The sequence below is a fragment of the Scyliorhinus torazame genome, chromosome 14, assembly GCF_047496885.1.
Source record: "Scyliorhinus torazame isolate Kashiwa2021f chromosome 14, sScyTor2.1, whole genome shotgun sequence".
In the NCBI taxonomy this organism is placed as follows: domain Eukaryota; kingdom Metazoa; phylum Chordata; class Chondrichthyes; order Carcharhiniformes; family Scyliorhinidae; genus Scyliorhinus; species Scyliorhinus torazame.
The window spans coordinates 175,972,442-176,116,620 of record NC_092720.1 but is presented as its reverse complement, the minus strand read 5'-3'; the positions used below and the strand labels follow the sequence as shown (position 1 = coordinate 176,116,620).

The 144,179-nt window shown below is 45.5% G+C and overlaps 18 non-coding genes across 18 annotated transcripts; 15 read left to right on the top strand and 3 right to left on the bottom strand.

Moving 5' to 3' along the window:
• Positions 1 to 134: 134 nt before the first annotated feature.
• trnan-guu (transfer RNA asparagine (anticodon GUU)) lies at positions 135 to 208 on the bottom strand. The gene has a single exon. It is a non-coding gene; the product is annotated as a tRNA-Asn (tRNA).
• Positions 209 to 10,995: 10,787 nt separating this feature from the next.
• trnan-auu (transfer RNA asparagine (anticodon AUU)) lies at positions 10,996 to 11,069 on the bottom strand. Its single transcript has one exon. It is a non-coding gene; the product is annotated as a tRNA-Asn (tRNA).
• Positions 11,070 to 36,937: 25,868 nt separating this feature from the next.
• Positions 36,938 to 37,011, bottom strand: trnan-guu (transfer RNA asparagine (anticodon GUU)). Its single transcript has one exon. It is a non-coding gene; the product is annotated as a tRNA-Asn (tRNA).
• A 5,832-nt stretch (positions 37,012 to 42,843) lies between these two features.
• trnan-guu (transfer RNA asparagine (anticodon GUU)) lies at positions 42,844 to 42,917 on the top strand. The gene has a single exon. It is a non-coding gene; the product is annotated as a tRNA-Asn (tRNA).
• A 3,289-nt stretch (positions 42,918 to 46,206) lies between these two features.
• trnan-guu (transfer RNA asparagine (anticodon GUU)) lies at positions 46,207 to 46,280 on the top strand. Its single transcript has one exon. It is a non-coding gene; the product is annotated as a tRNA-Asn (tRNA).
• A 1,907-nt stretch (positions 46,281 to 48,187) lies between these two features.
• Positions 48,188 to 48,261, top strand: trnan-guu (transfer RNA asparagine (anticodon GUU)). Its single transcript has one exon. It is a non-coding gene; the product is annotated as a tRNA-Asn (tRNA).
• A 2,746-nt stretch (positions 48,262 to 51,007) lies between these two features.
• trnan-guu (transfer RNA asparagine (anticodon GUU)) lies at positions 51,008 to 51,084 on the top strand. Its single transcript has one exon. It is a non-coding gene; the product is annotated as a tRNA-Asn (tRNA).
• A 1,910-nt stretch (positions 51,085 to 52,994) lies between these two features.
• trnan-guu (transfer RNA asparagine (anticodon GUU)) lies at positions 52,995 to 53,068 on the top strand. The gene has a single exon. It is a non-coding gene; the product is annotated as a tRNA-Asn (tRNA).
• Positions 53,069 to 56,746: 3,678 nt separating this feature from the next.
• On the top strand, positions 56,747 to 56,820 carry trnan-guu (transfer RNA asparagine (anticodon GUU)). The gene has a single exon. It is a non-coding gene; the product is annotated as a tRNA-Asn (tRNA).
• A 1,916-nt stretch (positions 56,821 to 58,736) lies between these two features.
• trnan-guu (transfer RNA asparagine (anticodon GUU)) lies at positions 58,737 to 58,810 on the top strand. Its single transcript has one exon. It is a non-coding gene; the product is annotated as a tRNA-Asn (tRNA).
• Positions 58,811 to 60,716: 1,906 nt separating this feature from the next.
• Positions 60,717 to 60,790, top strand: trnan-guu (transfer RNA asparagine (anticodon GUU)). Its single transcript has one exon. It is a non-coding gene; the product is annotated as a tRNA-Asn (tRNA).
• Positions 60,791 to 64,462: 3,672 nt separating this feature from the next.
• On the top strand, positions 64,463 to 64,536 carry trnan-guu (transfer RNA asparagine (anticodon GUU)). Its single transcript has one exon. It is a non-coding gene; the product is annotated as a tRNA-Asn (tRNA).
• A 3,670-nt stretch (positions 64,537 to 68,206) lies between these two features.
• Positions 68,207 to 68,280, top strand: trnan-guu (transfer RNA asparagine (anticodon GUU)). The gene has a single exon. It is a non-coding gene; the product is annotated as a tRNA-Asn (tRNA).
• Positions 68,281 to 70,189: 1,909 nt separating this feature from the next.
• On the top strand, positions 70,190 to 70,263 carry trnan-guu (transfer RNA asparagine (anticodon GUU)). Its single transcript has one exon. It is a non-coding gene; the product is annotated as a tRNA-Asn (tRNA).
• A 1,893-nt stretch (positions 70,264 to 72,156) lies between these two features.
• Positions 72,157 to 72,230, top strand: trnan-guu (transfer RNA asparagine (anticodon GUU)). The gene has a single exon. It is a non-coding gene; the product is annotated as a tRNA-Asn (tRNA).
• Positions 72,231 to 74,137: 1,907 nt separating this feature from the next.
• On the top strand, positions 74,138 to 74,211 carry trnan-guu (transfer RNA asparagine (anticodon GUU)). The gene has a single exon. It is a non-coding gene; the product is annotated as a tRNA-Asn (tRNA).
• A 3,367-nt stretch (positions 74,212 to 77,578) lies between these two features.
• On the top strand, positions 77,579 to 77,652 carry trnan-guu (transfer RNA asparagine (anticodon GUU)). Its single transcript has one exon. It is a non-coding gene; the product is annotated as a tRNA-Asn (tRNA).
• Positions 77,653 to 81,540: 3,888 nt separating this feature from the next.
• On the top strand, positions 81,541 to 81,614 carry trnan-guu (transfer RNA asparagine (anticodon GUU)). Its single transcript has one exon. It is a non-coding gene; the product is annotated as a tRNA-Asn (tRNA).
• The last annotated feature ends 62,565 nt before the right edge of the window (positions 81,615 to 144,179 follow it).

The following is a 144,179-nucleotide window of genomic DNA, read 5'->3' as shown; positions in this document are numbered from 1 at the left end:
TTTGGCGTGTTTAATATTGAAACCGGAGGAAAGATATCAGATCAATGTGGCATGAATTATAAAAAGCACCAAGGTGGGTGATTCGTTCCCACAGAGGGATAAAAACAACTCCTTCAGGCGGTGGGATAACACTTCGTCCCTGGGTGGTATCGAACCACCACCTTTCCAGTTAACAGCCGAACGCGCTAATCGATTGCGCCACAGAGACGACAAACGCTGCAGCGCCTCGAAAAAACATGTCAAATTATGATCGAAAAAGTCTCATCTTGTCCACATCCGAACAGCAAATTCTTGCTGATGCACCAATCTGGAACAAAAACACAAAACGCTGGGCAATCTCAGCAGGTGTGAAATCCTCTGTGGAGCGAGAACGTAGTCTGTGTTTCAAGCCAGGTTGACGTTGTGTCACAGAACGAAGACTACACTATTTAGCCCAGTCAATAACGCGCCTCGAGCCTTCTACATTCGAGCCATTCTTGCATTTTCTGCCACTAGATATTCGCAATGAAACTAAAATGAAACTATTTTCTGATGTTCAGTAAGGACAGTTTTCTTAGTTTATAAATCTCAGTTAATTTCTCAAATCATTCTAAATAAGGGAAATGTCTCTTGACTGTCGCTGATCAGTCGGGCTGCGTCCTTCATTCTCACCGGATTCTGTTTCTCGAAGTGTTTCCCAACATTGTCAAAACTGGTGCTTGGTTTTCGTGTGTCGCTTCGTTTTCGTTTTCGCCACTGCCAGCTGGCTCTATTTCCCAAGATTCGGCCCACTCCTCCTCATTGCATCATGACCAGATGTCAGGAAATTCATTTATATGGAGAGACTATCGAGGCCAAGATTATTCTCCAGGTATACAGAATGTTCAGTGGGTATTTGGTTGAGACACTTGAACATTTTGGGTGAATGGGCGAAGAAGCTGATGCAGCAAATTGAGGCTGTTCTCACTTCCAAAAAGACAAGAACCGGAGGATTTTGTTTGATGAGACTCGTTAAAATATAACACCTGGAAATGAGGAGATTCTCGTATTCACAACAGTTTGGATTCTAGTGCCTCAAACAGGAGCACACACATGCACTCAGTTGCGAACCCGTTTTAAAGAGGCCTTTACACAGAGAATTCCTCATCCATTCATTTGGGAAAAACACATCAACTTAACGCTGCCGTGACTCGGATTCGGACAGAGGTTGCTGCGGACCCCAACGCAGAGTAGTCACCACGAGACGATCACGGCGCAACACGTTACCGCCGATGCAACCTGTAACTGTCGATGTACTTCGTCATCAACTGTTTGTAATCTTTCATGGCCCACACTTTACGACTCTCTAATTACAACTTTAGTAGATACACAGTTTGGACGCCTTTACATTGGTTCCATAATAATTTTCCTGCAACAAGGTCACTTTGGGACAAGTGACCATAACTCCATTAGTTTTAAGATACCTATGGAGAATGATAGGTCTGGCCCAAGAGTTAAAATTCTTAATTGGGGCAAGGCCAATTTTGATGGTATCAAACAGGAACTTTCAGAGGTAGATTGGGGGGGACTGTTGGCAGGCAAAGGGACTGCTGGTAAATGGGAGGCTTTTAAAAATGTGTTAACCAGGGTTCAGGGTAAGCACATTCCTTTTAGAGTAAAGGGCAAGGCTGGTAGAAGTAGGGAACCCTGGATGACTCGAGATATTGAGACTCTGGTCAAAAAGAAGAAGGAGGCATATGATGTACATAAACAACTGGGATCAAGTGGATCCCTTGAAGAATATAGAGATTGTCGAAATAGAGTTAAGAGGGAAATCAGGAGGGCAAAAAGGGGACATGAAATTGCTTTGGCAAATAATGCAAAGGAGAATCCAAAGAGCTTCTACAGATACATAAAGGGAAAAAGAGTAACTAGGGACACAGTAGGGCCTCTTAAGGATCAACAAGGACATCTATGTGCAGAGCCACAAGAGTTGGGTGAGATCCTGAATGAATATTTCTCATCGGTATTCACGGTGGAGAAAGGCATGGATGTTAGGAAACTAAGGGAAATAAATAGTGATGTCTTGAGAAGTGTGCATATTACAGAGGAGGAGGTGCTGGAAGTCTTAAAGCGAATCAAGGTAGATAAATCCCCGGGACCTGATGAAATGTATCCCAGGATGTTGTGGGAGGCTAGGGAGAAAATTGCGGGTCCCCAAACAGAGATATTTGAATCATCGGCAGCCACAGGTGAGGTGCCTGAAGATTGGAGAGTGGCGAATGTTGTGCCCTTGTTTAAGAAGGGCAGCAGGGAAAAGCCTAGGAACTACAGACCGGTGAGCCTAACGTCTGTAGTAGGTAAGTTGCTAGAAGGTATTTTGAGAGACAGGATCTACAAGCATTTAGAGAGGCAAGGACTGATTCGGGTCAGTCAGCGTGGCTTTGTGCGTGGAAAATCATGTCTCACAAATCTGATTGAGTTTTTTGAGGGGGTGTCCAAGAAGGTAGATGAGGGCAGTGCAGTAGACGTAGTCTACATGGACTTTAGCAAAGCCTTTGACAAGATACCGCATGGTAGGTTGTTGCAGAAGGTTAAAGCTCACGGGATCCAGGGTGAGGTTGCCAATTGGATTCAAAATTGGCTGGACGACAGAAGACAGAGGGTGGTTGTAGAGGGTTGTTTTTCAAACTGGAGGCCTGTGACCAGTGGTATGCCTCAGGGATCGGTGCTGGGTGTACTGTTATTTGTGATTTATATTAATGATTTGGATGAGAATTTAGGAGGCATGGTTAGTAAGTTTGCAGATGGCACGAAGATTGGTGGCACAGTGGATAGCGAAGAAGGTTATCTAGGATTGCAATGGGATCTTGATCAATTAGGCCAGTGGGCCGACGAATAGCAGATGGAGTTTAATTTAGATAAATGTGAGGTGATGCATTTTGGCAGATCGAATCAGGCCAGGACCTACTCAGTTAATGGTATGGCGTTGGGGAGAGTTATAGAACAAAGAGATATAGGAGTACAGGTTCATAGCTCCTTGAAGGTGGAGTCGCAGGTGGACAGGGTGGTGAAGAAAGCATTCGGCATGCTTGGTTTCATTGGTCAGAACATTGAATACAGGAGTTGGGACGTCTTGTTGAAGTTGTACAAGACATTGGTACGGCCACACTTGGAATACTGTGTGCAGTTCTGGTCACCCTATTATAGAAAGGGTATTATTAAACTAGAAAGAGTGCAGAAAAGATTTACTAGGATGTTGCCGGGACTTGATGGTTCGAGTTATAAGGAGAGGCTGGATAGACTGGGACTTTTTTCCCTGGAGCGTAGGAGGCTTAGGGCTGATCTTATAGAGGTCTATAAAATAATGAGGGGCATAGATAAGGTAGATAGTCAACATCTTTGCCCAAAGGTAGGGGAGTCTAGAACTAGAGGGCATAGGTTTAAGGTGAGAGGGGAGAGATTCAGAAGGACCCAGAGGGGCAATTTCTTCACTCAGAGGGTAGTGAGTGTCTGGAATGTGCTGCCAGAGGTAGTAGTAGAGGTGGGTACAATTGTGTCTTTTAAAAAGCATTTAGATAGTTACATGGGTAAGATGGGTATAGAGGGTTATGGGCCAAGTGCGGGCAACTGGGATTAGCTTAATGGTAAAAACTGGGCGGCATGGACTGGTTAGGCCGAAGGGCCTGTTTCCATGCTGTAAACTTCTATGATTCTATGATTTTAAGGTATATATACGCTTTAGCCTTTGCTCATAAAAATAACAATGCAACCGCTATAATTTCTAATACAGAACAATTTCGATATTCATCCCAAAAATATGCTATTAGGACGTTCTCCCGGTGACTGCATCGGTTTTCTCCGCGTTCTGGAGGTCCCTCCCACAGTCCAAAGATGTGAACGTTCGGTGGATTGGCCATGCGAAAGTGTGCCATATTGTACATAGATTGGCAGGTGAGCTGGACTGGCCATGATCAACGTACCAGGTTACGGGTATTCTACGGAGGAACTTGGTCACGTCGTCCCCTGCTGATTTTTTGAAACGAGTTCACCCTGTATTCCTTTCCTCTCATTCCTGAATATTGTCAGTGCAAACAAACTCTCTCTCTATTTCCACGATTGAACTTCTCCGCCCACAAACCAGCTGCACTTTTAAGCCCCTCTCATTCGCCGTCTCTTTGATCCAAAGAGAAAAATCTAGGGCGCTTTGGTCCCACTGTTGCTATTGGGGCGAATGTCTTTCTCTGGCAATTCAAATTAATATTGATTCACTCTTTGGATGTGAACTGACTGTTTAAAATTAGAATGACAGCATTTGGCGTGTTTAATATTGGAACCGGAGGAACGAAATCAAATCAATGTGACATGAAATGTAAAATGCTCCAAGGTGGGTGAATTCGATCCCACAGAGGTACGAAGTACAAAAAACACTTCATCCGTGGGTGGGATAACACTTCGTCTCTGGGTGGGAGCGAACCACTAACTTTGCGATAAACAGCCGAACGCACTCTCCGACTGCGCCACAGAGACGACAAATGCAGCTTTTACTCTAATAAACAAGACAAATTATAATGGAAGGAATTCATCTTGTCCACATCGTAATAACAAATTCTTGCTGATGCACCAATCTGGAACAAAAAGACAAAAGGCTGGGTAATCTCAACAGGTCTGACAGCATCTGTGGAGAGCGAACGGAGTCTGTGTCTCAAGCCAGGGTGACTTTGTGTCGCAGAACGAAGACTACATCATTATCGGTAGCCCTGTCAATAACGCGCCTCCTGTTTCTTCATTCGAGCCATTGTTGTATTTTCTGCCTCCAGATCTTCGCAATGAAACTAAAATGAAAGTGTATTATCTGATGTGAAGTAAGGACAGTTTTCTTAGTTTCTAAATATCAGTTAATTTCTCGAATAATTCTAAACAAGGGAAATGTGTCTTGACTGTCGCTCATCAGTCGGGCAGCGCGCTTCGTTCTCCCCAGATTCTGTTTGTCGAAGAGTTATCCAATATTCACAAAACTGGTGCTCGATCTTCGTGTGTCGCTTCGTTTCCGTTTTCTCCACTGCCAACTGGCTCTATTTGCCCAAAATCCGCCCACTCCTCCTCATTGCATCATGACCAGATGTCAGGAAATTCATTTATATGGAGAGACTATCGAGACCAAGATTATTCTCCGCGTATACAGAAGGCTCAGTGGGGATTTGGCGCCTCTCATTTGCCGTCTCACCCTCTGTGATAAAAAGAGAAAATTCTAGGCCCCTTTTGTCCCATTGTTGCTTTTGGGGCTAATGTCTCTCTCTGGTCATTCACTCTTTGGATGTGAACTGACTGTTTAAAATGAGAATGAAAGCATTTGGCGTGTTTAATATTGGAAGTGGAGGAAAGAAATCAAATCAATGTGGCATGAAATGTAAAAAACACCAACGTGGGTGGATTCGATCTCACAGAGGGACGAAGTACAAAAAACACTTCATCCGGGGGTGGGATAATACTTCGTCACTGGGTGGGATCGAACCACCAACCTTTGGGTTAACAGCCGAATGAGGCAACCGATTGCGCAACAGAGACGACAAACGCTGCTTTTGCTTTAATAAAACAGCCAAATTGTAATGGAAACAATTCATCTTGTCCACATCGTAACAGCAAATCCTTGCTGATGCACCAATCTGGAACAAAGCTCAAAAGGCTGGGCAATCTCAGGAGGTCTGACAGCATAAACAAAGAACAAAGAACAAAGAAAAGTCCAGCATAGGAACAGGCCCTTCGACCCTCCAAGCCCGTGCCGACCATGCTGCCCGACTAACCTACAATCTCCGACACTTCCTGGGTCCGTATCACTCTATTCCCAGTCCATTCATGTATTTCTCAAGATGCCCCTTCAATGTCACTATCGTCCCCGCTTGCACCTCCTCCTCTGGTAGCATGTTCCAGGCACCCACTACCCTCTGTGTAAAAAACTTGCTCGTACATCTACTGGCAACCTTGCCCCTCACACCTTAAACCTATGCCCCCTAGTAATTGACCCCTCTACCCTGGGGAAAAGCCTCTGACTATCCACTCAGTCTATGCCCCTCATAATTTTGTAGACCTCTATCAGGTCGCCCCTCAACCTCCATCATTCCAGTGAGAACAAACCGAGTTTATTCAACCGCTCCTCATAGCTAATGCCCTCCATACCAGGCAACATTCTGGCAAATCTCTTCTGCACCCTCTCTAAAGCCTCCTCATCCTTCTGGATGTATGGCGACCAGAATTGAACACTATACTCCAAGTGTGGCCAAACTAAGGTTCTATACAGCTGCAACATTACTTGCCAATTCTTATACTCAATGCCCCGGCCAATGAAGGCAAGCATGCCGTATGCCTTCTTGACTACCTTCACCACCATGTTGCCCCATTCAGCGACCTGTGGACCAGTACACCTAGATCTCTCTGACTTTCAAAATTCTTGAGTGTTCTACCATTCACTGTATATTTCCTACCTGCATTAGACTTTCCAAAATGCATTACCTCACATTTGTCCGGATTAAACTCCATCTGCCATCTCTCCGCCCAAGTCTCCAAATAATCTATATCCTGCCGTATTCTTTGACAGCCCTCATCGCTATCCGGAATTCCACCAACCTTTGTGTCGTCTGCAAACTTACTAATCAGACCAGTTACATTTTCCTCCAAATCATTTATATATAGTACAAACAGCAAAGGTCCCAGCATTGATCCCTGCGGAACACCACTAGTCACAGCCCTCCAATTAGAAAAGCAACCTTCCATTGCTACTGTCTGCAGTCTATGACCTAGCCAGTTCAATATCCACCTTGCCAGCTCACCCCTGAACCCATGTGACTTCACCTTTTGTACTAGTCTACCATGAGGGACCTTGTCAAAGACCTTACTGAAGTCCATATATACAACATCCACTGCCCTACCTGCACCAATCATCTTTGTGACCTCCTCGAAAAACTCTATCAAGTTAGTGAGACACAACCACCCCTTCACAAAACCATGCTGCCTCTCACTAATACGTCCATTTGCTTCCAAATGGGGGTAGATCCTGTCTCGAAGAATTCTCTCCAGTAATTTCCCTACCACTGACGTAAGGCTCACCGGCCTGTAGTTCACTGGATGATCCTTGTTACCCTTCTTAAACAAATGAACAACAATGGCTTTTCTCCGTTCCTCCGGGACATCCCCTGAAGACAGTGAGGATCCAAAGATTTCTGTCAAGGCCTCAGCAATTTCCTCTCCAGCCTCCTGGGGTAGATCCCATCAGGCCCTGGGGACGTATCTACCTTAATATTTTTTAAGACACCCAACAGCTCGTCTTTTTGGATCTCAATGTGACCCAGGCTACCACACTCTTCTCCAGACTCAACATCATAGATTATCATAGAATTTACAGTGTAGAATGTGGCCATTCGGCCCATCAAGACTGCACCGGCTCTTGGAAAGAGCACCCTACCCAAGATCAACACCTCCACCCTATCCCCACAACCCAGTAACCCTACCCAACACGAAGTTTCAATTTTGGACACTAAGGGCAATTTATCGTGGCCAATCCATCTAACCTGCACATCTTTGGACCCTGGGGGGAAACCGGAGCACCCGGAAGAAACCCACGCACACACGGCGAGGATGTGCAGACTCCACACAGACAGTGACCAAAGGCGGAATCGAACCTGGGACTCTGGAGCTGTGAAGCAATTGTGCTATCCACGATGCTACAATGCTGCCCTACCAAGTCCTTCGCTTTGGTGAATACTGATGCAAAGTATTCATTTAGTACCTCGCCCATTTCCTCTGGCTCCACACATAGATTTCCTTGCCTATCCTTCAGTGGGCCAACCTTTCCCTGGTTACCCTCGTGCTTTTTATGTACGTGTAAAAACCTTGGGATTTTCCTTCACCCTATTTGCCAATGACTTTTCGTGACCCCTTCTAGCCCTCCTGACTCCTTGTTTAGGTTGCTCCCAACTTTCCTTATATTCCACACAGGCTTCTTCTGTTCCCAGCCTTTTAGCCCTGACAAATGCCTCCTTTTTCTTTTTGACGTGGCCTACAATATCTCTCATTATCCAAGGTTCCCGAAAATTGCCGTATTTATCCTTCTTCCTCACAGGAACATGCCGGTCCTGAATTCCTTTCAACTGACACTTGAAAGCCTCCCACATGTCAGATGTTGATTTACCCTCAAACATCCGCCCCCAATCAAGGTTCTTCAGTTCCCGACTAATATTGTTATAATTAGCCTTCCTCCAATTTAGCACATTCACCCTTGGTCAACTCTTATCCTTGTCTACCAGCACTTTAAAACTTACTGAATTGTGGTCACTGTTCACGAAATGCTCCCCTACTGAGACTTCTACCACCTGATCGGGCTCATTCCCCAATACCAGGTCCAGTACCGCCCCGTCCCTGGTTGTACTGTCTACATGTTGTTTTAAGGAGCCCTCCTGGATGCTCCTTACAAACTCTGCCCCGTCTAAGCCCCTGGCACTAAGTGAGTCCCAGTCAATATTGGGGAAGTTGAAGTCTCCCATCACCACAACCCTGTTGTTTTTGCTTTTTTCCAAAATCTGTCTACCCATCTGCCACTCTATCTCCCGCTGGCTGTTGGGAGGCCTGTAGTAAACCCCCAACATTGTGACTGCACCCTTCTTACTCCTGATCTCTACCCATATAGCCTCACTGCCCTCTGAGGTGTCCTCCCGTAGTACAGCTGTGATATCCTCCCTAACCAGTAGCGCAACTCCGCCAACCCTTTTACATCCCCCTCTACCCGCCTGAAACATCTAAATCCTGGAACGTTTAGCTGCCAATCCTGCCCTTCCCTCAACCAGGTCTCTGTAATGGCAACAACACCATAGTTCCAAGTACTAATCCAAGCTCTAAGTTAATCTGCCTTCCCCATAATACTCCTTGCATTACAACATATGCACTTCAGGCCACCAGAACTGCTGTGTTCAGCAACTTCACCCTGTCTGCTCTGCCTCAGAGCCATACTGTCTTTATTCCCTAGTTCTCCCTCAATGCTCTCACCTTCTGACCTATTGCTCCCTTGCCCACCCCCCTGCCATACTAGTTTAAACCCTCCCGTGTGACACTAGCAAACCTCGCAGCCAGGATATTTATGTCTCTCCAGTTTAGGTGCAACACGTCCTTCCTATATCGGTCACACCTGCCCCTGAAGTGCTCCCTGTGGTCCAGATAACAGAAACCCTCCCTCCTACACCAGCTGTTTAGCCACGTGTTTAGTTGCTCTATCTTCCTATTTCTAGCCTCACTAGCACGTGGCACATGGAGTAATCCCGAGATTACAACCCTAGAGGTCCTGTCTTTTCACTTTCTGCCGAGCTCCCTGAACTCCTGCTGCAGGACCTCATGCCCCTTCTATGTCGTTAGTACCAATATGTACAACGACCTCTGCCTGTTTGCCCTCCCCCTTCAGGATGCCCTCTACCCGTTCGGAGGCATCCTGGACCCTGGCACCAGGGAGGCAAATTACCATCCCGGAGTCTCTTTCACGTCCACAGAATCGCCTATCTGTGCCACTGACTACAGAGTCCCCTATGACTTTTGCTCTTCTGCGCTTTGACCCTCCCTTCTGAACAGCAGAGCCAGCCGTGGTGCCACTGCTCTGGCTGCTGCTGTTATCCCCCCCCCCCCCCCGACAGTATCCAAAGGGGTATACCTGTTCGAGAGGGGGACAGCACAAGGGATTCTTGCACTGACTGCCTGCCCTTTCTGGTGGTCACCCATTTCTCTGCCTGCACCTTGGGTGTGACCACATTTATATACCTGCTATCTGTGACGCTTTCCGCCACCTGCATGCTCCGAAGTGCATCCAATTGATGCTCCAACCGAACCATGCGGTCTGTAAGGAGCTCCAGTTAGGTGCAGTTTCTGCAGATGAAGCCATCCGGGACTCTGGAAGCCTCCCGGGCCTGCCACATCTCACAGTCAGAGCACTGCACCCCTCTAACTGACATTGCGTCAATTAATTCGTAAATTAAAGTTAAATGTTAAACTTTGAAGAAAAAAAAGTTACTGTTCACTACCTGTTTCCTAGCAGTAGATTTATACTATAAATGTGAAGGCTTAATACAGTACTCTCCGATCTCTGGTTTAGATACCCCTCTAAATTATAATTAAGTAATTTACATGTTTAATTAGTTTCCCAATGCTTAATTTTTTTAATTTCTGAAGATTCCCAACCAGCCACTCAGGTCACAGCTTTTCTCTGATGTCACTTCAGTCCCCCCCCCTCTCCACCCCCCCCCCCCCCCCCCCACACACACACACACACAATTTGAAAAGGAATAAAAATAAAAATGAGTAAAACTCACTTTCTTACCTTCTGAGGGTCTCATATGCTCTCTGGTTCTCTCCCTTTCCTGGTTACCTCACTGCCCCAAATTACCAAGTTTCCAATTCCCTCGCTGGATGTGTCTTACTCACTCAGGCTGTGTCTCTTTGACCTGCGCAACGCTTCTGTGGAGAGAGAACGGGGTCTGTGTTTCAAGCCAGATTAGCAGTTTCGCTGGATTGGCCATGATCAACATGCCACGTTCAGGGTATTCTCTGGAGGGACTTGGTCACGTCATCCCTTGCTGATTTTTTGGAATCCATTTCACCCTGTATCCCTTTCCTCTCATTCCAGAATATTGTCAGTGCAAACAAAATCTCTCTATTTCCACGATTGAATTCACCGCCGCCATACCAGTTGCACTTTGGAGCGCCTTTCATTCGCTGTCTCACCCACTTTGATCCAAAGAGAAAAATCTAGTCCCCTTTCGTCCCACTATTGCTATTGGGGTGAATGTCTCTCTTTGGTAGGTCAAATTAACGTTGATTAATTCTTTGGATGTGAACTGACTGTTCAAAACCAGAATGACAGCATTTGGTGTGTTTAATATTGGAACCGGACAAAAGAAATCAAATCAATGTGGCATGAAATATAAAAAACACCAAAGTGGGTGATTCGATCCAACAGAGGGACAAAGTATAAAAAACACTTCATACGGGGGTGGGATAACACGTCATCTCCGGGTGGGATCGAACCACCAACCCTTCGGTTAATAACCGAACGCGCTATCCGATTGCGCCACAGAAACAACAAATGCTGCTTTTGCTCGAATAAGCAAGCCAAATTACGATGGAAACCATCTCACCTTGTCCATATCGCAACAGCAACTGCTGATGCACCAATCTGGAACAAAAACACAAACGGCTGGGCAATCTCAGCAGGTCTGACAGCATCTGTGGAGAGAGAACGGAGTCTGTGTTTCAAGCCAGGGGGACTGTGTAACAGAACGAAGAGTACACCATTATCCGTAGCCCTGTCAATAGCGCGCCTCCGGCCTTTTTACATTCGATCCATTGTTGTATTTTGCGCTTCCCGATATTCGCAATGAAACTAGAATTAAACTGTATTTTCTGATGTGCAGTAAGGACTGTTTTCTTAGTTTCTAAATATCAGTTAATTTCTCGAACCATTCTAATCAAAGGAAATGTGTCTTGACTGTCGCTGATCAGTCGGGCAGCGCCCTTCGTTCTCCCCGGATTCTGTTTCTCGAAGTGTTTCCCAACATTCACAAAACTGGTGCTTGATGTTCGTGTGTCGCTTCGTTTCCGTTTTCTCCATTGCCAACTGGCTCTCTTTCCAGAAAATTGGCTCACTCATCCTCATTGGATCATGACCAGATGTCAGTAAATTCATTTATATGGATGGACGATCGAGACCAAGATTATTCTCCGCGTATACAGAAGGTTAAGTGGGTATTTGGTTGAGACACTTGTACATTTTGGGTTAATGGCAAAGGAAGATGCAGCAAATTAAGAGAGACTGTTTTCACTTCCAAACAGACCAAAGCCTGAGGAGTATGCTTGATGATAATAGTTAAAATAAAAAACCGGGAGCTGAAGAGATTCTCGCATTAACAACCGTTTTTACAAAAGAACAAAGAACAAAGAAATGTACAGCACAGGAACAGGCCCTTCGGCCCTCCAAGCCCGTGACGACCATGCTGCCCGACTAAACTACAATCTTCTACACTTCCTGGGTCCGTATCCTTCTATTCCCATCCTATTCATATATTTGTCAAGATGCCCCTTAAATGTCCCTATCGTCCCTGCTTCCACTACCTCCTCCGGTAGCGGGTTCCAGGCACCCACTACCCTCTGCGTAAAAATCTTGCCCCGTACATCTACTCTAAACCTTGCCTCTCTCACCGTAAACCTATGTCCCCTAGTAATTGACCCCTCTACCCTGGGGAAAAGCCTCTGACTATCCACTCTGTCTATGCCCCTCATAATTTTGTATACCTCTATCAGGTCTCCCCTCAACCTCCTTCGTTCCAGTGAGAACAAATCGAGTTTATTCAATCGCTCCTCATAGCTAATGCCCTCCATACCAGGCAACATTCTGGTAAATCTCTTCTGCACCCTCTCTAAAGCCTCCACATCCTTCTGGTAGTGAGGCGACCAGAATTGAACACTATACTCCAAGTGTGGCCTAACTAAGGTTCTATACAGCTGCAACATGACTTGCCAATTCTTATACTCAATGCCCCGGCCAATGAAGGCAAGCATGCCGTATGCCTTCTTGACTACCTTCTCCACCTGTGTTGCCCCTTTCAATGACCTGTCGACCTGTACTCCTAGATCTCTTTGACTTTCAATACTCTTGAGGGTTCTACCATTCACTGTATATTCCCTACCTGCATGAGACCTTCCAAAATGCATTACCTCACATTTGTCCGGATTAAACTCCATCTGCCATCTCTCCGCCCAAGTCTCCAGACAATCTAAATCCTGCTGTATCCTCCGACAGTCCTTATCGCTATTCGCAATTCCACAATCCTTTGTGTCATCTGCAAACTTAGTAATCAGGCCAGTTATATTTTCCTCCAAATCATTTATATATACTACAAAGAGCAAAGGTCCCAGCACTGATCCCTGTGGAACACCACTGGTCACAGCCCTCCAATTAGAAAAGCATCCCTCCATTGCTACTCTCTGCCTTCTATGGCCTAGCCAGTTCTGTATCCACCTTGCCAGCTCACCCCTGATCCCGTGTGACTTCACCTTTTGTACTCGTCTACCATGAGGGACCTTGTCAAAGGCCTTACTGAAGTCCATATAGACAACATCTACTGCCCTACCTGCATCAATCATCTTAGTGACCTCCTCGAAAAACTCTATCAAGTTAGTGAGACACTAAGTTGTCTCCCCTTCACAAAACCGTGCTGCCTCTCACTAATACGTCCATTTGCTTCCAAATGGGAGTCGATCCTGTCTCGAAGAATTCTCTCCAGTAATTTCCCTTACACTGAAGTAAGGCTCACCGGCCTGTAGTTCCCGGGATTATCCTTGCTACCCTTCTTAAACAGAGGAACAACATTGGCTATTCTCCAGTCCTCCGGGACATCAAACTGTAGCAGAAGCATGCACTCAGCTGTGAACCCGTTTTAAAGAGTGCTTCGCACAGAGCATTCCTCATCCGTTCATTTAGGAAAAACACGTCAACTGACCATTGCCCTGACTTGGATTCGAACCGAGGTTGCTGCGCCCACAACGCAGAGCACTAACCACTATACGATCATGGCGCCACACGTTACCGCCGAGGCAAGCTACAACTGTTGATGTACTTAGTCATAATTGTTTGGAACCTATCATGGCCCATACTTTATGACTCTCGAATTACAACTTTCGTAGATACACAGTTTTGATGCCTTAACCTTGGTTCCATAATAATTTTCCTTTAACAAGGATATATGCACTTTAACCCAGGCTCATAAAAATAACAATGCTACCGCTGTAATATATAATACATAACAATTTCAATAATCGTCCCAAACATATGGCATTTGGACGTTCTCATGGTGTCTGCATCGGTTTTCTCCGCCTGTTCGAAGTCCCTCCCACAGTTCAAAGATGTGTAGGTTCGGTGGATTGGCCATGCTAAAGTGTGCCAGATTGTACATAGATTAGCAGTTTCGCTGGATTGGCCATGATCAACGTGCTGGATTACGGGTATTCTACGGTGGAGCTTGGTCACGTCGACCCCTGCTAATTAAAAAAAAAACATTTCGTCCTGTATCCCTTTCCTCACATTCTTGAATATTGTCAGTGCAAACAAACTCTCTCTATTTCCACGATTGAACTTCTCCGCCCGCATACCTGTTGCACTTTGGAGCGTCTCCCATTCGCCGTCTCACCCTCTTGATCCAAAGAGAAAAATCTCGGGCCTTTCGTCCCACTGTTGCTATTGGGGTGAATGTCTCTCTTTGGTAGGTCAAATTAATATTGATTAATTCTTTGGATGTGAACTGATTGTTTAAAATCATAATGACAGCATTTGGCGTGTTTAATATTGGAACCGGAGGAAGGAAATCAAATCAGTGTGGCATGAAATATAAAAAGCACCAAGTGGGTGATTCGATCCCACAAAGGGACAAAGTCCAAAATACAATTCATCCGGGGGTGGGATAACACTTCGTAACTGGGTGAAATCGAACCACCAAACTTTTGGTTAACTGCCGAACGCGCTAACCGATTGCGCCACAGAGACGACAAATGCTGCTTTGGCTCGAATAAAGAACCCAAATTATGATGGAAACAGTCTCCCCTTGTCCACTTCGTAACAGTAAATTCTTGCTGATGCACCAAACTGGAACAAAAGCACAAAAGGCTGAGCAATCTCACCAGGTCTGACAGCATCTGTGGAGAGAGAACGGAGTCTGTTTTTGAAGCCAAGTTGACTGTGTCACAGAACGAAGAGTACCCCATTATCCGGAGCCCTGTCAATAACGCGCCTCCAGCCTTTTTACATTCGAGCCATTGTTGTATTTTCCGTTTCCCGATATTCGCAATAAAACTATAATTAAACTGTATTTTCTGATGTGCAGTAAGGACAGCGTTCTTAGTTTCTAAATATCAGTTAATTTCTCGAAACATTCTAATGAAAGAAAATGTGTCTTGACTGTCGCTGATCTGTCGTGCAGCGCTACGGAATCTGTTTCTCAAAGTGTTTCCCAACATTCACAAAACGGTTCCTTGATGTTCGTGTACCACTTCGTTTCCGTTTTCCCCATTACGAACTGTCATTATTTCGCAAAATTCTGCCCACTCCTCCTCATTGCATCATGACCAGATGTCAGGAAATTCATTTATATGGATGGACTATCGAGACCAAGATTATTCTCCGCGTATACAGAAGGTGCAGTGGGTATTTTGTTAAGACACTTGAACATTTTGCGTGAATGGCCAAAGAAAGCGATGCAGCAAATTGAGAGAGACTTCCTGCTTGATAATAATAGTTAAAATAAAAAACCGGGAGCTGAGGAGATTTTCGTATTCACAACCGTTTGAATTCTGGAGCATCAAGCAGGAGCAGAAGCATGCACTCTGCTGTGAACCCGTTTTAACGAGTCCTTCATACAGAGAATTCCTCATCCGTTCATTTGGGAAAAATACATCAACTTATCGCTGCCGTGACTCGGATTCGAACCGAAATTGGTTCGGCCACAACGCAGACTACTAACCAATACACGATCACGGCACCACACGTTCCAGCAAAGGCTCATCTGCAACTGTCGATGTACTTGATTATCAACGGTGTGGCATGCATCATGGCCAACAGTTCATGACTCTCTAATTACAATTTTAGTAGATACACAGTTTGGATGCCTTAACCTTGGTTCCATAATGATGTTCCTGCAACAAGGATATATACACTTTAAACCAGGCTCATAAAAATAACAATGCAATCGCTATAATCTATAATACACAACAATTTCGATATTCATCCCAAACATATGGTATTTGGACGTTCTCCCGGTGCCTGCATCGGTTTTCTCCGCCTGCTCGACGTCGCTCCCACAGTCCAAAGATATGAAGGTTCGGGTGGATTGGCCACGGCAACGTGTGCCAGATTGTCCATTGATTAGCAGTTTCGCTGGATTGGTCATGATCTCCGTGCCGGATTATGGGTATTGTACGGAGGAACTTCGTCATTTCGACTCCTGCTGATTTTTCGAAACCATTTCACACTGTATCCCTTTCCTCTCATTCCTGAATATTGTCAGTGCAAACAAACTCTCTCTCTATTTCCACGATTGAACTTCTCCGCCCACATACCAATTGCACTTTGGAGCGCCTCTCAGTCGCCGCCTCACCCTCATTGATCCAAAGAGAAGAATCGAGGCCATTTTCATTCCACTGTTGCAATTTGGGTGAATATCTCTCTCTGGTCGTTCAAAGTAATATTGCTGAACTCTTTGGATGGGAACTGGCTGTTTAAAATCAAAATGATAGCATTCGGCGTGTTTAATATTGGAACCGGAGGAAAGAAATCAAATCAATGTGGCATGAAACATAAAAAGCACCACGGTGGGTGATTCTTTCCCACAGAGGGACAAAGTCTCATAAACACTTCATCCATGGGGTGGGAAAACACTTCATCACTGGGTGGAATCAAACTGCCAACCTCTTAGTTAACAGCCGAACGCGCTAACCGATTGCTCCACAGAGATGACAACCTCTGCTTTTGCTCGGATTAACATATCAAATTCCGATGGAAACAGTCTCATCTTGTCCACATCGGAACAGCAAATTCTTGTTCTTGCATCAATCTGCAACAAAAACACAAAAGGCTGGGCAATCTCAGCCGGTCTGACAGCATCTGCGGAGAGAAAACTGAGTCTGTGTTTCAAGCCAGGGTGACTGTGTAACAGAACAAAGACTACACCATTATCCGTAGCCCTGTCAATAACGCGCCTCCAGACTTCTACATTCGAGCCATTGTTGTATTTTGCGCTTCCCGATACTCGCGATGAAACTATAATTAAACTGTATTTTCTGATGTGCAGTAAGGACTGTTTTCTTAGTTTCTAAATATCAGTTAGTTTCTCGAATCATTCTAATCAAAGGAAATGTGTCTTGACTGTCGCTGATCAGTCGGGCAGCGCCCTTCGTTCTCCCCAGATTCTGTTTCTCGAAATGTTTCCCAACATTCACAAAACTGGTGCTTGATGTTCGTGTGTCGCTTCGTTTCCGTTTTCTCCATTGCCAACTGGCATTATTTCCCTAAATTCTGTCCGCTCCTCCTCATTGCATCATGACCAGATGTCAGGAAATGAATTTATATGGTGGGACTATCGAGACCAAGATTATTCTCCGGGTATACAGAAGGTTCAGTGGGTATTTGGTTGAGACACTTGAAAATTTTGGGTGAATGACCAAAGAAGCTGATGCAGCAAATTGAGAGAGACTGTTTTCACTTCCAAACAGACAAGAACCTGAGGAGTATGCTTGATGATAATAGTTAAAATAAAAAACAGGGAGCTGAAGACATTCTCGTATTCACAACGTTTGAATTCTCGAGCACCAAACAAGCACTCAGCTGTGAACCCATTTTAAAGAGTCCTTTCCTCAGAGAATTCTTCATTAGTTCTTTTGAGAAAACCCCATAAACTTATTGCTGCCATGACTCGGATTCGAACCGAGTTTGCTGCAGCCACAACCATGAGTACGAAACACGGGACGATCACTGCGCCACACGTATCCGCCGAGGCAGAAGTGTAACTGTCGATAAGTCATAATTCCTCATCCGTTCATTTGGGAAAAACAGATCAACTTTTGTGGCGTGTACACTCTTTACTCCGGGGACATTAGGATGAGATTTCTAAATTCTTGGAAGTGCAGGGTCGGATTCGGACAAGTCAGCTTGGATTTAGTAAGGGGAGGCCGTGCCTGACAAATCTGTTAGAGTTCTTTGAAAAGATAACAAATAGGTTGTACCAAGGAGAGCCAATGGATGTTATCTATCTTGACTTCCAAAAGGCCTTTGATAAGGTACCTCATGGGAGACTGATGAGTAAAATAAGGGCCCATGGTGTTCGAGGCAAGGTACTAACATGGATTGACGATTGGCTGTCAGGCAGAAGGCAGAGAGTTGGGATAAAAGGTTCTTTTTCGGAATGGCAACCGGTGACGAGTTGTGTCCCACAGGGTTCAGTGTTGGGGCCACAGCAGTTCTCTTTATATCTTAACGATCTAGATGACGGGACTGGGGACATTCTGGCTAAGTTTGCCGATGATACAAAGATAGGTGGAGGGGCAGGTAGTATGAAGGAGGTGGGGAGGCTGCAGAAAGATTTAGGCAGTTTAGGAGAGTGGTCCAAGAAATGGCTGATGAAATTCAACGTGGGCAAGTGCGAGGTCTTGCATTTTGGAAAAAAGTATAGAGGCATGGACTATTTTCTAAACGGTGACAAAATTCATAATGCTGAAGTGCAAAGGGACTTGGGAGTCCTAGTCCAGGATTCTCTAAAGGTAAACTTGCAGGTTGAGTCCGTAATTAAGAAAGCAAATGCAATGTTGCCATTCATCTCAAGAGGCTTGGAATATAAAAGCAGGGATGTACTCCTGAAGCTTTATAAAGCATTAGTTAGGCCCCATTTAGAATACTGTGAGCAATGTTGTGCCCCACACCTCATGAATGACATACTGGCACTGGAGCGGGTCCAGCGGAGATTCACATGGATGATCCCAGGAATAGTAGGCCTAACATACGCTGAACGTCTGAGGATCCTGGGATTATATTCATTAGAGTTTAGGAGGTTGAGGGGAGATCTAATAGAAACTTACAAGATAATGAATGGCTTAGATAGGGTGGATGTAGGGAAGTTGTTTCTATTAGCAGGATAGACTAGGACACGGGGGCACAGCCTTAGAATAAAAGGTAGTCACTTTAGAACAGAGATGAGGAGAAATGTCTTCAGCCAGAGAGTGGTGGGTCTGTGGAATTTATTGCCACAGAGGGCGGTGGAGGCCGGGACGTTGAGTGTCTTTAAGACAGAAGTTGATAAATTCTTGATTTCTCGAGGAATTAAGGGCTATGGAGAGAGAGCGGGTAAATGGAGTTGAAATCAGCCATGATTGAATGCTGGAGTGGACTCGATGGGCCGAATGGCCTTACTTCCACTCCTATGTCTTATGGTCTTATGGATATTGCTTTCAATGCAGGCACACAGTTTCCCCATTTTAATGCACTATTAATGCAGGTTTTGCCTGACCGCTTAGCATCCAGTATTACAACTAATAACATGGACTGGTCTGACAATTCCAAACCTCAAATGAAACGTGGGGTGAGACCTGTTACAAAGACACTTTGCCCAAAGTTAAATTCGAATTCATCCAATGTCCCTCTCAAAGAAGAGCTCCTTAAGGTCAGAACTCTCAGACAGATTAACGTTACTATCGCCCAGATTGCACGGACCCTCCTGAATTTGGTTACCACTGACAGGCTCCTCAGCCCTTCACTCCATACATGCAGGATTTCGACAGCGCTCCTCCGCATCGTCCTGCTGCCAAATATAATGTCACTTGCTCCAACTGTCAACGTACAGGCCACTATGCTAGGGATTGTCCAGTACCCCGACGACAAAGTAGATTTCAACCCTGTCGGCAGACACCCTTTACTACCTCTAACCCCTACTGACTAGCCAGATCGAACTTTCCGCTCCTCTGAACAGACCACTCTGACGAGCCCACCGCTACGATTTGCATAGAGGGCATGCCTATCCCCTTCCTGATTGACACCGGCGTGACTCATTCTACGCTGGACTGGACATTAATTCAGAAACAGTGCTTTCCCCTTTCTGATAAGCATGTGGAACTTGCTGGTTTCATGGGGGAAGGTGCTGTTTATCCGCTTACGAAGCCACTCTCTATTCAATTTGAGGGCCAGGAATGTTGCATCCCTTTCACAGTTACCCGCGTCCTTGGAGTAAACCTGGTCAGACGTGACTTGCTGTGTCCCTTGCAGGTGGAAATTGTTTGCCTTGATAACGGTATTACTATATCAGCTATCCCGCAGGCCCAGCTTCGAAATTTTCCCCTTTTCACTACTCCACAGTGGTGGTCGGTTGATTTTTATCCCTCACACTTTTCAACTCCCTTAGATATTCCCGATCCACATGTCACTCTTTGCTACGATCATACAGGATGCTCACCTGATTTGGAGAGCATGTACCAAGACACCCTCGGTTCTCTAAAATCTGTATCATTTGTTGGCCTCGCTCAGGGAAAAGAAGGGTCTGCCTTTCTTGTCAATTTACCCCATGGCCTCTGGCATCAGTCGGGACTTGTGTCACCCCACGTGATCCTTTCTGTGAACGAAGGCTACAGTGCCAAGTCCTTGGGATTTCTGGCAGTTGCATTACGAGGACAAGCAGATCCTTTCTTTAATGGAAGTCAAATACTACCCGCAGGCACTTTACAATATTTTCAACGCCCATTTGTCCTCATTGGCACACTGCACCACCATCGTTCAGTCCAATCAACGACTTCTGAACTACCCGCAGATTTATGGGCGGCATCGAAACACGAAGTTGGTCTCACTAATGTCCCTCCCGTTGTTATTAAAGTTATACCCGACATGCCCTTTCCCTCGATTTCACAGTACCCTTTGCGCCCCGAGGTTGAAGAAGGAGTCTTGGTCATGATTCAATCGTTGCTTCAACAGGGAATTGTGGTACCATGCCAATCGCCCTGTAACACCCCGATTCTTCCAGTTCCTAAGATAGCAAGACATCCGAATGGCGTTTGGTCCAAGACCTCTGACGTATTAATCAGATAGTAGAACCCTTACATCCTATTGTTCCAAACCCGGTGACAATCCTTAGTAATGTCCCACCACAGGCGGCTGTTTTCACCCTTGTTGATTTACAACATGCCTTTTTGCAATACCCCTCGCCCCTGAATCACAGTATTTGTTTGCCTTTACATTTAAAGGCAACCAATACACTTGGACTAGGCTCCAACAGGGCTTCATTCATTCTCCAACCCTTTTCTCACAAGCATTGCACTCCCAGTTAGCGACATTATCAACTCCTGGTGGCTCCACCATCATCCAATATGTTGATGACTTACTCCTTGCCAGCCCTGACTTCACCACTAACCAGCATGACACCGTTTACCTGCTCATCCGTCTCCATTCATGGGGGTATGTGATCCCACCCACTAAAGTTCATAAAGGCCAACGGCAGGTCAAATGTTTGGGTGTCCTAATAAGTGCTACGGATCGCTCCCCTACTCAGGAACGCATTACTCCTTCACTGCAGACCCTATTTCCTACATCGCCCAAGCAGGTGCGAGCCATTTTTGGATTGGTGAACTTTTGCAGACAATGGATTGCGAATGTTACTGTCCATACTAAAGAGTTAACTCTGTACTCCTCTCAAAATGCTTCTCTTAAGTTTGAACTTCCTGATTCAGCAAAACAATCTTTTGTTACTCTGAAAAACGCCCTGGCAGCCGCCTCAGCGCCAGGACGACCTATGTATGACAGACCCTTTCAGTTGTACGTTAATGTTCTTGATGAATATGCCACGAGTGTTCTAACACAAGAACACGGTGACCGGCGTCGCCCGGTCGCCTACTATTCTACGAAATTGGACCCTGTAGCTTGCAGTCTACCTCCCTGCACCCAAATTCTTATGGCTGTCCATTTGTTAGCTCACGCAGCCTCTAATCTGACCCTTTACCAGCCAGTACAAGTGCATACCTCACACTCTATTGTGGCTCTCCTAACGTCTCAGCAAACCCAGCATCTGACTCAAGCCCGCTTGAGCCGCTATGAGGTTTCACTATTGCAAAACCTTTACCTCTCTTTTCATTACTGTTCGACCTTAAATCCTGCTGTGTTCCTCGAACAGCCCCCCGATAACCTTGTGGACCCGCCACACGATTGTTTGCTTCGGAATCACTTCCTTACCGCGCGTCGCCCGGATTTAACGGACCGGCCTATTGATAATCCAGATCTAATTTTTTATGTTAATGGCAGTTCCTCCATTTCTCTCACTGGCATCCCACAGTCGGGATATGCCGTGGTAACCGACACTGACGTGCAGGAAGCAGCAGCCTTCGAGACCCCTGTCTCCGCACAAGCTATTTGCCCGTATTCAAGCATGTATTTTGGCCACATGTAAAAGTACTAATGTTTACACTGATTCTAGGTATGCCTTTGGCGTGACGCACGCTTTCGGTCGCCTCTGGCAACAGCCTCACCTCTGCGGGAGCTCCCATTCAAAATGCTCTTTGGATTAAAAATATCCTCGATGCTAATCAGCTTCCCCATCAATTGGCAATTATTAAATGTGTTGCGCACACAAAGCGGGACACTCCCGTTCAATTAGGAAATGCCCGTGCTGATTCGGCTGCTTTAGCTGCGGCTGATTGTTCCCAGTGGGGCTAATCAGGCTCTAAAGCAGGTACCTGCATTAGGAACGAAGGGCATGCCAGACATAACTAAGTTCAAAATTTACAGAGGGACGCCTCTGACTCCGCGCGCACACTATGGAAGTCAATGGGGTGTTCACAAACCTTGACACGAGACCTCAGGCTTACTCCCGTTGGTCAAGTTTGTATTCCGAATTCTTTATTGCCGGTACTTATTGATTATTTGCATTCTTGTACCCATCTTGGCAAGGAGGGAATGGCACAGCTACTCCTGAAAACCTGGTGGCACCCAGATTTGAATACAGCAACGCAAACGCGGCTGGATCGATGCGTTATTTGCGTGAAACATAATAAGGGTAAAGGCATTAAATGCCCTCCAGGAACCACTCCCTTGCCAGATGGCCCTTTTGCCTGTATACAGCTTGATTTTATCGAATTGCCAAAAGCACAGTGCCATAAATATTGTTTAGTAATAATCAATGTATTTAGTAAATGGATTGAAGCCTTCCCCACCACTAATTGTACGGCACATACACTGGTGAAGTGGTTGTTAACGGAAGTCATTCCTCGTTTTGGGGTACCCAAAATGGTGAACTCAGACAATGGACCATATGCTGTAGCTCGGATCAATACTGAATTGTGTGAAGCACTCGTAATTAAACAGCAACTGCACTGCGCATATCACCCGCAGGCTGAGGGAATTGTGGAAAGAGCCAACGGGACATTAAGAGAAAAATTATCTAAATTAACTGAAAAAACTGGGTTAAATTGGCTAAAAGTTGGCACTATTTCACATGCGTGTGACTCCCCATTCGCGGACCGGACTGTCAGCTACAGAGATAGTCTATGGTTGGCCAATGAGAACTCCCTGGGATGCCCATGAAAAATTCCCAGAGGGAGTAGACCTCCACATGATCGGGGAACAAATGCAGAAGAATTTGAAGCAATTAACACATTCTCTGAAGTTTCTCCACTCACAGGTAAAACAGGCACATCTCCCAGTAATGGCAGAGACAGCCGTCCCTCGATATCCAGTGAATAAACACGGAGACAACATGTTGGTTAAAAACTGGGACAGAAAGAAACTAGGATAGTGCTGGAGTGGACCCTTCCGCGTACTGCTGACTACACCGACTTCCGTCAAACTTGAAGGACGTTCAAGTTGGATACATCCATCCGATTGCAAGAAGATAGTCTCCAAACCAGACGAGAACACAGGATGAAGATCTTCATTATAATTTTTGGACTATTTAGCCTTAATGGCCACTCGGTAGTGAAAAAAACGACCGAAACGAGACCTGCCTTCCAATACCTATTTATGTATGTCATATCTTTATGCCGAAAAATTGAATGTAAGCAAGTGTTGGGTTTGTACCCACATCCCCGTCCATTCGAGGGAAGGAATACCTTTCCAATCCCTCCCCTTTCATATCGCAGAGACGGTTGAATGGATTTTATGACAAAATCAAACAGGGAGCAGGGGAAATAGGGGGGATATGGAAATATGGAGATCTGCTGGCTATGACATGACTAAATTTTCAGCTTCATATCAACCTACCTATAATCATGCCTTGACTCCACTCTCCCTCACTGTCCACTCGTATAATGTTCAAGGTTCCATGTGTTTTAATAAATCAGGGAAAGGAAAGTTAATGGGGCAAAGTAGGTGCAACCTTACAGTTGACTGGCAAGGACCGGTACCAGGCATATCCAACAAGGGCATGTTTAACTGTGATTGGTCCAAGGTATGAAATATAACTTCTAACATTTCATGGGGACAGACATCCCCAATCCCCTGGATGACATCAGCTGATGATTTTACGGCCTATAATGGAACCTATTTCATATGCGGCACGAAAGGACATCCATGGCTTCCCATTGATTGGACAGGATCCTGCTTTTTGGGATATGTTGTACTTCAAATGCGTCACCTACCCACCTTTAAGCACTCCCCCTCGTGAGCAAAAAGGACTATTTCTAAAATGGAACAGTTCTTTATGATGGCCTTTCCCTTGTACAGAATGGGCAAGGCATCCGACGAACTGATCCACATGGCCACAGCATTGGAACAACTGGCGTACGTAATGGCAGCAGAAGCCAGGGAAACTGTACAGGCATTGGCTGAGGTCTCAGCTGAGCTAGTAGCTGTCGGGACTGTGGCATTACAAAATCGACTGGCTTTGGATTATTTGTTAGCCTCGCAGGGAGGAACGTGCGCTATCATAGGTCAGGAGTGCTGTACTTATATTCCAGATGGCTCGGAAAATATCACTAACCTGGCCGACCGTATAAAGAGACAGGCTTCTCAAATTCAAGAGATTGACAGTGTATTTCATGACAAAAACCCGCTGGGTTGGCTAGGATGGCTGGGTCACGGAGTATTTGATTGGACCTTTAAGGCCTTCATTTTATTACTATTAATTCTACTAGGGATAGGATTGCCTGGTTGCTTGTGGAAATGCATTTTCAAACGAGTCATGGATATATCTATTTAACTAGTGGTCATGATATGACGAAAGGAGGGAATGTGATATGGTACGAATTAAGTAATGGCATGATGGGAAAACTGGTCAATGGGAAGACTGGTCAAAAGGTTTGATACAATACAAGAAAGGCTGAAACTGCTCATTCCAGCTTGCCAGGCCCAGGGAAACAATGCTGCCCTAACCATTTTCAGACTAGTATGGCCATAGGCCAATTCTGCATACCTTGAAGTCTGAAAATATTAGCGAACGTCGAGCCATTCCAAAACACCGGACCTCGGCAACTCCTGTGTAAACTAACTCGTCATAACCCAGGGCCGTAGGAATTTAAAACAAAGGTAAGTTCAGGAAGAAACAAGTCTATTCTGAACTTTCAGTGTTCCCTCCGAGGACTAAATAATGGTATGAGTGATATGACCAAACATGGTCTGGTCTTTGCTTCCGTTTGTTTTTCCGATCAAACTCCTGACCATACTGTTGTCACATAATCTTGATAAAGTTAATGTATAAATATGGAGCTAATTCTCAACGAAAGCGCGGAACTTGTGAAGACTGAGCAGTTTTGTTGACTGCTCTCTGACTTCAAGTTTCAGCCATTACTTCATGCAGTTGTTTTCGACAATAAAGCTTGTTATTCTGTCATAACGAGTGTGTTGAAATTTTCTTCTACAGAAGCGGGAAAATATTGACTTTGACAGATTTCACTTCCAAAATGGCAAGAACCGGAGGAGTATGCTTGATGATGATAGTTAAAATATAAAATCGTGAGCTGAGGAGATTCTCGCATTCACAACTGTTTGAATTCTGGAGCATCAAACAGAAGCAGAAGCATGCACTCAGCTGTGAACCCGTTTTAAAGAGTGCTTCACACAGAGAATCACTCATTCGTTCATTTAAGAAAAACACGTTAACTGATCACTGCCGTGACTCGGATTCGTACCGAGGTTGCTGCAGCCACAATGCAGAGGACTAACCACTAGTCGAACACGGCGCCTCACGTTACCGCCAAGGCAACCTGTAACTCTCGATATGCTTGGTCATCAACTGTTTGGAATCTATCATGGCCCACACTTTATGACTCTCTAAATACAACTTTAGTAGATACACAGTTTGGATGCCTGAACCTTGGTTCCATATTAATGTTCCTGCAAAATGGAGAAATACACGTTAACACAGGCTCATAAAAATAACAATGCAATCCCTATAATATATTATCCGTCACAATTTCGATATTCATCCCAAACAGATGGTATTTGGACGTTCTCCCAGTGTCTGCATCGGTTTTCTCCGCCTGCTAGACGTCCCACCCGCAGTCCAAAGATGTGAAGGTTCGGCAGATTGGCCATGCTAAAGTATACCAGATTGCCCATAGATTAGCAGTTTCGCAGGATTGGCCATGATCAACGTGACGGGTGACGGGCATTCTAACGAGGAGCTTGGTCACGTCGACCCCTGCAGATTTCTTAAAACCATTTCACCCTGTACCACTTTCCTCACATTCCTGAATATTGTCAGTGCAAACAAACTCTCGCTCAATTTCCACGATTGAACTTCTCCGCCCACATACAGTTGTGCATTCTCCCATTCGCCGTCTCACCCTCTTTGAGCCAAAGAGAACATACTTGGCCCCTTTCGTTACTCTGTTGCTATTGGGGTGAATGTCTCTCTATGGTAATTCAAGTTAATATTGATTAACTCGTTGGATGTGAACTGACTGTTTAAAATCAGAATGAAAGCATTTGGCGTGTTTAATATTGAAACCGCAGAAAGGAAATTAAATCAACGTGGCATGAAATACAAAATGCTCCAAGGTGGTGATTCGATCCCACAGAGGGACGACGTAAAAAACGGCTTCATTCGGGGGTGGAATGACACTTCGTCTCCGGGGGGGGGGGGGTCGATCCACCAACCTTTACAGAGACGACAACTGCTTCCTTTGCTCGAATAAATATGCCAAATTGTGATGGAAACAATCTCATCTTGCCCACGTCACAATAGCAAATTATTGCCGATGCACCAATCTGGAAAAAATTTAAAAAGGCTGAGCAATCTCACCAGGTCTGACAGCATTTGTGGAGATGGAACGAGTCTGTGTTTCAAGCCAGGGTGACTTTGTGTCACAGAACAAAGACTACAACATTATCCGTAGCCCTGTCAATAACGTGCCTCCAGCCTTCTATATTCGAGCCATTGTTGTATTTTCTGCTTTCAGATATTCGCAATGAAACTACATTTAAACTGTATTTTCTGATGTGCAGTGAGAACAGTTTTCTTAGTTTCTAAATATCAGTTAATTTCTCGAATCATTCTAATCAAAGGAAATGGGTCTTGACTGTCGCTCATCAGTCGGGCAGCGCCCTTCGTTCTCCCCGAATTCTGTTTCACAAAACTGATGCTTAATGTTCGTGTGTCGCTTCGTTTCCATTTCCTCCTTTGCCAACTGGCATTATTTCCCAAAACTCTGCGTGCTCCTGCTCATTGCATCATTTCCAGACGTCAGCAAATTTATTTATATGGAGGGACTATCGAGACCAAGATTATTCTCCGCGTAAACAGTAAATTCAGTGGTTATTTGGTTGTGACACGTGAACATTTTGGGTGATTGGCCAAAGAAGCTGATGCAGCAAATTGAGAGAGACTGTCGGGCAGAGGGCTGGTGAGCGGAGCTGCTGATTGGTTGTTGCGGGGGCAATTTGCATACGTCCGTGTGCTCACCCTAACTTGAAGGTGTACCTGAGCAAGAGATCCGAGCTGTTCTAGTGAAGACAAGCATCCAGCAGAGGGCAGTAGAGCGGAGCTGCTGATTGGTTGTTGCGTGGGAAATTTGCATACGTCCGTGTGCTCACCCTAACTTGAAGGTGGTTTGTAGAGGAGCTGTTCTCCTCTACAGCTCGGGTTTAGAAACACTTATTTAGTGGTTCCCTCCCTACCCCCCTCTACTAACAAAAAAAACCCCAACCGCTGTCAAGATCAAGAGGAAGGCTCGAGGGCAGGTAGAAATAGAAAGAAGTTGAACTGTGACGTCACAGCCTGCAGGTAAGAGATTGGCTGGTGACTGGTAAGAAGTTTTTCTTTTATTTTCCCTCAGGTGTTATCGTGCGGGGCGCAGATGTGGCTGAGAGATAACTTGCTGAAAAGGGCAGTGAATAACAGGTAAGCTCTATCTTTCTTTTTTATCGTGAAGGAATGGCAGGGAACGTAGTGCATTGTCCCTCCTGCAGATTGTTTGAGGTGAGGTACGCCGTCAGTGTCCCTGCTGATTTCACCTGTGGGAAGTTCAGACATCTCCAGCTACTCAGAAACCGCGTTAGTGAACTGGAGCTGGAGCTGAATGAACTTCGGATCATTCGGGAGGGAGAGGTGGACATAGATAGAAGCTTCAGGGATGTAGTTACTCCGAAGAATAAAGATAGATGGATGACGGTGAGAGGGGCTGAGAGGAAGCAGTCAGTACAGGGATTCCCTGTGGTCATTCCCCTTAGTAAAAAGTATACCGCTTTGGATACTGTTGGGGGAGTGGCTTACCAGGGGTAAGCCATGTGGCACAGGTCTCTGGCACAGAGTCTGTCCCTGTTGCTCAGAATGGAAGGGGGGAGAGGAGTAGAGCATTAGTCATTGGAGACTCCATAGTTAGGGGGACAGATAGGAGATTCTGTGGGAACGAGAGAGACTCGCGGTTGGTATGTTGCCTCCCAGGTGCCAGGGTGCGTGATGTCTCAGATCGTGTTTTCGGGATCCTTAAGGGGGAGGGGGAGCAGCCCCAAGTCGTGGTCCACATAGGTACCAACGACATAGGTAGGAAAAGGGATAGGGATGTAAGGCAGGAATTCAGGGAGCTAGGGTGGAAAGTTAGATCTAGGACAAACAGAGTTATTATCTCTGGGTTGTTACCCCTGCCATGTGATAGCGAGACGAGGAATAGGGAGAGAGAGGAGTTGAACACGTGGCTACAGGGATGGTGCAGGAGGGAGGGTTTCAGAATTCTGGATAATTGGGGCTCATTCTGGGGTCGGTGGGACCTCTTCAAACTGGATGGTCTACAACTGGACCAGAGGGGTACCAATACCCTGCGGGGTAAATTTGCTAATGCTCTTTGGGAGGGTTTAAACTAGTTCAGCAGGGGCTTGGGATCCTGAATTGTAGCTCCAGTACACAGGAGGTTGAATGTAGTGAGGTCATGAATAAGGTTTCAAATTTGCAGGAGTGTACCGGCAGGCAGGAAAGTGGTTTAAAGTGTGTCTTCTTCAATGCCAGGAGCATCCGGAATATGGTGGGTGAACTTGTGTCATGGGTTGGTACCTGGGACTTCGATGTTGTGGCGATTTCAGAGACATGGATAGAGCAGGGACAGGAATGGTTGTTGTCGGTGTCGGGGTTTAGATATTTCAGTAAGCTCAGGGAAGGTAGTAAAAGAGGGGGAGGGGTGGCATTGTTAGTCAAGTTTCAGTATTACGGTGGCCGAAAGGACTCGTCTACTGAGGCAATATGGGCTGAGGTTAGAATCTGGAAACTAGAGGTCACCCTGTTCGGGGTTTTCTATAGGCCTCCGAAAAGTTCCAGAGATGTAGAGGAAAGGATTGTAAAGATGATTCTGGATAGGAGCGAAAGCAACAAGGTAGTTGTTATGGGGGACTTTAACTTTCCAAATATTGACTGGAAACGGTATAGTTGGAGTACATTAGATGGGTCCGTTTTTGTCCAATGTGTGCAGGAGGGTTTCCTGATACGGTATGTAGATAGGCCAACGAGAGGCCAGGCCATATTGGAATTGGTACTGGGTAATGAAACAGATTTAGAGTTAGGTGAGCACTTTGGTGATAGTGACCACAATTCGATTACGTTCACTTTAATGATGGAAAGGGATAGATATATACCGCAGGGCAAGAGTTGTATCTGGGGGAAAGGCAATTATGGTGCGATGAGGCATGACTTAGGATGCATCGGATGGAGAGGAAAACGGCAGGTGATGGGCACAATGGAAATGTGGAGCTTCTTCAAGGAACAGCTACTGTGTGTCCTTGAGAAGTATGTACCTGTCAGGCAGGGAGGAAGTGCTCGAGCAAGGGAACCGTGGTTTACAAAAGCAGTCGAAACACTTGTCATGAGGAAAAAGGAGGCTTATGTAAAGATGAGACATGACAGTTCAGCTTAGGGCGCTCGAGAGTTACAAGTTATCTAGGAAGGCCCTAAAGAGAGCAAAGAAGAGCCAGAAGGGGACATGAGAAGTCTTTGGCAGGTAGGATCAAGGATAACCCTAAAGCTTTCTATAAATATGTCAGGAATAAAGGAATGACTGGGGTAAGAGTATGGCTAGTGAAGGACAGTAGTGGGAAGTTGAACTTGGAGTCTGAGGAGATAGGAGAGGTGCCAAATGAATATTTTTCATCAGTATTCACACAGGAAAAAGACAATGTTGTCGAGGAGAATACTGAGATTCAGGCTAATAGAGTAGAAGGGCTTGAGGTTCATAAGGAGCAGGTGTTAGCAATTCTGGAAAGTGTAAAAATAGATAAGTCCCATGGGCCGGATGGGATTGATCCTAAGATTCTCTGGGAAGCAATGGAGGAGATTGCTGAGCCTTTGGCTTTGATCTTTAAGTCATCATTGTCTACAGGAATAGTGCCAAAAGACTGGAGGATAGCAAATATTGTCCCCTTGTTCAAGAAGGGGAGTAGAGACAACCCCGGTATCTATAGACCAGTGAGCCTTACTGCTGTTGTGGGCAAAATCTTGGAAAGGTTTACAAGAGACAGGATGTATAATTATCTGGAAGGGAATAATTTGATTAGAGATAGTCAACACGGTTTTGTGAAGGGTAGGTCGTGCCTCACAAACCTTATTGAGTTATTTGAGAAGGTGACCAAACAGGTGGATGAGGTTAAAGCAGTTGATGTGGTGTTTATGGATTACAGTAAAGCGGTTGATAAGGTTCCCCACGGTAGGATACTGCAGACATTACGGAGGCATGTGATTCAGGATGATTTAGCAGTTTGGATCAGAAATTGGCTAGCTGGAAGAAGACAAAGGGTGGTGGTTGATGGGAAATGTTCAGACTGGAGTCCAGTTACTAGTGGTGTACCACAAGGATATGTGTTGTGCCATTGCTGTTTGTCATGTTTATAAATGGCCTGGAGGAGGGTGTAGAAGGATGGGTGAGTAAACTTGCAGATGACACTAAAGTCGGTGGAGTTGTGGACAGTGCGGAAGGATGTTACAAGTTACAGATGGACATAGATAAGCTGCAGAGCTGGGTTGAGAGGTGGCAAATGGAGTTTAATGCAGAAAAGTGTGAGGTGATTCATTTTGGAAGGAATAACAGGGCTAATGGTAAGATTCTTGGCAGTGTGGATGAGCAGAGAGATCTCGGTGTCCATGTACAAAGATCACTGAAATTTGCCACCCAGGTTGAGAGGGTTGTTGAAAAGGCGTATGGTGTGTTAGCTTTTGTTGGTTGAGGGATTGAATTTTGGAGCCATGAAGTCATCTCGCAGCTGTACAAAACTCTGGTGCGGCCGCATTTGGAGTATTGCGTGCAATTCTGGTCGTCACATTATAGGAAGGATGTGGAAGCATTGGAAAGGATGCAAAGGAGATTTACCAGAATGATGCCTGGTATGGAGGGAAGATCTTACGAGGAAAGGCTGAGGGCCTTGAGGCTGTTGTCGTTAGAGAAAAGACGGTTAAGAGGTGACGTAATTGAGGCATACAAGGTGATCAGAGGATTGGATAGGGTGCGAAGTGAGAGCCTTTTTCCTCGGATGGAGATGTCTAGCACGAGGGTACATAGCTTTAAATTGAGGGGAGATAGATATAAGACAGATGTCACAGGTAGGTTCTTTATTCAGAGAGTAGTAAGGGCGTGGAATGCCCTGCCTGCAACAGTAGGGGACTCGCCAACACTAAGAGCATTCAAATGGTCATTGGATCGACATATGGACGATAAGGGAATAGTGTAGATGGGTTTTAGAGTGGTTTCACGGGTATGTGGAACATCGAGGGCCGAAGGGCCTGTACTCCTCTGTAATGTTCTATGTTCTATGTTTTCACTTCCAAACAGACAAGAACCTGAGGAGTATGCTTGATGATAATAGTTAAAATAAAAAACAGGGAGCCGAAGGCATTCTCGTATTCACAAACGTTTGAATTCTGGAACATCAAACAAGACCAGAAGCATGCACTCAGCTGTGACCCCGTTATAAAGAGCCCTTCATACAGAGAATTCCTCATCCGATCATTTGGGAGAAACACATCAACATATCGCTGCCGTGATTCGGATTCGAACCGAGGTTGCTGCGGCCACAACGCAGAATGATAACTACGGTACGATCACGGCGCCTCAAGTTACCGCCGCAGCAACCTGTAACTGCCGCTGTACTTGGTCATCAACTGTTTGGAATCTGTCATGGCCCACACTTTATGACTTTCTAATTACAACTTTAGTAGATACATAGTTTGGATGCCTTATCTTTGGTTCCATAATAATATTCCTGTAAAAAGGTTATATACACTTTAACACAGGCTCGCAAAAATAACAAAGCAATCGCTTTAATATATAATCCATCACATTTTCGATATCCATCCCAAACATATGGTATTTGGACGGTGTCTGCATCAGTTTTCTCCGCCTGCTCGAGGTCCCTCCCACAGTTCAAAGATGTGAAGTTTCGATGGATTGGCCATGCTAAAGTGTGCCAGATTGTCTATAGATTAGCAGTTTCGCTGGATTAGCCATGAACAACGTGCCGGGCGACGGGCATTCTACGGAGAAGCTTGGTTACATCGAGCCCTTCTGTTTTGTAAAAAAACATTTATTTTATCCTGTATCCCTGTCCTCTCATTCCTGAATATTGTCACTGCAAACAAACTCTCTCTCTATTTCCACGATTGAACTTCTCCGCCCACATACCAGTTGCACTTTGGAGCGCCTCTCATTCGCCGTCTGACTCACTTTGATACAAAGAGAAACATCTAGGCCCCTTAGGTCCCACTGTTGCTATTGGGGCGAATGTCTCTCGCTGGTAATTCAAATTAATATTGATTGACTCCTTGGATGTGAACTCACTGTTAAAAATCAGAATGACAGCATTTGGCGTGTTTAATATTGGAACCGGAGGAAAGAAATCAAATCAATGAGCATGAAATGTAAAAAGCACCAAGGTGGGGGGATTCGATCCCACAGAGGGACGAAGTACAAAAAAAAGTTATCCGTGTGTGGTATAATACTCCGGCTGTGGGTGGGATCGGACCACAAATTTTCAGTTAACAGTCGAACGCGCTAACCGTTCGCGCCACAGAGGCGACGAATGTTGGTTTGGCACTAATACACAAGCTAAATTATAATGGTAACAATTCACCTTGTCCACATCGTGCCAGGGAATCCTTGCCGCTGCAGCAATCTGGAACAAAAACACAAAAGGCTGGGCAATCTCAGCAGGTCTGACAGCATCTGTGGAGAGAGAACGGAATCAGTATTTCAAGCCAGGGTGACTGTGTCACAGGACGAAGAGTACACCATTGTATAGCCATGTCAATAACGCGCCTCCAGCCTTTTTACATTCGAACCATTGTTGTATATTCCGCATCCCGATCTTCGCAATGAAACTATAATTAAACTGTATTTTCTGATGTGCAGTAAGGACAGTTTTCTTAGTTTCTAAATATCAGTTAATTTCTCGAATCACTCGAATCAAAGGAAATGTGTCGTGACTGTCTCTGATCAGTCGGGCAGCGCCCTTCGTTCTCCCCGGATTCTGTTTCTCGACTTATTTCCCAACATTCATAAAACTGGTGCTTGATGTTCGTATGTCGCATCCTTTCTGTTTTCTCCATTGCCAACTGGCATTATTTCCGAAAATTTTGCCTGCTCCTCTTCATTACATCATGACCAGATGTCAGGAAATTCATTTATATGGAGGCGCTATCGAGACCAAGATTACTCTCCACGTATGCAGAAGGTTCAGTGGGTATTTGGTTGAGACACTTGAAAAGTTTGGGTGAATGGCCAAAAAAGCTGATGCAGCAAATTGAGAGAGACTGTTTTCACTTCCAAACAGTCAAGAACCTGAGGAATAGGCTTGATGATAAGAGTTAAAATAAAAACCGCGAGCTGAAGAGATTCTCGTATTCACAACCGTTTTAATTCTGGAACATCAACAGGAGGAGAAGCATGCATTCAGCTGTGAACCCGTTTTAAAGAGTCCTTTACACAGAGAATTCCTCATCAGTTCTTTTGAGAAAAATTCATCAATTTATCGCAGCTGTGACTCGGATTCAAAACGAGATTGGTGCGGCCAGGAAGCAGGGTACTAACCACGAGACGATCACGGCTCCACACGTCAACGGCGGAGCACATTGGCCCCTTTCGTTCCACTGTTGCGATTAGGGTGAATGCTCTATCTGTCGATGTATTTGGTCATCAACTGTTTGGAGTCTATCATGACCCACAGTTTATGACTCCCTAATTATAACTTTAGCAGATACACAAGTTTGGATGTCTTAACTTTGGTTCCATAATAATGTTCCTGCAACAAGGACATATACACTTTAACCCAGGCTCATAAAAATAACAATGCAACAGCTGTATTATATACTACATAACAATTTCGATATTCGTCCCAAACGTATGGCATTTGGACGTTCTCCCGATATCTGCATTGGTTTTCTCCGCCTGCTCGGAGTCCCTCCCACAGTCCAAAGATGTGAAAGTTCGGTGGATGGGCCATGCTAAAGTGTGCCTGATTGTCCTTGGATGAGCAGTTTCGCCGGATTGGCCATGATCAACGTGACGGATTACGGGTATTCTACGGAGGAACTTGGTCAATTTGTCTCCTCCTGATTTTTTGAAACCATTTCTCCCTGTATTCCTTTCCTCTCATTCCTGAATATTGCCAGTGAAAACACCCTCTCTCTCTATTTCAACGATTTACTTTCTCCGCCCACATACCAGTTGCACTTTGGAAAGCCTCTAATTCGCCGTCTCACCTTCTTTGATCCAAAGAAAAAAATCCAGGCCCCTTTCGTTCCACTGTTGCTATTAGGGTGAATGTCTCTCTCTGGTCGTGCAAATTAATATTGATTAACTCTTCGGATGCGAACCGACTGTTTAAAATCAGAATTACAGCATTGGGCGTGTTTAATTTTGGAACCGGAGAAATGAAATCAAATCAATGTGGCATGAAATATAAAACGCACCAAGGTGGTGATTCGATCCCGCAGAACGACAAAGTATAAAAAACTGTTAATCCGGAGGTGGCATAACACATCGTCTCCGGGTGGGATCGAAATACCTCCTTTTCGGTTAACAGCCGAACGCGTTAACCGATTGCGCCCCAGCGACGCCAACTGCACCCTCGGCTCGAAATAACAAGCCAAATTATGATGGAAACAATCACATCTTGCCCACGTCATAATCGCAATTTTTTTCACATGCACCAATCTGGAACAAAAACACAAAAGGCTGGGCAATCTCAGCAGGTCTGACAGCATCTATGGAGACAGAACGGAGTCTGTGTTTCACGCCAGGGTCACTATGTGTCGCAGAGCAAAGTCTACATTATCCATTATCCGTAGCCCTGTCAATAACGCGCCTCCAGCCTTCTACATTCGAGCCATTGTTGTACTTTCTGCTTCCAGATCTTCGCAATCAAACTACAATTAAACTGTATTTTTTGATGTGCAGTAAGTACAGTTTGCTCAGTTTCTAAATATCTGTTAATTTCTCGAATCATTCTAATTGAAGGAAATGGGTCGTGACTATCCCTGATCAGTCGGGCAGCGCCCTTCGTTCTCCCCGGAGTCTGTTTCTCGATGTGTTTCCCACCATTCACAAAGCTGGTGCTTGATTTTCGTGTGTCGCTTCTTTAGCGTTTTGCCACTGCCAGTGGCCCTATTTCCCAACGTTCTGCCCACTCCTCCTCATGGCATCATGACAAGATGTCAGGAAATTCATTCATATGGAGAGACTATCGAGACCAAGGTTACTCTCCGCGTATACAGAAGGCTCAGTGGGTATTTGGCCGAAGGAGCTGATGCAGCACATTGAGTGACACTGTTTTCACTTTCAAAAAGACAAGAACCGGAGTAGTATGCTTGGTGATAATAGATAAAATATAAAACCGGGAGCTGAAGAGATTCTTCTCTTCACAACCGTTTGAATTCTGGAGCATCAAACAGGAGCAGAAGCATGCACTCAGCTGTGAACCCGTTTTAAAGAGTCCCTGACACAGAGATTTCCTCATCCGTTCATTTGGGAAAAACACACTAACTTATCGCTGCCGTTACTCAGATTTGAACCGAGGCTGCTGGGGCCACAACGCAGAGTACGAACCACTATATGATCACGGCGCCGCAAGTTACCGTCGAAGGCAACCTGCAACTGTCGACGTACTTGGTCATCAATTGTTTGGAATCTATCATGTCCCACACTTTGTGACTCTCTAATTACAACTTTAGTAGATACATAGTTTGGATCCCTTAACCTTGGTTCCATAACAATGTTCCTGCAACAAGGATACATACACTTTAACCCAGGATCATAAAAATAACAATGCAGCACCTATAATATATAATACATAACAATTTCGATATTCATCCCAACAGATGGTATTTGGAGGTTCTCCCGGTGTCTGCATCGGTATTCTCCGCATGCTCCAAGTCCCTCCCACAGCCCAAAAATATGAGGGTTCGCTGGCTTGACGATGCTAAAGTGTGCCAGATTGTCCATAGAGTAGCAGTTTCGCTGGATTGGCCATGATGAAAGTGCAAGGTGACGGGTATTCTACGGAGGAGCTTGGTCACGTCGACCCCGGCTGATTTTAAAAAAAAACATTTCAACCTGCATCCCTTTCCTCTCATTCCTGAACATTTTCAGTGCAAACAAACTCTCTCTCAATTTCTACGATTGAACTTCTCTGTCCGCATACCAGTTGCACTTTGCAGCGTCTCTCATTCGCTGTCTCACACTCTATAACCCAAAGAGAAAAATCTCAGGTCCTTTCATCCCACTGTTGCTCTTGTGTGAATGTCTCTCTGTGGTATTCAAATTAATATTGATTAACTCTTTGGATATGAACTGACTGTTTAAAACCAGAATGACAGCATTTGGTGAGTTTAATATTGGAACCGGAGGAAAGAAATCAAATCAATGTGGCATGAAATTTAAAAAGCACCAAGTTGGATAATTCGATGCCACAGAGGGACAAAGTATAAGAAACACTTCATCCAGGAGTCGGATAACCGTCTCTGGGTGGGATAACCGCCTCTGGGTGGGATCGAACCACCAACTTTTCGGTTAACAGCCGAACGCGCGAACCGATTGCGCCACAGAGACCACAAATGCTTGCTTGGCTCGAATAAAAAAGCTAAATTATGATGGAAACAGTCTCATCTTATCCACATTGAAATAAAAAATTCTTGCTGATGCACCAATCTGGAACAAAAACAAAAAAGGCTGGACAATCTCAGCAGGTCCGACAGCATCTGTTGTGAGAGAACATAGAACAGTACAGCACAGAACAGGCCCTTCGGCCCTCGATGTTGTGCCGAGGTTTGTCCGAAACCAAGATCAAGCTATCCTACTCCCTGTCATTCAAGAGCGAACGATATGGTAAATGAAAAAGGCCCGGGAAAATTAACGTACAGAGAGATCTGGGTGTTCAGGTCCATTGTACCCTGAAGGTGGCTGCACAGGTCGATAGAGTGGTTCAGAAGGCATACGGCATGCTGTCCTTCATCGGAAGGGGAAATGAGTACAAGAGTTGGCAGGTCATGTTACAGTTGTATAAGACTTTGGTTCAGCCACATTTGGAATACTGCATACAGTTCTGGTCGCCACATTACCAAAAGGATGTGGATGCTTTGGCGAGGGTGCAGAGGAGCTTCATCAGGATGTTGCCCGGGAAGTCTGTGTTTCAAGTAAGGGTGACTGTGTCACAGAACGAAGAGTACACCATTATCCGTAGCCCTGTCAATAACGCGCCTCCAGCCTTTTTACATTCGAGCCATTGTTGTATATTCCGCATCCCGATCTTCACAATGAAACTATCATTAAACTGTATTTTCTGATGTGCAGTAAGGACAGTTTTCATTGTTTCTAAATATCAGTTAATTTCTCGAGTCATTCTAATCAAAGGAAATGTGTCTTGACTGTCGCTGATCAGGCGGGCAGGGCCCTTCGTTCTCCACGGAATCTGTTTCTCGAAGTGTTTCCCAACATTCACAAAACTGGTGCATGATATTCGTGTGTCGCTTCGTTTCCGTTTTCTCCATTGCCAACTGTCATTATTTCCCAAGATTCTGCCCGCTCCTCCTCATTGCATCATGACCAGGTGTCAGGAAATTCATTTATAGGGAGGGACTATCAAGACCCGGATTATTCTCCGCGTATACAGAAGGTTCAGAGGGTATTGCTTGAGGCACTTGAACATTTTGGGTGAATGGCCGAAGATGATGCAGCAAATTGAGAGAGAGTGTTGCACATCCAAAAAGAAAAGAACCAGAGGATTATGATTGACGAGACTAGTCAAAATGTAAAACTGGAGCTGAGGAGATTCTCGTATTCAAAACAGTTTCAATTCGAGAGCATCAAACAGGATCAGAAAGATGCACTCAGTTGTGAGCCAGCTTTAAAGAGGCCTTTCACAGAGAATTCCTCATCCGTTCATTTGGGAAAAACACATCAACGTATCGCTGCCGATATTCGGATTGGAACCGAGGTTGCTGCGGCCACAACGCAGAGTACTAACGACTATACGACGACGGCGCAGCACGTTACCGCCGAGGCAACTTGTAACTGTCGATGTACTTCGTCATCAACTGTTTGGAACCTATTATCGTCCACACTTATGACTCTCCAATTACAACTTTAGTACATACACGGTTTGGACGCCTTAACCTTAGTTCCATAATAATGTCCCTGCAACAAGTTAAATATACACTTTAACCCAGGCTCATAAAAATAATAATGCAAATGCTATAATATACAATACATAACAATTTCGATATTCATCCCAAACATATAGTATTTGGACGTTCTCCCGGTGTCTGCATCGGTTTTCTCCGCCGCTCGAGGTCCCTACCCCACTCCAAGTATGTGAAGGTTCAGTGGATTAGCGATGCTAAAGTGTACCAGATTGTTCATAGATTGGTAGTTTACCTGGACAGGCCACGATTTACGTGCCGGGTTACGGGTATTCTACGGATGAACTTGGTCCCGTCGTCCCCTGCTTACTTTTTGAAACCACTTCACCCTGTCACCCTTTCGTCTCATTCCTGAATATTGCCAGTGCAAATAAACTTTCTCTCTATTTCCACGATTGAACTTCTCCGCCCACATACCAGTTGCACTTTGGAGCGCCTCTCATTCGTCGTCTCACCCACTTTGAACCAAAGAGAAAAATCTAGGCCCCTGTCATCCCACTGTTGCTGTTGGAGTGAATGTCTCTCTATCGGAATTCAAATTAATATTGATTACGTTTTTGGGTGTGAACTGGCTATTTAAGATCAGAATGACAGCATTTGGCGTGTTTAACATTGGAATCGCAGGAAAGAAATCAAATGAATGTCGCATCTATTATTAAAAGCACCAAGGTGGGTGATCCGACCCCACTGAGGGACGACGTTTAAAAAACACGTCATCCGGGGAGAATTGACTCTTCGTTTCGGGGTGGGATCGATCCACCATCTTAACAGCTAAACGCGCTAATCGATTGCGCCACAGAGACGACAGCTGCTCTCCTTGCTCGAATAAACATGCCAAATTATGATGGAATCAATCACATATTGCCCACGTCATAATGGCAATTATTGCCGTTGCACCAATCTGGAACAAAAACACAAAAGGCTGGGAAATTTCAGCAGGACTGACAGTATTTGTGGAGACAGAACTGAGTCTGTGTTTCAAGCCACGGTGACTTTGTGTCACAGAACGAAGACTACACCATTATCCGTAGCCCAGTCAATAACGCGCCTCCATCCTTCTAAATCCGAGCTATTGTTGTATTTTGTGCTTCCAGGTATTCGCAATGAATCTATAAGTAAACTGTATTTTCTGATGTGCAGTAAGGACAGTTTTCTTAGTTCCTAAATATCACTTAATTTCTCGAATCTTTCTAATCAAAGGAAATTGGTCTTGACTGTTGCTGATCAGTCGGGAAGCGCCCTTCGTTCTCCCCGGTGTCTCTTTCTCGAAGTGTTTCCCAACATTCTCAAAACTGGAGATTGATGTTCGTTTGTCGCTTCGTTTCCGTTTTCTCCAGTGCCATCTGTCATTATTTCCCAAAATTCTGCCCGCTCCTCCTCATTGCATCATGACCAGATGTCAGGAAATTCATTTATATGGAGGGACGAGAGACCAAGATTATTCTCCGCGTCCAGAACGTTCAGTGGGTATTTGGTTGAGACACTTGAACATTTTGGGTGAATGGCCGAAGAAGCTAATGCAGCAAATTGAGAGAGACTGTTTTCACTTCGAAACAGACAAGAACCTGAGGAGTATGCTTGATGATAATAGTTAAAATAAAAAACCGGGAGCTGAAGAGATTCTCGTATTCACAACCGTTTGAATTCTGCAGCATCAAACAGGAGCAGAAGCATGCACTCAGCTGTGAACCCGTTCTCAAGAGGCCTTTGCACAAATAATTCCTCATCCGCTCATTTCGGAAAAACACATCAAATTATCGCTGCTCGTGTTTCGGATTCGATCTGAGGTTGCTGCGGCCACACCGCAAACTACTGACGAGTAGACGGTCACGGCGCCACACGTCGCAGCCGAGACAACCTGGAACTGGCGATGTACTTCGTCATCAACTGTTTGGAATCTATCATGGCCCAAACTTTATGATTCTCTAATAACAACTTTAGTAGATACAGAGTTTGAATGGCTTAACCATGGTTCCATAATAATGTTCCTGCAACAAGGATATATACACTTTAATTCAGGCTCATAAAAATTACCATGCGAACGCTGTAATATACAATACATAACAATTTCGATATTCATCACAAACATATGGTACTTGGACGTTCTCCCGGCGTCTGCATCGGTTTTCTCCGCCTGCTGGAGGTCGCTGCCACAGTCCAAATATGTGAAGGTTCGGTGGATTGGCCATGCTCAAGTGTGCCCGATTTTCCATCGATTGGCAGATTCGCTGGATTAGCCATCATCAACGAGCCCGGTTACGGGTATTCTCCGGGGGAACTTAGTCACGTCGTGCGCTGCTGACCCGGAGACGAAGTGTTATCCCACCCCAGGATGAAATGTTTTTTATACTTCGTCCCTCTGTGGGACCGAATCACCGCCTTGGTGCTTTTTATATTCCATGCCACGTTGATTTGAATTCTTTTCTCCGGTTCCAATATTAAACAGTATTAAAATGCTGTCTTTCTGATTTTAAACAGTCAGTTTGCATCCAAAGAGTTAATTAATATTAATTTGAAGCACCATGGAGAGTCATTCACTCTAACAGCAACAGTGGAACGAAAGGGGCATTGATTTTTCTCTTTAGATCAAAGAGGGTGAGACGGCAAATGAGAGGCGCTCCAACGCGCAACTGGTATGGGGGCGGAGAAAGTCAATCGTGGAAATAGAGAGAGAGTTTGTTTGCACTGGCAATATTCAAGAATGAGAGGAAAGGAACGCTGGTAGAAATGGTTTCAAAAAATCAGCAAGGACAAAGAGGCCAAGTTCCTCCGTAAAATATCCGTAATCCCGCACGCTGATCACGGCCAATCCAGCGAAACTGTTAATCCATGGACAATCTGGCACACTTTAGCATGGCCAATACACCGAACGTTCACATCTTTGCACTGGGAGGGACCTCGAGCAGGCGGAGAAAACCGACGCAGACACCGGGAGAAAGTCCAAATACCATAAGTTTGGGATGAATACCGGAATTGGTATGTATTATATATTATAGCCATTGCATTGTTATTTTTATGAGGCTGGGTTAAAGTGTATATATCCTTGTTGCAGGAACATTATTATGGAACCAAAGTTAAGGCATCAAAACTTGTGTATCGACTAAAGTTGTTTTTAGGGAGTCATAAACTGTGCGTCATGATAGATACCTAACACTTGATGAGCAAGTACATCAACAACTCCAGACGAGCTTCGCCGGTGACGTAAGGCGCGGTGATCGTCTCGTAGTTAGAACTCTGCGTTGCTACCTCAGCAATCCCGGTTCGATTCGGAGTCACGCCAGCGATAATTAGATGAGTTTTTCGCAATTGAACTGATGAGTAATTCTCTGAGGAAAGGACTCTTTATAACCCGTTCCCAGCTGAGTGCATGTTTCTGCTCCTGTTTAATGCTCCAGAATTCAAACATTTGTGAATACGAGAATCTCTTCAGCTCCCAGTTTTTTATTTTAACTATTATCATCAAGCATAATCCTCAGGTTCTTGTCTGTTTGGAAGTGAAAACAGTCTCTCTCAATTTGCTGCATCAGCTTCTTTGGCCATTCCCCCAAAATGTTCAAGTGTCTCAAGTAAAGACCCACGGAACCTTCTGTATACGCGGAGAATATTCTTGGTCTGGATAGTCCCTCCATATAAATTAATTTCCTGGCATCTGGTCATGATGCAATGAGGAGGAGCGGGCAGAATGTTGGGAGATAATGCCAGTTGGCAATGGAGAAAACGGAAAAGAAGCGACACACGAAAATCAAGCACTAGTTTTGAGAATGTTGGGAAACACATCGAGAAAGAGACACCGTGGAGAACGAAGGGCGCTGCCCGACTGCTCATCGACAGTCACGTCACATTTCCTTTGGTTAGAATGATTCGAGAAATCAACTGGTATTTAGAAACTAAGAAAACTGTCCTTACGGCACATCAGAAAATACAGTTTAATTATAGTTTCATTGCGAATATCTGGAAGCAGAAAATACAACAATGGCTCGAATGTAGAAGGCTGGAGGCGCGTTATTGACACGGCTACGGATAATTGCGTAGTCTTTGTTCTGTGACACATAATCACCCTGGCTTGAAACACAGACTCTGTTCTCTCTCCACAGATGCTGTCAGACCTGCTGAGATTGCCCAGCATTTTGTGTTTTTGTTCCAGATTGGTGCATCAACAAGAATGAGCTGTAACGATGTGGACAAGATGAGACTGTGTCCATCATAAATTGGCTTGTTTATTCGAGCAAAGGGAGCATTTGTCGTCTCTGTGGCGCAATCGGTCAGCGCGTTCGGCTGTTAACCGAAAGGTTGGTGGTTCGATCCCACCCAGACGCGAAGTGTTATCTCACACCGGATGAAGCGTTTTATACTTTGTCCCTCTGTGGGATCGAATCACCGACTTGGTGCTTTTTATATTTCATGCCACGTTGATTTGATTTCATCGAAGTCCCAGGTACCAACCCATGCTGCCAGTTCCCCTACCTTATTTCGTATACTCCTGGCATTGAAGTAGACACACTTCAAACCACCTACCTGAACATTGGCCCCCTCCTGCGACGTCAGATCTGTGCTCCAGACCTCTAAACTCTCATTCTCCCGTACCCTAAAACTACAATCCCGGTTCCCATGACCCTGCTGCATTAGTTTAACCCCGCCCCCCAAAGAGCACTAACAAATCTCCCCCCCCCAGGTTATTTGTGCCCCTCAGGTTGAGATGTAGACCATCCTGTCTGTAGAGGTCCCACCTTCCCCAGAAAGAGCCCCAGTTATCCAGAAATCAGAATCCCTCCCGCCTGCACCATCCCTGTAGCCCCGTGTTTAATTGCTCTCTCTCCCTATTCCTCATCTCATTATCACGTGGCACGGGCAACAACCCAGACATAACAACTCTGTTTGTTCTAGTTCTGAGCTTCCATCCTAGCTCCCTGAAAGCCTGCCTGACATCCTTGTCCCCTTTCCTACCTATGTCGTTAGTGCCAATGTGGACCACGACTTGCGGCTGCTCCCCCTCCCCCTTAAGGACCCGGACAACACGATCCGAGACATCACGTACCCTTGCACCTGGGAGGCAACATACCTAACGTGAGTCTCTCTCGCTCCCACAAAATCTCCTATCTGTGCCCCTGACTATCGAGTCCCCAATTACTAACGCTCTGCTCCTCTCCCCCCTTCCCTTCTGAGCAACAGGGACAGACTCCGTGCCAGAGGCCCGTACCCCATGGCTTACCCCTGGTAAGTCCCCCCCCCCACAAGTATCCAAAGCGGTATACTTGTTTCTCAGGGGAACGACCGCAGGGGATCCCTGCACTGACTGCTTCTTCCCAGTCCCTCTTACAGTTACACATCTATCTCCCATCTTTGGTGTAACAAATTCCCTGAAGCTGCTATCTATGACCCCCTCTGCCTCCCGAATGATCCGAAGTTCTTCCAACTCCAGCTCCAGTTCCCGAACTCGGTCTTGGAGGAGCTGGAGATGGCTGCACTTCCTGCAGGTAAAATCAGCAGGGACACTAACGGCATCCCTCACCTCAAACATCCTGCAGGAGGAACATTGCACTCCCTTCCCTGCCACCCCTCTAACTTTCAACCAAGATAAGGCTAACAAATACATTTTTAAAAAAATAATAATAATAATATAATCTGGTACTTACCTCACACTAATGTGTTTTATTATTAGGTTAGAGGAGGAGGGCGGGTGGGAGACACTACCCGTGTAGTGTACGGGTTTCCACTCCACCACAATTTATTGGGGAGGGGAGGGGGGGGGGAAACCTTCCCAGAAGTCCGCGGGCCGAACATCCGGTTCCCGCTTTAATTTTTTTTAAAATACAACAGCAAAGAGGAACAGAAACGGGACCAGGTAAGTCAGTTCCCATCCAAAGGGTTAATCAATATGAATTTGAAGCACCATGGAGAGACATTCACCCTAACAGCAACAGTGGAACGAAAGGGGCCTAGATTTTTCTCTTTAGATCAAAGAGTGTGAGACGGCGAATGGGATGCGCTCCAACGCGCAACTGGTATGAGGGCGGAGAAAGTCAATCGTGGAAATAGAGAGAGAGGTTGTTTGCACTTGCAATATTCAAGAATGAGAGGAAAGGAATGCTGGGAGAAATGGTCTTTAAAAATCAGCAAGAGACAAAGAGACCAGTTCCTCCGTAGAATACCCGTAGTCCCGAACGTTGATCACGGCCAATCCAGCGAAACTGTTAATCCATGGACAATCTGGCTCATTTTAGCATGGCCAATACACCGAACGTTCACATCTTTGCAATGTGGGAGGGACCTCGAGCAGGTAGAGAAAACTGATGCAGACACCGGGAGAAGGTCCAAATACCATAGGTTTGGGATGAATATCGGAATTGTTATGTAATATATATTATAGCCATTGCATTGTTATTTTTATGAGCCCGGTTAATTATCCTTGTTGCAGGAACATTATTATGGAACCAAAGTTAAGGCATCCAAACTTGTGTATCTACTAAAGTTGTTTTTAGGGAGTCATAAACCGTGCGTCATGATAGATTCCAAACAGTTGATGACCAAGTACATCGACAGCTACAGACATGCTTCGCCGGCGACGTGTAGCGCCGTTATCGTCTCGTGGTTAGTGCTCTGCGTTGTGGCCGCAGCAATTTCGGATCGATTCAGAGTCACTGCAGCGATAATTTGATGAGCTTTTCGCAAATGAACTGATGAGGAATTCTCTGAGGAAAGGTCTCTTTAAAACGGGCTCACAGCTGAGTGCATGCTTCTTTTCCTGTTTGATGCTCCAGAATTCAAACGCTTGTGAATACGAGAATCTCTTCAGCTCCCAGTGTTTTATTTTAACTATTATCATCAAGCATACTCCTCAGGTTCTTGTCTGTTTGTAAGTGAAAACAGTCACTCTCAATTTACTGCATCAGCTTCTTTGGCCATTTACCCAAAATGTTCAAGTGTCTCAAGTAAAGACCCACGGAATCTTCTGTATACGCGGAGAATATTCTTGGTCTGGATTGTCCTTCCATATAAATGAATTCCCTGACATCTGGTCATGATGCAATGAGGAGGAGCAGCCAGAACTTTGGGAGATAATGTCAGTTGGCAATGGAGAAAACGGAAAAGAAGCGACACACGAAAATAAAGCACTAGTTTTGTGAATGTTGGGAAACACTTCGAGAAAGAGACACCGGGGAGAACGAAGGGCGCTGCCCGACTGCTCATCGACAGTCACGTCACATTTCCTTTGGTTAGAATGATTCGAGAAATCAACTGATATTTAGAAACTAAGAAAACGGTCCTTACTGCACATCAGAAAATACAGTTAAATTATTGTTTCATTGCGAATATCTGGAAGCAGAAAATACAACAATGGCTCGAATGTCGAAGGCTGGAGGCGCGTTATTGACAGGGCTACGGATAATGACGTAGTCTTTGTTCTGTGACACATAATCAACGTGGCTTGAAACACAGACTCCGTTCTCTCTCCACAGATGCTGTCAGACCTGCTGAGACTGGCCAGCATTTTTTGTTTTTGTTCCAGATTGGTGCATCAACAAGAATGAGCTGTTACGATGTGGACAAGATGAGACTGTGTCCATCTTAAATTGGCTTGTTTATTGGAGCTAAAAGAGCATTTGTCGTCTCTGTGGCGCAATCGGTCAGCGCGTTCGGCTGTTAACTAAAAGATTGGTGGTTTGATCCCACCCAGAGACGAAGTGTTATCCCACCCCGCGTGAACCGCATTTTACTTTGTCCCTCTGTGCGATCGAATCACGGCCTTGGTGCTTTTAATGTTTCATGCCAGGTTGATTTGATTTCTTTTCTCCGGTTCCAATATTAAACACGCCAAATTTTGTCTTTATGATTTTAAACATTCAGTTCGCATCCAAAGGGTTAATGAATATGAATTTGAATTACCATAGAGAGACATTCACCCAATAGCAACAGTGGGATGAAAGGATCTTAGATTTTTCTCTTTGGATCGAAGAGGGCGAGACGGCGAATGAGAGACGCTCCAAAGTTCAACTGGTATGCGGGCGGAGATGTTGAGTCGTAGAAATTGAGAGAAAGTTGGTTTGCACTGACAATATTCAGGAATGAGAGGAAAGGGATACAGAATGAAATGGTTTTTAAAAAATCAGCAGGGGTCTTCGTGATCAAGCTCCTCCGTAGAATGCCAGTCACCTGGCACGTTGATCTTGGCCAATCCAGCGAAACTGCTAGTCTATGGACAATCTGGCACACTTTAGTATGGCCAATCCACGGAACCTTCACATCTTTGGACTATGGGAGGGACCTCGAGCAGGCGGAGAAAATCGATGCAGAGACGGGAGAAAGTCCAAATGCCATATATTTGGGATGAATGTCGAAATTGTTATGTGTTATCTATTATAGCGGTTCTTTTTATCAGCGTGGGTTAAAATGTATAGACCCTTGTTGCAGGAACATTACTCTGGAACCAATGTTGAGGTATCCAAACTGTGTATCTACGAAACTTGTAATGAGAGAGTCATAAAGTGTTGGCCATGATAGATTCCAAACAGTTGATGATCAAGTACATCGGCAGTCACTGTGCACCTGGGCGGGAACGTGTGGCGTCGTGATCGTAGAGTGGTTAGTACTTTGAGCTGTGGCTGCATCAACCTCGCTTCGACTCCGAGTCACGACAGCGGTAAGTTAATGTGTATCTCGAAAATTAGCGGGTGCGGAATTCTCTGTGTAAGGCCTCTTTAAAGCGGGTCACAACTGAGTGCATGTTTCTGCTCCTGTGAGAGGCACCTGAATTCAAACTGTTGTGAATACGAGAATCTCCTCAGATCACTGTTTTATATTTTAACTATTTTCATTCATCATACTCCTCCGGGTCTTTTATTTTTGCAAGTGAATACAGTCTCTCTCAATTTGTTACATCAGCTTCTTCGGCTATTCACCCAAAACTTTCAAGTGTCTCAACCAAATACCCTCTGAACCTTCTTTATACGCGGAGAATAATCTTGGTCTCGATCGTCCCTCCATGGAAATGAATTTCCTGACATCTGGTCATGAAGCAGTGAGGAGTGGGCAGAATTTTGAGAAATAGAGCCACTTGGCAGTGGAGAAAAGGATACGAAGCAACACACGAAAATCAAGCACTAGGTTTGTGAATGTTGGGAAACACTTCGAGAAAGAGACTCCGGGGAGAACGAAGGGCGCTGCCCGACTGATCGTCGACAGTCAAGACACATTTCCTTTGGTTAGAATGAGAAATCAACTGATATTTAGAAACTAAGAAAACTGTCCTAACTGCACATCAGAAAATACAGTTTTATTATAGTTTCACTGCGAATATCTGGAAGCAGAAAATACAAAAATGGCTCGAATGTAAAAGGGTGGAGGCGCGTTATTGACAGGGCTACGGATAATGGTGTTGTCTTTGTTCTGTAACACAAAGTCACCCTGTCTTGAACCACAGACTCCGTTCTGACTTCTCAGATGCTGTAAGACCTGCCGAGATTGCCCAACCTTTTGTGTTTTTGTTCCAGATTTGTGCATGGACAATAATTTGCTCTTATGACGTGGCCAGGATGAAATTGTTTCCATCATAATCTGGCATGTTTATTCGAGTCGCGAGTGCAGTTGTCGTCTCTGTGGCGCAATCGGTTAGCGCATTCGGCTGTTAACAGAAAGGTTGGTGGTTCAATCCCACCCAGAGGCGAAATGATATCCCTCCCGAGGATGAAGTGTTTTGTATACTTCGTCCCTCTCTGGGATCGAATCACCGCCTTGGTGCTTTTTATATTTCATGCCACGTTGATTTGATTTATTTTCTCCGGTTCCAATATTAAACACGCCAAATGCTGTCTTTATGATTTCAAACAGTCAGTTCGCATCCAAAGGTTTAATCAATATGAATTTGAACCACCATGGAGAGACATTCGCCTAACAGCAACAGTGGAACGAAAGGGGCCTAGATTTTTCTCTTTAGATCAAAGAGTGTGAGACGGCGAATGAGAGGCGCTCGAACGCGCAACTGGTATTTGGGCGAAGAAAGTCAATCGTGGAAATAGAGAGAGAGTTTGTTTGCACTTGCAATATTCAAGAATGAGAGGAAAGGAATGCTGGGAGAAATCGTTTCAAAAAATCAGCAAGAGACAAAGAGACCAAGTTCCTCCATAGAATACCCGTAATCCCGCAAATTGATCACGGCCAATCCAGCGAAACTGTTAATCCATGGACAATCTGGCTCATTTTAGCATGGCCAATACACCGAACGTTCACATCTTTGCACTGCGGGTGGGACCCCGAGCAGGTAGAGAAAACCGATGCAGACACCGGGAGAACGTCCAAATACCATAAGTTTGGGATGAATATCGGAATTGTTATGTATTATATATTACAGCCATTGCATTGTTATTTTTATGAGCCCGGTTAATTAGCCTTGTTGCAGGAACATTATTATGGAACCAAAGTTAAGGCATCCAATCTTGTGTATCTACTAAAGTTGTTTTTAGGGAGTCATAAACTCCGTTCTCTCTCCACAGATGCTGTCAGACCTGCTGAGATTGCCCAGCATCTTGTGTTTTTGTTCCAGATTGGTTAGGGTTGGGGTTAGGGTTCGGGTTAGGGTTAGGGTTAGGGTTCTTTTCTCCGGTTTAAGATTTCTTTTCTCCGGTTCCAATATTAAACACGCCAAATTCTGTCTTTCTGATTTTCAACATTCAGTTCGCATCCAAAGGGTTAATGAATATGAATTTGAATTACCATAGAGAGACATTCACCCAATAGCAACAGTGGGATGAAAGGATCTTAGATTATTCTCTTTGGATCAAAGAGGGCGAGACGGCGAATGAGAGACGCTCCAAAGTTCAACTGGTATGCGGGAGGAGATGTTGAGTCGTAGAAATAGAGAGAAAGTTGGTTTGCACTGACAATATTCAGGAATGAGAGGAAAGGGATACAGAATGAAATGGTTTTTAAAAAATCAGCAGGGGTCTTCGTGATCAAGCTCCTCCGTAGAATGCCAGTCACCTGGCACGTTGATCTTGGCCAATCCAGCGAAACTGCTAGTCTGTGGACAATCTGGCACACTTTAGCATGGCCAATCCACCGAACCTTCACATCTTTGGACTATGGGAGGGACCTCGAGCAGGCGGAGAAAATCGATGCAGAGACGGGAGAAAGTCCAAATGCCATATATTTGGGCTGAATGTCGAAATTGTTATGTGTTATCTATTATAGCGGTTCTTTTTATCAGCGTGGGTTAAAATGTATATACCCTTGTTGCAGGAACATTACTCTGGAACCAATGTTGAGGTATCCAAACTGTGTATCTACGAAACTTGTAATGAGAGAGTCATAAAGTGTTGGCCATGATAGATTCCAAACAGTTTATTATCAAGTACATCGGCAGTCACTGTGCATCTCGGCGGGAACGTGTGGCGTCGTGATCGTCTGGTGGTTAGTACTTTGCGCTGTGGCTGCCTCAACCTCGCTTCGACTCCGAGTCACAACAGCGGTAAGTTAATGTGTATCTCGAAAATTAACGGGTGCGGAATTCTCTGTGTAAGGCCTCTTTAAAGCGGGTCACAACTGAGTGCATGTTTCTGCTCCTGTGAGAGGCACCTGAATTCAAACTGTTGTGAATACGAGAATCTCCTCAGATCACTGTTTTATATTTTAACTATTTTCATCCATCATACTCCTCCGGGTCTTTTATTTTTGCAAGGTAAAACAGTCTCTCTCAATTTGTTACATCAGCTTCTTCGGCTATTCACCCAAAACTTTCAAGTGTCTCAACCCAATACCCTCTGAACCTTCTTTATACGCGGAGAATAATCTTGGTCTCGATAGTCCCTCCATGGAAATGAATTTCCTGACATCTGGTCATGAAGCAGTGAGGAGTGGGCAGAATTTTGAGAAATAGAGCCACTTGGCAGTGGAGAAAAGGATACGAAGCAACACACGAAAATCAAGCACTAGGTTTGTGAATGTTGGGAAACACTTCGAGAAAGAGACACCGGGGAGAACGAAGGGCGCTTCACGACTGATCGTCGACAGTCAAGACACATTTCCTTTGGTTACAATGAGAAATCAACTGATATTTAGAAACTAAGAAAACTGTCCTAACTGCACATCAGAAAATACAGTTTTATTGTAGCTTCACTGCGAATATCTGGCAGCAGAAAATACAAAAATGGCTCGAATGCAAAAGGGTGGAGGCGCGTTATTGACAGGGCTACGGATAATGGTGTAGTCTTTGTTGTGTAACACAAAGTCACCCTGTCTTGAACCACAGACTCCGTTCTGACTTCTCAGATGCTGTAAGACCTGCCGAGATTGCCCAACCTTTTGTGTTTTTGTTCCAGATTTGTGCATGGACAATAATTTGCTCTTGTGTCGTGGGAAGGATGAGATTGTTTCCATCATAATTAGGCATGTTTATTCGAATGACAAGAGCAGTTGTCGTCTCTGTGGCGCAATTGGTTAGCGCGTTCGGCTGTTAACCGTAAGGTTGGTGGTTCAATCCCACCCAGCGACGAAATGATATCCCGACCGAGGATGAAATGTTTTGTATACTTCGTCCCTCTGTGGGATCGAATCGCCGCCTTGGTGCTTTTTATATTTCATGCAACGTTGATTTGATTTATTTTCTCCGGTTCCAATATTAAACACGCCAAATGCTGTCTTTATGATTTTAAACATTCAGTTCGCATCCAAAGGGTTAATGAATATGAATTTGAATTACCATAGAGAGACATTCACCCAATAGCAACAGTGAGATGAAAGGAACTTAGATTATTCTCTTTGGATCAAAGAGGGCTAGACGGCGAATGAGAGACGCTCCAAAGTTCAACTGGTATGCGGGAGGAGATGTTGAGTCGTAGAAATAGAGAGAAAGTTGGTTTGCACTGACAATATTCAGGAATGAGAGGAAAGGGATACAGAATGAAATGTTTTTTTAAAAATCAGCAGGGGTCTTCGTGATCAAGCTCCTCCGTAGAATGCCAGTCACCTGGCACGTTGATCTTGGCCAATCCAGCGAAACTGCTAGTCTATGGACAATCTGGCACACTTTAGCATGGCCAATCCACCGAACCTTCACATCTTTGGACTATGGGAGGGACCTCGAGCAGGCTGAGAAAGTCGATGCAGAGACGGGAGAAAGTCCAAATGCCATATATTTGGGCTGAATGTCGAAATTGTTATGTGTTATCTATTATAGCGGTTCTTTTTATCAGCGTGGGTTAAAATGTATATACCCTTGTTGCAGGAACATTACTCTGGAACCAATGTTGAGGTATCCAAACTGTGTATCTACGAAACTTGTAATGAGAGAGTCATAAAGTGTTGGCCATGATAGATTCCAAACAGTTGATGATCAAGTACATCGGCAGTCACTGTGCATCTCGGCGGGAACGTGTGGCGTCGTGATCGTCTGGTTGTTAGTACTTTGCGCTGTGGCTGCATCAACCTCGCTTCGACTCCGAGTCACAACAGCGGTAAGTTAATGTGTATCTCGAAAATTAACGGGTGCTGAATTCTCTGTGTAAGGCCTCTTTAAAGCGGGTCACAACTGAGTGCATGTTGCTGCTCCTGTGAGAGGCACCTGAATTCAAACTGTTGTGAATACGAGAATCTCCTCAGATCACTGTTTTATATTTTAACTATTTTCATCCATCATACTCCTCCGGGTCTTTTATTTTTGCAAGTGAAAACAGTCTCTCTCAATTTGTTACATCAGCTTCTTCGGCTATTCACCCAAAACTTTCAAGTGTCTCAACCAAATACCCTCTGAACCTTCTTTATACGCGGAGAATAATCTTGGTCTCGATCGTCCCTCCATGGAAATGAATTTCCTGACATCTGGTCATGAAGCAGTGAGGAGTGGGCAGAATTTTGAGAAATAGAGCCACTTGGCAGTGGAGAAAAGGATACGAAGCAACACACGAAAATCAAGCACTAGGTTTGTGAATGTTGGGAAACACTTCGAGAAAGAGACACCGGGGAGAACGAAGGGCGCTTCCCGACTGATCGTCGACAGTCAAGACACATTTCCTTTGGTTACAATGAGAAATCAACTGATATTTAGAAACTAAGAAAACTGTCCTAACTGCACATCAGAAAATACAGTTTTATTGTAGTTTCACTGCGAATATCTGGCAGCAGAAAATACAAAAATCGCTCGAATGTAAAAGGCTGGAGGCGCGTTGTTGACAGGGCTACGGATAATGGTGTAGTCTTTGTTGTGTAACACAAAGTCACCCTGTCTTGAACCACAGACTCCGTTCTGACTTCTCAGATGCTGTAAGACCTGCCGAGATTGCCCAACCTTTTGTGTTTTTGTTCCAGATTTGTGCATGGACAATAATTTGCTCTTATGACGTGGCCAGGATGAGATTGTTTCCATCATAATTTGGCATGTTTATTCGAGTGACGAGAGAAGTTGTCGTCTCTGTGGCGCAATCGGTTAGCGCGTTCGGCTGTTAACCGTAAGGTTGGTGGTTCAATCCCACCCAGAGACGAAATGATATCCCTACCGAGGATGAAATGTTTTGTATACTTCGTCCCTCTGTGGGATCGAATCGCCGCCTTGGTGCTTTTTATATTTCATGCCACGTTGATTTGATTTATTTTCTCCGGTTCCAATATTAAACACGCCAAATGCTGTCTTTATGATTTCAAACAGTCAGTTCGCATCCAAAGGTTTAATCAATATGAATTTGAACCACCAAGGAGAGACATTCGCCTAACAGCAACAGTGGAACGAAAGGGGCCTAGATTTTTCTCTTTAGATCAAAGAGTGTGAGACGGCGAATGAGAGGCGCTCGAACGCGCAACTGGTATTTGGGCGAAGAAAGTCAATCGTGGAAATAGAGAGAGAGTTTGTTTGCACTTGCAATATTCAAGAATGAGAGGAAAGGAATGCTGGGAGAAATCGTTTCAAAAAATCAGCAAGAGACAAAGAGACCAAGTTCCTCCATAGAATACCCGTAATCCCGCAAATTGATCACGGCCAATCCAGCGAAACTGTTAATCCATGGACAATCTGGCTCATTTTAGCATGGCCAATACACCGAACGTTCACATCTTTGCACTGCGGGTGGGACCCCGAGCAGGTAGAGAAAACCGATGCAGACACCGGGAGAACGTCCAAATACCATACGTTTGGGATGAATATCGGAATTGTTATGTATTATATATTACAGCCATTGCATTGTTATTTTTATGAGCCCGGTTAATTAGCCTTGTTGCAGGAACATTATTATGGAACCAAAGTTAAGGCATCCAAACTTGTGTATCTACTAAAGTTGTTTCTGGGGAGTCATAAACTGTGCGTCATGATAGATTCCAAACAGTTGATGACCAAGTACATCGACAGTTACCGACATGCTTCGCCGGTGACGTGTGGCGCCGTGATCGTCTCGTGGTTAGTGCTATCCGTTGTGGCCGCAGCAATTTCGATTCAGAGTCACGGCAGCGATAATTTGATGAGTTTTTCGCAAATGAACTGATGAGGAATTCTCTGAGGAAAGGACTCTTTAAAACGGGCTCACATCTGAGTGCATGCTTCTGCTCCTGTTTGATGCTCCAGAATTCAAACGCTTGTGAATACGAGAATCTCTTCAGCTCCCAGTTTTTTATTTTATCTATTATCAGCAAGCATACTCCTCAGGTTCTTGTCTGGTTGGAAGTGAAAACAGTCTCTCTCAATTTGCTGCATTAGCTTCTTTGGCCATTCACCCAAAATGTTCAAGTGTCTCAAGTAAAGACCCACGGAACCTTCTGTATACGCGGAGAATATTCTTGGTCTGGATGGTCCCTCCATCTCCATGAATTTCCTGACATCTGTCATGATGCAATGAAGAGGAGCGGGCAGGATTTTGGGAGATAATGCCAGTTGGCAATGGAGAAAATGGAAAAGAAGCGACACACGAAAATCCAGCACTAGTTTTGTGAATGATGGGAAACACTTCGAGAAAGAGACACCGGGGAGAACGAAGGGCGCTGCCCGACTGCTCATCGACAGTGACGTCACATTTCCTTTGGTTAGAATGATTCGAGAAATCAACTGATATTTAGAATCTAAGAAAACTGTCCTTACTGCACATCAGAATATACAGTTTAATTATAGTTTCATTGCGAATATCTGGAAGCAGAAAATACAACAATGGCTCGAATGTAGAAGGCTGGAGGGCGTTATTGACAGGGCTATGGATAATGGTGTAGTCTTTGTTCTGTGACACATAATCAACGTGGCTTGAAACACAGACTCCGTTCTCTCTCCACAGTTGATGTCACACCTGCTGAGATTGCCCAGCATCTTGTGTTTTTGTTCCAGATTGGTTAGGGTTGGGGTTAGGGTTAGGGTTAGGGTTCTTTTCTCCGGTTTTAGATTTCTTTTCTCCGGTTCCAATATTAAACACGCCAAGTTCTGTCTTTCTGATTTTAAACATTCAGTTCGCATCCAAAGGGTTAATGAATATGAATTTGAATTACCATAGAGAGACATTCACCCAATAGCAACAGTGGGATGAAAGGATCTTAGATTATTCTCTTTAGATCAAAGAGGGCGAGACGGCGAATGAGAGACGCTCCAAAGTTCAACTGGTATGCGGGAGGAGATGTTGAGTCGTAGAAATAGAGAGAAAGTTGGTTTGCACTGACAATATTCAGGAATGAGAGGAAAGGGATACAGAATGAAATGGTTTTTTAAAAATCAGCAGGGGTCTTCGTGATCAAGCTCCTCCGTAGAATGCCAGTCACCTGGCACGTTGATCTTGGCCAATCCAGCGAAACTGCTAGTCTGTGGACAATCTGGCACACTTTAGCATGGACAATCCACCGAACCTTCACATCTTTGGACTATGGGAGGGACCTCGAGCAGGCGGAGAAAATCGATGCAGAGACGGGAGAAAGTCCAAATGCCATATATTTGGGCTGAATGTCGAAATTGTTATGTGTTATCTATTATAGCGGTTCTTTTTATCAGCGTGGGTTAAAATGTATATACCCTTGTTGCAGGAACATTACTCTGGAACCAATGTTGAGGTATCCAAACTGTGTATCTACGAAACATGTAATGAGAGAGTCATAAAGTGTTGGCCATGATAGATTCCAAACAGTTGATGATCAAGTACATCGGCAGTCACTGTGCATCTCGGCGGGAACGTGTGGCGTCGTGATCGTCTGGTGGTTAGTACTTTGCGCTGTGGCTGCATCAACCTCGCTTCGACTCCGAGTCACAACAGCGGTAGGTTAATGTGTATCTCGAAAATTAACTGGTGCGGAATTCTCTGTGTAAGGCCTCTTTAAAGCGGGTCACAACTGAGTGCATGTTTCTGCTCCTGTGAGAGGCACCTGAATTCAAACTGTTGTGAATACGAGAATCTCCTCAGATCACTGTTTTATATTTTAACTATTTTCATCCATCATACTCCTCCGGGTCTTTTATTTTTGCAAGTGAAAACAGTCTCTCTCAATTTGTTACATCAGCTTCTTCGGCTATTCACCCAAAACTTTCAACTGTCTCAACCAAATACCCTCTGAACCTTCTTTCTACGCGGAGAATAATCTTGGTCTCGATAGTCCCTCCATGGAAATGAATTTCCTGACATCTGGTCATGAAGCAGTGAGGAGTGGGCAGAATTTTGAGAAATAGAGCCACTTGGCAGTGGAGAAAAGGATACGAAGCAACACACGAAAATCAAGCACTAGGTTTGTGAATGTTGGGAAACACTTCGAGAAAGAGACACCGGGGAGAACGAAGGGCGCTTCCCGACTGATCGTCGACAGTCAAGACACATTTCCTTTGGTTACAATGAGAAATCAACTGATATTTAGAAACTAAGAAAACTGTCCTAACTGCACATCAGAAAATACAGTTTTATTGTGGTTTCACTGCGAATATCTGGCAGCAGAAAATACAAAAATGGCTCGAATGTAAAATGCTGGAGGCGCGTTATTGACAGGGCTACGGATATTGGTGTAGTCTTTGTTGTGTAACACAAAGTCAACCTGTCTTGAACCACAGACTCCGTTCTGACTTCTCAGATGCTGTAAGACCTGCCGTGATTGCCCAACCTTTTGTGTTTTTGTTCCAGATTTGTGCATGGACAATAATTTGCTCTTGTGTCGTGGCCAGGATGAGATTGTTTCCATCATAATTTGGCATGTTTATTCGAGTGACGAAAGAAGTTGTCGTCTCTGTGGCGCAATCGGTTAGCGCGTTCGGCTGTTAACCGTAAGGTTGGTGGTTCAATCCCACCCAGAGACGAAATGATATCCCTACTGAGGATGAAATGTTTTGTATACTTCGTCCCTCTGTGGGATCGAATCACCGCCTTGGTGCTTTTTATATTTCATGCCACGTTGATTTGATTTATTTTCTCCGGTTCCAATATTAAACACGCCAAATGCTGTCTTTATGATTTCAAACAGTCAGTTCGCATCCAAAGGTTTAATCAATATGAATTTGAACCACCATGGAGAGACATTCACCTAACAGCAACAGTGGAACGAAAGGGGCCTAGATCTTTCTCTTTAGATCAAAGAGTGTGAGACGGCGAATGAGAGGCACTCCAACGCGCAACTGGTATTTGGGCGAAGAAAGTCAATCCTGGAAATAGAGAGAGAGTTTGTTTGCACTTGCAATATTCAAGAATGAGAGGAAAGGAATGCTGGGAGAAATCGTTTCAAAAAATCAGCAAGAGACAAAGAGACCAAGTTCCTCCGTAGAATACCCGTAATCCCGCAAATTGATCACGGCCAATCCAGCGAAACTGTTAATCCATGGACAATCTGGCTCATTTTAGCATGGCCAATACACCGAACGTTCACATCTTTGCACTGCGGGTGGGACCCCGAGCAGGTAGAGAAAACCGATGCAGACACCGGGAGAACGTCCAAATACCATAAGTTTGGGATGAATATCGGAATTGTTATGTATTATATATTACAGCCATTGCATTGTTATTTTTATGAGCCCGGTTAATTATCCTTGTTGCAGGAACATTATTATGGAACCAAAGTTAAGGTATCCAAACTTGTGTATCTACTAAAGTTGTTTTTAGGGAGTCATAAACTGTGCGTCATGATAGATTCCAAACAGTTGATGACCAAGTACATCGACAGTTACAGACATGCTTCGCCGGTGACGTGTGGCGCCGTGATCGTCTCGTGGTTAGTGCTCTGCGTTGTGGCCGCAGCAATTTCGATTCAGAGTCACGGCAGCGATAATTTGATGAGTTTTTCGCAAATGAACTGATGAGGAATTCTCTGAGGAAAGGACTCTTTAAAACGGGCTCACATCTGAGTGCATGCTTCTGCTCCTGTTTGATGCTCCAGAATTCAAACGCTTGTGAATACGAGAATCTCTTCAGCTCCCAGTTTTTTATTTTATCTATTATCAGCAAGCATACTCCTCAGGTTCTTGTCTGGTTGGAAGTGAAAACAGTCTCTCTCAATTTGCTGCATTAGCTTCTTTGGCCATTCACCCAAAATGTTCAAGTGTCTCAAGTAAAGACCCACGGAACGTTCTGTATACGCGGAGAATATTCTTGGTCTGGATGGTCCCTCCATCTCCATGAATTTCCTGACATCTGACATGATGCAATTTAGAGGAGCGGGCAGGATTTTGGGAGATAATGCCAGTTGGCAATGGAGAAAATGGAAAAGAAGCGACACACGGAAATCAAGCACTAGTTTTGTGAATGTTGGGAAACACTTCGAGAAAGAGACACCGGGGAGAACGAAGGGCGCTGCCCGACTGCTCATCGACAGTGACGTCACATTTCCTTTGGTTTGAATGATTCGAGAAATCAACTGATATTTAGAATCTAAGAAAACTGTCCTTACTGCACATCAGAATATGCATTTTAATTATAGTTTCATTGCGAATATCTGGAAGCAGAAAATACAACAATGGCTCGAATGTAGAAGGCTGGAAGGCGTTATTGACAGGGCTACGGATAATGGCGTAGTCTTTGTTCTGTGACACATAATCAACCTGGCTTGAAACACAGACTCAGTTCTCTCTCCACAGATGCTGTCAGACCTGCTGAGATTGCCCAGCATTTTGAGTTTTTGTTCCAGATTGGTGCATCAACAAGAAGGAACTGTTACGATGTGGACAAGATGACACTGTGTCCATCTTAAATTGGCCTTTTTATTGGAGCTGAAGGAGCATTTGTCGTCTCTGTGGCGCAATCGGTCAGCGCGTTCGGCTGTTAACTGAAAGGTTGGTGGTTCGATCCCACCCAGAGACGGAATGTTATCCAACCCCGCGTGAACCGCATTTTACTTTGTCCCTCTGTGCGATCGAAACACCGCCTTGGTGCTTTTAATATTTCATGCCACGTTGATTTGATTTCTTTTCTCCGGTTCCAATATTAAACACGCCAAATTCTGTCTTTCTGATTTTAAACATTCAGTTCGCATCCAAAGGGTTAATGAATATGAATTTGAATTACCATAGAGAGACATTCATCCAATAGCAACAGTGGGATGAAAGGATCTTAGATTTTTCTCTTTGGATCAAAGAGGGCGAGACGGCGAATGAGAGACGCTCCAAAGTTCAACTGCTATGCGGGCGGAGATGTTGAGTCGTAGAAATAGAGAGAAAGTTGGTTTGCACTGACAATATTCAGGAATGAGAGGAAAGGGATACAGAATGAAATGGTTTTTAAAAAATCAGCAGGGGTCTTCGTGATCAAGCTCCTCCGGAGAATGCCAGTCACCTGGCACGTTGATCTTGGCCTTACCAGCGAAACTGCTAGTCTATGGACAATCTGGCACACTTTAGCATGGCCAATCCACCGAACCTTCACATCTTTGGACTATGGGAGGGACCTCGAGCAGGCGGAGAAAATCGATGCAGAGACGGGAGAAAGTCCAAATGCCATATATTTGGGCTGAATGTCGAAATTGTTATGTGTTATCTATTATAGCGGTTCTTTTTATCAGCGTGGGTTAAAATGTATATACCCTTGTTGCAGGAACATTACTCTGGAACCAATGTTGAGGTATCCAAACTGTGTATCTACGAAACTTGTAATGAGAGAGTCATCAAGTGTTGGCCATGATAGATTCCAAACAGTTGATGTCAAGTACATCAGCAGTCACTGTGCACCTGGGCGGGAACGTGTGGCGTCGTGATCGTATAGTGGTTAGTACTTTGAGCTGTGGCTGCATCAACCTCGCTTCGACTCCGAGTTACGACAGCGGTAAGTTAATGTGTATCTCGAAAATTAACGGGTGCGGAATTCTCTGTGTAAGGCCTCTTTAAAGCGGGTCAAAACTGAGTGCATGTTTATGCACCTGTGAGAGGCACCTGAATTCAAACTGTTGTGAATACGAGAATCTCCTCAGATCACTGTTTTATATTTTAACTATTTTCATCCATCATACTCCTCCGGGTCTTTTATTTTTGCAAGTGAAAACAGTCTCTATCAATTTGTTACATCAGCTTCTTCGGCTATTCACCCAAAACTTTCAAGTGTCTCAACCAAATACCCACTGAACCTTCTTTATACGCGGAGAATAATCTTGGTCTCGATAGTCCCTCCATGGAAATGAATTTCCTGACATCTGGTCATGAAGCAGTGAGGAGTGGGCAGAATTTTGAGAAATAGAGCCACTTGGCAGTGGAGAAAAGGATACGAAGCAACACACGAAAATCAAGCACTAGGTTTGTGAATGTTGGGAAACACTTCGAGAAAGTGACACCGGGGAGAACGAAGGGCGCTTCCCGACTGATCGTCGACAGTCAAGACACATTTCCTTTGGTTACAATGAGAAATCAACTGATATTTAGAAACTAAGGAAACTGTCCTAACTGCACATCAGAAAATACAGTTTTATTGTAGTTTCACTGCGAATATCTGGCAGCAGAAAATACAAAAATGGCTCGAATGTAAAAGGCTGGAGGCGCGTTATTGACAGGGCTACGGATAATGGTGTAGTCTTTGTTGTGTACCACAAAGTCACCCTGTCTTGAACCACAGACTCCGTTCTGACTTCTCAGATGCTGTAAGACCTGCCGAGATTGCCCAACCTTTTGTGTTTTTGTTCCAGATTTGTGCATGGACAATAATTTGCTCTTATGTCGTGGCCAGGATGAGATTGTTTCCATCAGAATTTGGCATGTTTATTCGAATGACGAGTGCAGTTGTCGTCTCTGTGGCGCAATCGGTTAGCGCGTTCGGCTGTTAACCGTAAGGTTGGTGGTTCAATCCCACCCAGAGTCAAAATGATATCCCTGCCGAGCATGAAATGTTTTGTATACTTCGTCCCTCTGTGGGATCGAATCACCGCCTTGGTGCTTTTTATATTTCATGCCACGTTGATTTGATTTATTTTCTCCGGTTCCAATATTAAACACGCCAAATGCTGTCTTTATGATTTCAAACAGTCAGTTCGCATCCAAAGGTTTAATCAATATGAATTTGAACCACCATAGAGAGACATTCACCTAACAGCAACAGTGGAACGAAAGGGGCCTCGATTTTTCTCTTTAGATCAAAGAGTGTGAGACGGCGAATGAGAGGCACTCCAACGCGCAACTGGGATTTGGGCGAAGAAAGTCAATCCTGGAAATAGAGAGAGAGTTTGTTTGCACTTGCAATATTCAAGAATGAGAGGAAAGGAATGCTGGGAGAAATCGTTTCAAAAAATCAGCAAGAGACAAAGAGACCAAGTTCCTCCGTAGAATACCCGTAATCCCGCAAATTGATCACGGCCAATCCAGCGAAACTGTTAATCCATGGACAATCTGGCTCATTTTAGCATGGCCAATACACCGAACGTTCACATCTTTGCACTGCGGGTGGGACCCCGAGCAGGTAGAGAAAACCGATGCAGACACCGGGAGAACGTCCAAATACCATAAGTTTGGGATGAATATCGGAATTGTTATGTATTATATATTACAGCCATTGCATTGTTATTTTTATGAGCCCGGTTAATTATCCTTGTTGCAGGAACATTATTATGGAACCAAAGTTAAGGTATCCAAACTTGTGTATCTACTAAAGTTGTTTTTAGGGAGTCATCAACTGTGCGTCATGATAGATTCCAAACAGTTGATGACCAAGTACATCGACAGTTACAGATATGCTTCGCCGGTGACGTGTGGCGCCGTGATCGTCTCGTGGTTAGTGCTCTGCGTTGTGGCCGCAGCAATTTCGATTCAGAGTCACGGCAGCGATAATTTGATGAGTTTTTCGCAAATGAACTGATGCGGAATTCTCTGAGGAAAGGACTCTTTAAAACGGGCTCACATCTGAGTGCATGCTTCTGCTCCTGTTTGATACTCCAGAATTCAAACGCTTGTGAATACGAGAATCTCTTCAGCTCCCAGTTTTTTATTTTATCTATTATCAGCAAGCATACTCCTCAGGTTCTTGTCTGGTTGGAAGTGAAAACAGTCTCTCTCAATTTGCTGCATTAGCTTCTTTGGCCATTCACCCAAAATGTTCAAGTGTCTCAAGTAAAGACCCACGGAACCTTCTGTGTACGCGGAGTATATTCTTGGTCTGGATGGTCCCTTCATCTCCATGAATTTCCTGACATCTGACATGATGCAATTTAGAGGAGCGGGCAGGATTTTGGGAGATAATGCCAGTTGGCAATGGAGAAAATGGAAAAGAAGCGACACACGGAAATCAAGCACTAGTTTTGTGAATGTTGGGAAACACTTCGAGAAAGAGACACCGGGGAGAACGAAGGGCGCTGCCCGACTGCTCATCGGCAGTGACGTCACATTTCCATTGGTTAGAATGATTCGAGAAATCAACTGATATTTAGAATCTAAGAAAACTGTCCTTACTGCACATCAGAATATACAGTTTAATTATAGTTTCATTGCGAATATCTGGAAGCAGAAAATACAACAATGGCTCGAATGTAGAAGGCTGGAGGGCGTTATTGACAGGGCTATGGATAATGGCGTATTCTTTGTTCTGTGACACATAATCAACGTGGCTTGAAACACAGACTCCGTTCTCTCTCCACAGTTGATGTCAGACCTGCTGAGATTGCCCAGCATCTTGTGTTTTTGTTCCAGATTGGTTAGGGTTGGGGTTAGGATTAGGGTTCTTTTCTCCAGTTTTAGATTTATTTTCTCCGGTTCCAATATTAAACACGCCAAGTTCTGTCTTTCTGATTTTAAACATTCAGTTCGCATCCAAAGGGTTAATGAATATGAATTTGAATTACCATAGAGAGACATTCACCCAATAGCAACAGTGGGATGAAAGGAACTTAGATTATTCTCTTTGGATCAAAGAGGGCGAGACGGCGAATGAGAGACGCTCCAAAGTTCAACTGGTATGCGGGAGGAGATGTTGAGTCGTAGAAATAGAGAGAAAGTTGGTTTGCACTGACAATATTCAGGAATGAGAGGAAAGGGATACAGAATGAAATGGTTTTTAAAAAATCAGCAGGGGTCTTCGTGATCAAGCTCCTCCGGAGAATGCCAGTCACCTGGCACGTTGATCTTGGCCAATCCAGCGAAACTGCTAGACTATGGACAATCTGGCACACTTTAGCATGGCCAATCCACCGAACCTTCACATCTTTGGACGATGGGAGGGACCTCGAGCAGGCGGAGAAAGTCGATGCAGAGACGGGAGAAAGTCCAAATGCCATATATTTGGGCTGAATGTCGAAATTGTTATGTGTTATCTATTATAGCGGTTCTTTTTATCAGCGTGGGTTAAAATGTATATACCCTTGTTGCAGGAACATTACTCTGGAACCAATGTTGAGGTATCCAAACTGTGTATCTACGAAACTTGTAATGAGAGAGTCATAAAGTGTTGGCCATGATAGATTCCAAACAGTTGATGATCAAGTACATCGGCAGTCACTGTGCATCTCGGCGGGAACGTGTGGCGTCGTGATCGTCTGGTGGTTAGTACTTTGCTCTGTGGCTGCATCAACCTCGCTTCGACTCCGAGTCACAACAGCGGTAAGTTAATGTGTATCTCGAAAATTAACGGGTGCGGAATTCTCTGTGTAAGGCCTCTTTAAAGCGGGTCACAACTGAGTGCATGTTTCTGCTCCTGTGAGAGGCACCTGAATTCAAACTGTTGGCAATACGAGAATCTCCTCAGATCACTGTTTTATATTTTAACTATTTTCATCCATCATACTCCTCCGGGTCTTTTATTTTTGCAAGTGAAAACAGTCTCTCTCAATTTGTTACATCAGCTTCTTCGGCTATTCACCCAAAACTTTCAAGTGTCTCAACCAAATAGCCTCTGAACCTTCTTTATACGCGGAGAATAATCTTGGTCTCGATAGTCCCTCCATGGAAATTAATTTCCTGACATCTGGTCATGAAGCAGTGAGGAGTGGGCAGAATTTTGAGAAATAGAGCCACTTGGCAGTGGAGAAAAGGATACGAAGCAACACACGAAAATCAAGCACTAGGTTTGTGAATGTTGGGAAACACTTCGAGAAAGAGACACCGGGGAGAACGAAGGGCGCTTCCCGACTGATCGTCGACAGTCAAGACACATTTCCTTTGGTTACAATGAGAAATCAACTGATATTTAGAAACTAAGAAAACTGTCCTAACTGCACATCAGAAAATACAGTTTTATTGTAGTTTCACTGCGAATATCTGGCAGCAGAAAATACAAAAATCGCTCGAATGTAAAAGGCTGGAGGCGCGTTATTGACAGGGCTACGGATAATGGTGTAGTCTTTGTTGTGTAACACAAAGTCACCCTGTCTTGAACCACAGACTCCGTTCTGACTTCTCAGATGCTGTAAGACCTGCCGAGATTGCCCAACCTTTTGTGTTTTTGTTCCAGATTTGTGCATGGACAATAATTTGCTCTTGTGTCGTGGCCAGGATGAGATTGTTTCCATCATAATTTGGCATGTTTATTCGAATGACGAGAGACGTTGTCGTCTCTGTGGCGCAATCGGTTAGCGCGTTCGGCTGTTAACCGTAAGGTCGGTGGTTCAATCCCACCCAGAGACGAAATGATGTCCCTACCGAGGATGAAATGTTTTGTATACTTCGTCCCTCTGTGTGATCGAAACACCGCCTTGGAGCTTTTTATATTTCATGCCACGTTGATTTGATTTATTTTCTCCGGTTCCAATATTAAACACGCCAAATGCTGTCTTTATGATTTCAAACAGTCAGTTCGCATCGAAAGGTTTAATCAATATGAATTTGAACCACCATGGAGAGACATTCGCCTAACAGCAACAGTGGAACGAAAGGGGCCTAGATTTTTCTCTTTAGATCAAAGAGTGTGAGACGGCGAATGAGAGGCGCTCGAACGCGCAACTGGTATTTGGGCGAAGAAAGTCAATCGTGGAAATAGAGAGAGAGTTTGTTTGCACTTGCAATATTCAAGAATGAGAGGAAAGGAATGCTGGGAGAAATCGTTTCAAAAAATCAGCAAGAGACAAAGAGACCAAGTTCCTCCATAGAATACCCGTAATCCCGCAAATTGATCACGGCCAATCCAGCGAAACTGTTAATCCATGGACAATCTGAATCATTTTAGCATGGCCAATACACCGAACGTTCACATCTTTGCACTGCGGGTGGGACCCCGAGCAGGTAGAGAAAACCGATGCAGACACCGGGAGAACGTCCAAATACCATACGTTTGGGATGAATATAGGAATTGTTATGTATTATATATTACAGCCATTGCATTGTTATTTTTATGAGCCCGGTTAATTAGCCTTGTTGCAGGAACATTATTATGGAACCAAAGTTAAGGCATCCAAACTTGTGTATCTACTAAAGTTGTTTTTAGGGAGTCATAAACTGTGCGTCATGATAGATTCCAAACAGTTGATGACCAAGTACATCGACAGTTACAGACATGCTTCGCCGGTGACGTGTGGCGCCGTGATCGTCTCGTGGTTAGTGCTATCCGTTGTGGCCGCAGCAATTTCGATTCAGAGTCACGGCAGCGATAATTTGATGAGTTTTTCGCAAATGAACTGATGAGGAATTCTCTGAGGAAAGGACTCTTTAAAACGGGCTCACATCTGAGTGCATGCTTCTGCTCCTGTTTGATGCTCCAGAATTCAAACGCTTGTGAATACGAGAATTTCTTCAGCTCCCAGTTTTTTATTTTAACTATTATCAGCAAGCATACTCCTCAGGTTCTTGTCTGGTTGGAAGTGAAAACAGTCTCTCAATTTGCTGCATCAGCTTCTTTGGCCATTCACCCAAAATGTTCAAGTGTCTCAAGTAAAGACCCACGGAACCTTCTGTATACGCGGAGAGTATTCTTGGTCTGGATGGTCCCTCCATCTCCATGAATTTCCTGACATCTGTCATGATGCAATGAAGAGGAGCGGGCAGGATTTTGGGAGATAATGCCAGTTGGCAATGGAGAAAATGGAAAAGAAGCGACACACGAAAATCCAGCACTAGTTTTGTGAATGATGGGAAACACTTCGAGAAAGAGACACCGAGGAGAACGAAGGGCGCTGCCCGACTGCTCATCGACAGTGACGTCACATTTCCTTTGGTTTGAATGATTCGAGAAATCAACTGATATTTAGAATCTAAGAAAACTGTCCTTACTGCACATCAGAATATGCATTTTAATTATAGTTTCATTGCGAATATCTGGAAGCAGAAAATACAACAATGGCTCGAATGTAGAAGGCTGGAAGGCGTTATTGACAGGGCTATGGATAATGGCGTAGTCTTTGTTCTGTGACACATAATCAACGTGGCTTGAAACACAGACTCAGTTCTCTCTCCACAGATGATGTCAGACCTGCTGAGATTGCCCAGCATCTTGTGTTTTTGTTCCAGATTGGTTAGGGTTGGGGTTAGGGTTAGGGTTCTTTTCTCCGGTTTTAGATTTCTTTTCTCCGGTTCCAATATTAAACACGCCAAGTTCTGTCTTTCTGATTTTAAACATTCAGTTCGCATCCAAAGGGTTAATGAATATGAATTTGAATTACCATAGAGAGACATTCACCCAATAGCAACAGTGGGATGAAAGGATCTTAGATTATTCTCTTTGGATCAAAGAGGGCGAGACGGCGAATGAGAGACGCTCCAAAGTTCAACTGGTATGCGGGAGGAGATGTTGAGTCGTAGAAATAGAGAGAAAGTTGGTTTGCACTGACAATATTCAGGAATGAGAGGAAAGGGATACAGAATGAAATGGTTTTTAAAAAATCAGCAGGGGTCTTCGTGATCAAGCTCCTCCGTAGAATGCCAGTCACCTGGCACGTTGATCTTGGCCAATCCAGCGAAACTGCTAGTCTATGGACAATTTGGCACACATTAGCATGGACAATCCACCGAACCTTCACATCTTTGGACTATGGGAGGGACCTCAAGCAGGCGGAGAAAATCGATGCAGAGACGGGAGAAAGTCCAAATGCCATATATTTGGGCTGAATGTCGAAATTGTTATGTGTTATCTATTATAGCGGTTCTTTTTATCAGCGTGGGTTAAAATGTATATACCCTTGTTGCAGGAACATTACTCTGGAACCAATGTTGAGGTATCCAAACTGTGTATCTACGAAACTTGTAATGGGAGAGTCATAAAGTGTTGGCCATGATAGATTCCAAACAGTTGATGATCAAGTACATCGGCAGTCACTGTGCATCTCGGCGGGAACGTGTGGCGTCGTGATCGTCTGGTGGTTAGTACTTTGCGCTGTGGCTGCATCAACCTCGCTTCGACTCCGAGTCACAACAGCGGTAAGTTAATGTGTATCTCGAAAATTAACGGGTGCGGAATTCTCTGTGTAAGGCCTCTTTAAAGCGGGTCACAACTGAGTGCATGTTTCTGCTCCTGTGAGAGGCACCTGAATTCAAACTGTTGTGAATACGAGAATCTCCTCAGATCACTGTTTTATATTTTAACTATTTTCATCCATCATACTCCTCCGGGTCTTTTATTTTTGCAAGTGAAAACAGTCTCTCTCAATTTGTTACATCAGCTTCTTCGGCTATTCACCCAAAACTTTCAAGTGTCTCAACCAAATACCCTCTGAACCTTCTTTATACGCGGAGAATAATCTTGGTCTCGATAGTCCCTCCATGGAAATGAATTTCCTGACATCTGGTCATGAAGCAGTGAGGAGTGGGCAGAATTTTGAGAAATAGAGCCACTTGGCAGTGGAGAAAAGGATACGAAGCAACACACGAAAATCAAGCACTAGGTTTGTGAATGTTGGGAAACACTTCGAGAAAGAGACACCGGGGAGAACGAAGGGCGCTTCCCGACTGATCGTCGACAGTCAAGACACATTTCCTTTGGTTACAATTAGAAATCAACTGATATTTAGAAACTAAGAAAACTGTCCTAACTGCACATCAGAAAATACAGTTTTATTATAGTTTCACTGCGAATATCTGGAAGCAGAAAATACAAAAATGGCTCGAATGTAAAAGGCTGGAGGCGCGTTATTGACAGGGCTACGGATAATGGTGTAGTCTTTGTTGTGTAACACAAAGTCACCCTGTCTTGAACCACAGACTCCGTTCTGACTTCTCAGATGCTGTAAGACCTGCCGAGATTGCTCAACCTTTTGTGTTTTTGTTCCAGATTTGTGCATGGACAATAATTTACTCTTATGTCGTGGGCAGGATGAGATTGTTTCCATCAGAATTTGGCATGTTTATTCGAGTGACGAGAGCAGTTGTCGTCTCTGTGGCGCAATCGGTTAGCGCGTTCGGCTGTTAACCGAAAGGTTGGTGGTTCAATCCCACCCAGTGATATCCCTCCCGAGGATGAAATGTTTTGTATACTTCGTCCCTCTGTGGGATCGAATCACCGCCTTGGTGCTTTTTATATTTCATGCCACGTTGATTTGATTTATTTTCTCCGGTTCCAATATTAAACACGCCAAATGCTGCCTTTATGATTTCAAACAGTCAGTTCGCATCCAAAGGTTGAACCAATATGAATTTGAACCACCATGGAGAGACATTCACCTAACAGCAACAGTGGAACGAAAGGGGCCTAGATTTTTCTCTTTAGATCAAAGAGTGGGAGACGGCGAATGAGAGGCGCTCGAACGCGCAACTGGTATTTGGGCGAAGAAAGTCAATCGAGGAAATAGAGAGAGAGTTTGTTTGCACTTGCAATATTCAAGAATGAGAGGAAAGGAATGCTGGGAGAAATCGTTTCAAAAAATCAGCAAGAGACAAAGAGACCAAGTTCCTCCATAGAATACCCGTAATCCCGCAAATTGATCACGGCCAATCCAGCGAAACTGTTAATCCATGGACAATCTGGCTCATTTTAGCATGGTCAATACACCGAACGTTCACATCTTTGCACTGCGGGTGGGACCCCGAGCAGGTAGAGAAAACCGATGCAGACACCGGGAGAACGTCCAAATACCATAAGTTTGGGATGAATATCGGAATTGTTGTGTATTATATATTACAGCCATTGCATTGTAATTTTTATGAGCCCGGTTAATTATCATTGTTGCAGGAACATTATTATGGAACCAAAGTTAAGGCATCCAAACTTGTGTATCTACTAAAGTTGTTTTTAGGGAGTCATAAACTGTGCGTCATGATAGATTCCAAACAGTTGATGACCAAGTACATCGACAGTTTCAGACATGCTTCGCCGGTGACGTATGGCGCCGTGATCGTCTCGTGGTTAGTGCTCCGCGTTGTGGCCGCAGCAATTTCGATTCAGAGTCACGGCAGCGATAATTTGATGAGTTTTTCGCAAATGAACTGATGAGGAATTCTCTGAGGAAAGGACTCTTTAAAACGGGCTCACACCTGAGTGCGTGCTTCTGCTCCTGTTTGATGCTCCAGAATTCAAACGCTTGTGAATACGAGAATCTCTTCAGCTCCCAGTTTTTTATTTTAACTATTATCAGCAAGCATACTCCTCAGGTTCTTGTCTGGTTGGAAGTGAAAACAGTCTCTCTCAATTTGCTGCATCATCTTCTTTGGCCATTCACCCAACATGTTCAAGTGTCTCAAGTAAAGACACACGGAACCTTCTGTATACGCGGAGAATATTCTTGGTCTGGATGGTCCCTCCATCTCCATGAATTTCCTGACATCTGTCATGATGCAATGAAGAGGAGCGGGCAGGATTTTGGGAGATAATGCCAGTTGGCAATGGAGAAAATGGAAAAGAAGCGACACACGAAAATCAAGCACTAGTTTTGTGAATGTTGGGAAACACTTCGAGAAAGAGACACCGGGGAGAACGAAGGGCGCTGCCCGACTGCTCATCGACAGTGACGTGACATTTCCTTTGGTTAGAATGATTCGAGAAATCAACTGATATTTAGAATCTAAGAAAACTGTCCTTACTGCACATCAGAATATACAGTTTAATTATAGTTTCATTGCGAATATCTGGAAGCAGAAAATACAAAAATGGCTCGAATGTAGAAGGCTGGAGGGTGTTATTGACAGGGCTACGGATAATGGCGTAGTCTTTGTTCTGTGACACATAATCAACCTGGCTTGAAGCACAGACTCCGTTCTCTCTCCACAGATGCTGTCAGACCTGCTGAGATTGCCCAGCATTTTGTGTTTTTGTTGCAGATTGGTGCATCAACAAGAATGAGCTGTTACGATGAGGACAAGATGCGACATGTGTGCATCTTAAATTGGCTTGTTTATTGGAGCTGAAAGAGCATTTGTCGGCTCTGTGGCGCAATCGGTCAGCGCGTTCGGCTGTTAACTGAAAGGTTGGTGGTTCGATCCCACCCAAGGATGAAATATTTTGTATACTTCTTCCCTCTGTGGGATCGAATCACCGCCTTGGTGCTTTTTATATTTCATGCCACGTTGATTTGATTTATTTTCTCCGGTTCCAATATTAATCACGCCAAATGCTGTCTTTATGATTTCAAACAGTCAGTTCGCATCCAAAGGTTGAACCAATATGAATTTGAACCACCATGGAGAGACATTCGCCTAACAGCAACAGTGGAACCAAAGGGGCCTAGATTTTTCTCTTTAGATCAAAGAGTGTGAGACGGCGAATGAGAGGCGCTCCAACGCGCAACTGGTATTTGGGCGGAGAAAGTCAATCGTGGAAATAGAGAGAGAGTTTGTTTGCACTTGCAATGTTCAAGAATGAGAGGAAAGGAATGCTGGGAGATATCGATTCAAAAAATCAGCAAGAGACAAAGAGAGCAAGTTCCTCCGTAGAATACCCGTAATCCCGCAAATTGATCACGGCCAATCCAGCGAAACTGTTAATCCATGGACAATCTGGCTCATTTTACCATGGCCAATACACCGAACGTTCACATCTTTGCACTGCGGGAGGGACCTCGAGCAGGTAAAGAAAACCGATGCAGACACTGGCAGAACGTCCAAATACCATAGGTTTGGGATGAGTATCGGATTTGTTATGTATTATATATTATAGCCATTGCATTGTTATTTTTATGAGCCCGGTTAATTATCCTTGTTGCAGGAACATTATGATGGAACCAAAGTTAAGGCATTCAAACTTGTGTATCTACTAAAGTTGTTTTTAGGGAGTCATAAACTGTGCGTCATGATAGATTCAAAACAGTTGATGACCAAGTACATCGACAGTTACAGACATGCTTCGCCGATGACGTGTGGCGCCGTGATCGTCTCGTGGTTAGTGCTATCCGTTGTGGCCGCAGCAATTTCGAATCAGAGTCACGGCAGCGATAATTTGATGAGTTTTTCGCAAATGAACTGATGAGGAATTCTCTGAGGAAAGGACTCTTTAAAACGGGCTCACATCAGAGTGCATGCTTCTGCTCCTGTTTGATGCTCCAGAATTCAAACGCTTGTGAATACGAGAATCTCTTTGGCTCCCACTTTTTTATTTTACCTATTATCATCAAGCATACTCCTCAGGTTCTTGTCTGGTTGGAAGTGAAAACAGTCTCTCTCAATTTGCTGCATCAGCTTCTTTGGCCATTCACCCAAAATGTTCAAGTGTCTCAATTAAAGACCCACGGAACCTTCTGTATACGCGGAGAATATTCTTGGTCTGGATGGTCCCTCCATCTCCATGAATTTCCTGACATCTGTCATGATGCAATGAAGAGGAGCGGGCAGGATTTTGGGAGATAATGCCAGTTGGCAATGGAGAAAATGGAAAAGAAGCGACACACGAAAATCAAGCACTAGTTTTGTGAATGTTGGGAAACACTTCGAGAAAGAGACACCGGGGAGAACGAAGGGCGCTGCCCGACTGCTCATCGACAGTGACGTCACATTTCCTTTGGTTAGAATGATTCGAGAAATCAACTGATATTTAGAATCTAAGAAAACTGTCCTTACTGCACATCAGAATATACAGTTTAATTATAGTTTCATTGCGAATATCTGGAAGCAGAAAATACAACAATGGCTCGAATGTAGAAGGCTGGAAGGCGTTATTGACAGGGCTACGGATAATGGCGTATTCTTTGTTCTATGACACATAATCAACCTGGCTTGAAACACAGACTCCGTTCTCTCACCACAGATGCTGTCAGACCTGCTGAGATTGCCCAGCATTTTGAGTTTTTGTTCCAGATTGGTGCATCAACAAGAAGGAACTGTTACGATGTGGACAAGATGAGACTGTGTCCATCTTAAATTGGCTTGTTTATTGGAGCTAAAAGAGCATTTGTCGTCTCTGTGGCGCAATCGGTCAGCGCGTTCGGCTGTTAACTGAAAGGTTGGTGGTTCGATCCCACCCAGAGACGAAGTGTTATCCCACCCCGCGTGAACCGCATTTTACTTTGTCCCTCTGTGCGATCGAATCACCGCCTTGGTGCTTTTAATATTTCATGCCACGTTGATTTGATTTCTTTTATCCGGTTCCAATATTAAACACGCCAAATTCTGTCTTTCTGATTTTAAACATTCAGTTCGCATCCAAAGGGTTAATGAATATGAATTTGAATTACCATAGAGAGACATTCATCCAATAGCAACGGTGGGATGAAAGGATCTTAGATTTTTCTCTTTGGATCAAAGAGGGCGAGACGGCGAATGAGAGACGCTCCAAAGTTCAACTGGTATGCGGGCGGAGATGTTGAGTCGTAGAAATAGAGAGAAAGTTGGTTTGCACTGACAATATTCAGGAATGAGAGGAAAGGGATACAGAATGAAATGGTTTTTAAAAAATCAGCAGGGGTCTTCGTGATCAAGCTCCTCCGGAGAATGCCAGTCACCTGGCACGTTGATCTTGGCCAATCCAGCGAAACTGCTAGTCTATGGACAATCTGGCACACTTTAGCATGGCCAATCCACCGAACCTTCACATCTTTGGACTATGGGAGGGACCTCGAGCAGGCGGAGAAAATCGATGCAGAGACGGGAGAAAGTCCAAATGCCATATATTTGGGCTGAATGTCGAAATTGTTATGTGTTATCTATTATAGCGGTTCTTTTTATCAGCGTGGGTTAAAATGTATATACCCTTGTTGCAGGAACATTACTCTGGAACCAATGTTGAGGTATCCAAACTGTGTATCTACGAAACTTGTAATGAGAGAGTCATCAAGTGTTGGCCATGATAGATTCCAAACAGTTGATGATCAAGTACATCAGCAGTCACTGTGCACCTGGGCGGGAACGTGTGGCGTCGTGATCGTATAGTGGTTAGTACTTTGCGCTGTGACTGCATCAACCTCGCTTCGACTCCGAGTCACGACAGCGGTAAGTTAATGTGTATCTCGAAAATTAACGGGTGCGGAATTCTCTGTGTAAGGCCTCTTTAAAGCGGGTCACAACTGAGTGCATGTTTCTGCTCCTGTGAGAGGCACCTGAATTCAAACTGTTGGCAATACGAGAATCTCCTCAGATCACTGTTTTATATTTTATCTATTTTCATCCATCATACTCCTCCGGGTCTTTTATTTTTGCAAGTGAAAACAGTCTCTCTCAATTTGTTACATCAGCTTCTTCGGCTATTCACCCAAAACTTTCAAGTGTCTCAACCAAATACCCACTGAACCTTCTTTATACGCGGAGAATAATCTTGGTCTCGATAGTCACTCCATGGAAATGAATTTCCTGACATCTGGTCATGAAGCAGTGAGGAGTGGGCAGAATTTTGAGAAATAGAGCCACTTGGCAGTGGAGAAAAGGATACGAAGCAACACACGAAAATCAAGCACGAGGTTTGTGAATGTTGGGAAACACTTCGAGAAAGAGACTCCGGGGAGAACGAAGGGCGCTGCCCGACTGATCGTCGACAGTCAAGACACATTTCCTTTGGTTAGAATGAGAAATCAACTGATATTTAGAAACTAAGAAAACTGTCCTAAATGCACATCAGAAAATACAGTTTTATTATAGTTTCACTGCGAATATCTGGAAGCAGAAAATACAAAAATGGCTCGAATGTAAAAGGCTGGAGGCGCGTTATTGACAGGGCTACGGATAATGGTGTAGTCTTTGTTCTGTAACACAAAGTCACCCTGTCTTGAACCACAGACTCCGTTCTGACTTCTCAGATGCTGTAAGACCTGCGGAGATTGCCCAACCTTTTGTGTTTTTGTTCCAAATTTGTGCATGGACAATAATTTGCTCTTATGACGTGGCCAGGATGAGATTGTTTCCATCATTATTTGGCATGTTTATTCGAGTAACGAGAGCAGTTGTCGTCTCTGTGGCGCAATCGGTTAGCGCGTTCGGCTGTTAACCGTAAGGTTGGTGGTTCAATCCCACCCGAAGACGAAATGATATTCCTCCCGAGGGTGAAATGTTTTGTATACTTCGTCCCTCTGTGGGATCGAATCACCACCTTGGTGCTTTTTATATTTCATGCCCCGTTGATTTGATTTATTTTCTCCGGTTCCAATTTTAAACACGCCAAATGCTGTCTTTATGATTTCAAACAGTCAGTTCGCATCCAAAGGTTTAATCAATATGAATTTGAACCACCATGGAGAGACATTCACCTGACAGCAACAGTGGAACGAAAGGGGCCTAGATTTTTCTCTTTAGATCAAAGAGTGTGAGACGGCGAATGAGAGGCACTGCAACGCGCAACTGGTATTTGGGCGGAGAAAGACAATCGTGGAAATAGAGAGAGAGTTTGTTTGAACTTGCAATATTCAAGAATGCGAGGAAAGGAATGCTGGGAGAAATGGTTTCAAAAAATCAGCAAGAGACAAAGAGACCAAGTTCCTCCGTAGAATACCCGTAATCCGGCAAATTGATCACGGCCAACCCAGCGAAACTGTTAATCCATGGACAATCTGGCTCATTTTAGCATGGCCAATACACCGAACGTTCACATCTTTGCACTGCGGGAGGGATCTCGAGCAGGTAGAGAAAACCGATGCAGACACCGGGAGAACGTCCAAATACCATAAGTTTGGGATGAATATCGGAATTGTTATGTATTATATATTACAGCCATTGCATTGTTATTTTTATGAGCCCGGTTAATTATCCTTGTTGCAGGAACATTATTATGGAACCAAAGTTAAGGCATCCAAACTTGTGTATCTACTAAAGTTGTTTTTAGGGAGTCATAAACTGTGCGTCATGATAGATTCCAAACAGTTGATGACCAAGTACATCGACAGTTACAGATATGCTTCGCCGGTGACGTGTGGCGCCGTGATCGTCTCGTGGTTAGTGCTCTGCGTTGTGGCCGCAGCAATTTCGATTCAGAGTCACGGCAGCGATAATTTGATGAGTTTTTCACAAATGAACTGATGAGGAATTCTCTGAGGAAAGGACTCTTTAAAACGGGCTCACATCTGAGTGCATGCTTCTGCTCCTGTTTGATGCTCCAGAATTCAAACGCTTGTGAATACGAGAATCTCTTCAGCTCCCAGTTTTTTATTTTAACTATTATCAGCAAGCATACTCCTCAGGTTCTTGTCTGGTTGGAAGTGAAAACAGACTCTCTCAATTTGCTGCATCATCTTCTTTGGCCATTCACCCAAAATGTTCAAGTGTCTCAAGTAAAGACCCACGGAACCTTCTGTATCCGCGGAGAATATTCTTGGTCTGGATGGTCCCTCCATCTGCATGAATTTCCTGACATCTGGCATGATGCAATGAAGAGGAGCGGGCAGGATTTTGGGAGATAATGCCAGTTGGCAATGGAGAAAATGGAAAAGAAGCGACACACGGAAATCAAGCACTAGTTTTATGAATGTTGGGAAACACTTCGAGAAAGAGACACCGGGGAGAACGAAGGGCGCTGCCCGACTGCTCATCGACAGTGACGTCACATTTCCATTGGTTAGAATGATTCGAGAAATCAACTGATATTTAGAATCTAAGAAAACTGTCCTTACTGCACATCAGAATATACAGTTTAATTATAGTTTCATTGCGAATATCTGGAAGCAGAAAATACAACAATGGCTCGAATGTAGAAGGCTGGAAGGCGTTATTGACAGGGCTACGGATAATGGCGTAGTCTTTGTTCTGTGACACATAATCAACGTGGCTTGAAACACAGACTCCGTTCTCTCTCCACAGATGCTGTCAGACCTGCTGAGATTGCCCAGCATTTTGTGTTTTTGTTCCAGATTGGTGCATCAACAAGAAGGAACTGTTACGATGTGGATAAGATGAGACTGTGTCCATCTTAAATTGGCTTGTTTATTGGAGCTAAAAGAGCATTTGTCGTCTCTGTGGCGCAATCGGTCAGCGCGTTCGGCTGTTAACTGAAACAATCCATGGACAATCTGGCTCATTTTAGCATGGCCAATACACCGAACGTTCACATCTTTGCACTGCGGGTGGGACCTCGAGCAGGTAGAGAAAACCGATGCAAACACCGGGAGAACGTCCAAATACCATAAGTTTGGGATGAATATCGGAGTTGTTATGTATTATATATTACAGCCATTGCATTGATATTTTTATGAGCCCGGTTAATTATCCTTGTTGCAAGAACATTATTATGGAACCAAAGTTAAGGCATCCAAACTGGTGTATCTACTAAAGTTGTTTTTAGGGAGTCATAAACTGTGCGTCATGATAGTTTCCAAACAGTTGATGACCAAGGACATCGACAGTTACAGACATGCTTCGCCGGTGACGTTTGGCGCCGTGATCGTCTCGTGGTTAGTGCTATCCGTTGTGGCCGCAGCAATTTCGATTCAGAGTCACGGCAGCGATAATTTGATGAGTTTTTCGCAAATGAACTGATGAGGAATTCTCTGAGGAAAGGACTCATTAAAACGGGCTCACATCTGAGTGCATGCTTCTGCTCCTGTTTGATGCTCCAGAATTCAAACGCTTGTGAATACGAGAATCTCTTCAGCTCCCAGTTTTTTATTTTAACTATTATCAGCAAGCATACTCCTCAGGTTCTTGTTTGGTTGGAAGTGAAAACAGTCTCACTCAATTTGCTGCATCAGCTTCTTTGGCCATTCACCCAAAATGTTCAAGTGTCTCAAGTAAAGACCCAGGAACCTTCTTTGTACGCGGAGAATATTCTTGGTCTGGATGGTCCCTCCATCTCCATGAATTTCCTGACATCTGACATGATGCAATGAAGAGGAGCGGGCAGGATTTTGGGAGATAATGCCAGTTGGCAATGGAGAAAATGGAAAAGAAGCGACACACGGAAATCAAGCACTAGTTTTGTGAATGTTGGGAAACACTTCGAGAAAGAGACACCGGGGAGAACGTAGGGCGCTGCCCGACTGCTCATCGACAGTGACGTCACATTTCCATTGGTTAGAATGATTCGAGAAATCAACTGATATTTAGAATCTAAGAAAACTGTCCTTACTGCACATCAGAATATACAGTTTAATTATAGTTTCATTGCGAATATCTGGAAGCAGAAAATACAACAATGGCTCGAATGTAGAAGGCTGGAAGGCGTTATTGACAGGGCTACGGATAATGGCGTAGTCTTTGTTCTGTGACACATAATCAACGTGGCTTGAAACACAGACTCCGTTCTCTCTCCACAGATGCTGTCAGACCGGCTGAGATTGCCCAGCATTTTGTGTTTTTGTTCCAGATTGGTGCATCAACAAGAAGGAACTGTTACGATGTGGACAAGATGAGACTGTGTCCATCTTAAATTGGCTTGTTTATTGGAGCTGAAAGAGCATTTGTCGTCTCTGTGGCGCAATCGGTCAGCGCGTTCGGCTGTTAACTGAAAGGTTGGTGGTTCGATCCCACCCAGAGACGACGTGTTATCCCGCCCCGCGTGAACCGCATTTTACTTTGTCCCTCTGTGCGATCGAATCCCCGCTTTGATGCTTTTAATATTTCATGCCAGGTTGATTTGATTTCTTTTCTCCGGTTCCAATATTAAACACGCCAAATTCTGTCTTTCTGATTTTAAACATTCAGTTCGCATCCAAAGGGTTAATGAATATGAATTTGAATTACCACAGAGAGACATTCACCCAATAGCAACAGTGGGATGAAAGGATCTTAGATTTTTCTCTTTGGATCAAAGAGGGCGAGACGGCGAATGAGAGACGCTCCAAAGTTCAACTGATATGCGGGCGGAGATGTTGAGTCGTAGAAATAGAGAGAAAGTTGGTTTGCACTGACAATATTCAGGAATGAGAGGAAAGGGATACAGAATGAAATGGTTTTTTAAAAATCAGCAGGGGTCTTCGTGATCAAGCGCCTCCGTAGAATGCCAGTCACCTGGCACGTTGATCTTGGCCAATCCAGCGAAACTGCTAGTCTATGGACAATCTGGCACACTTTAGCATGGCCAATCCACCGAACCATCACATCTTTGGACTATGGGAGGGACCTCGAGCAGGCGGAGAAAATCGATGCAGAGACGGGAGAAAGTCCAAATGCCATACATTTGGGCTGAATGTCGAAATTGTTATGTGTTATCTATTATAGCGGTTCTTTTTATCAGCGTGGGTTAAAATGTATATACCCTTGTTGCAGGAACATTACTCTGGAACCAATGTTGAGGTATCCAAACTGTGTATCTCCGAATCTTGTAATGAGCGAGTCATCAAGTGTTGGCCATGATAGATTCCAAACAGTTGATGATCAAGTACATCAGCAGTCACTGTGCACCAGGGCGGGAACGTGTGGCGTCGTGATCGTATAGTGGTTAGTACTTTGAGCTGTGGCTGCATCAACCTCGCTTCGACTCCGAGTCACGACAGCGGTAAGTTAATGTGTATCTCGAAAATTAACGGGTGCGGAATTCTCTGTGTCAGGCCTCTTTAAAACGGGTCACAACTGAGAGCATGTTTCTGCTCCTGTGAGAGGCACCTGAATTCAAACTGTTGTGAATACGAGAATCTCCTCAGATCACTGTTTTATATTTTAACTATTTTCATCCATCATACTCCTCCGGGTCTTTTATTTTTGCAAGTGATAACAGTCTCTCTCAATTTGTTACATCAGCTTCTTCGGCTATTCACCCAAAACTTTCAAGTGTCTCAACCAAATACCCACTGAACCTTCTTTATACGCGGAGAATAATCTTGGTCTCGATAGTCCCTCCATGGAAATGAATTTCCTGACATCTGGTCATGAAGCAGTGAGGAGTGGGCAGAATTTTGAGAAATAGAGCCACTTGGCAGTGGAGAAAAGGATACGAAGCAACACACGAAAATCAAGCACTAGGTTTGTGAATGTTGGGAAACACTTCGAGAAGGAGACTCCGGGGAGAAGGAAGGGCGCTGCCCGACTGATCGTCGACAGTCAAGACACATTTCCTTTGGTTAGAATGAGAAATCAACTGATATTTAGAAACTAAGAAAACTGTCCTAACTGCACATCAGAAAATACAGTTCTATTATAGTTTCACTGCGAATATCTGGAAGCAGAAAATACAAAAATGGCTCTAATGTAAAAGGCTGGAGGCGCGTTATTGACAGGGCTACGGATAATGGTGTAGTCTTTGTTGTGTAACACATAATCAACGTGGCTTGAAACACAGACGCCGTTCTCTCTCCACAGATGCTGTCAGACCTGCTGAGATTGCCCAGCATTTTGTGTTTTTGTTCCAGATTGGTGCATCAACAAGAATGAGCTGTTACGATGTGGACAAGATGAGACTGTGTCCATCTTAAATTGGCTTGTTTATTGGTGCTAAACGAGCGTTTATCGTCTCTGTGGCGCTATCGGTCAGCGCGTTCGGCTGTTAACGGAAAGGTTGGTGGTTCGATCCCACCCAGCGACGTAGGGTTATCCCACCCCGGGTGAAGCGCATTTTACTTTGTCCCTCTGTGGGATCGAATCAACGCCTTGGTGCTTTTTATATTTCATGCCACGTTGATTTGATTTCTTTTCTCCGGTTCCAATATTAAACACGCCAAATGCTGACTTTCTGATTTTAAAAATTCAGTTCGCATCCAAAGAGTTAATGAATATCAATTTGAATTACCATAGAGAGACATTCACCCAATAGCAACAGTGTGATGAAAGGATCTTACATTTTTCTCTTTGGATCAAAGAGGGCGAGACGGCGAATGAGAGACGCTCCAAAGTTTAACTGGAATGCGGGCGGAGATGTTGAGTCGTAGAAATAGAGAGAAAGATGGATTGCACTGACAATATTCAGGATTGAGAGGAAAAGGACACAGGATGAAATGGTTTTTAAAATATCAGCAGGGGTCTTCGTGATCAAGCTCCTCCGTCGAATGCCAGTCACCTGGCACGTTGATCTTGGCCAACCCAGCGAAAGTGCTAGTCTATGGACAATCTGGCACACTTTAGCATGGCCAATCCACCGAACCTTCACATCTTTGGACTATGGGAGGGACCTCGAGCAGGCGGAGAAAACCGGTGCAGAGACGGGAGAAAGTCCAAATGCCATATATTTGGGCTGAATGTCGAAATTGTTATGTGTTATCAATTATGGCGGTTCTTTTTATCAGCGTGGGTTAAAATGTATATATCCTTGTTGCAGGAATATTACTCTGGAACCAATGTTGAGGTATCCAAACTGTGTATCTACGAAACTTGTAATGAGAGAGTCATAATGTGTTAGCCATGATAGATTCCAAACAGTTGATGACCAAGTACATCGGCAGTCACAGTGCACCGAGGCGGTAACGTGTGGCGTCGTGATCGGAAAGTGGTTAGTACTTTGCGCTGTGGCTGCATCAACCTCGCTTCGACTCCGAGTCACGACAGCGGTAAGTTAATGCGCATCTCGGAAATGAACGAGTGCGGAATTCTCTGTATAAGGCCTCTTTAAACCGGGTCACAACTGAGTGCATGTTTCTGCTCCTGTTAGAGGCTCCTGAATTCAAACTGTTGTGAATACGAGAATCTCCTCAGATCACGGTTTTATATTTTAACTAGTATCATCTATCATACTCCGCCGTGTCTTTTATTTTTGCAAGTGAAACAGTCTCTCTCAATTTGTTCCATCAGCCTCTTCGGCTATTCACCCAAAACTTTCAAGTGTCTCAACCAAATACCCACTGAACCTTCTTTATACGCGGAGAATAATCTTGGTCTCGATAGTCCCTCCATGGAAATGAATTTCCTGACATCTGGTCATGAAGCAGTGAGGAGGAGAGGGCAGAATTCTGAGAAATAGAGCCACTTGGCAGTGGAGAAAAGGAAACGAAGCAACACATGAAAATCAAGCACTAGTTTTGTGAATGTTGGGAAACACTTCGAGAAAGAGACTCCGAGGAACGAAGGGCGCTGCCCGACTGATCGTCGACAGTCAAGACACATTTCCTTTGGTTAGAATGAGAAATCAACTGATATTTAGAAACTAAGAAAACTGTCCTAACTGCACATCAGAAAATACAGTTTTATTATAGTTTCACTGCGAATATCAGGAAGCAGAAAATACAAAAATGGCTCGAATGTCAAAGGCTGGAGGAGCGTTATTGACAGGGCTACGGATAATGGTGTAGTCTTTGTTCTGTAACACAATGTCACCCTGTCTTGAACCTTAGACTCCGTTCTGACTTCTCAGATGCTGTAAGACCTGCCGAGATTGCCCAACCTTTTGTGTTTTTGTTCCAGATTTGTGCATGGACAATAATTTGCTCTTATGACGTGGCCAGGATGAGATTGTTTCCATCATAATTTGGCATGTTTATTCTAGCGATGTGAGCTATTGTCGTCTCTGTGGCGCAATCGGTTATTGCGTTCGGCTGTTAACCGAAAGGTTGGTGGTTCAATCCCACCCGGAGATGAAATGATATTCCTCCCGAGGATGAAATTTTTTGTATACTTCGTCCCTCTGTGGGATCGAATCACCGCCTTGGTGCTATTTATATTTCATGCCACATTGATTTGATTTCTTTCCTCCGGTTCCAATATTAAACAGGCCAAATGCTGACATTATGATTTTAAACAGTCATTTCACATCCAAAGAGCTAATCAATATTACTTTGAACTACCAGAGGGAGACATTTATCCCAATAGCAACAGTGAAACGATAGGGGCCTCGATTTTTCTCTTTGGTTCAAAGAGGGTGAGACGGCGATTGTGAGGCGTTCCATAGTGTAACTGGTATCTAGGCGAAATAGTTCAATCGTGGAAATAGAGAGAGAGTTTATTCGCACTGGCAATATTCAGGAATGAAAGGAAAAGGACAGAGGGTGAAACGGTTTCAAAAAAATCAGCAGGGAACGACGTGACGAAGTTCCTCCGTAGAATGCCGTAACCCGGCATGTTGATCTGGACCAATCCAGCGAAACTGCTGATGTATGGACATTCTGGCACACTTTAGCATGGCTAATCACCGAACCTTCACATCTTTGGATGTGGTAGGGACCAGGAACAGGCGGAGAAACTCGATACAGACACCGGGAGAACGTCCAGATACCATATGTTTGGGATAAATATCGAAATTGTTATGTATTGTGTATTACCAGAATGTTGCCTGGTATGGAGGGCATTAGCTATGAGGAGCGGTTGAATAAACTCGGTTTGTTCTCACTGGAACAAAGGAGGTTGAGGGGAGACCTGATAGAGGTATACAAAAGTATGAGGGGCATAGACAGAGTGGATAGTCAGAGGCTTTTCCCCAGGGTAGAGGGGTCAATTACTAGGGGGCACAGGGTTAAGGTGAGAGGGGCAAGGTTTAGAGTAGATGTACGATGCAAGTTTTTTACGCAGAGGGTAGTGGGTGCCTGGAACTCGCTACCGGAGGAGGTAGTGGAAGCAGGGACGATAGGGACATTTAAGGGGCATCTTGACAAATATATGAATAGGATGGGAATAGAAGGATACGGACCCAGGAAGTGTAGAAGATTGTAGTTTAGTCGGGCAGCATGGTCGGCACGGGCTTGGAGGGCCGAAGGGCCTGTTCCTGTGCTGTACATTTCTTTGTTCTTTGTTCTTTGTTCTTTGTTATCTGCTACTCTGCACCTTTTTAGCCCATCTCAGGACCTCTTCTCTATCCTTAAGGCAGTAAAATCGCGCGATTACCGCCCTGGGTGGTTCTCCCGCTTTTGGTCTTCTCGCCGGAATCCGATTTGCCCACTCCACCTCCAAGGGGCCCGTAGGGGCCTCAGCACCCATCAGTGAGCTCAGCATCGTACTTGCGTACGCTCCACAGAGCACTCCTTCCACACCCTCAGGGAGACCCTGTATCCGAAGGTTCTTCCTTCGCGCTCCATTTTATAGGGCCTCGATCCTTTCAGTACAATTTTTATGAAGTGCCTCGTGCGTCTGTGTCTTAACCGCCAGGCCCAGGATCTCGTCCTCAATATCTGTCACCTTCTGCTCCACCACGCGGAGCTCTGTCTCCTGGGTCTTTAGTGTCTCCTTGAGCCCCTCAATTGCCTGTAGCAACGGGGTCAGCACCTCCCTCTTCAGCAGCTCCGCGCACCGTCTCACAATTTCATCCTGCTCAGGCCCCCATGTCGCCTGCGCTTTCTCCCCCGCCATCTTGTACTTCTCTCTTTCTGACCCTTTGGTCGACGATTCCTCGCGCTGCAGCCGCCGCCGCCGGTTTTTTCTTCCTTCGTTTGGGGGTGGGGGGGGTGGGGGGTGGAGACTCTCTTCCCACACACCCCACACCGGGTTGCGTCGTCAAAAAATTCCCCGTTGGGCCTCTTAAAAGAGCCAGAAGGTCCGTCGGAGCTGGAGCTGCCGAAACGTGCGGCTAGCTAGGCATCACCGCAACCGGAAGTCCCTTCAGTGGCCTTGATGAGGTCTTTTCACAGTTGTTCCCTCTGCTGCTAGAATTCACCTTTGATACAGGCCCTCAGGTCAGCTTGCAGCTTTAAGCTTGCCCTTCCCCCGCCTGGATGCTGGAAGAGGCCCTGTTTATCCTGCAGTTGCAGCCAAATCCTTTACTGTTTCTGCTGTGTCTGGCACCCAAGAGACATACCGTTCCTGGGGGACACTGTCGGGGGAATATTGCAGCCTTCTTCCCACACCGGGAAATGTCAAACAAATGCCGTGGGGGACCTGCAAAAGAGCCCAAAAGTCCGTTCCAAGCAGGAGCTACCGAATATGCGACCTAGCTCTGCATAGCCGCACCCGGAAGTCTCAATGGCCACTAAACATGACAGTCAGTTAAAATTTGCAGATGGAAAGGGAAACGTACAGTTGAATCATATTGATGAGGATATTGAGAAAAACCGTCAAAGTCGAAGGCTTGGCGTGGATCGATTAAATATGTCCAAGCTTTTCCAAGGTTTGACGAGAAGGAAGTGCAAGCTTTTTTCATTTCATTTGACAAGGTAGCTAAACAAATGAAATGGCCACAGGACATGTGGGTATTGATGATTCAAACAAAGCTGGGAGGTAGAGTTAGTGAAGTCTTCGCATCATTACCGGTGGAGTTATCTGGGACGTATGAGGAGGTGAAAACATCTATCTTGGGTGCATCTGAACTAATGCCAGAAGTCTACAGACAAAGGTTTAGAAATTTAAGGAAAGCATTTGGGCAAACATACATGGAGTTTGAAAGGCTCAAACAGAGTAATTTTGGTAGGTGGATGAGGGGTTTGAAAATAGACCAAACGTATGAAGCTCTCAGAGAAATTATAATTTTAGAGGAGTTTAAAAATTCAATTCCTGATGTTATGAGAACTCATAAGAACATAAGAACTAGGAGCAGGAGTAGGCCATCTGGCCCCTCGAGCCTGCTCCACCATTCAATGAGATCATGGCTGATCTTTTGTGGACTGAGCTCCACTTTCCTGCCCGAACACCATAACCCTTAATCCCTCTATTCATCAAAAAACTATCTATCTTTATCTTAAAAACATTTAATGAAGGAGCCTCTACTGCTTCACTGGGCAAGGGATTCCATAGATTCACAACCCTTTGGGTGACGACGTTCCTCTGAAACTCAGTCCTAAATCTACTTCCCCTTATTTTGAGGCTATGCCCCCTAGTTCTGCTTTCACCCGCCAGTGGAAACAACCTGCCCGCATCTATCCTATCTATTCCCTTCATAATCTTATATGTTTCTATAAGATCCCCCCCTCATCCTTCTAAATTCCAACGAGTACAGTCCCAGTCTACTCAACCTCGCCTCGTAATCCAACCCCTTCAGGTCTGGGATTAACCTAGTGAATCTCCTCTGCACACCCTCCAGTGCCAGTACGTCCTTTCTCAAGTAAGGAGGCCAAAACTGAACACAGTACTCCAGGTGTGGCCTCACTAACACCTTATACAATTGCAGCAGAGCCTCCCCATTCTTAAACTCCATCCCTCTAGCAATGAAGGACAAAATTCCATTTGCCTTCTTAATCACCTGTTGCACCTGAAAACCAACATTTTGCGACTCATGCACTAGCACACCCAGGTCACTCTGCACAGCAGCATGTTTTAATATTTTATCATTTAAATAATAATCCCTTTTGCTGTTATTCCTACCAAAATGGATAACCTCACATTTGTCAACATTGTATTCCATCTGCCAGACCCTACCTCATTCACTTAGCCTCATGTTGGAGAGCAGAGGGTTAAAACTGCGAGATTAGCAGCAGAAATGGCAGGTGATTATGAATTAGGTCATAAATCAAAGCTTGGTTTCCGACATCAGTTTCAGCCTGTGAGGGATAGAAATTGGGACATGAGAAATGCTCAAGTGGTAAAGGTAAAGGTGATCTGATGGGAGGTAATAAGGAGAGTTAAAATTAAAAAGATTTTAAAAGATTAACAAGGAAATTCAGGAGGATGGAAAAGAAATGAAAAGTTTAAATGTTTTCACTGTAATAAACTAGGCCATGTAAAGTCACAGTGTTGGTGATTGAACTTGGAAGGCTGATGTGGTAAAACAGAAGAGGACCAGGTGGAGGATGAGGCGCATATTTTTAGTTCAGGAATATTGGCGGAGATACAACAGAAAGATATGGAAATAAAACGGATGTATCAGAAAGCATACACGGAAGAGGATTCTGAATGTATACCAGAGCGTTATTACCGCAAAAGTAATGTCTTGATGTGAAAATGGAGACCTTTACATATGCAGGCGGATGAAAAGTGTGCAGAAGTTCATCAAGTAGTATTGCCGGTAGGGTGTAGAAAGGATGTGTTGCGAGTTGCAAATAAGGTACCAGTGGGAGGTCTTTTGGGGCAATGGAAAACTCAAGTTAAAATCCAAAAACATTTTTATTTGCCTGGACTACATAAAGATGTAGTTAAATGTTGTCAATCATGTCACACATGTCAAGTGACAGGGAAACCTCAAGTGGTGATAAAACCAGCGCCCTTAATACCATTCCAGCATTTGAGGAACCTTTTACCAAGGTCCTAATTGATTGCATCGAACCGCTTCCGAAAACAAAAAGTGGGAATCAATGTCTTTTGACTACAATGGATGCGTCCACTAGGTTTCCAGAGGCCATTCCAGTACGTAATGTTACAGCTAAAAGGATTGTGGAGGAATTAATTAAATACTTTACTGGACATGGACTACCCACGGAGATACTATCGGATCATGGATCAAATTTTATCTCGAGGTTATTCAAAGAAGTTTTGAATAGCTTAGGAATAAAATAATTTAAATCAACTGCCTACCATCCAGAATCGCAGGGAGCGTTAGAAAGGTGGCATCAGACATTAAAGACAATGTTGAGGGCTTATTGTCAAGATTATCCAGGGGATTGCGATAAAGGAATTCCATTCATCTGTTTGCAATTAGGGATGCAACTAATGAGTCAACATAATTTAGTCCTTTTGAACTTTTGGTCATGAGGTAAGAGGACCACTTAAATTGATTAAGGAAAAATTGGTGAGGGAGATATCGGAAAATAGATTTTTGGATTGCCTTTCAAATTTTAGGGAACGATTAAATAGAGCAGGTGAATTGGCTAGACAGCATTTAAAAGTTGCACAAAATGTAATTAAATGGGTAGCGGGCAAGAAATCCAAAGTTTGTTGTTTTGCCAGTGGAGAAACTGTTTGAGTATTGTTCCCCGTGGTAGGTGAACCTTTAAAAGTTAGATTTTGTGGAACTTATCAAATTGAGAGGTAATTAAGTGAGGTGAATTATGTGGCAAAAATACCAGATAGAAGGAAGAATCACCGAGTGTATCACGTGAATATGCTTAAAAGTTACTTTGAAAGGGGAGGAGAGAAAAAGGAGGAGGTTTTAATGATTCAACTCAAAGTATCGAACCACATCCAGATGACTGTAAATTTCACATACCTCAAATTAAATTGGAAAATGAGGATGTTCTTAGAAATTGGGATAAATTGTTGAGTTATCTTCCAGGGGAAAAACGAACTGACCTGAAAGAGTTATTGATATCACATGGACAAGTTTGCGGAGATAAATTGCGAAGTACTAAAATAGCTATACATGATGTAGATGTGGGAAATGCTATTCCAATCAAACAACATCCATATGGACTTAACCCTTTACAATTGGCACAGATTAACAAAGAGAGTGAGAGTGTGCTTAATGATGGCACAAACGAAGTGGGTTGCAGCCAATGTAGCTCACCCATAGTGATGGTACCAAAGCCAGGCGGTACCCAACGGTTATGTGTGGACTATGGAAAGGTTAATGCAGTTAGAGGAACGGACTCTGATCCTATCCCACGTTTGGAGGATTGCATTGAGAAAGTGGGCCAATCAGTGCTTATTTCTAAATTGGATTTACTTAAACGTTGCGGGCATGTACCTTTACCCGGAAGGGCGAAGGAGATTTCAGCTTTTGTGACTCCAGGTGGTATATACCAATTCAAAGTTATGCCATTTGGCAGGAAAAACGCACCAGTCACATTTCAACGGTTAACAGGATTACCCAATTGTGCGGTATACATCGATGATCTGTTAATTTTCAGCTAGTCATGGAAAGAACATTTAACACATCTGATAGGGTTATTCGATCAACTTCAGGAGGCGGTTTTGATAATAAGCCTAGCCAAAAGTGAATTTGTCACTTTCCTTGGCCATACAATCGGACAGGGTCGAACGGTCCCACGGGATGTGAAAACGAAAGTCATTGGGGAGTTTCCGATACCCTCGGCACGACGGGAAATAATGCGATTTCTTGGTATGAGTGGATTTTACCAGAAATTTTTACCCAATTTTAGCAGTGTGGTCGCACCACTGACTGACTTACTCAAGACGCGTCACAAATTCCATTGGACAGCGGAGTGTCAACAGGCATTTCACGGCCTGAATGCGGTGTTAACCACTGCTTCTGTGTTAGCCATCCCAAATTACACCAAAGCATTCAAAGTGGCGGTTGATGCGAGTGATGTGGGTGTAGGTGCGATGCTTCTACAGAACGACGACGAAGCGCTCGAGCGGCCTTTTGGTTATTTTTCAAAGAAATTGAATTCTCCCCAGAAAAGGTATTCCACGATTGAGAAGGCGATTTTGAGTTTGGTGCTGGCTTTGTAACATTTTCACATTTACGTAACTAGCAATCCATCTCACACCGTTATATATACTGATCATAATCCGTTTGCAATTTTGGGAGCGATTCCAGAACAACAATGCAAGGCTGTTTCGCTGGGGTTTACTGTTACAGACATTTCATTTAAAAATATTCGATGTGGCAGGACGAGCAAACGTGATAGCTGATGCTCTGTCACGAATGTGATGAACGGAAGCAATTTAAGTAGGAGGAAGATGAAGGGAAAAAATGTACTATATTATTGTACCTGTTTGCGTGTGTTGTTCATTTGAAACGAAACGTTTATTTACTGTGTGCAATTCTTAAAGGATGGTGAAAGGGTGAAAAATGAAACCATCTTGAAGTTACGGTTGCGGTTTTTCTCTTGGGAGGGGGAGGTGTCACGTGAGAGTAAGCTTTAATCAATGGGTCTTTAAGAAATGTACCTTTGAGAAATTGAGCTGTTCATGTTACAGGAGTGGTGTCACAGTGTGGGTGGAGCTGAGCTTCACTTCTGCTTTATTTAGTTTCAGTTTGAGAAAGAGCTTGGATGTGTCTGTGGGCTGCACTGCTGTTGATCTCTGACATGAAGGACCATCTCTTAGTCATTTGGTGAATTCAGAATAATTATAAATGTTTTCAGTCTTGAAGGTAAACCCTAATATGCTCCTGTTTGGAGGGTTGTTAAGTCTTTTGAATGTTAAAAGGAAAGCATACAGATCACTTAGTGTTGTATTCTTTGGCGGTATATTTGATTTACTGGTTGCTAAAATATTAACTGTTTGTTTTAAGAAGGTTGATCTGAGTTCATAGAATAAACATTGTTTAGTTTTAAAAAAACACTTTTTTTCTGCTTTTCCATACCTGTAGAGTGAACCGTGTGCTCCCCATACCACAATCTACTAAAAGTTGTGGGTCAGGTGAACTCCATGATGCACTTTGGGTTTCTCTAAACCCTAGCCCATAGCAATTTAAATGTATTTGCTGACATCTGGTCATGGTGCAATGAGGAGGAGTGGGCAAACTTTTGGGAAATAGAGCTAGTTGGCAGTGGAGAAAACGGAAATGAAGCGACACGTGAAAATCAAGCACCAGTTTTGTGAGGGAAACACTTCGAGAAACAAATCCGGGGAGAACGAAGGGCGCTCCCCGACTGATCAAAGACAGTCAAGACACATTTACGTTGTTTCGATTGAGTCGAGAATTAACTGATATTTAGAAACTAAGAAAACTGTCCTGACTGCACATCATTAAATACAGATTAATATTGGTTTCATTGCGAATATCTGGAAGCAGAAAATACGACAATGGCTCGAATGTGGAAGGTTGGAGGCGCGTTATTGACAGGGCAACGGGTCATGGTTCAGTCTTCGTTCTGTGACACACAGTCACCCTTCCTTGAAACATAGACTGCATTCTCTCTCCACAGCTGCTGTCAGACCTGCTGAGATTACCCAGCCATTTGTGTTTTTGTTCCAGATTGGTGCATCAGCCATAATTCGCTATTATGATGTGGACAAGATTAGACTGTTTCCATCATAATTTGGCATGTTTATTCGAATATGAGGCAGCGGTTGTCGTCTCCGTTGCCCAATCGGTTAGCGCGTTCGTCTGGTAACTGAAACGTTGTTGGATCGATTCCACCCACAGCCGAAGTTCTGTCGCACCCCTGATGAAGCGTTTTCTATACTTCCTCTCTCTGTGGGATCGAATCACCCATCTTGGGTTTTTTTTTGTACTTCTTGCCATGTTGGTTTGATTTAATTCCTCAGGTTCCAATATTAAACACGCCAAATGCTGTCATTCTGATTTTAAACAGTCAGTTCACACCCAAGGAGTGAATCAATATTAATTTGAATTCCGATAGACAGACATTCACCCGAATAGCAATAGTGGGACGAAAGGGGCCGTGGCTTTTCTCTTTGGATCAATGAGGGTGAGAAGGCGAAATAGAGGCGCCCCAAAGTGCAAATGGTATGAGGGCGGTGAAGTTCAATCGTGGAAATAAAGAGAGAGTGTTTTTCCCAAATGAACGGATGAGGAATACTCGGTGTAAAGGCCTTTTTTAAACTGGTTCGCAACTGTGTACATGCTTCTGCTCTTTTTTGATGCACCAGAATTTAAACTGTTGTGAACACGAGAATCACGGAAGAGGGGGAGGAGTTGGTGGGCGAATTAAAAGGAAAGTGGGAAGAAGAGCTAGGGGAGGAGATAGAGGAGGGTATGTGGGCTGATGCCCTATGCAGGGTAAATTCCTCTTCCTCGTTCGCCAGGCTTAGCCTGATTCAATTCAAAGTGCTACATAGAGCACACATAACGGGAGAAAGACTGAGCAGGTTCTTTGGAGTGGAGGACAAGTGTGGGATGTGCGGCGGAAGCCGGTCAAACCACAAACATATGTTTTGGTCGTGCCCGGCACTGAAGGGGTATTGGAAGGGAGTGACGGGAGTGATTTCCAAGGTGGTGAAGGCCCGGGTTAAACCAGGCTGGGGGCTAGCTCTATTTGGAGTTGCGGATGAGCCCGGCGTAGAATTCTACTCATGTGGAAGGAGGCGAAACCCTCCGGACTGGAGGCCTGGGTAAACGATATGGCGGGGTTCATAAAACTGGAGCGGATAAAGTTTGCCCTGAGAGGATCGGCTCAAGGGTTCACCAGGCGGTGGCAGCCATTCCTCGACTACCTAGGGGAACGTTAGAGGGAAGACAGATGACCAGCAGCAGCATCCCAGGGGGGAGGGGGGGGGGGGGTGGAAGTTTTAGTTTATGTTAAACGATTAGATGACAATGTTGATTAGTCATTTGTTTATTGTTAAACTTTCTTTACTGTTATGTTTGATCTGTAAAGGGAAAAAATTTTGATCGAAAAAATTTTCAATAAAACATATTTAAAAAAACAAAAAAACACGAGAATCACCTCAGCTCCCCGTTTTATACTTTAGCTATTATCATCAATAATACTCATCCGGTTCATGTCTTTTTGGAAGTGAAAACTGCCTCTCTCAATTAGCTGCAACAGCTTCTTCTGCTATTCACCCCGAATTTTGAAGTGTCTCAACCAAATACCCACTGAATCTGCTGTCCACGAGGAGAATAATTTTGGTCTCGATGGTCTCTCCATATAATTGAATTTCCTGACATCGGAGCATGATGCAATGAGGAGGAGATGGCAGAATTTTGGAAAATAGAGCCAGATGGCAGTGGAGAAAACGGAAACGAAGCGACACACGAAAATCAAGCACCAGTTTTGCGAATGTTGGGAAATACCTCGAGAAACAAAATCCGGGGGCAACGAAGGGTGCTGTGCGACTGACCAGAGACAGTCAAGACACATTTGCCTTGTTTCGAATGATTGGAGAATTTAACTGATATTTAGGAACTAAGAAAACTGTCCCTACTGCACATCATGAAATACAGATTTATATTGATTTCATTGCGAATATCTAGAAGCAGAAATAACGACAATGGCTCTAATGTGGAAGGCTGGAGGCGCGTTTTTGACAGGTCTCCGGATAATGGTGCAGTCTTCGTTCTGTAACTGGTGTTGTCTTTATTCTGTGACACAAAGTCACCCTGGCTTGAAACACAGACTGTGTTATCTCTCCACAGATGCTGTCGGACCTGCTAAGATTGTCCAGCCTTTTGTGTTTTTGTTCCAGATTGGTGCATCAACACTCATTTGCTATTGTAATGTGGATCAAATGAGACTGTTTCCATCATAATTTGGCATGTCTATTCGAGGAAAAGCTAGCAGTTGTCGTCTCCGTGGCGCAATCGTGGTGTTAGCCGAAAGGTTGGTGGTTTGTTCCCACCCAGAGACGAAGAGTTGTCCCACCCCTGTATGAAAAGCACCCCTGCTTTTTATTCTTCATGCCACATTGATTTGATTTATTTCCTCCTGTCCCAGTATAAAACACGCCAAATGCTATAATTCTGATTTTAAACAGTAAGATCATCCCCAAAGAGTAAATCAATATTAATTTGAACTACGATAGACAGACATTCATCTCAATAGCAACAGTGGGACGAACGGGGCCTAGATTTTTCTCTTTCGATCAAAGAGGGTTAGACGGCGAATGACAGGCGTTCCAAAGTGCAGAATGAGAGGAAAGGGATGCAGGATTAAATGGTTCAAAATAATCAGCATGGGACGCCATGTCCAAGATCCCCCGCAGTATACCCAGAACCCGGCATGTTGATCATGGCCAATCCAGCTAAACTGCTAACCTCTGGACAATCTGGCACACTTTAGCATGACCAATCCACCGAACCTTCACGTCTTTGGACTGTGGAAGGGACTTCGAGCAGGAGGAGAAAACCGATGCAGACACCGGGAGAACGTCCGAATTCCATATGTTTGGGATGAATATCGAAATTGTTTTGTATTATATATTATAGCGGTTGCATGATTATTTTTATGAGCCTCGGTTAAAGTGCATAAATCCTTGTTGCAGGAACATTATTATAGAACCGTATTTAATGCATCCAAACTCTATATCTACTAAAGTTGTAATTAGGGAGTCGTAATGTGTGGGCCATGATAGATTCCAAACAGTTGACGACCAAGTACATCCACAGTCGCAAGTCTACTCGGCGGTAACGTGTGGTGCGTGATCGTATACTGGTTAGTACTCTGCGTTGTGGCCGCAGTAACCTCGATTAGAATCCGAACCACAGCAGCGATAAGTTGATATGTTTTTCGAAAATAAACGGATGAGGAATTCTCTGTGTAAAGGCTTCTTTAAAACGGGTTCACAACTGAATGCGTGCTTCTTCTCCTGTTTGATGCTCCATGATGCGCAACCAATTGCACAAAGACGCAGATTTGGTACAACTGTGGCTTTATTGCAGTCAGATGCGTGGCCTCCTGCTGCAGCTGGCGAAATGGCAAGGCAATGCAGGCCATGCATATTTACACAGATCTTAGTGGGCGGAGGCAGTCGGCAGGGGCGACCGGCGAACCTGAAGAGCAGGTCCTACCTTACATCCCCGAATACAATTGTTCACCACATTCACCCCCTGTTAAAAATGGCTCCGGCGGGCGGGGGGCGGGGGGGGGGGCGGGTGATGTGAAATTATATACAAACAGTGCAATTATGTACAGTTTTAAGAAGAAAAAAAAGAAAAGTCCATGTTGACCGTCCGGAGTCTGTCAAAGGTTCAGACAATCCGGTGCTTTGGTGCTTCGTTGGGAGTGGCATAATGGTGGCGGCGAAGTCGGTGGTGGAGGTGGCACCGATGGCAGTGGTGGTGGTGCTGATGCTGGCCAGTCATCGGGGAAATCCGTGTGCGTGCCGATATCCTCTACGTCCTCTTGTGCAGAAGGCGGGGGGGGGGGGGGGGGGTGGGGGTCTGGTGGGGTCAATGTTGGCGGCGTGGTGGGAGGGGGGCGCATGGGTGGGGGATTGTGTTGGGGTGGTACCTGGCGGTGCCAGGTCCCTGAGTGAGACAGTATCTTGGAGGTCGTCGGGGAACTCCACGTAGGCATATTGAGGGATGGCGTGGAGCAGTTGAACGCTGACCACCAAGTGCTCCGCCTTGTGGAGTCGGACGTGCCTACAGGGAGGGACCGGTCGTGGAGTGGCGAGCCTAGTCGGCAGCGAAACTCCGAATGTGTACTTCCTGGGGAAGGTAAAAACACCTTCATGGGGTGTGGTATTAATGGCTGTGCACAATAGTGACCGGATGGAGTGCAGAGCGTCAGGGGTGATCTCCTGCGAGCGAGAGGCTGGGAGGTTCCTGGACCGTAGGGCCAGCTGAATTGCCCTTCTAACCATCACATTCTGCCGTTCTACTTGCCCGTTTACCCTGGGGTTGTAGCTGGTTGCCCTGTTGGAGGCTATGCTGCTGAGCAGGAACTGACGCAGCTCATCACTCATGAAGGAGGATCCCCTGTCACTGTAGGTGTAAGCGGGGAAACCAAACAGAGTGAAGATGGTGTTGAGGGCCTTGATGATGGTGGAAGACGTCATAGCGGCATGGGATGGCGTAGGGGAACCTGGAGTACTCATCGACCATACTAAGAATGTACGTGTTACAGTCGATGGACGGAAGGGGTCCTTTGAAATCCACGCTGAGGAGTTCGAAGAGGCGGGAAGCCTTCACCAGGCATGCATGGTCCGGCTAGTAGAAGTGTGGCTAGCACTCCGCACAGACCTGGCAGTCCCTGGTGACTGTCCTTACTTCCTCGATGGAGTCGGGCAGATTGCGAGCTTTGACCAGGTGGTCCAATCGACTCACTGCCGGGTGACAACCGCTGTCGTGTCAGGACCGGAGTTGGTCCACTTGTGCGCTGGCACATGTACCTTGGGAGAGGGTGTCTGGGGGGCTCGTTGAGTTTACCAGGGCGATACAAAATCCCGTAATTATAGGTGGAGTGCTCGATTCTCCACCACAAGGTTTTATCATTTTTGATCTTGCGTCGATGTGTGTTCTTGAACATGAAGGCTACCGACCGTTGGTCCGTAAGGAGAGTGAATCTCTTACCGGCCAGGTTATGCCTATAATGCCGCAGAGATTCAGCTGTAGCTTGGGCCTCCTTTTCGACGGATGAGTGTCGAATTTCAGAGGCATGAAGGGTGCGGGAAAAGAATGCCACGGGTCTGACTGCTTGGTTTAGAGTGGTAGCAAGGGCAATGTCTGAAGCGTTGCTTTCTACTTGAAAATGCAGTGACTCCTCCACTGCGCGAATCCCGGCCTTGGCGATGTCTGCTCTGATGCAGGCGAAAGCGTGTTGTGCGTCGGCTGCAAGAGGGAATTGGGTGGACTGAATGAGTGGGCGGGCCTTGCCCGCATAGTTTGGGAGCAACTGGGCATAGTAGGAAAAGAACCCCTGGCAGCGTTTGAGGGCCTTGGGGCAGTGGGGTAGGGGGAGCTCTATGAGGGGGCGCATGCAGTCAGGGTCGGGCCTGAGAAGTCCGTTTAGGACTACATCGCCAAGAATGGCTAACCGGGTCATGCTGAACACGCACTTCTCTTTGTTATAGGTCACGTTGAGAAGAATTGCAGTGTGGAGGAATTTATCGAGTTTGGCATCGTGGTCCTGCTGGTCATGGGCGCAGATGGTGATATTATCTAAGTGCGGAAATGTGGCCCGCAAACCGTACTGGTCGACCATTCGGTCCATTTCCCTTTGGAAGACCGAGATCCCGTTTGTGATGCTGAAAAGGACACTAAGGAAGTGATAGAGGCGATGGTGCACCACGAAGGCAGTGTATGGACGGTCCGACTTCTGGAAGGGGAGCTGGTGGTAGGTGGATTTCAGGTCAATTGTTACAAAGACCCGGTACTGCGCAATCTGATTAATCATATCAGATATGAACATAGAACATAGAATATTACAGCGCAGTACAGGTCCTTCGGCCCTCGATGTTGCGCCGACCTGTGAAACCACTCTAAAGCCTATCGACACTATTCCCTTACTGTCCATATGTCTATCCAATGACCATTTGAATGCACTAAGCGTTGGCGAGTCCACTACTGCTGCAGGCAGGGCATTCCACGCACTTACTACTCTCTGAGTAAAGAACCTACATGTGACATCTGTCTTATATCTATCTCCCCTCAATTTAAAGCTATGTACCCTTGTGCTAGACATCAGCATCCGAGGAAAAAGGCTCTCGCTGTCCACCCTATCCAATCCTCTGATCATCTTGTATGCCTCAATTAAGTCACCTCTTAACCTTCTTCTCTCTAACAAAAACAGCCTCAAGTCCTTCAGCCTTTCCTCATAAGATCGTCCCTCCATACCAGGCAACATTCTGGTAAATCTCCTCTGCACCCTTTCCAATGCTTCCACATCCTTCCTATAATGCGGCGACCAGAATTGCACGCAATACTCCAAATGCGGCCGCACCAGAGTTTTGTACAGCTGCAACACGACCTCATGGCTCCAAAACTCAATCCCTCTACCAATAAAAGCTAACACACCGTACGCCTTCTTAACAACCCTCTCGACCTGGGTGGCAAATTTCAGGGACCTATGTACATGGACACCGAGATCTCTCTGCTCATCCACACTTCCAAGAATCTTACCATTAGCCCAGTACTCTGTCTTCCTGTTATTCCTTCCAAAACGAATCCTCTCACACTTTTCTGCATTAAACTCCATTTTCCACCTCTCAGCCCAGCGCTGCAGTTTAGCTATGTCCCTCTGTAACTGGTAACATCCTTCCACACTGTCCACAACTCCACCGACTTTAGTGTCATCTGCAAATTTACTCACTCATCCTTCTACGCCCTCCTCCAGGTCATTTATAAAAATGACAAACAGCAGTGGCCCCAAAACAGATCCTTGTGGTACACCACTAGTAACTGGACTCCAGGGTGAACACTTCCCATCAACCACCACCCTTTGTCTTCTTCCAGTTAGCCAATTTCTGATCCAAACTGCAAAATCTCCCTGAATCCCATGCTTCCGTATTTTCAGCAGTAGCGTATGGGAACATTATCAAACGCTTTACTGAAATCCATATACATCACATCAACTGCTTTACCGTCGTCCACCTGTTTGGTCACCTTCTGAAATAACTCAATAAGGTTTGTGAGGCACGACCTACCCTTCACAAAACCGTGTTGACTATCCATAATCAAATTATTCCTTTCCAGATGATTATACATCCTATCTCTTATAAACCTTTCCAAGATTTTGCCCACAACAGAAGTAGGGCTCACTGGTCTATAGTTACCGGGATTGTCTCTACTTCCCTTCTTGAACAAGCGGACAACATTTGCTATCCTCCAGTCTTCTGGCACTATTCCTGTACACAAAGATGACTTAAAGATCAAAGCCAAAGGCTCAGCAATCTCCTCCCTAGCTTCCCAGAGAATCCTAGGATAAATCCGATCCGGCCCAGGGGATTTATCTATATTCACACTTTCCAGAATTGTTCACACCTCCTCCTTATGAACCTCAAGCCCTTCTAGTCTAGGAGCCTGAATCTCAGTATTCTCCTCGACAGCATTGTCTTTTTCCTGTGTGAATACTGACGAAAAATATTCATTTAGCACCGCTCCTGTCCCCTCGGACTCCAAGCACAACTTCCCACTACTGTCCTTGACTGGCCCTACTCTTACTCTAGTCATTCTTTTATTCCTGACATATCTACAGTAAGCTTTAGGATTATCCTTGATCCTACCTTCCAAAGACTTCTCATGCCCCCTCCTGGCTCTTCTTAGCTCTCTCTTTAGATCCTTCCTAGCTAACGTGGAACTCTCGAGCGCCCTAACTGAACCTGCATGTCTCATCTTTACATAAGCCTCCTTCTTCCTCTTGACAAGTGTTTCGAGTGTCTTAGTAAACCACGGTTCCCTTGCTCGACCACTTCCTCCCTGCCTGACAGGTACATACTTATCAAGGACACGCAGTAGCTGTTCCTTGAACAAGCTCCACATTTCCATTGTGCCCGTCCCCTGCAGTTTTCCTCTCCATCCGAGGCATACTAAGTCTTGCCTTATCGCATCATAATTGCCTTTCCCCCAGATATAACTCTTGCCCTGCGGTATATACCTATTCCTTTCCATCACTAAAGTAAACGTAATGTAATCGAATTGTGGTCACTATCACCAAAGTGCTCACCTATCTCCAAATCTAACACCTGTCCTGGTTCATCGCCCAGTACCAAATCCAATACGGCCTCGCCTCTCGTTGGCCTATCTACATACTGTGTCAGGAAACCCTCCTGCACACATTGGACAAAAACGGACCCATCTAAAGTACTCGAACCATAGTGTTTCCAGTCAATATTTGGAAAGTTAAAGTCCCCTATTTCAACTACCCTGTTGCTTTCGCTCCTATCCAGGATCATCTTTGAAATCCTTTCCTCTACATCTCTGGAACTTTTCGTAGGCCTATATAAAACCCCTAACAGGGTGACCTCTCCTTTCCTGTTTCTAACCTCAGCCCATACTACGTCAGTAGACGAGTCCTCATCAAACCTCCTTTCTGCCACCGTAATACTGTCCTTGACTAACAATGCCACCGCTCCCCCTCTTTTACCACCTTCCTTGAACTTACTGAAATATCTAAGCCCCGGCACCAGCAACAACCATTGCTGTCCCTGCTCTATCCATGTCTCCGAAATGGCCACAACATCGAAGTCCCAGGTACCAACCCATGGCGCAGGTTCAGCCACCGTATTCCGGATGCTCCTGGCATTAAAGAAGACATATTTTAAACCACCTTCCTGCCTGCCAGTACACTCCTGCAACTTTTAAACCTTACTCATGACCTCACTGCTCTCAACCTCCTGTATACTGGAGCTACAATTCAGGATCCCAAGCACCTGCTGAACTAGTTTAAACCCTTCCGAAGAGGATTAGCAAATTCCCCCCTGAGGATATTGGTACCCATCTGGCCCAGGTGTAGTCCATCCCGTTTGTAGAGGTCCCACCGACCCCAGAATTAGCCCCAATTATCCAGAAATCGGAAATCCTCCCTCCTGCACCATCCCTGTAACCACGTGTTCAACTCCTCTCTTTCCCTATTCCTCGTCTCGCTATCACACGGCAGGGGTAACAACCCAAAGATAATAACTCTGTTTGTCCTAGATCTAGGTTTTCACCCTAGCTCCCTGAATTTCTGCTTTACATCCCAATCCCTTTTCCTTCCTATGTCGTTGCTGCCTATGTGGACCACGACTTGGGCTGCTTCCCCTCCCACTTAAGGATCCCGAAAACACGATCCGAGACATCACGCACCCTGGCACCTGGGAGGCAACACACCAACCGCGATTCTCTCTCGTTCCCACAGAATCCCCTATCTATCCCCCTAACTATGGAGTCTCCAATGACGAATGCTCTACTCCTCTCCCCCCTTCCCTTCTGAGCAACAGGGACAGACCCTGTGCCGGAGACCTGCACCCCATGGCTTTCCCCTAGAAATGTATGGGAGGGGGTACGCATCGAGCTGCGTGTACCAATTGATGGTCTGGCTGCAGTCCACGACCATTCTGTGTTTCTCCCCAGTTTTAACCACTACCACTTGGGCTCTCCAGGGGCTGTTGCTGGCCTCGATAATACCTTCCTTAAGCAGTCGTTGGACTTCGAACCTGATCAAGGTCTTGTCCTGGGTGCTGTACCGTCTGCTCCTGGTGGCAACGTGCTTGCAATCTGCAGTTAGATTGGCAAAAATCGAGGTGGGATCGACCTTGAAGGTCGCGTGGCCGCAAACGGTGAGGGGGAGGGGCGGGTCAGGGCCCGCCGAATTTGAGGGTGAGGCTCTGGAGATTGCACTGGAAGTCCAGGCCCAACAGGAGTGCAGCGCAGAGGTTAGGAAGGACATAGAGGCGGAAGTTATTACATTCTACACCCTGGACAGTGAGGGTGACTGTACAGTAGCCTTGGATCGGGACGGAGTGGGATCCGGAGGCCAGTGACATACTTTGATTGGCAGGATGGACCGCTAGGCAGCAGCGTCTTAGCGTATCTGGGTGTATGAAGCTGTTGGTGCTCCCGGAGTCCAGCAGGCATGAGGTCGCGTGGCCGTTGATTTTCACCATCTTCGACACGGTGGCCTGGTTGTGCGGGCGAGATTGGTCCAGCGTCATGGAAGCAAGCTCCAGTTAGTTGTCGGATGCTGCAGATGGCGAGCGTGTGCGGTTCCGTTCTCGGGATGTCTGAAGACCCTGTGAGAAATAAGATGGCGGCGCCCAAGGTGTGCATATTGCGGGGTCGGGACAAGTTGTCGGCGCCGATGGGGCGCACGTGGCCTAAGGGGGACAGGATGACGGCGCCCATTGTTCGCCCATGGCTCTGGGAGGAGAAGATGGTGGCCCCCATTGTGCGTTTGGTGTGGGGAAGATGGCGATAGTGGGCGCGATCACAGCGGCTGCACGGGCCTGGCACAAAGCCGCGAAGTGGCCCATCGTACTGCAGGATTCACAAACAGCAGTGTGGGTCGGGCAGGGTTGGCGGAGTGCTTCTGCTGACCGCAGAAGTAGCAGCGGGGACCCACGGGGCGCGCGGGTCGGCGTGCGGTGCAGGCATATTGGAAGGCAGGGCCCAGTCTGAGGACGTCGCCGGCGGGGTCCAGGGACAATAGGAATTGGTAGACGGGTGGGCAGCGCGGCGGGAGAGATAGGACTGTACATTACAGGATGCGACCATCATGGAGAGCTCCAAGGTTTTTGTCTCAGCCAGTTCGAGCGTGGCCCCTTCCAGTAATCGTTCTCGGATGCGGTCCGATGCAAATCCCGTCACAAAAGCATCGCGCATGAGGAGGTTCACGTGTTCAGCGCCGTTAATGGCCTAACAGTCACAGTCCCGAACAAGTGGAATTAGTGCATGCCAGAAATCTTCGATGGACTCACCAGGTAGTTGCGAGCGGGTGGCAAGTACATGCCTGGCGAAGAGCATGTTTGTCTTCTGAGCAGAGTGTTCTTTAAGGAATGCCATTGCTTTCGCGTAATTCGAGGCGTCTTGGATCAACGGGAACACGCTGGAGCTCAGCCTGGAGCACAGGACGTTTTTCTTCTGAGCCTCCATTGGGGCGGGTCTGCAGCGTTGATATAGGCCTCAAAACACGCTATCCAGTGAGTAAAGTCTTTTCTGGCGTGGGGCGACTGCGGATCCAGCTGCAGGCGATCTGGTTTGATTCTGACATCCATTCTGTGGAAAAATATGACTGCAATACATTGATGTGCAATCATTTGCACAAAGACGCAGATTGGGTACCACTGTGGATTTATTGCAGTCAGGTGCGTGTCCTCCTGCTGCAGCAGGCGAAATGGCAGGGCAATGGAGGTCATGCATACTTATAGAGATCTTAGTGGGCGGAGCCAGCCGGCAGGGCCTACCGGCGAACCTGTAGTGCAGGTCCTACCTTACATCCCCTAATGCAGTGGTACACGACACTCCAGAATTCAAACTGTTGTGAAGACGAGAATCTCCTCAGCTCCCGGTTTAATATTTTAACTATTATCACCAATCATACACCTCCGGTTCTTGTCTTTTTGGAAGCGAAAACAGTCTCTCTCAATTTGCTGCATTAGCTTCTGCGGGCATTCACCCAAAATGTTCAAGTGTCTCAACCAAATACGCACAGCACCTCGATAGTTTCTCCATATAAATGTATTTCCTGACATCTGGTCATGATGCAATGAGGAGGAGTGAGCACAATTTTGAGAAATAAAGCCAGTTTGCAGTGGACAATACGGAAGCGAAGCGACACACGAAAATCAAGCACCAATTTTGTGGATGTTGAGAAACACTTCGAGAAACATAATCCGTGGAGAACGAAGAGCGCTGTCCGACTTATCAGGGCCAGTGAAGAAACATTTCCCTTCTTTGGAAAAATTCGAGAAATTAACTGACATTTAGAATCCACGAAAACTGTCCTTACTGCACATCAGAAAACACAGTCTAATATTGGTTTCATTGCGAATATCTGGAAGCAGAAAATACAACAATGGATCGAATGTAGAAGGCTGAAGGCGTGCAATTGACAGGGCTACGGCTAATGGTGTAGTCTTCGTTCTGTGACACGCAGTCACCCTGGCTTGAAACACAGACTGCGATCTCTCTCCACAGATGCTGTCAGACCTGATGAGATTGCCCAGCCTTTTATGTTTTTGTTCCAGATTGGTGCATCATCAATAATTTGCGATTATCATGTGGGCAAAATTAGACTGTTTGCATGTTTATTGGAGGGAGAGCAGCTATTGTCGTCTTTATGGCGCAATCGAGTAGCGCGTTCGTCTATTAACCGAAAGAATTGTGATTCGATTCCACCAAAAGACGAACTGTTATCCCACCCCCAACTGAATTGTTATTGCACTTCGTATCTCTGTGGGATCAAATCACCGACCTTGGTGGTTTTTATACTTCATGCCATATTGATTAGAGTTCTTTCCTCCGGTTCCAATATTACCCACGCCACATGCAGTCAGTCTGATTATAAACAGTCAGTTCACACCACAAGAGTTAATCAATATTCATTTGAACTACGATAGACAGACATTCACCCAAATAGCAACAGTGGAACGAAAGGGGCCGCGATTTTTCTATTTGGATTAAAGAGGTTTAGACGTCGAACGAGACGCGTTCCAAAGTGCAACTGGCATGTGGGCGGAGAAGTTCAGTCGTGGAAATAGAGAGAGAGATTGTTTGCACTGACAATATTCAGGAATGAGAGGAACGGCATACAGGATTAAATGGTTTCAAAAAATCTTCAGGTGCCGAAGTGACCACGTTTCTCCGCAGTATACCCGTAACCCGGGACGTTGATTATGTCCAATCCAGCTAAACTGCTAATCAATGGACAATTTGGCACACTTTAGCATGGAAAACCCACCGAAGTTTCACATCTTTGGACTGTGGGAGGGACCTCGAGCACGAGGACAACACTATGTAGACACCAGGAGAACGTCCAAATTCCAGATGTTTGGGATGAATGTCGAAAGTGTTATGTATTACATATTATAGCGGTTGCATGATTATTTTTATGAGCTTGGCTTTAAGTGCATATTTCCTTGTTGCAGGAACATTATTATGGAACCATGTTTAAGGCATCCAAACTGTGTATCTACGAAAGGTGTAATGAGGGAGTCAGAAAGCGTGGGCCATGTTGGATTCCAAACAGTTGATGACCAAGCACATCGACAGTTGCAGGTTGCCTCGGCGATAACGTGAGGCACCGTAATCATACAGTCGATCGTGCTTTGCGTTGAGGCTGCAGCAACCGCGGTTCCAATCCAAGGCAGGGCAGTGATAAGTTGACGTGTTCGTCTGAATAAACTCTGTGGAACTTTCTGTGCAAAGGCCTCTTTAAAACGGGCTCACCACTGAGTGCGTGCTTCTGCTCCTGTTTGATGCTCCAGAATTCAAAATGTTGTGAAAAAGAGAATCTGCTCAGTTCCCCGTTTAAAACTTTAACTATAATGTTCAATCATACTCCTCCGGTTCTTGTCTTTTTGGAACTGAAACAGTCTCCCTCAATTTGCTGCATTAGCTTCTTCGGCAATTCACCCAATATTTCAAAGTGTCTTAAGCAAATACGCACTGAACCTTCTGTATCCGCGAAGAATAATCTTGGTTTCGATAGTCACCATATAAATGTATTTCCTGACGTCTGTTCATGTCGCAATGAGGAGGAGTGGGTAGAATTTTGGGAAATAGAGCCACTTTGCAGTGGAGAAAACGGAAACGACGCCACACACGAAAATGAAGTACCAGTTTTGTGAATGTTGGGAAACACTTCGAGAAACAGAATCCGAGGAGAACGAAGGGCGCTATCTGACTGATCAGAGACAGTCAAGACACATTTCCCTTGTTTGGAATGATTTGAGAAATTAACTGATATTTAGAGACTATGTCCTCACTGCACGTCAGAAAATACAGTTGAATATCGGTTTTATTGCAAATATCTGGAACCAGAAATTACAACAATGGCTCGAATGTAGAAGGCTGGAGGCGCGTAATTGACAGGGCCACAGCAAATGGTGTCGACTTCGTTCTGTGACACACAGTCACCCTGGTTTGAAACACAGACTGCGTTCTGTCTCCACAGATGCTGTCAGATATGCTGCGATTGCCCACCAGCCTTTCGTGTTTTTGTTCCAGATTGGTGCATCAACAATTATTTGCGAATATCATGTGGAGAAGATCAGACTGTTTCCATCATAATTTGGCATGTTTATTCGATGAACAACAGCAGTTGTCGTCTCTGTAGCGCAATCGGTTAGCGCGTTCGGCTATAAACCGAAAGATTAGTGGTTCTATCCCACCCAGCAACGAAGTGTTATCCCACGCCTCGCTAAAGTGTTTTTATACTTCGTATCTATGTGGGGTCAAATCATCCACCTGGGTTGTGTTTATACTTCAAGCCACACTGATTGATTTCTTTCCTCCGGTTCCAATCTTAAACACGCCATATGCTGTCATTCTGATTATAAACAGGCAGTTCACATCCCAAGAGTTAATCGATATAATTTGAACTACGATAGACAGTCATTCACCCCAGGAGCAACAGTGGGACGAAAGCGGCCCAGATTTCTCTCTCGATTAAAGAGGGTTAGACGGCGAATGAGAGGCGATCCGAAGTACAACTTCGGCGAAAAAGTTCAATCGTGGAAGTAGAGAGAGTGTGTGTTTTCACTGACAAAATTCAGGAATGAGAGGAAAGGCACACATGATGAAATGGTTTCAAAAAATCAGCAGAGGACGACGTGACCACGTTCCTGCGCTGTATACCCGTAACCCGGCACGTTGATGATGTCCAATCCAGCTAAACTGCTAATCAATGGACAAAATGGCACACACACAAATTACCTTTTCAAATTGTGTGTGTGTGTGTGTGTGTGTGGTGGTGGGTGGGGGGGGGGTTGGGGGGGTGGGGGGGGGTGGGGGGGTGGTGGGGGGGTGGGGGGGTGGTGGGGGGGTGGGGGGGTGGTGGGGGGGGTGGGGGGGGTGGGGGGGGTGGGGGGGGTGGGGGGGGTGGGGGGGGTGGGGGGTGGTGGGGGGTGGGGGGTGGTGGGGCGGGTGGGGGGGTGGGGGGGTGGGGGGTGGGGGGGGTGGGGGGGTGGGGGTGGGGGGTGGGGGGGTGGGGGGGGGGTGGGGGGGGGTGGGGGGGGACTGAAGTGACATGACAGAAAAGCTGTGACCTGAGTGACTGGTTGGGAATGTACACTAAATTTAAAAAATTAAGCATTGGTAACTAATTAAACATACTTACTTTATTATAATTTAGGGGGGGTATCTAAGCCAGAGATCGGAGAGTACTATATTTAGCTTTCACATTTATAGTAGAAATCTAGTGCTAGGAAACAGTTAGTTAACAGTAACTTTTTTTTTAAATTTAACTTTTCATTTTAATTTACTAATTAATTGACGCATTGTCAGTTAGAGGGGTGCAGTGCTCTGACTATGAGATGTGGCAGGTCCGGGAGGCTTCCAGCGTTCCGGATGGCTTGATCTGCAGATAGTGCACCCAACTGGAGCTCCTCACAGACCGTATGGTTCGGTTGGAGCGGCAATTGGATGCACTTAGGAGCATGCAGGTGGCGGAAAACGTCATAGATCGCAGTTATATAAATGAGGTCACACCCAAGCTGCAGGCAGAGAAATGGGTGACCACCAAAAAGGGCAGGCAGTCAGTGCAGGAATCCCCTGTGGTTGTGATCCTCTCGAATAGGTATACCCCTTTGCATACTGTCGGGGAGGATAGCCTATCAGGGGAAAACAGCAGCAGCCAGAGCAGTGGCACCACGGCTGGCTCTGATGTTCAGAAGGGAGGTTAAAGCGCAGACGAACAATAGTAATTGGTGACTCTATAGACAGGGGCACAGATAGGCGCTTCTGTGAACGTGAAAGAGACTCCAGGATGGTATGTTGCCTCCCTGGTGCCAGGGTCCAGGATGTCTCCGAACTGGTAGAGGGCATCCTGAAGCGGGAGGGCCAACAGGCAGAGACCGTTGTACATATTGGTACTAACGACATAGGCAGGACGGGGTATGAGATCCTGCCACAGGAATTCGGGGAACTAGGCAGAAAGTTAAAAGAAAGGACCTCTAGGGTTGTAATCTCGGGATTACTCCCTGTGTCACGTGCCTGTGAGGCTAGAACTAGGAAGATAGAGCAGCTAAACAAGTGGCTAAACAGCTGGCGTAGGAGGGAGGGTTTCCGTTATCTGGACCACTGGAAGCTCTTCCGGGGCAGGCGTGACCCATATAAGAAGGACGGGTTGCATCTAAACTGGAGAGGCGGAAATATCCTGGCTGCGAGATTTGCTAGTGTGACACGGGAGGGTTTAAACTAGTATGACAGGGGGTGGGCACGGGAACAATAGGTCAGAACGGGAGAGCATTGAGGGAGAACTAGGGAAATGAGGCAGAGCAGACAGGGAGACGTTGCTGAACACAGCGGGTCTGGTGGCCTGAAGTGCATATGTTTTAATGCAAGAAGTATTAAGGGTAAGGCAGATGAACTTAGAGTTTGGATTAGTACTTGGAACTATGATATTGTTGCCATTACAGAGACCTGGTTGAGGGAAGAGCAGGATTTGCAGCTAAACGTTCCAGGATTTAGACGTTTCAGGCGGGATAGAGGCGGATGTAAAAGGGGAGACGGAGTTGCGCTACTGGTTAGGGAGGATATCACAGCTGTACTGCGGGAGGACACCTCAGAGGGCAGTGAGGCTATATGGGTAGAGATCAGGAATAAGAAGGGTGCAGTCACAATGTTGGGGGTTTACTACAGGCCTCCCAACAGCCAGCGGGAGATAGAGGAGCAGATAGGTAGACAGATTTTGGAAAAGAGTAAAAACAACAGGGTTGTGGTGATGGGAGACTTCAACTTCCCCAATACTGACTGGGACTCACTTGGTGCCCGGGGCTTAGACGGGGCAGGGTTTGTAAGGAGCATCCAGGAGGGCTTCTTAAAACAATATGTAGACAGTCCAACTAGTGAAGGGGCGGTACTGGACCTGGTATTGGGGAATGAGCCCGGCCAGGTGGTAGAAGTTTCAGTAAGGGAGCATTTCGGGAACAGTGACCACAATTCAGTAAGTTTTAAAGTGCTGGTGGACAAGGATAAGAGTGGTCCTACGGTGAATGTACTAAATTGGGGGAAGGCTAATTATGATAATATTAGGCGGGAACTGAATAACCTAGATTGGGGGCGGATGTTTGAGGGCAAATCAACATCTGACATGTTGGGAGGCTTTCAAGTGTCATTTGAAAGGAATTCAGGACCGGCATGTTCCTGTGAGGATATCGAGTGATATTGTTGGCCTCGTCAACAAGAAAAAAAGAGGCATTTGTCAGGGCTGAAAGCCTGGGAACAGACGATGTCTGTGTGGAATATAAGGAAAGTAGGAAGGAACATAAGAAAGGAGTCAGGAGGGCTAGAATATGTCACGAAAAGTCATTGGCAAATAGGGTTAAGGAAAATCCCAAGGCTTTTTACACGTACATAAAAAGCAAGAGGGTAGCCAGAGAAAGGGTTGGCCCACTGAAGGATAGGCAAGGGAATCTATGTGTGGAGCCAGAGGAAATGGCCGCGGTATTGAATGAATACTTTGCATCAGTATTCACCAATGAAAAGGAATTGGTAGATGTTGAGTCGCGAGAAGGGTGTGGAGAGAGCCTGGATCACATTGAGATCCAAAAAGACGAGGTGTTGGGAGTCTTAAAATATATTAAGGGAGATAAGTCCCCAGGGCCTGATGGGATCTACCTCAGAATACTGAAGGAGGCTGCAGAGGAAATTCCTGAGGCCTTGTCAGAAATCCTGCAATCCTCACTGGCTTCAGGTGATGTCCCAGAAGACCGGAGAATAGCCAATGTTGTTCCTCTGTTTAAGAAGGGTAGCAAGGGTAATCCAGGGAACTACAGGCCGGTGAGCCTTACTTCAGTGGTCGGGAAATTATTAGAGAAAATTCTTCGAGACAGGCTCTACACGCATTTGGAAGCAAATGGACGTATTAGTGAGAGACAGCATGGTTTTGTGAAGGGGAGGTCGTGTCTCACTAACTTGATAGAGTTTTTCGAGGAGGTCACAAAAATGATTGATGCAGGTAGGGCAGTGGCTGTTGTCTATATGGACTTCAGTAAGGCCTTTGACAAGGTCCCTCATGTTATACTAGTACAAACCGTAAAGTCACACAGGATCAGGGGTGAGCTGGCAAGGTGGATACAGAACTGGCTAGGTCATAGAAGGCAGAGAGTAGCAATGGAAGGATGCTTTTCGAATTGCAGGGCTGTGACCAGTGGTGTTCCGCAAAGATCAGTCCTGTGGCCTTTGCTGTTTGTAGTATATATAAATGATTTGGAGGAAAATGTAAACTGATCTGATTAGTAAGTTTGCAGACAACACAATGGTTGGTGGAATTGCAGAAAGCGATGAGTGCTGTCAGAGGATACAGCAGGATTTAGATTGTTTGGAGACTTGGGTGGAGAGATGGCAGATGGAGTTTAATCCGATCAAATGTGAGGTGATGCATTTTGGAAGGTCTAATGCCGGTAGGGAATATACAGTGAATGGTAGAACCCTCAAGAGTATTGAAAGTCAAAGAGATCTAGGAGTACAGGTCCACAGGTCATTGAAAGGGGCAACACAGGTGGAGAAGGTAGTCAAGAAGGCATAGGGCATGCTTGCCTTCATTGGCCCGTGCATTGAGTATAAGAATTGGCAAGCCATGTTGCAGCTGTATAGAACCTTAGTTATGTCACACTTGGAGTATAATGTTCAATTCTGGTCGCCACACTACCAGAAGGATGTGGAGGCTTTAGAGAGGGTGCACAAGAGATTTACCAGAATGTTGCCTGGTATGGAGGGCATTAGCTACGAGGAGCGGTTGAATAAACTCGGTTTGTTCTGACTGGAACGACGGAGGTTGAGGGGCGACCTGATAGAGGACTACAACATTATGAGGGGCATAGACAGAGTGGATAGTCAGAGGCGTTTTCCCAGGGTAGAGGGGTCAATTACTGGGGGGCATAGGTTTAAGGTGAGAGGGGCAAGGTTTAGAGTAGATGTACGAGACAAGTTTTTTACACAGAGGGCCGTGGGTGCCTGGAAGTCGCTACCGCAGAAGGTGGTGGAAGCAGGGACGATAGTGACATTTAAGGGGCATCTTGACAAATCCATGAATAGGATGGGAATAGAGGGATACGGACCCAGGAAGTGTAGAAGATTGTAGTTTAGTCGGACAGCATGGTCGGCACGGGCTTGGAGGGCGGAAGGGCCTGTTCCTGTGCTGTACATTTCTTTGTTCTTTGTTCAGCATGGCCACTCCACCGAACCTTCACGTCTTTGGACTGTGGGAGGGACTTCGAGCACGAGGACGAAAGGTGCCGAGATTTTTCTCTTTGGATCAAAGAGGGTTAGAAGGCAAATAAGAGTCGTTCCAAATTATAACTGGTATGTGGGCGGAGAAGTCGATATTCTCGCCATATAAATGTATTTCCTGACATCTGTTCATGATGCAACGAGGAGCAGCGGGCAGAATTTGGGGAAATAGAACCAGTTGGCAGTGGAGAAAACGGAAACGCAGCGACGCACGAAAATCAAGCACCAGTTTTGTGAATGTTGAGAAACACTTCGAGAATCAGAATCCGGGGAGAACGAAGGGCGCTGCCGACTGATCAGAGGCAGTCAAGACACATTTCCCATGTTTAGAATAATTCGAGAAATTAACTGATATTTAGAAGTCACAAAAACTGTCCTTACTGCACATCAGAAAAAACAGTTTAATATTGGTTTCATTGCGAATATTTGGAAGCAGAAAATACAACAATGGCTCGAAATCAGAAGGCTGGAGGCGCGGTATTGACATGGAGACTGAAAATGGCGTGGTCTGAGTTCTGTGACACAAGTCACCCTGGCTTGAAACGGTAGCATTGTGGGGCACAATTGCTTCACAGCTCTAGGGTCCCGTTCTAGATTCGATTCCGGCTTGGGTCACTGTAAGTACGGAGTCTGCACATCCTCCCGTGTGTGCCTGGGTTTCCTCCGGGTGCTCCGGTTTCCTCCCACAGTCCAAAGATGTGCCGGTTAGGTGGATGGGCCATGAAAATTCCCCTTAGTGTCCAAAACTGCCCTTAGTGTGGGTGGGGCTACTGGGTTATGGGGATAGGGTGGAGGTGTTGACCTTGGGTAGGGTGCTCTTTCCAAGAGCCGGTGCAGACACGATGGGCCGAATTGCCTCCTTCTGCACTGTAAATTCTATGATAATCTATGGAACACAGACTGCGTACTCTCTCCACAGATGCTGTCAGACCTGGTGAGATTGCCCAGCCTTTGGTGTTTTTGTTCCAGATTCGTGCATCATCAATAATTTGCTATTGCGATGTGGAGCAGGTGTGACTGTTTCGATCATAATTTGTCATGTTTATTCGAGTAAAAGCAGGGGTTGTTGTCTCTGTGGCACAATCGGTTAGAGTGTTCAGCTATTAATCTAAAAGTTGGTGGTTCGATCCCACCCGGAATCGGAGCGTTATCCCGGCTGACGTGTTTTTTATACTTCGTATCTCTGTGGGAGGAAATCACCCACCATGGTGGTTTTTATACTTCGAGCCACATTGATGTGATTTCTTTCCTCCGATTCCAATATTAAACGCGCCAAATGCTATAATTCTGATTTTAAACAGTCAGTTCTCACCCCAAGAGTAAATCAATATTAATTTGAACTACGATAGACAGAAATTCACCCCAATAGCAACAGTGGGTGAAAGGGGCCGAGATTTTTCTCTTTCGATCAAAGAGGTTTAGACGGCAAATGAGAGGCGTTCCAAAGTGCAACTGCTATGTGGTCGGGAGAAGTTGAATCGTGGAAATAGAGAGATTGTTTGCACTGGCAATATTCAGAAATGAGAGGAAAGGCATCCAGGATGAAATGGTTTCAAATAATCAGCAAGGGACGACATGATCAAGTTCGCCCGCAGTATACCTGTAACCCGGCACGTTGATCATGTCCAATCAAGCCAAACTGCTAATCCATGGACAATCTGGCACACTTTAGCATGGGCCAATCCACCGAACTTTCACATCATTGGACTGTGGGAGGGATCTCCAGCAGGCGGAGAAAACCCAGACAGTCACCGGGAGAACATCCAAATTCCATATGTTTGGGATGAATATCGAAATTGTTATGTAATAAATATTATAGCGATTGCATGATTATTTTTGTGAGCCTGGGTTAAAGTGCATATATCCGTGTTGCAGGAACATTATTATGGAACCATGTTTAAGGCATCTAAACTGTGTACCTGCTAAGCTGTAATTAGGGAGCCATAAAACGTGTGCCATGATCGACGCCAAACTGTTGATGATCAGGTACATCGAAAGTTGCAGGTTGCCTCAGCTGTAACGTGTGGCGCCGTGGTCGTATAGTGGTTAGTATTCTGCATTGTGGCCACAGCTACCACGGTTCGAATTCGAATCACTGCAGTGATAAGTTGATGTGTTTTTCCAAAATGAATGGATGACGGTTTCCCTGTGCCAAGGCCTCTTTAAAACGATTTCACAACTGTGTGCATGCTTCTGCTCCTGTTTGATGCTCCCGATTTCACACTGTTGTGAATACGAGAATCTCGTCAGCCCCCGGTTTTATATTTTAACTATTATCATCAATCATACTCCTCCGGTTCTTGTCTTTTTGGGAGTGAAAACTATCACTCTCAATTTGCTGCATCAGGCTTCCGGGTGCGGCTATGCAGAGCTAGGTCGCATATTCGGTAGCTCCCGCTTATAACGGACTTTTGGGCTCTTTTACAGGGCCCCACGACATTTGTTTGACATTTTCCGGTGTGGGAAGAAGACTGCAGCAGTCCCCTGACAGTGTCCCCCAGGAATGTTATGTCTTTTGGCTGCCAGACCCGGCAGAAACAGTAAAATATTTGGCTTTGGCTGCAGGTTTGGACAAAAGCCTCTTCCAGCATGCAGGCGGGGGAAGGGCAAGCTTAAAGTTGCAATCTGACTTGACTCTATCAAAGGTGAATTCTAGCAGCAGAGGGAACAACTGTGAAAAGATCTACCAAGGCCATTAAAGAAGCAGGGACGAGGCTTCCGGGGGCAGCCATGGAGGAGTAGGTCGCGCATTTGGCAGCTACCGTCTGGAACCGACTCTCAGACCTTTTTCAGGAGTTTCCATAGACTTTTTGGGGCAGACTGGTGAAGGAAACACTGCCAAATTTTATGAAACGGACCAGAAGTGTAACGGCCAAAAGAGCGGCACTGGAGCAACGGGAGAAGCGAGGGAAAGAAAGCAAAATGGCGGCGGCCAGGGACAAAGGGGAGCTGCAGGAGTTCATCAAGCGCTGCTTCGAGGAGCAGCGCGAGGAGATGCGCAAGGAGATGTTGGCGCCTATGTTTTCGGCAGTTGAAGGACTCGGGATCACGCAGAAGGCCCACGAAGCTAAGATCCAGGAGGTACAGAAAAGAGTCAGTCAGAACGAGGACGAACTCGTGGGCCTGGCGGTGAGAGTGGAGCAGAACGAGGTGCTACACAAGAGGTGGGCGGGAAGAATCGAAGACCTGGAGAACAGGTCGAGGAGAAAGAATCTGCGAATCCTGGGTCTCCCTGAGGGAGTGGAGGGGGCTGATGCCAGGGCATACTCGAGCATGATGCTCGAGGCGATGATGGGCACGAAGGCCACTTCGAGGCCGCTGGAGTTGAACGGGGCACATCGGGTGCTGGCGAAGAAGCCCCAGGCAAATGAGCCGCCAAGGCGATGGTGGTGAGGTTTCACTGGTTCACGGACAGAGAGTGGGTCCTGAGATGGGCCAAGAAGGAGCGGAGCAGTAAGTGGGACAATGCAGCAATCCGAATATACACGGACTGGAGCACGGAGGTTGCAAAGCGGAGAGCAGGTTTCAAACGGGCCAAAGCGGCGTTGTACTGGAAAGAAGTGAAATTCGGAATGCTGCAGCCAGCGCGACTGTGGGTCACATACAAGGGCCAACACTGTTACTTCGAAACGCCAGAAGAGGCGTGGACATTGTACTAGCCGAAAAGTTGGACTCTAACTGAGGGTTTGTGAGGGTGGGGGGGGGGGGGGATGTTTTGGGGTTTGATGTGTGATGGTTGTTGTATATATGGGGTCAATCACACGCAGGAAATGGTACATGGGCTGGAGGAGAGAGACAAGGCCGCGACAGGAGCTGCGCCAGATGGGGCAGAGCGGGCTTTGGAAAGTGCGGGGTGTTTTCCCACGCGCGGGAAGAAAGGTGGGAAGGGGAACAAATGAATGCATATGGATTGGGAGACTCCCACGCGGGGAGGTCAATGGGACGGAGGGGGAAGTCGGGGTCAGCAGGCGTCAGCTGACTTATGGGCGTGACATGGGGGAGCAAAAAAGGTAGATAGGGGTCTAGCTGGGGGAGGGGGGGAAGGGTGGGGGCGAAAAGGGTTGCTGCTGCACTGGCCGATAGGGAATGGGACACAGAAGAGGTGGTCGGGACGGGGTTCCCCCTCTGGGTGACTGGAGGGTGAGGGAGGCGTGGACACGGGACTGGCCAGGAAAAGGAGATGGCTAGTCGGTGGGGCGTGCGGGGGTTGGGGGTGTGAGAGCCCCTCCAATCCGGCTGATAACGTGGAATGTGAGGGGCCTGAATGGGCCGGTGAAGAGGGCTCGATGACGTGGCCATGCTCCAAGAGACACATCTGAAGGTGGCGGACAAGGTCGGGTTAAGAAAGGGATGGGTAGGACAGGTATTCCACTCGGGACTGGATGTGAAGAATAGAGGGGTGGCAATATTGGTGGGAAAGTGGGTGTCATTTGAGGCCAAGACTATTGTAACGGACAATGGAGGGCGATATGTAATGGTGAGCGGTAGGCTGTAAGGGACGTGCATGGTGTTGGTAAACGTATACGCCCCGAACTGGGATGATGCAGGATTCATGAAGTGCATGCTGGGGCGCATTCCGGACCTGGAGATAAGAGGCCTGATAATGGGAGGGGACTCCAATACAGTGTTGGATCTAGCACTGGACCACTCCAAATCAAGGACTGGAAAGTTGCCGGCGGCGGCCAAGGTACTTAGGGGGTTTATGGATCAGATGGAGGGAGTGGACGCATGGCGGTTTGCAAGGCCGCAGGCCAGGGAATTTTCTTTCTTCTTCTCCCCTGTACACAAAGCCTACTCCCGGATAGATTTCTTTGTTCTGGGTAGGGCGCTCATCCCGAGGGTGGAGGGGACGGAGTATTCGGCTACTGCCGTTTCGGACCATGCCCCGCACTGGGTGGAACTGGAGCTAGGAGAGGAGAGGGACCAACGCCCGTTGTGGCGGCTGGATGTGGGACTGCTGGCGGACGAGGTGGTGTGTGGGAAGGTGAGGGGGTGGATCCAAAGGTACTTGGAGGCCAACGACAACGGGGAGGTGCGGGTGGGGGTGGAATGGGAGGCGTTGAAGGCGGTGATCAGGGGAGAGCTAATTTCCATTAGGGCTCATAGGGAGAAGACAGACGGTACGGAAAGGGAGAGGTTAGTGGGGGAGATTTTGAGAGTGGACAGGAGATACGCAGAGGCCCCGGAGGAAAGATTACTTGGGGAAAGACGATGGCTCCAGACGGAGTTTGACCTGTTGACCACAGGGAAGGCGGAGGCACAGTGGAGGAAAGCACAGGCGGCAACCTACGAGTGTGGGGAAAAGGCTAGTCGGATGCTGGCACACCAGCTCTGTAAGAGGGTGGCAGCGAGGGAAATAGGAGGAGTCAAAGATGGAAGGGGAGGCACGGTTCGGAGTGCGACGAAAATAAAAGAGGTATTCAAGGTCCTTTATGAAGAGCTGTACAGATCTCAGCCCCCAGCGGGGGAAGAAGTATGAGACAATTCCTAGATCAGCTGAGATTCCCGAGGGTGGAGGAGCAAGAGGTGGCTGGTTTGGGGGCACCAATTGGGTTGGAGGAGCTGAGCAAGGGTTTGGGGAGCATGCAGGCGGGGAAGGCCCGGGGACCGGACGGATTCCCGGTGGAGTTCTACAGGAAGTACGCAGACCTGTTGGCCCCACTACTGGTGAGGACCTTTAATGAGGCAAGAGAGGAGGGGACCCTGCCCCTGACAATGTCGGAAGCGACAATTTGTTTGATCCTAAAGCGGGACAAGGACCCACTGCAATGTGGATCTTACAGGCCGATCTCGCTCCTCAACGTGGATGCAAAGTTGCTGGCAAAAGTGCTGGCCACGAGGATCGAGGACTGTGTCCCGGGGGTAATCCACGACGACCAAACGGGATTTGTAAAGGGCAGGCACCTAAACACCAATGTGCGGCGGCTCTTAAACGTGATAATGATGCCATCGGAGGAGGGAGAGGCGGAGATAGTGGCAGCTATGGACGCGGAGAAGGCCTTTGATTGAGTAGAGTGGGAGTACCTCTGGGAGGTGCTGCGTAGGTTTGGGTTCGGAGTAGGGTTTATCAATTGGGTTAAGCTCCTTTACAGAGCCCCGATGGCGAGTGTAGTGACGAACCGGCGGAGGTTGGAGTACTTTTGATAGTACCGAGGGACGAGGCAGGGGTGCCCCCTGTCCCCCCCTATTGTTTGCATTGGCGATCGAACCATTGGCCATGTCATTGAGGGAGTCTGATGAATGGAGGGGGGTGGTCCGAGGGGGAGAAGAGCATCTGGTGTCACTATATGCGGATGACCTGTTGCTGTACGTGGCGGATCCAATGGAGGGGATGTTGGAGGTCATGCAGACTGTAAGGGAGTTTGGGGAGTTTTCGGGCTATAAGCTCAATGTAGGGAAGAGTGAGCTCTTTGTATTACAGGCGGGGGACCAAAAAAGAGGGATAGGGGACCTACCACTGAGGTGGGCGGAGGGGAGCTTTCCGTATCTGGGGATCCAGATAGCCAGGAGTTGGGGGACCCTACATAAACTGAATCTGACGAGGTTGGTGGAACAAATGGAGGAGGATTTCAAAAGATGGGACATGTTACCGCTCTCGTTGGCGGGTAGAGTGCAGTAGGTCAAAATGGTGGTCCTTGCGACGTTTCTGTTTGTGCTTCAGTGCCTTGCCATCGTGATCAGTAAGGCCTTTTTTAAGAGAGTAGGAAGGAGTATTATGGGGTTTGTGTGGGCGAATAAGACCCCGAGAGTAAGGAGAGGGTTCCTGGAACGCAGTAGGGACCGAGGAGGGTTGGCGCTGCCAAACCTGGGGAGCTACTACTGGCAGCAAATGTGGCGATGATCCGCAAGTGGGTTACGGAGGGAGTGGGGGCGGCATGGAAGAGGATGGAGATGGCGTCCTGTAAAGGAACGAGCCTGGGGGCGTTGGTGACGGCACCGCTGCCGCTCTCGCCGACAAAGTATACCACGAGCCCGGTGGTGGCGGCAACGCTAAGGATCTGGGGCCAGTGGAGACGCCACCGGGGTGTAATGGGAGCATCGGTGAGGTCCCCGATCAGGGGTAACCACCGGTTTGTCCTGGGAAAGATGGACGGATGGTTCCAGAGCTGGCATCGGGCGGGGATTGGAAGTATGGGGGACCTGTTCATCGACGGGACGTTTGCGAGCCTAGGGGCACTGTAGGAGAAGTTCGAGTTACCCCCGGGAAATGCCTTTAGATATATGCGGGTGAGGGCTTTTGTGAGGCGGCAGGTGAGGGAATTCCCGCTGCTCCCGGCACAAGAAGTTCAAAATAGGGTGATCTCGGGTGTATGGGTCAGGGAGGGCAAGGTGTCGGAAATACACCAGGAGTTGAAAGAAGAGGGGGAAGCGCTGGTAGAAGAGTTGAAGGGCAAATGGGAGGAGGAGCTGGGGGAGGAGATCGAAGGAGGTCTGTGGGCTGATGCCCTAGGTAGGGTTAATTCCTCCTCCTTGTGTGCCAGGCTCAGCCTGATACAATTTAAGGTGGTCCACAGAGCGCACTTGATGGGGGCGAGGTTGAGTAGGTCCTTTGGAGTAGAGGACAGATGTGGAAGGTGCTCAGGGAACCCGGCGAACCATGTCTATATGTTTTGGTCATGCCCGGCACTGGCGGGGTTCAGGAGAGGAGTGGCGGGAGCAATATCTCAGGTGGTGAAAGTCCTGGTCAAGCCAAGCTGGGGGCTAGCAATATTTGGACTAGTGGATGAACCGGGAGTGCAGGAGGCGAAAGAGGCCGGCATTCTCGCCTTTGCGTCCCTAGTAGCCCGACGAAGGATCTTGCTAATGTGGAAGGAGGCGAAGCCCCCCAGCCTGGAGGCCTGGATAAATGATATGGCTGGGTTCATAAAGTTGGAGAGGATTAAGCTCGCCTTGAGAGGGTCTGCGCAGGGGTTCTACAGGCAGTGGCAACCGTTCCTAGACTATCTCGCGGAGCATTAGAGGAAGGTCAGCAGCAGCATCCTTGGCGGGAATGGGGGGTGGGTGGGTGGAGGGGACGTCCTTGGAGGGGGGCGAGAGGGGGGGATAGGGGGGCCTGCCTGGGAGGGTGGATGAGCAAGAGATAACATGAAGGGTTGGGGAAACTGGCACGTATGGGTGAGGGCCAGTGTACATATGTCATTTTGCCATGTATATATCTTGCTCTGCGCGATTTCTCTTTTTTTTTGGTTACGGGGAGGGGGGGGGGGTTATTGATTGTAAGGGAGAAAAATTGTGTTAAAAAACTTTAATAAATATATATATATTTTTAAAAATTTGCTGCATCATCTTCTAAGGCTATTCACCCAAATCGTTCAAATGTCTCAACCAAATACGCACTGAACCTTATACGCTAAGAATAATCTGGGTCTCGATGGTCTCTCAGAGACGAACCGTGATCCCACCCCCGGATGAAGTGTTTTTTATACTTCGTCTCTCTGTGGGACCAAATCACCCACCTTGGTGGTTTTTATACTTCATGCCACATTGATTTGCTTTCTTTCCACCGGTTCCAATAGAAAACACGACAAATGCTGTCATCCTGATTTTAAACAGTCAGTTCACACCCCAGGAGTTAATCAATATTTATTTCAACTACGATAGACTGACATTCACCTCAGTAGCAACAGTGGGACGAAAGGTGCCGAGATTTTTCTCTTTGGCTCAAAGAGGGTTAGAGGGCGAATGGGAGACGTTTCAAAGTATAACTGGTATGCGGGCGGAGAAGTCGACAGTCCCTCCATGTAAATGTATTTCCTGTCATCTGGTCATGATGCAATGAGCAGGAATGGGTAGATTTTTTGTGAAATAGAACCAGTTGGCAGTGGAGAAAATGGAGACGCAGAGACGCACGAAAATCAAGCACCAGTTTTGTGAATGTTGAGGAACACTTCGAGAATCAGAATCCGGGGAGAACGAAGGGCGCTGCCCGACTGATCAGCGGCAGTCAAGACACATTTCCGTTGTTTAGAATAATTCGAGAAATTAACTGATATTTAGAAACCACGAAAACTGTCCTTACTGCACATCAGAAAACACAGTTTAATATTGGTTTAATTGTGAATATCTGGAAGCAGAAAATACAACAATGGCTCGAATGTAGAAGGCTGGAGGCGCGTTATTGACATGGCGACTGAACATGGTGTGGTCTTAGTTCTGTGACACAAGTCACCCTGGCTTGCAACACAGACTACGTTCTCTCTCCACAGATGCTGTCGGGTAGGGTGCTCTTTCCAAGGGCCGGTGGAGACTCGATGGGCCGAATGGCCTCCTTCTGCACTGTAAATTCTATGCTGTCAGACCTGCTGAGATTGCCCAGCGTTTGGTGTTTTTGATCTAGATTTGTGCATCATCAATAATTTGCTATTCTGATGTGGACTAGATGAGACTGTTGCGATCGTAATTTGTCATGTTTATTCGAGGCCGATCCGCTGTTGTCTTTGTGGCGCAATCGGTGAGCGCGTTTGGCTGCGAATCGAAGGGGTGGTGGTTCGATTCCACCCAAAAAGGGGCTGTTATCCCACCCCGGCTGATGTGTTTTTTTATACTTCGTATCTCTGTGGGACCAAATCACCCACCTTGGTGGTTTTTATATTTCATGCCACATTGATTTGCTTTCTTTCCACCGGTTCCAAGAGAAAACACGACAAATGCTGTCATCCTGATTTTAAGCAGTCAGTTCACACCCCAGGAGTTAATCAATATTTATTTCAACTACGATAGACAGACATTCACCCCAGTAGCAACAGTGGGACGAAAGGTGCCGGGATTTTACTCTTTGGCTCAAAGAGGGTTAGAGGGCGAATGGGAGACGTTCCAAAGTATAACTGGTATGTGGGCGGGAGAAGTTCAATCGTGGAAATAGAGACAGATTGGTTGCACTGACAATATTCAGGAATGAGAGGAAAGGCGTACAGAATGAAATGGCTTCAAAAAATCAGCAGGGGGCGATGCGATCAAGTTCGCCGGCATATACCCGTAACCCGGCACATTGAGCATGTCCAATACAGCTAAACCTCTAATCCATGGACAATGTGGCACACTTTAGCATTGGCCAATCCACCGAACTTTCACATCATTGGTCTGTGGGAGGGATCTCTGGCAAGCGGAGAAAACCCAGACAAACACCGGGACAACGTCCAAATACCATATGTTTGGGATGAATATCGAAATTGTTATGTATTAAATATTATAGCGGTTGCATGATTATTTTTATGAGCCTGGGTTAAAGTGCACATATCATTGTTGCAGGAACATTATGATGGAACCACGTTTAAGGCATCCAAACTGTGTATCTACTAAAGTTGTAATCAGGAAGTCATAAAGTGTGGGCCATGATAGATTCCAAACAGTTGATGACCAAGTACATCGGCAGTTGCAAGTTGCCTTCGGCGGTAACGATATAGTGGTTCGTACTGTGCGTTGTGACCGCATCAACCTCTGTTCGAATCCGATTCACAACAGCGATAAATTGATGTGTTTTTCCCAAATGAACGGATGAGGAATTCTGTGTGTCAGGGACTCTTGAAAACGGGTTCACAGCTGAGTGCACGCTTCTGCTCCAGTTTGGTGCTCCAGAATTCAAGCGGTTGTGAATGCGAGAATCTCCTCAGCTCCCGGTTTTATATTTTAACTATTATCATCAAGCATACTCCTCCGGTTCTTTCCTTTTTGGAAGTGAAAACGGTCTCTCTAAATTTGCTGCATCAGCTTCTTCGGCCATTCACCCAAAATGTTTAAGTGTCTCAACCAAATACCCGCTGAACCTTCTGTATACGCGGATAATAATCTTGGTCTCGATAGTTTCTCCATATAAATGAATCTCCAGACATCTGGTCATAATGCAATGAGGAGGAGTGGGCAGGGTTTTGGGAAATAGAGCCAGCTGGCAGTGGAGAAAACGGAAACAAAGCGACACACGAAAATCAAGCACCAGATTTGTGAATGTTGGGAAACACTTCGAGAAACCGAATCCAAGGAGAAACAAGGGCGCTGCCCGTCTCAACAGCGACAGTCAAGACGTATTTCCCTTGTTTAGAATGATTCGAGAAATTAACTGATGTTTAGAAAATAAGAAAACTGTCCTTCCTGCACATCAGAAAATACAATTAAATTTTAGTTTCAATGCGAATATTTGGAAGCAGAAAATACAACAATGGCTCGAATGTAGAAGGCGCGTAGGCGCGTTATTGACAGGCCTACGGAAAACAGTGTAGTCTTCGCACTGGGGCACACAAAGTCACCCTGGCTTGAAACACCAATTCTCTCTCCACAGATGCTTTCAGTCCTGCTGAGATTGCACACCTGTTTGTGTTTTTGTTCCAGATTGGTGCATCGGTAATAATTTGTTATTATGTTGTGGAGAAGATGAGATTGTTTCCATCATAAATTGGCATGTGAATTCGAGAGAAAATGCAGCTCTTTTCGTCTCTGTGGCGCAATCGGTTTGCGCGTTCGACTGTTAAACGAAAGGTTGGTGGTTCGATCGCACCCAGAGAAGGAGTGTTATCCCACCACCTGTGAATTGCTTTTGAAACTGCGTCCCTCTGTCGGATCGTATCAGCCACCCTGGTTCCTTTTATATTTCATGCCACATTGATTTGATTTATTTCCTCCGGTTCCAATATTAAACACGCCGAATGCTGTCATTCTGAATTTAACCAGTCAGTTCACATCCAAAGACTGAATCCATATTAATTTGACCTTCCACAGCGAGACATTCACCCCAAGAGCAACAGTGGGACCAAGGGAGCGGTGATGTTTCTCTTTGGATCAAAGAGAGTGAGACGGCCAATGAGAGGCGCTCCAAAGTGCAACTGGTGTGTGGGCGGAGAAGTTCAATCGTGCACAGAGAGAGAGAATTTGTCTGCACTGACAATATTCAGGAATGAGAGGAAAGGGATACAGGGTGAAATGGTTTCCAAAAAATCAGCAGGGGACGACGTGACCAAGTTCCTCCGTAGAATACCCGTCACCCGGCACGTTGATCATGACAGATGCAGCGAAACTGCTAATCTATGGACAATCTGGCACACTTTAGCATGGCCAGTCACCGAACCTTCACATATTTGGAATGTGAGGGGGACCTCGAGCAGGCAGAGAAACCTGATGCAGACACCAGGTGAACGTCCAAATACCATATGTTCGGGATGAATATCGAAATTGTAATGTATTGTATATTATAGCGGTTGCATTGTTATTTTTATGAGCCTGGGTTAAAGCGTATATATACCTTGTTGCAGGAACATTAGTATGGAACCAAGGTGAAGGCGTCCAAAATGTGTTTGTACTAAAGTGGTAATTGGAGAGTCATAAAGTGTGGGCAATGATGCATTCCAAACAGTTGATGACCAAGTGCTTCGACAGTTACACGTTGCGTCGGCGGTAACGTAATACGCCGTGTTCGGATAGTGGTTAGGCTGTTCGTTGTGGCCGCAGCAAGCTCGGCTCGAATCCGAATCACGTCAGTGATAAATTAATGTGTTTTTCCCAAATGAACCGATGAGGTTTTCTCTGAGTAAAGGACTCATTAAAACGGGTTCACAGCTGAGCACATGTTTCTGCTCCTGTTTGATGCTCCAGAATTCAAACTGATGAGAATACGAGAATCTCCTCAGCTCCCGGTTTTATATTTTAACTATCATCATCAAACATGTCCAATGTGTGCAGGAGGGTTTTCTGACACAGTATGCAGATAGTCCAACGAGAGGCGAGGCCATATTGGACTTGGTACTGGGAAATGAACCAGGACAGGTATTAGATATGGAGGTAGGTAAGCACTTTGGTGATAGTGACCACATTTCGATTCCGTTTACTTTAGCTATGGAAAGGGATAGGTAAATACCGCAGGGCGAGAGTTATAGCTGGGGGAACGGCAATTATGATATTAGGATGCATAGGATGGGGAGGGAAACTGCAGGGGATGGGCACAATTGAAATGTGGAGCTTGTTCAAGGAACAGCTACAGCGTGTCCTTGATAATTATGTACCTGTCAGGCAGGGAGGAAGTGGCCGAGCGAGGGAACCGTGGTTTACTAAAGTAGTTGAATCACTTGTCAAGAGGAAGAAGGAAGCTTACGTAATGATGAGACGTGAAGGTTCAGTTAGTTCGAGAGTTACAAGTTAGCGAGGAAGGACCTAAAAGGAGAGGCAGGAAGAGCCAGGAGGGGACATGAGAAGTCTTTGGCAGGTAGGATCAAGGATAACCCTAAAGCTTTCTACCGATATGTCAGGAATAAAAGAATGACTCGGGTCAGAGTAGGGCCAGACAAGGACAGTAGTGGAAAGTTGTGCATTGAGTCTGAGGAGATAGAAGAGGTGTTAAATGAAAAATTTCCGTCAGCATTCCCGCACGAAAAAGACAATGTTGTCGTCGAGAATACTGAGATACAGGCTACGAGACAAGAACGGCTTTGAGTTAATAAGGAGGAGGTGTTAACAATTCTGGAAAGTTTGAAAATAGATAAGTCCACTGTGCCGGATGGTATTTATCCTAGGATTCTCTGGCAAGCTAGAAGGAAATTGCTGCGCCTTTGGCTTTGATCTTTATGTCATCATTGTCTATAGGAATAGTACCAGAAGATTGGAGGATAGCAAATGTTGTCCGCTTGTTCAAGAAGGGGGGTAGAGGCAACCCCGGTAACTATAGACCAGTGAGCGATTTTTCTGTTGTGGATGAAGTCTTGGAAAGGTTTATGAGAGGTATGATGTATAATCATCTGGAAAGGAATAATTTGATTAGAGATAGTCAACCCAGTTTTGTGAAGGCTAGGTCGTGCCTGACAAACCTCATTGAGTTCTTTGAGAAGGTCACCAAACACTTGGACGAGGGTTAAGCAGTTGATGTGGTGTATATGGATTTGAGTAAAGCGTTTGAGAAGGTTCCCCACGGTAGGCTATTACAGAAAATACGGAGGCATGGGATTCACGGTGATTTAGGAGTTTGGATCAGGAATTGGCTAGCTGGAAGAAGACAAAGGTTGGTGGGAAATGTTCAGACTGGAGTCCAGTTACTAGTGGTATACCACAAGGATCTGTTTTGGTGCCATTGCTGTTTGGCATTTTTATAAATGGCCTGGAGGAGGGCGTAGAAGGATGGGTGAGTAAATTTGCAGATGATACGTAAGTCGTTGGAGTTGTGGACAGTGTGGAAGGATGTTACAAGTTACAGAGGGACATAGATAAGCTGCAGCACTGGGCTGAGAGGTGGCAAATGGAGTTTAATGCAGATAAATGTGAGGTGATTCATTTTGGAAGGAATAACAGGAAGACAGAGTACTGGGCTAATGGTAAGATTCTTGGCAGTGTGGATGAGCAGAGAGATCTCGGTGTCCATGTACATAGATCCCTGAAATTTGCCCGCCAGGTTGAGAGGGTTGTTAAGAAGGCGTACGGTGTGTTAGCTTTTATTGGTAGATGGATTGTGTTTCTGAGCCATGAAGTCATGTTGCAGCTGTACAAAACTCTGGTGCGGCCGCATTTGGAGTATTGCGTGCAATTCTGGTCGCCGCATTATAGGAAGGATGTGGAAGCATTGGAAAGCATGCTGAGGAGATTTACCAGAATGATGGTGACTTAATTGAGGCATACAGGATGGTAAGTGAGAGCGTTTTTCCTCGGATGGTGATTTCTAGCACGAGCGGACATAGCTTTAAATTGAGGGGAGATAGATATAAGACAGATGTCAGAGGTAGGTTCTTTACTCAGAGAGTAGTATGGGCGTGGAATGCCCTGCCTGCTACAGTAGTGGACCCGCCAACACTAGGAGCATTCAAATGGTCATTGGATAGACATATGGACGATAAGGGAATAGTGTAGATGGGTTTTCGAGTGGTTTCACGGGTCGGCGCAACATCGAGAGCCGAAGGGCCTGTACTGCTCTGTAATGTTCTACGTTCTATGTTCTATGCTTTCACTTCCAAACAGACAATAACCTGAGGAGTATGCTTTATGATAATAGTTAAAATAAATAACAGGGAGCTGAAGAGATTCTCGTATTCATAATCGTTTGAATTCTGGAACATCAAACAGGAGAAGAAGCATGCACTCAGCTGTGAACCCGTTTTAAAGAGTCCTTCATATAGAGAATTCCTCATCCGTTCATTTGTGAAAAACACATCAACTTATCGCTGCCCTGACTCGGATTCGAACCGAGGTTGCTGCGTCAACAACGCAGAGTAATACCCACTAAACAATTACGGCGCCTCACGTTTCCGCCGAAGCAAGCTGTAATTGTCGATGTATTTGGTCATCAACTGTTTGGAATCTATCATGACCCACACTTTATGACTCTAGAATTACAACTTTAGTAGATACATAGTTAGGATGCCTTTTCCTTGGTTCCATAAAAGCAATCGCTATAATATATAATCTGTCACAATTTCGATATTCATCCCAAGCAGATGGTATTTGCACGAGCTGCCGGTGTCTGCATCGGTTTTCTCCACCTGCTCGCGGTCCCTCCCTCCCAGATGTGAAGGTTCGGTGGATTGGCCATGCTAAAGTGTGCCAGATTGTCCATCGATTAGCAGTTTCGCTGGATTGGCCATGATCAACGTGCCGGGTGAAGGGTATTCTACAGAGGAGCTTGGTCACGTCGACCCCTGCTGATTTGTTAAAAACCATTTCATCCTGTATCCCTTTCCTCTCCTTCCTGAATATTGTCAGTTCAAACAAACTCTCTCTCTATTTTCGCGATTGAACATCTCCACCCACATACCAGTTGAACTTTGGACCGTCTCTCATTCGCCGTCTCAGCCTCTTTGAGCCAAAGAGAATATTCTCGGCCCCTTTCGTCCCACTGTTGCTATTGGGGTGAATGTCTCTCTATGGTAATTCAAGTTAATATTGATTAACTCTTTGGATGTGAACTGGCTGTTTAAAATCAGAATGACAGCATTTGGCGTTTTTAATATGGTAACAAAGAACAAAGAACAAAGAAATGTACAGCACAGGAACAGGCCCTTCGGCCCTCCAAGCCCGTGCCGACCATACTGCCCGACTAAACTACAATCTTCTACACTTCCTGGGTCCGTATCCTTCTATTCCCATCCTATTCATATATTTGTCAAGGTGCCCCTTAAATGTCCTTATCGTCCCTGCTTCCACTACCTCCTCCGGTAGTGAGTTCCAGGCACCCACTACCCTCTGCGTAAAAAACTTGCCTCGTACATCTACTCTAAACCTTGCCCCTCTCACCTTAAACCTATGCCCCCTAGTAATTGACCCCTCTACCCTGGGGAGAAGCCTCTGACTATCCACTCTGTCTATGCCCCTCATAATTTTGTATTCCTCTATCAGGTCGCCCCTCAACCTCCTTCGTTCCAGTGAGAACAAACCGAGTTTATTCAATCGCTCCTCATAGCTTATGCCCTCCATACCAGGCAACATTCTGGTAAATCTCTTCTGCACCCTCTCTAAAGCCTCCACATCCTTCTGGTAGTGTGGCGACCAGAATTGAACACTATACTCCAAGTGTGGCCTAACCATGGTTCTATACAGCTGCAACATGACTTGCCAATTCTTATACTCAATGCCCCGGCAAATGAAGGCAAGCATGCCGTATGCCTTCTTGACTACCTTCTCCACCTGTGTTGCCCCTTTCAATGACCTGTGGACCTGTACTCCTAGATCTCTTTGACTTTCAATACTCTTGAGGGTTCTACCATTCACTGTATATTCCCTACCTGCATTAGCCCTTGCAAAATGCATTACCTCACATTTGTCCGGATTAAACTCCATCTGCCATCTCTCCGCCCAAGTCTCCAGACAATCTAAATCCTGCTGTATCCTCTGACAGTCCTCATCGCTATCCGCAATTCCACCAACCTTTGTGTCGTCTGCAAACTTACTAATCAGACCAGTTACATTTTCCTCCAAATCATTTATATATACTACAAACAGCAAAGGTCCCAACACTGATCCCTGTGGAACACCACTGGTCACAGCCCTCCAATTAGAAAAGCATCCCTCCATTGCTACCCTCTGCCTTCTATGGCCTAGCCAGTTCTGTACCCACCTTGCCAGTTCACCCCTGATCCCGTGTGACTTCACCTTTTGTACTAGTCTACCATGAGGGACCTTGTCAAAGGCCTTACTGAAGTCCATATAGACAACATCTACTGCCCTACCTACATCAATCATCTTAGTGACCTCCTCGAAAAACTCTATCAAGTTAGTGAGACACGACCTCCCCTTCACAAAACCGTGCTGCCTCTCACTAATACGTCCATTTGCTTCCAAATGGGAGTAGATCCTGTCTCGAAGAATTCTCTCCAGTAATTTCCCTACCACTGAAGCAATGCTCACCGGCCTGTAGTTCCCGGGATTATCCTTGCTACCCTTCTTAAACAGAGGAACAACATTGGCTATTCTCCAGTCCTCCGGGACATCCCCTGAAGACAGCGAGGATCCAAAGAGTTCTGTCAAGGCCTCAGCAATTTCCTCTCCAGCCTCCTTCAGTATTCTGGGGTAGATCCCATCAGGCCCTGGGGACTTATCTACCTTAATATGTTTTAAGACACCCAACACCTCGTCTTTTTGGATCACAATGTGACCCAGGCTATCTACACCCCCTTCTGCAGACTCAACATCTACCAATTCCTTCTCTTTGGTGAATACTGATGCAAAGTATTCATTTAGTACCTCGCCCATTTCCTCTGGCTCCACACATAGATTCCCTTGCCTATCGTTCAGTGGGCCAACCCTTTCCCTGGCTACCCTCTTGCTTTTTATGTATGTGTAAAAAGCCTTGGGATTTTCCTTAACCCTATTTGCCAATGACTTTTCATGACCCCTTCTAGCCCTCCTGATTCCTTGCTTAAGTTCCTTCCTACTTTCCTTATATGCCACACAGGCTTCGTCTGTTCCCAGCCTTTTAGCCCTGATAAATGCCTCCTTTTTCTTTTTGACGAGGCCTACAATATCACTCGTCATCCAAGGTTCCCGAAAATTGCCGTATTTATCTTTCTTCCTCACAGGAACATGCCTGTCCTGTATTCCTTTCAACTGACACTTGAAAGCCTCCCACATGTCAGATGTTGATTTGCCCTCAAACATCCGCCCACAATCTATGTTCTTCAGTTCCCGCCTAATATTGTTATAATTAGCCTTCCCCCAATTTAGCACATTCATCCTCGGCCCACTCTTATCCTTGTCCACCAGTACTTTAAAACTTACTGAATTGTGGTCACTGTTCCCGAAATGCTCCCCTACTGAAACATCTACCACCTGGCCGGGCTCATTCCCCAATACCAGGTCCAGTACCGCCCCTTCCCTAGTTGGACTGTTTACATATTGTTTTAAGAAGCCCTCCTGGATGCTCCTTACAAACTCCGCCCCGTCTAAGCCCCTGGCACTAAGTGAGTCCCAGTCAATATTGGGGAAGTTGAAGTCTCCCATCACCACAACCCTGTTCTTTTTACTCTTTTCCAAAATCTGTCTACCTATCTGCTCCTCTATCTCCCGCTGGCTGTTGGGAGGCCTGTAGTATACCCCCAACATTGTGACTGCACCCTTCTTATTCCTGATCTCTACCCATATAGCCTCACTGCCCTCTGAGGTGTCCTCTCGCAGTATAACCGGAGGAAAGAAATCAAATCTATGTGGCATGAAATATAAAAAAGCACTTAGGTGGCTGATTCGTTCCCACAGAGGGATAAAGTATAAAAAACACTTCATCCGGGGGTGGGATAACACTGCGATCCCCGGGTGGGATTGATCCACCAACCATTCGTTTAATAACCGAGCGCGCTAACCGATTTCACCACAAAGACGACGACTGTTCCTTTTTCTCGAATAAACTTGCCAAATTATGATGGTAACAATCTCATCTTGCCCACGTCATAATGGCAAATTATTGCCGATGCACCAATCTGGAACAAAAATAAAAAAGGCTGGGAAATCTCAGCAGGTCTGACAGCGTCTGTGGAGAGAGAGCGGAGTCTGTGTTTCAAGCCAACGTGACTTTGTGTCACAGAACAAAGACTACACCATTATCCGTAGCCCTGTCAATAACACGCCTTTTACATTCGAGCCATTGTTGTATTTTCTGCTTCCAGATATTCGCAATGAAACTATATTTAATCTGTACATTCTGATGTGCAGTAAGGCCAGTTTTCTTAGTTTCTAAATATCAGTTAATTTCTCGAATCATTCTAATCAAATGACTGTCGCTGATCAGTCGGGCAGCGCCCTTCGTTCTCCCCGGATTCTGTTTGTCGAAGTGTTTCCCAACATTCACAAAACTGGTGCTTCGTGTCCGTGTTCCCCACTGCCACGTGGCTCTTTTTCCCAGCATTCTGTCCACTCCTCCTCATTGTATCATGACCAGCTGTCAGGAAATTCATTTATATGGACAGACTATCGAGAACAAGATTATTCTCCGCGACTGCAGCAGGCTCAGTGGGTATTTGGTTGAGACGCTTGAACATTTTGTGTGAATGGCCGAAGAAGCTGATGCAGCAAATTGAGGGAGACTGCTTTCACTTCCAAAAAGACAAGAACCGGAGTAGTATGCTTGATGATAATAGATAAAAATATAAAAACGGGAGCTTAGGAGATTCTCGTATCCACAACCGTTTTAATTCTGGAGCATTAAACAGGAGCAACAGCATGCACTCAGCTGTGAACCCGTTGTAAAGAGTCCTTTACACAGATAATTCCTCATCCGTTCATTTTGGAAAAACACATCAACTTATCGCTGAGGTGATTCGAATTCGAATCGAGATTGTTGCGACCACAACGCAGCGTACTAACCACGAGACAAACACGGCGCCACACGTCACCGCCGAAGCACATCTGTAGCTATCGATGTACTTGGTCATCAACTGTTTGGAATCTATCATGACCCACAGTTTATGACGCCCTAATTACAACTTTAGTAGATATACAAGTTTGGATGCCTTAACCTTGGTTCCATAATAATGTTCCTGTAACAAAGATATATACACTTTAACCCAGGCTTATAAAAATAGCAACGCAGCGGCTGTAATATATAATACATAACAATTTCGATATTCGCCCCAAACATATGGTATTTGGACGATCTCACGGTGTCTGCATCGGTTTCCTCCACCTGCTCGAGGTAGCTCCCACAGTTCAAAGATGTGAAGGTTCGCTGAATTGGTCATGCTAGAGTGTGCCAGATTGTCCACAGGTTAGCAGTTTCGCTGGATTGCCCGTGATCAATGTGCCGGATTACGGGTATCCTTCGGAGGAACTTTGCCACGTCGAACCCTGCTGGTTTAAAAAAAAATCATTTCATCCTGAACATTGCCAGTGCAAACAAACTCCCTCTCTTTTTCCACGATTGACCTTTTCCGCCCACATATCATTTGCACTTTGGAGCGCCTCTCCTTCGCCATCTCACCCTCTTTGATCCAAAGAGAAAAATCTCGGCCCCTTTCGTTCCACTGTTACCATTTGGGTGAATGTCTCTCTCTGGTAGTTCAAATTAATATTGATTAACTATTTGGATGTGAACTGATTGTTTAACCCGTAATCCGGCACATTGATCACGGACCTTCAACCGACGTTACACACCAGATACATCGATGACATTTTTTTCCTTTGGACCCATGGCGAAGAATCACTGAAACGACTACACGATGACATTAATAAGTTCCATCCAACCATCAGACCCACCATGGACTACTCTCCAAAATCAGTTGCATTCTTGGACACACTCGTCTCCATCAAGGACGGTCACCTCAGCCCGTCGCTTTACCGCAAACCAACGGATAACCTCATGATTCTCCACTTCTCCAGCTTCCACCCTAAACACATTAAAGAAGCCATCTCCTATGGACAAGCGCTCCGTACACACAGGATCTGCTCAGACGAAGAGGAGCGTAACAGACATCTACAGACGTTGAAAGATGCCCTCGAACGAACGGGATATGGCACTTGACTCATCGATCGACAGTTCCAACGCGCCACAGCGAAAAACCGGACCGACCTCCTCAGAAGACAAACATGGGACACAACCGACAGAATAGTCCAAAGATGTGCGGGTTAGATGAATTGGCCAATGATAAATTGCCCTTAATGTCCAAATTGCCCTTGGTGTTGGGTGGAGGTGTTGAGTTTGGGTAGGGTGCTCTTTCCAAGAGCTGGTGCAGACTCAAAGGGCCGAATGGCCTCCTTCTGCACTGTAAATTCAATGATAATCTATGGTTAATCTATCACAAAGGTTCGGCACAACATCGTGGGCCGAAGGGCCTTTTCTGTGCTATATGTTCTATGTTCTATGTTAATACCCTTCGTCGTCCAGTACTTCCCCGGAGCGGAGAAACTACGTCATCTTCTTCACAGCCTTCAACACGTCATTGATGACGATAAACATCTTGCCAAGGTCATCCCCACACCCCCACTACTTGCCTTCAAACAACCGCGCAACCTCAAACGAACCATTGTTTGCAGCAAACTACCCAGTCTTCAGAACAGTGACCACGACACCACACAACCCTGTCATGGCAATCTCTGCAAGACGTGCCAGATCATTGACATGGATACCACTATTACACGTGAGAACACCACCCACCAGGTACGTGGTACATACTCGTGCGACTCGGCCAACGTTGTCTACCTCATACGCTGCAGGAAAGGATGTCCCGAAGCGTGGTACATTGGCGAGACCATGCAGACGCTGCGACAACGGATGAACGGACATCGCGTGACAATCACCAGGCAGGAATGTTCCCTTCCAGTCGGGGAACACTTCAGCAGTCAAGGGCATTCAGCCTCTGATTTCCGGGTAAGCGTTCGCCAAGGCGGCCTTCAGGACCCGAGACAACGCAGAATCGCCGAGCAGAAACTTATAGCCAAGTTCCGCACACATGTGTGCGGCCTCAACCGGGACCTGGGATTCATGTCGCATTACATTCATCCCCCACCATCTGGCCTGCGAAATCCTACCAACTGTCCTGGCTTGACGCAATTCATCCTCTTTAACCTGGGGTTACCCCATCTCTGGATCTGTAAAGATTTAATCACCTGCTCATGCTCGCATTCCTAGCATTGTTTGGCATCTTTGAATTTGTCTATATATGTGTTTCTGGAACAGACCTCTGCATTCACCTGAGGAAGGAGAAGCGCTCCGAAAGCTAGTGACATCGAAACAAACCTGTTGGACTTGAACCTGGTGTTGTAAGACTTCGTACTGATTGTTTAAGTGCTTTACCACTCATCTTAGTGTCGTCTGCAAACTTTGTCACATTGCACTTGGTCCCCAACTCCAAATCCTCTATGTAAATTGTGAACAACTGCGGGCCCAACATTGATCCTTGAGGGACCCCACTAGTTACAGGTTGCCAACCAGAGAAACACCCAATTATCCCCACTCTCTGCTTTCTGTTAGTTAACCAATGCTCTACCCATGCTACCGCTTTACCCTTAATGCCATGCATTTTTGTTTATGCAGCAACCTTTTGTGTGGCACCTTGTCAAAAGCTTTCTGGAAATCCAGATATACCACATCCATTGGCTCCCCGTTATCTACTGCACTGGTAACGTCCTCAAAAAATGCTAACAAATTAGTCAGACACGACCTACCCTTTGTGAACCCATGCTGCAACCCAATGGGACAATTTCCCTCCAGGTAGACTGGGAGCAAAGACTTCATGGTGAAGCAGTTGAGGAACAGTGGAGAACCTTCCGAGCGGTCTTTCACAGCGTTCAGAAAAGGTTCATACCGACAAAAAAGAAACAATGTAGAAAGGGGAAAAATCGACCGTGGATATCTTAGGAGGTGAGGGAGAGTATCAAATTGAAGGAAAAAACATACAAAGTGGCATAAATTAGTGGGAGACTAGAGGACTGTGAAGTCTTTAGGGGACAACAGAAAGCTACTAAAAAGCTATAAAGAAGAGTAAGGTAGACTATGAAAGTAAACTGGCTCAGAACATAAAAGCAGATAGTAAAAGCTTCTACAAATATATGAGACAAAAAAGAGTGGCTAAGGTAAATATTGGTCCTTTGGAAGATGAGAAGGGAGATTTAACAATAGGAGACGAGGAAATGGCTGAGGAGCTGAACTGTATTTTGGGTCAGTCTTCACAGTGGAGGACACAAATTACATGCCAGTGACTGATGGAAATAAAGATATGATTGGTGAGGACCTTGAGATGATCACTAAGGAGGCAGTATTGGGCAAGCTAATGGGGCTAAAGGTAGACAAGTCTCTTGGCCCTGATGGGATGCATCCCAGAGTGTTAAAAGAGATGGCTAGGGAAATTGTAAACGCACTAGTGGTAATTTATGAAAATTCAGTAGACTCTGGGGTGGGCCCAGAGGATTGGAAAGTAGCAAACGTGACACCACTGTTTAAAAAAGGATGTCGGCAGAAAGCGGGTAACGAGAGGCGGGTAAGCTTAACTTCGGTTGTAGGGAAAATGCTGGAATCTATCATTAAGGAGGAAATAGCGGGGCACCTGGAGGGAAAGTGTACCATTGGGCAGACGCAGCATGGGTTCACAAAGGGTAGGTCGTGTCTGACTAATTTGGTTGCATTTTTTGAGGACGTTACCAGTGCAGTAGGTAACGGGGAGCCAATGGATGTGGTACATCTGGATTTCCAGAAAGCTTTTTACAAGATGCCACACAAAAGGTTGCTGCATAAACTAAAGATGCATGGCATTGAGGGTACAGTGGTAGCATGGGTAGAGGATTGGTTAACTAACAGAAAGCAGAGAGTGGGGCTAAATGGGTGTTTCTCTGGTTGGCAACCTGTAACTAGTGGGGGTCCCTCAAGGATCAGTGTTGGGTCCGCAGTTGTTCACAATTTACATCGACGATTTGGAGTTGGGGACCAAGTGCAATGTAGCAAAGTTTGCAGGCGACACTAAGATGAGTGGTAAAGCAAAAAGTGCAGAGGATACCGGAAGTCTGCAGAAGGATTTGGATAGGTTGGGTGAATGGGCTAGGGTCTGGCAGATGGAATTCAATGTTGCCAAGTGCGAGGCTATCCATTTAGGGAGGAATAACAGCAGAATGGATTATTATTTAAACGGTAAGATGTTAAAAAATGCTGCTGTGCAGAGGGACCTGGTTGTGCTGGTGCACGAGTCGCAAAAAGTTGGTGTGCCGGTGCAACAGGTGATTAAGAAGGCTAATCGAGTTTTGTCTTTCGTTGCGAGAGGGATGGAGTTCAAGACTAGGGAGGTTATGCTTCAATTGTATAGGGTGTTGGTGAGGCTGCATCTGGAGTTTTGTGTTCAGTTTGGTCTCCTTACCTGAGAAAGGACATATTGGCACTGGAGGAAGTGCAGAGGAGATTGACTAGGTTGATCCCAGAGTTGAGGGGATTAGATTATGAGGAGAGCTTGAGTAGACTGGGACTGTGCTCATTGGAGTTTAGAAGGATGCGGGGGGGGGTGGGGGGGGGGGGATCTTATTGAAACATATCAAATTATGGCGGGAATAGATAGGATAGACGCGGGCAGGTTGTTTCCACTGGTCGGGGAAAGCAGAACTAGGGGGTATAGCCTCAAAATAAGGGGAAGTAGATTTAGGACGGAGTGTAGGAGGAACTTCATCACCCAAAGGGTTGTGAATCTCTGGAATTCCTTGCCCAGTGATGCAGTTGAGGCTCCTTCTTTAAACGTCTTTAAGAAAAAGATAGATACCTTTTTAAAGAATCAAGGGATTCGGGGATATGGTGTACGGGCCGGAGAGTGGAGCTGAGTCCACAAAGATCAGCCATGATCTCATTGAATGGCGGAGCAGGCTCGTGGGGCCAGATGGCCTACTCCTGTTCCTAGTTCTTATGTTCGTATGTCTCTCATCGCCGCCTGACCCTCTTTGATCCAAACAGAAAAATGTAACCACCTTTCATCCCACTGTTGCTATTGGGTGAATGTCTCTCTATGATAATTCAAATTAATATTGATGAACTCTTTGGATGTGAACTGACTGTTTAAAATCAGAATGACAGCATTTGGCGTGTTTAATATTGGAACCGGAGGAAAGAAATCAAATCAACGTAGCATGAAATATAAAAAGCAGCAAGGTGGGTGATTCGCTCCCACAGAGGGACAAAGTATAAAATACACTGCATCCGGGGGTGGTATAACACTTCGTCTCTGGGTGGGATAGAAGCACCTTTCGGTTAACAGCCGAACGCGCTCACCGATTGCGCCACAGAGACGACAACTGATCCTTTTTCTCGAATCAACAAGCCGATTGATGATCGAAACAGTCTCATCTTGTCCACATCCTAACAGCAAATTCTTGCTGAATCACCAATCTGGAACAAAAACACAAAAGGCTGGGCAATATGAGCAGGTCTGACAGCGTCTGTGGAGAGAGCACGGAGCCTGTGTTTCAAGCCAGGCCGACTGTGTCAAAGAACGAAGGGTACGCCATTATCCGTATTCCTGTCAATAACGCGCCTCCAGCCTTTTTACATTCGAGCCATTGTTGTATTATACGCTTCACGATATTCGCAATAATTAAACTCTATTTTCTTATGTGCAGTCAGGACAGTTTTCTTAGTTTCTAAATATCAGTTAATTTCTCGAATCATTCTAATCAAAGCAAATGTGTCTTGACTGCCGCTGATCAGTCGGGCAGATCCCTTCGTTCTCCCCGGATTCTGTTTGTCGAAGTGTTACCCAACATTCACGAAACTAGTGCTTGGTGTTCCTGTGTCGCTACGTTTCCGTTTTCTCCATTGCCAATTGGCATTATTTCCCAAGATTCTGCCCGCTGCTCCTCGTCGTATCATGAACAGATGTCAGGAAATTCATTTATATGGAGGGACTACCGAGATCAAGTTTATTCTCCGCGTACATAGAAGGTTCAGTGAGTATTTGGTTGAGACACTTGAACATTTTGCGTGAATGGCTAAAGAAGCTGATGCAGCAAATTGAGAGAGACTGTTTTCACTTCCAAACAGACAGGAACCTGAGGAGTATGCTTGATGATAATAGTTAATATAAAAAACCGGGAGCTGAAGAGATTCTCGTATTCACAACCGTTTGAATTACAGAGCTTTAAACGGGAGCAGAAGAATGTACTCAGCTGTGAACCCGTTTTAAAGACTCCTTTATACAGATAATTCGTCATCCGTTCATTTGGGTAAAACACATCAACTTACCGCTGCCGTGACTCGGATTCGAACAGAGGTTGCTGCGGTGAAAACGCAGAGTGCTAACCACTACACGATCACGGCGCCGCACGTCACCGGCGAGCCACATCTGTCAGTGCCGATGTGCTTGGTCATCAACTGTTTGGAATCTATCATGTCCCACACTTTATGACTCTCTAATTACAACATGAGTAGATAAACAGTTTGGATGCCTTAACCTTGGTTCCACAATAATGTTCCTGCAAAAAGGATATATACACTTTCACCCAGGCTCATAAAAATAACAATGCAGCGGCTGTAATAGATAATACGTAACAATTTCAAAATTCATCCCAAACATATGATTTTTGGACGTACTCCCGGTGTCTGCATCGGTTTTCGCCGCCTGCTCGAGGTCCCTCCCACAGTCCGAAGATGTGACATTTCGATGGATTGGCCATGCTAAAGTGTGCCAGATTGCCTATAGATTAGCAGTTTTGCTGGATTAGCCATGAACAACGTGCCGAGTGACGGGTATTCTACGGAGGAGCTTGGTCACAACGAGCCCTGCTGTTTTTTAAAAAAACATTTATTTTATCCTGTATCAGTTTCCTCTTATTCCTGAATATTGTCAGTGCAAACAAACTCTCTCTATCTCCATTTCAACGATTGAACCTCTCCGCCCACATACCAGTTGCACTTTCTAGTGCCTCTCATTCGCCGTCTCACCTTCTTTGATCCAAAGAGAAAAGTCTAGGCCCTTTTCGTTCCACTGTTGCTATTAGGGTGAATGTCTCTCTCTGGTAGTTCAAATTCATATTAATTAATTCTTTGGATGTGAACTGACTGTTTCAAATCAGAATGACAGCATTTGGCGTGTTTAATATTGGAACCGGAGGAAAGAAATCAAATCAATGTGGCATGAAATATAAAAAGCACCAAGGTAGGTGATTCGATAACACAAAGGGACTCAGTATTTTAAAAAATCCATCGGCGGTGGGACAACACTTCGTCTCGTGGTGGGGTCGAACTACCAACTTTTCAATTAACAGCCGAACGCGCTAATCGATTGCGCTAATTGCACAGAGGCGAAAAATCCTGCTTTGCTCGAATAAACATGTCAAATTATGGTGGCAACAGTCTCATCTAGTCCACATGGGAACAGCAAATTCTTGCTGATGCACCAATCTGGAACAAAAACACAAAACGCTGGACAATCTCAGCGGATCTGAAAGCCTCTGTGGAGAGAGAACGGAGTCTGTGATTCAAGCTAGGGTGACATTGTGTCAGTGAGCGAAGACTACGCCATTATCCGTAGCCCTGTCAATAACGCCTTCTAACCTTCTAACCTCCAGCCTTCTAACTTCGAGCCATTATTGTATTTTCTGCCACCAGATATTCGCAATGAAACTAAAATGAAACTGTATTTTCTGATGTGCAGTAAGGACAGTTATCTTAGTTTCTAAATATCAGTTAATGCCTCGAATCATTCGAAACAAGGGAAATGTCTCTTGACTGTCGCTGTTCAGTCGGGCTGCGCCCTTCATTCTCCCCGGATTCTGTTTCTCTAAGTGTTTCCCAACATTCACAAAACTGGTGCATGATTTTCGTGTGTCGCTTCGTTTCCGTTTTCTCCACCGCCACCTGGCTCTATTTCCCAAGGTTCTGCCCACTCCTCCTCATTGCATCATGGCCAGATGTCAGGAAATTCATTTATATGGAGAGACATAAGAACATAAGAACTAGGAGCAGGAGTAGGCCGTCTGGCGCCGCGAGCCTGCTCCGCCATTCAATGACATCATGGCTGATCTTTTGTGGACTCAGCTCCACTTTCCGGCCCGAACACCATCACCCTTAATCCCTTTATTCTTCAAAAAACTATCTATCTTTATCTTTAAAACATTTAATGAAGGAGCCTCTTCTGCTTCACTGGGCAAGGAATGCCATGGAATCACAACCCTTTGGATAAAGAAGTTCCTCCTAAACTCAGTCCTAAATCTACTTCCACTTATTTTGCGGCTAAGCCCACTAGTTCTGCTTTCACCCGCCAGTGGAACTTACCTGCCTGCATCTATCCTATCTATTCGCTTCATAATTTTATAAGTTTCTGTAAGATCCCCCCTCCTCCATCTAAATTCCAGCGAGTACAGTCCCAGTCTACTAATCCTCTCCTCGTAATCCAACCCCTTCAGCCCTGGGATTAACCTAGTGAATCTCCTCTGCACATCCTCCAGTGCCAGTACGTCCTTGCACAAGTAAGGAGACCAAAACTGGACACAATACCCCAGGTGCGGCCTCACTAACAACTTTTACAATTACAGCATATCCTCCCTAGTCTTAAACTCCATCCCTCTAGCAATGATGGAAAACATTCCATTCGCCTTCTTATTCACCTGTTGCACCTGTTAACCAACTTTTTGCGACTCATGCACCAGCACACCCAGGTCTCTCTGCACAGCAGCATGTTTTACTATTTTATCATTTAAATAATAATCCCTTTTGCTGGTATTCCTACCAAAATGGATAACCTCACATTTGTCAACATTGTATTCCATCTGCCAGACCCTAGCCCATTCACTTAGCCTATCCAAATCCCTCTGCAGACGTCCAGTATCCACAGCACGTTTTGCTTTACCACTCATCTTTCTGTCGTCTGCAAACGTGGACACATTGCCCTTGGTCCCCAACTCCAAATCAACCATGGAAATTGTGAACAATTGTGGGCCCAACACTGATCCCAGAGGGACATAACTATCTACTGATTGCCAACCAGAGTAACACACATTAATCCACACTATTTGCTTTCTATTAATTAACCAATCCTCTATCCATGCTTCTGTTTTCCCCTTAATGCCATGCATCTTTATCTTATGCTGCAACCTTTTGTGTACCAACTTCCCACGGCTTTCTGGAAATCCAGATATATCACTATTATTGGCTCCCCGTTATCTTCCACATTGGTAATGTCCTCAAAAAAATCCACTAAATTAGTCAGGCACGCCCTGCCCATTTATGAACCCGTGCTGCTTCTGCCCAGTGGGACAGTTTTCATTCAGATGCCTCGCTATTTCTTCCTTGATGATAGATTCCAGCATCTTCCCTGCTACCGATGTTAAGCTCACTGGCCTATAATTACCCACTTTCTGCCTATGGCCTTTATTAAACAATGGTGTTACATTTGCTAATTCCCAATCCGCCGTGACCACCCCAGATTCTTGTGAATTTTCGTAAATTATCACTAGTGCATTTGCAATTTCCCTAGCCATCTCTTTTAGCACTCTGGGATGCATTCCATCGGGGTCAGGAGACTTGTCTACCTTTAGCCCCATTAACTTGCCCATCAATACCACCTTAGTGAAAGCAATCCTCTCAAGGTCCTCACCCGTTATAGCCTCATTTCTATCAGTCACTGGCATGTTATTTGTGTCTTCCACTGTGAAGACAGACCCCAAAAACCTGTTCAGTTACTCAGCCATTTCCCATCATTAAATCTCCCTTCTCATCATCGAAAGGACAAATATTTACCTTAGCCACTCTTTTTGCTTTATATTTTTCTAGAAACTTTTACTATTTTAAAAAAATATTCTGAGCAAGTTTACTCTCATAATCTTCTTACTCTTCTATATAGCTTTTTTAGTAGCTTTCCATTGCCCCCTAAAGACTTTCCAGTACTCTAGTCTCCCACTAATCTTTGCTACTGTATACTTTTTCCTTCAATTTGATACTCTCCCTTATTTCCTTAGATATCCACGGTCTATTTTTGCTCTTTATACCCGCCTTCCTATTTGTTGGTATAAACCTTTGCTGAACACTGTGAAAAATCGTTTGGAAGATTCTCCACTGTTCCTCAGCCATGTCACCATAAAGTATTTGCTCCCAGTCTACGTCAGCAAGTACTTCTCTCGTCCCATTATAATTTCCTTTGTTTAAGAACAAAACACGAGTGTTTGAATTTAACCTCTCACACTCCATCTGTATTTTAAATTCCGCCATATTCTGATAGGTCCTTCCGAGGGGATCCGTAACTATGAGATCATGAATCAATCCTGTCTCATTACGCTGGACCAGACCGAGGCCCGCTTGTTCCCTCGTAAGTTCCATTACATACTGGTCTGGGAAACTATCGCGGATACATTCTATAAACTCCTCCTCAAAGCTGCCTTGACCGACCTGTTTAGACCAATCGACATGTAGATTAAAATCTCCCATGATAACTGCTGCACCATGTCTACATGCATCTGTTATTTCTTGGTTTATTGCGTGCCCCACCATAATGTTACTATTTCTTGGCCTATCGACTACTCTTATCAGTGATACTTTCGCCTTCCTATTCCTGATTTCCACCTAAATGGATTCAACCTTACCCTCCACAGCACCGATGTCATCCCTTACTATTTCCCGGATGTCATCTTTAAATAACAGAGCTACACCACCTCCCTTACCATCCACTCTGTCCTTCCGAATAGTTTGATACCCTTGGATATTTAACTCCCAGTCGTGACCATCCTTTAACCATGTGTCAGTAATGGCCACTCAATCATAGTCATTCACGATGATATGCGCCATCAATTCATTTACATTATTCTGAATACTACTGGCATTCAAGTAAAGTACTCTTTTGTTGGCTTATTTTTTTTACCTCTGTTCGAAATCTTAACACCTCGATCATTAAGTTATAATTCCTCTTAACTTTTGTCATAATTTTCCTTGTCATTGAACCCATATCTTCATGCAACAACCTGCCACATCGCTTACCATTAATGTTTTTACTTACCTTTTAATTCCTTTTAGTATTACTTGCCCTATTGACTGAGCTCCCCTCAGAATTCTACAGAGAATTCCTCATTCGTTCAGTTGGGGAAAACACGTCAACTGATCGTTGCCGTGATTCGGATTCGAACCGCGGTTGCAGCAGCCACAACGCAGAGTACGAACCACGATACTATCACGGCTCCACAAGCTGGAACTATAGACACACTTGATCATCAACTGTTTGGAACCTATCATGGCCCACACTTTATGACTCTCGAATTACAACTTTAGTAGATACACAGTTTTCTGCGCCTGCTCGAGGTCCCTCCCACAGTCCAAAGATGTGAAGGTTCGGTAGATTGGCCATGCTGAAGTGTGCCAGATTGTCTATGGATAAAGTTTCGCTGGATTGGCCATGATCAACATGCCGGGTTAAGGGTATTCTACGGAGAAACTTGGTCAAGTCGACACCTGCTGAATTTTTGAAAGCATTCACCCTGTATCGCTTTCCTCTCATTCCTGAATAGTGTCAGTGCCAACAAACTCTCTCTCTCTGTTTCCACGATTCAACTCTCCGTCCACGTATCAGTTGCACTTTGGAGCGCCTCTAATGCACCATCTCACTCTCTTTGATCCACAGCGAAAAATCTAGGCCCCTTTCCTCCCACTGTTGGTGTTGGGGTGAATCTCTCTCTCTGGTAATTCAAATTATTATTGATTCACACTTTAGATGTGAACTGAATGTTTGAAATCAGAATGACAGCATTTGGCGTGTTTACCATTGGAACCGGAGGTAAGAAATCAAATAAATGTGGCATGAAATGTAAAAAGCACCAAGGTGGGTAGATGTGATCCCACAGAGGGACTAAGTACAAAAAACACTTCATCCGGGGGTGGGATAATAAATCGTCTCTGGGTGGAATTGAACAACCAACTTTTCGGTTAATAGCCAAATGTGCTAGCCGATAGCGCCACAGAGAAGACAAATGCTGCTTTTGCATGAATAAACAAGTCAAATCATGATGGAAACAGTCTCATCTTGTCCTCATCGAAACTGCAAATTCTTGCTGATGCACCAATCTGGAACAAAAGCACAAAAGGCTGGGCAATCTCAGCAGATATGTCAACATCTGTGGAGAGAGAACGGAGGTTGTGTTTCAAGCCAGGGTGACTTTGTGTCATAGAACGAAGACGATACCATTATCCGTAGCCCTGTCAATAACGCGCCTCCAGTTTCTACATTCGAGCCATTGTTGTATTTTTTGTCTCCAGATATTCGCAATGAAACTAAAATGAAACTGTCTTTTCTGATGTGCAGTATGGACAGTTTTCTTAGTTTATCAATATCTGTTAATTTCTCGAATCATTCTAAGCAAGGGAAATGTGTCTTGACTGTCGCTGATCAGTCGGGCAGCGCCCTTCGTTCTCCCGGGATTCTGTTTGTTGAAGTGTTACCCAACATTCACGAAACTAGGGCTTGATTTTCGTGTGTCGCGTCGTTTCCGTTTTCTCTACTGCCAACTGGCACTATTTCCAAAAATTTAGCCCACTCATCCTCATTGCATCATGACCAGATATCAGGTATACACTCATCCCTAGAGCATCTCGAAAACAAGGACTACATCAGACTCCCATTTATTGACTACAGCTCCGCCTTCAACACCATAATCCCAGCCACGCTTATATCAAAGCTCCAAAACCTAGGACTTGGCTCTCCACTCTGGAACTGTATCCTCGATCTTCTGACCAAAAGACCACAATCATTAAGAATGAACAACAACATCTCCACAATAATTCTCAACACCAGTGCCCCTCAAGGCTGCGTACTTATCCCCCTACTCTACTCGCTGTACGCAGACGACTGCGTGGCGAAACTGGGTTCCAACTCTATCTATTTGCTGACGATACGACCATAGTGGGCAGGATCTCGAATAACGACGAGTCACAATACAGGCGGGAGATAGAGAGCCTAGTGGAGTGCTGTAGCGACAACAATCTCTCCCTCAATGCCAGCAAAACTAAACAGCTGGTCACTGACTTCAGGAAGCAAATTACTGTACACACCCCTGTGAGCATCAACGGGGCCAAGGTGGAGACGGTTACCAATTTCAAATTCCTTGAGGTGCACATCTCCAAAAATCTGTCCTGGTCCACCCACGTCGACGCTACCACCACGAAAGCACAACAGCACCCAGACTTGTTCAGGAAACTAAGGAAATTCAGTATGTCCACATTAACCCTTAGCAACATTTACAGATTCTTCGCATCAGTATTCACCGAAGAGAAGAAATTGGTAGATGTTGAGTCCGGAGAAGGTTGTGTCGATAGGCTGGGTCACATCGAGATCCAAAAAGACGAGGTGTTGGATGTCTTAAAAAATATTATGGTAGATAAGTCCCCAGGGCCTGATGGGATCTGCCACAGAATACTGAAGGAGGCTGGAGAGGAAATTGCTGAGGCCTTGACAGATCTCTTTGGATCCTCACTGTCTTCAGGGGTTGTCCCGGAGGACTGGAGAATAGCCAATGTTGTTCCTCTGTTTAAGAAGGGTAGCAAGGATAATCCAGGGAACTACAGGCCGGTGAGCCTTAGTTCAGTGGTAGGGAAATTACTGGAGAGAATTCTTCGAGACAGGATCTACTCCCATTTGGAAGCAAATGGACGTATTAGTGAGAGGCAGCATGGTTTTGTGAAGGGGAGGTCGTGTCTCACTAACTTGATAGAGTTTTTCGAGGAGGTCACTAAGATGATTGATGCAGGTAGGGCAGTGGATGTTGTCTATATGGACTTCAGTAAGGCTTTTGACAAGGTCCCTCATGGTAGACTAATACAAAAGGTGAAGTCACACGGGATCAGGGGTGAGCTGGCAAAGTGGACACAGAACTGGCTAGGTCATAGAAGGCAGAGAGTAGCAATGGAAGGATGCTTTTCTAATTGGAGGGCTGTGACCAGTGGTGTTCCACAGGGATCACTGCTGGGACCTTTGCTCTTTGTAGTATATATAAATGATTTGGAGGAAAATGTAACTGGTCTGATTAGTAAGTTTGCAGACGACACAAAGGTTGGTGGAATTGCAGATAGCGATGAGGACTGTCAGAGGATACAGCAGGATTTAGATTGTTTGGAGACTTGGGCAGAGAGATGGCAGATGGAGTTTAATCCGGACAAATGTGAGGTAGTGCATTTTGGAAGGTCTCATGCAGGTAGGGAATATACAGTGAACGGTAGAACCCTCAAGAGTATTGAAAGTCAGAGAGATCTAGGAGTACAGGTCCACAGGTCATTGAAAGGGGCAACACAGGTGGAGAAGGTAGTCAAGAAGGCATACGGCATACGTGCCTTCATTGGCCGGGGCATTGAGTATAAGAATTGGCAAGTCATGTTGAAGCTGTATAGAACCTTAGTTATGCCACACTTGGAGTATAGTGTTCAATTCTGGTCGCCACACTACCAGAAGGATGTGGAGGCTTTAGAGAGGGTGCAGAAGAGATTTACCAGAATGTTGCCTGGTATGGGGGGCATGAGCTCTGAGGAGCGGTTGAATAACCTCGGTTTGTTCTCACTGGAACGAAGAAGGTTGAGGGGAGACCTGATAGAGGTCTACAAAATTATGAGGGGCATAGGCAGAGTGGATAGTTTTTCCCCAGGGTAGAGGGATCAATTACTAGGGGGCAGAGGTTTAAGGTGAGAGGGGCAAGGTTTAGATTAGATGTACGCGGCAAGTTTTTTACGCAGAGGGTAGTGGGTGCCTGGAACTCGCTACCGGAGGAGGTGCTGGAAGCAGGGACGATAGTGACATTTAAGGGGCATCTTGACAAATACATGAATAGGATGGGAGTAGAGGGATACGGACCCAGGAAGTGTAGAAGATTGTGGTTTAGTCGGACGGCACGGGCTTGGATGGCCGAAGGGCCTGTTCCTGTGCTGTACATTTCTTTGTTCTTTATTCTGTGTTCTTTGATGCACCATAGAAAGCATCCTATCGGGCTGCATCACAGCCTGGTACGGCAACTGCTCGGTCCAGGACGGCAAGAAACTTCAGAGCGTCGTGAACACCGCCCAGTCCATCACAGGAACCTGCCTCCCAACCATTGACTCCATCTACACCTCCCGCTGCCTGAGGAAAGCGGACAGCATAATCAAAGATCCATCCCACCCGGCGTACTCACTCTTCCAACTTCTTCCATCGGGCAGGAGATACAGACGTCTGAGAACACGCACGAACAGGCTCAAAAGCAGCTTCTTCCCCACCGTTACCAGACTCCTAAGTGACCCTCTTATGGACTTACCTCATTAACACTACACCCTGTATGCTTCATCCGATGCCACTGCTTATGTAGTTACATT